The following is a 121,896-nucleotide window of genomic DNA, read 5'->3' as shown; positions in this document are numbered from 1 at the left end:
GGGGGAGAGAGAGTGTGAGGGAGAGGGGGGAGAGAGAGTGTGAGGGAGAGGGGGGAGAGAGAGTGTGAGGGAGAAGGGGGCGAGAGAGTGAGGGAGAGGGGGGGAGAGAGAGAGTGTGAGGGAGAGGGGGGGAGAGAGAGTGTGAGGGAGGGGGGGAGAGAGAGTGTGAGGGAGGGGGGGAGAGAGAGTGTGAGGGAGAGGGGGGGAGAGAGAGTGTGAGGGAGAGGGGGGGAGAGAGAGTGTGAGGGAGAGGGGGGAGAGAGAGTGTGAGGGAGAGGGGGGCGAGAGAGTGAGGGAGAGGGGGGGGAGAGAGAGTGTGAGGGAGAGAGCGCTCTCTCTTCCAACAACAACATGCCCTCGAAAAAGCCTCGGCAACGCCGGGCTCCCCCAGCTAGTTTATATATAGAGGAGCTGTAGGATATATAATTTATATCTCGAGTGTGGGCTGAGTGGTAACTGATTCGCATTGAATTACAGGCGTGTTCTGATTAGTGCCACAGGTGGTATACAGACCCTGTCCCATAGCTCCTTGTCTATTCTGTTTATATCACAGTTCAGGTAACTAATAACATCATAAAAGTTGCATTTAAATTTTAATGGCACTAATTGTCTGTGTGGATTGTAGCTGCTTGCATTGGGGCCACAGTGGAACTAGTTCTTCTCGTGCTGCTGATTGTTCTCCTTCTGATGGCATCACGTGGTGTAAAGCAGATCTAGGGTTAGGTGTTGACTCCTGATTCTGCAGATTTAAATGGGTCCGGTCATGTTTTCCCTTAATTAATCATCATTGTCCCACTTGCTGAAACAAATTCAGAGCAGTTCTAATTGGTGCCCTTAGCCATGTGATAAGGTCCATAGCATCAGCAAAACATCTCAAACAATGGCCCAGAAATTGGTGTCGGGGGCTTCCCGTGGGTGCAAGCCCCTGACCTACACTTACATAGCGCCGACAGTTGAAGCCTGGCCCTGTGTGGATTTCCTGTCAGTGGCCCGGTTCAGTTCCCGGCGTGCTGTGCTTGCGTGATCCAGCGGCGTACTTAGTGCGATGCGTCGGCTGGGATCACGTGAGCACTGGGCAACCAATCGGAGGATGCAAAAGTTCATTCATGAGTTTGATCGTAAGAACTGTCAAACTCATGAAAACTCCGGGCGCCCAAAACAGTACTTAAACTTCAAATAAAAGTTTTTAAAAATCCCACTAATTAAATGAACTATTAATAACTGTAAAAAACTATTTTAAACAATTATTCAAATTTCTGGAAAAAATTTTTTTTAAGAAATCGGGTCTAAAAAGACACCTTACTGTAAAGTCTTTAAAAATAATAAACCTGTGGAAAAAGAATTCTAACTTTAGACCACTTACCTTTGAAAACTAAGTCCTTACGTCTGCTTTTTTCATTCGTAAAAAGTTGAGGCCTTCACGCACGGGCAAACCTGGAAAAAAAAGAGGAATTTCAGCGCGCCCGCGCAGACTCCCGCGCGCACGCGTTCGACCTCTGAACCCCTTGGTTCAGAGGAAAGGAAATGCCGGTTTTCCGCGCATGCTGAAAACCGGCAATTCCATCGGGCCCACGCGTGAGTACCCCGTCCGTACTCACGCGTTGGGACCCGAATTACTGGGCCTATATGTATAACCCTCGTGCTAGAAGGTGTTGAACTCATATCAGATGCATTTAACTTTTGGGGAAGCTTAACCCTTTTACTTTATCTCATGTTTTGCTCTGTGACTGTTTTATTCTAAGGTGCGAGTGGTGTTCAGTGAAAATGTGGGGAAACTGTAACCTCTTTGTATTTGATGTCTTACTCTGTGATTGTTTTATTCTGCAGTGAAAGCAAGAAATGGTGCACCTTATAAAAGTGTTTGGTGCTTCCGGCAGTGCACCTCCTGCAGCCCGCTGACGAGACCCTCGCTCTGCTTTACCTTCAATTTCCAGTCTGCATTTACACTTTCATATTTATTTTCTTTAGTTCAAGTCTTGTTTACAAGAGTGACGTATAAAGACCTATGCCCTCATATACTTATATTATTAAAGTCATTAATAAAAAGGTTTGTGCTGCCTATCGTGAAGTAGAGCTTTTAGTGCTCAAAAGTAGATCGTAGCTCCTTAATCCTATTTAGAAAATGTACTAGCTCTCTTGTCTTTCAGGATTGTAGTTTTAGGTGATCAGCTGCAGAAACGACAAGTGAAAGTATTAACGATAAAATCTCTTCTCATGGTTAAAAAAGGATAAGGTTTGCCATGAGCAAAATATGCCATGGAAGGGTATACCAGCAGGGTCTGCTGTGAGCGTTCTATTACCCAGTCTGTACACCATGTTTAAGGAGTCTCTTGAATTATTGGGAATTTTATAATACGCTTAAGTGTATAGAAACTTATTGTTGATTCAGACACTGTTATATTAATCATGGAAGTGACTGTATCCCTTTTTGTTGACTGAGGTTAGATTGAGTTTTCTTTTTATAACTCAGAATCTGTGTAATAATTTAATAATTCCCCATCTTTAGTTTCTTGGGTGATTTCAATTTTTGGCACGTTTTAATATCTCACAGGCAGTAAGTTTGAGTAATCATTTCCTGGTATTTTCCTCATTCTTTGCATTGAATCCATGAAGAAGACTGAGATATGGAAAAAACTTTTTTTTTAATCTAGCCAACAGAAAGAAGGGTTCAACAAGGTGGCTGTAAATCACAAAGCACTGTTGTATAAGAGTTTTGTTTCACAGATGTATGGATTTAAAATCATATTTAATCTGTCAAATATGAGCATTAAGAAAAACAAGCATCACATTGCAGCAAAGCAGGTCTGGAAAATTCTGTTATGAATAATTAATTATCTCCACTAATAGAGAGAAGTGCCCCTTTCTGGTTGGTCCGCCCAGACTTTAATACAGAATTAATAATTCCAGACAAAGTTAAGGAACACAGCAATTACTGAACAGCACGACTGAAGAAATAAACTCTAAAATTGACTCAGCCTTTTTTAACTTTTTGAGCACTTAATGGCCTTTGAGAGACTTCAAGTAAGGAAGCTGAGTTGTGAATGCTGTCACAAGGTAGAACGTGGACTCTTGCTCACACACTGTTGGCTGCAGCAGTTGAATTGGTGTATAAATGATGCACTGGTTCTCCTGTTCGAGTTGGTCACTGTTTGCACCTTATTAACCAACAGAAATACAACAGTGTTTATAATCTTTCATTGTTGACTCCTTACTCAAATAAAAGGGATACAGTTTCCAGTTCATTACTAATCTAACAGTAGAGATTACATGCTTAATGATTCCTGTTATAAAGAAAATACTAGAAATGTACAGCAGATCAGTCAGCTTCTAAAGGCAAAGGAAGGTCAACTTAGAAATCTCAATGCTGGAAGAGACTCCACCTTCCTGCTGTCCCGATGATGTGTTTCTCCTCAAGAACGTTTTACCTGAAAAAGATTTAAGCTACTTGCCTCTACAACTTGTTCCAATGGCCATCCAGCCTGTCAATAAAATAATGTTTTGTTGATTCTTACCTGAATCTTCGTCTTCTCACCTTAAACTCATCCTCACAATTTGCCATCTTCTGCCAATACAGAAGGCTCTGACTGATCTACATCCATGAACCTTATTATTGTCCCTTCAATATTCTTTCTAATAGCTAGTCGCAAATCTTTGAGTCTATCACCATATAGAGGTCATTACAGCACAAAAGGAGGCCATTCGGCCCATCGAGTCAATGCCATGTTTTATTCTCCAGCCCTCTTGCCATCTTATTGGCTCTACTCTGTCCTCTTTCCAGCTCAGATCCATCCTTTCTGTAGCGTAAGTTCCAAAACTATGCACACTACTCCTGAGGGGCCTGACCAACACTCTGCATCACATCCTCTGATCTGCTGTCCAATTCTCTTATATAATCTATAATCCAACATCCCATTCGTTTTTTTGACTGCTGTCAGACCCAAGATCTGTTTTCTGATCTGTCTGTCAGTAATTTTCCATTAATCATGTAATCTCTTTTCTTGACTGTTCCTTGCACATTAAACTGCATTTGCCAATAGTTTGCCCACATTCCCAAACAGTCTCGATGCTCTTGTGGCTCTTCTTCACCAGATTAACCATTCCTGCTATTTTGGTGCTATCTGTAAAGTTTGAGATGATAGTGTTGATGAGTATCGGTGCCTTGCGGGACCACACTCATCATACCTCCCGATACAGAACACTTCCTATTGGCACAGACCCTGTCTCCTATCAGACCATTTTCAGTCCACCTCAGTACACTGCTGTCAATAGCACGTCTGCTAATTTGGTGACTTTGTTTTGTACTTTATCAAAAGCCGTACTCAAATCCAAGTGCATCACATCATTTTCTTACCCATATCTGCATATTTTGTCATTTTATCAAAACACTCTATTCTCTGGCATGACCTCCCATTTGTAATTCCATGCTTGTTCTTTCCAATTAGTTTAAATCTCTCTAAGTGCTCTACTTCCTCGTCCTTGATAATTGATCCGATTGTACCTGGTGCTGCTGTCAGACTAACTGGGCTGTAGTTATCTGGATGCCCCCGCATTTCCCTTTTTTAATTAGGGCACTGCATTTCTCATTCTCCAGTCCTCTGGTATTACCCCCGTTTTTATCTTTGCCAGTGATGCTCCGAGCACATCCATGAGTTCTTTATCAATCCCATCTGGCCCGGGTGCTTTATTTACCTGGCTCTTATTCAAGTATCCAGTTACTGGTTCAGTTATTCCATCCCTCAATCCATCTCTCTTGCATTATCCATTTTGCGTCTGCCCCTCCTGCCCTTTTCACGATACACATAGAACTAAAGAACTCCTTTAACTGTCCAGCTATGTCCACGTGTCTAATCTCAACCCCTGTTTCTGTAACCAGTGGCCCTTTACACTTGCAAGATTTTCTTTTTCTTCCTGATGTTTATTTCCTCATCAGTTGTAATTTCTCTGCTCTTTCAGTGTTTTTTCCACTCTCGACCCTCTCCTTAAACTGATCATTTCACCTCATGAAGCTCCCTTACTTTACCCTTTTCAGATGCTGACTGACCTGCTATTACATTTTGAGAATGTTTTGATGTTTATTTCAGATTTCAGGTGTGATTTGTACTAATGATTTGTGTTGCTGGTGTGTTGCTACAGCTCGCTGTGCTGAGCTACAGATACAGTTCACTGAGGCTGTGAAGACCACAGCAGGACAGAAGGAGCTGATCATTAAGCTGGAGCAGGACCTCGGCACCATCCAGTCAATGTCCTCCCTTCAGCGCCCTGATGCTGAGGTACAAACCCTTTTCCATTTGTGCAGACAGTTCACACGTGTCGATACTGATAACACCATGGCACAGAATTTCCTCTATCCGACTTAAGCCGATATTGCACCAAAATCTACGTCAAACTTGTGCTGAAATTTCCTGCGCATCTCGTGCATAAACCAGAATGTAAAAATGGCATAAAATGAGCTGAAATCCAGTGTCACGTTTAGGGGCCTGCAGATACACACAGAGCATACACCACCTTCAATCCTAAAGCCCCTTTATCTTGATGTTATGAAAATTGAAGCCATCAAAGCATCATTTATGCACAATCAACATAGCATAAAGGTGTTTGGTGAAGTACCACATAATAGACTTGTTAGCAAAATTAAAACCCATGGGATTAAAGAGACAGTGGGACAGAAAACAGAGAGTAGTGGTGAACATTTGTTTTTTAGACTGGAGGGAATTATACAGTGGTGTCCCCCAGGGGTCAGTATTAGGACCACTGCTCTTTTTGATATATATATATATATATAAATATTTTGACAAAAGTCTCGCATGGGAGATTGGTCAAGAAGGTAAGAGCCCATGGGATCCAGGGTAATTTGGCACATTGGATCCAAAATTGGCTTAGTGGCAGGAGGCAGAGGGTGATGGTCGAAGGTTGTTTTTGTGACTGGAAGCCTGTGTCCAGTGGTGTACCGCAGGGATCGGTGCTGGGTCCCTTGCTGTTTGTAGTGTACATTAATGATTTAGATATGAGTGTAGGAGGTATGATCAGTAAGTTCGCAGATGACATGAAAATTGGTGGAGCGGTAAATAGCGAGGAGGGAAGCCTCAGGCTACAGGACGATATAGACGGGTTGGTCAGATGGGCAGAACAGTGGCAAATGGAATTTAACCCTGAAAAGTGTGAGGTGATGCATTTTGGGAGGACTAACAAGGCAAGGGAATACACAATTATGATCCTAGGAAGGACAGAGGATCAGAGGGACCTTGGTGTGCATGTACATAGATCCCTGAAGGCAGCAGGACAGGCAGATAAGGTGCTTAAGAAGGCATATGGGATACGTGCCTTCACTAGCCGAGGCATAGAATATAAGAGCAGGGAGGTTATGATGGAGCTGTACAAAACGCTAAGTTAGGCCACAGCTGGAATACGGTGTGCAGTTCTGGTCGCCACACTATAGGAAGGATGTGATTGCATTAGAGAGGGTGCAGAGGAGATTCACCAGGATGTTACCTGGGCTGGAGAGCTTCAGCTATGAAGAGAGACTGGACAGGGCTTGATTTGGGGTGCAGACGCGATGGGCCGAAGGGCCTCTTTCTGTACTGTATAACTCTATGAATCTATGACCTGCATTTGGCCATAATTTCAAAGTTTGCAGATGATACGGAACTCGGAAATGTAGTAAACAATGAGGAGGATAGTAACAGACTTCAGGAGGACAGACAGACTGATGAAATGGGCAGACACATGGCAGATTAAATCTAACACAGAGAAGTGTGAAGTGATACATTTTGGTAGAATGTAGAGAGGCAAGATAAACTAAATGGTACAATTTTAAAGGGGGTGCAGGAACAGAGAGACCCGGGGGTGTACGTACACAAATCTTTGAAGGTGGCAGGAAGGGTTGAGAAGGCCGTTAAAAAAGCTTATGGGATCCTTGGCTTTATGAAAAGAAGAATACAGCACAAAAGCAAGGAAGTTATGCTAAACCTTTATAGAACACTGGTTAGGCCCCAGCTGGAGTATTGTCTCCAATTCTGGGCACCACACCTTAGGAAGGATGTCAAGGCCTTGGAGAGGGTGTAGAAGAGATTGACCAGAATGGTACCAGGGATGAGGGACTTCAGTTATGTGGAGAGACTGGAGAAGCTAAGGCTGTTCTCCTTAGAGCAGAGAAGGTTAAGAGGAGATTTAATAGAGGTGTTCAAAATCATGAAGTGTATTGATTGAGTAAATAAGGAGAAACTCTTTCCAGTGGCAGGAGGGTCAGTAACCAGAGGACACAGATTTAAGGTGATTGGCAAAAGAACCAGGGGCTCCATGAGGAAACATTTTATTACGCAGCAAGTTATCATGATCTGGAATGCTCTGCCTGAAAGGGTGGTGGAAGCAGATTCAATAGTAACATTGAAAAGGGAATTGGATAATTACTTGGGAAAAAATTTGCAGGGCTTTGAGGAAAGAGTAGGGGAGTGGGACTAATTGGACAGCTCTACCAAAGGCCGAATGGCCGCCTCCTATGCTGTATTTCGTCTTGTGATTCTATGTTTAAGAAAATGCAATTGTGGAAGCCTTTACCTTTTGAATGTTACACATTCTGATGCCATAAAAAGCATTCAAAGAAATATAAAATACAGTACAGCTCCAGCGTGAAACAGTCCGCTCCAGAAGTGCTTTTCCCGACTCCCGTCATTTTAGCTTGTCTGAATTTGGCCGTCTAATCCCCACGTGAATTTTGACTCCCACCCGCTGGCATCGATGTCATTCCGCTGACTTCGGGTGGGAGTCGGTGTCAGAACATGTTAAAATCTCCTGGGCCTCGCACGACAGTGAACGGTTCAACGTCCACTTGGGCCCCCGATTCCCGCCCCAAGTTTATATGGAGGGCTATTGCCTCTGCCCCAGTAGCCTCTTGCAGTAACGTGTTCCCCGTTCTAATAACCAGCTGTGTGAAGACGTTTCTTACTTCCCCTGTTCATTCTTCTAATGAGAATCCTCAGTCTGTGTCCCCTTGTTACTGATTCACCAACCAGTGGAAACATTCTTCCACTATTTACTCTCTCAAAAACAAAAATCGTATTCTGAAATCCTCTATTCCCCCCCCTCTCCCCCCATTTGTCGTAACAATGACCTCTCAGTCCTGGTATCGTTCTATTGAATCTTTCCATGCCTCCAATACTCTTCCTATAATAGGGTGCCCAGGGGTGTGTAACTGTGACCTATCCAGTCTATTACTCCTGAACTGACCGTAAATTCTGATTTCTCACTGACATTAGGGAGAAGACCTGAGCAACATGGAGAAGATTCCAGAACCCATCAAAGAAGCTACAGCCCTCTTTGGTAAGAATGCAACAAATTAAATATTTTAGTGTCTGAAACCAACATTTACAGAAAACCATATATTTGTGCCAGGATCTGACTGTTAATCCACGATGAGTATAAGGTAAATGAAGAAGTCGTGATCGGGTGATACAAAGATTGAGACTGATCAACTAATGCTTGTTGTTAAAAACCCTCAACTATTGTAATGTTTCAAATTGTAGTAGTTATAGGACCAACATCAGTTTGTATTTATATAGCACATTTAATCCCAGGGTGCTTCACCGAGAAAAAATACTGACAACAAGCAGTAGTGGGAGAAAGTTGGAGAAAGTGACAGTGAATAGATAGGTTAATCAAAGTTCCAGAGAGTAGGACCAATATAGCTGAATACTGTGCCGCCAATAATGGGATGGAGGGAGGAGGAGTTGTGTAGGAGGCCAGATACAGGAGCAAGGAGAATGGCAAGGATCCAGGGCTGGGTGAGGTTGCAGAAGTGCGATGAGGCAAGCTCAGAGGGAGATTTGTAGATAAGTACAAGGATTTGAACTTAATGAATTGTGGAGCAGGGAGCCAATGGAAGTTGCAGAGTGGGACATGATGTGAGCAATGCTGTTTTGGGCAAGTTAGAGTTTGTGGAAGGTGGTATTCGGGAGGCGGGTGAGAAGAGCATTGGATAAATCTGTCTAGAGGTAATAAAAATGTGGATACCAGTTTCAGCAGCTACAGGAGTGAAGTATGGATGGGGACAGGCAATGTGGAGAAGGGTTTTGGTAGCCGCGGGAGTGAAGTATGGATGGGGACAGGCAATGTGGAGAAGGGTTTTGGTAGCTGCGGGAGTGAAGTATGGATGGGGACAGGCAATGTGGAGAAGGGTTTTGGTAGCTGCGGGAGTGAAGTATGGATAGGACAGGCAATGTGGAGAAGGGTTTTGGTAGCTGCGGGAGTGAAGTATGGATGGGACAGGCACTGGAGAAGGGTTTTGGTAGCTGCGGGAGTGAAGTATGGATAGGGACAGGCAATGTGGAGAAGGGTTTTGGTAGCTGCGGGAGTGAAGTATGGATAGGACAGGCAATGTGGAGAAGGGTTTTGGTAGCTGCGGGAGTGAAGTATGGATAGGACAGGCAATGTGGAGAAGGGTTTTGGTAGCTGTGGGAGTGAAGTATGGATGGGGACAGGCAATGTGGAGAAGGGTTTTGGTAGCTGTGGGAGTGAAGTATGGATGGGGACAGGCAATCTTCTGGAGGTGGAAGTAAGCACTCTTGAGGGACCTGGGGCTTGAAGGTCAGTTCTAGGTCAGTCAGGGCCTCAAGATTATATACAGTCTAATTCAACATGACTGAGCAGCTGGGGGAGTGGGGGGGGGATGATGTTGGAGGCAAAAGTAAAAAGGTTTTAGCAGAAGCCAAGTAAGATGGCTTTAGTTGTCCCAGTATTCAGTTGGAGGAATTCTAGCTCATCCATGACTTGATATTGGGCAGGCATTCCAACAACATGGAGGTGGGTATGGAGGCAAGGGAAGTGAAGGAGAGGTGGATGTCGTCGGCATACATTGTGAAACTGACCCCATGCCTACGGATGATGTCACCAAGGGGCAACATATAAATGAGAAATGCAGGAAGCCTTGGGATAGACCAGAGATGACCATACAGAGGTGGAAGGGGAAGCCAATGATGGAGGTGCATGGAGAAAAGAATTCTGTAAAAGTATCCTCTGGACTCAAAGGAAAACCGTAAACAATGCATGCAGGGCAGAACTAGGCCAATATCCATTACTAATCACTATCCAAAAAAGAGCCACCAAATTTTGGAAACACCTAGAAATGAGCAACCCCCAATGCTATCATTACGAAGCCCTGAAATGCCAAGAGAGGACCATAAAGAAGAATACCCTCAGTCAACTAGTCCTGGGACTCAGTGAAGTAACTACTAACAATAACCAGCCCCAGGACAGTGACAGCGTAACACAAAGAATTCGACCCAACACAATCGTCGCTAAGCAAAAGGAAAAATATCTGTCATATTGGGCAGAAACAACAAAAACCCAAAGCAAACTCAATTGCTACTTGGCCCTAAACAGACAATACAACATGGCTGATTACCTGACCATGGTAAAGGATAGCAAACTGAGAAAAACTTTGACAATGTACAGACTTAGTGAACATAACCTGGCGATCGAAAAAGGTAGACACAGGCAGACCCGGCTACCAAGAGAGGACAGGATATGCTCTCACTGCAGTCAGGGAGTGGTGGAGACAGAGATGCACTTCCTCACAGCTTGTAGAAAATATCAGGGCATAAGGGAGAATTTCTACCCAAAATTCACAAAAATATGCCCGGAATTCAGAAATTTGAATGACGACCAAAAACTCCCATACCTACTAGGGGAAGAGGGAAATTGCGTAACACTAGCGGCACACTATGTTACAGCTTGCCATAAACAGAGGGACAACCACTAAATATAAGAAAAGAGTATATATAAATTATATGAAAGTATATTTATACACTCAGGGATATATCTGTTTATACACTGTATGGATAGATCTGTATTTTTGTGAACAAACATGAATGTTTTTCGATGCTTTGGCAACATAAGATGTAACTTGTCATGCCAATAAAGCGATTTGAATTGAATTGAATTGAATTGATATGCAAATCCGCCTCTCTCTTCCCTCCCCACACCCCCGTCCCCACTGAACCCGCATGTACCCAGGATAGTATCAGTAGTCTGAGCTACTTGGTTAGATTTATTTTCTGTTCTCTGTACCTGTGGTAGGGTTGCCAACCCTCCAGGGCTGTCCTGGAGCCTCCAGGAATTGCAAGCAACCCAGGAGAAAAAAATCATAGGGATATTTTTTAAAAAAATTGGTCGTACTTTTTCAGTTTCTTTGAACGTTTTTGTTTATTACAAAAATATTGGAGATGAGAAAAAGGCTGGTTGACCAACAGTGGTTGGAGGCAGGGGGTCATAGAGAGTTTCATGCAATGAAACCTGCCAGAATACATCCAAGCACAGTTGGCAACTATATCATTGTGAAGGATTTGGTGGTGCAGGTATTTGATATATTTCAAGGCATTCCTTTTAGCTAATGTGCTGTTTACAGATATGCTCACTAAATACATTTCTGTGTTGCAGCTTCTAGTCCTTCTCCAACCTCTGAACTTCCCCAGGGACAGATGGACTCTCTGCTCTCCATCATTTCAAGTCAGAGAGAAAGATTTCGAGCCAGAAACCAGGAGCTGGAATCTGTACGTATAATACAACACTGCATACTCCTAGCTGTGTAGAACTTCTGGAAAGAAATCCATGTTTCTGGATTAATAGGCTAAGCCTGTGAAGAATATTTTATCACATGTATTAAAACCATAGAAGTATACAGCATCCAAGGAGACCATTTGGCCATCGTGTCTGTGCCAGTTCTTTGATAGGGCAATCCTAAACTAATCCCACTGCCCCACGCCCTCCCCATGTTGCTTGAGTGTTAGTGAAGTGTCCCAGAAAGTCTCCCGATGTGTTCCAGCGGTCCTCTTCACAGCTCCAACAGCAAGTGAACATGAAATGGTGAGCATCCCTTTAAGTAGCGCTTGAAATCGACATCAGCGCCATGTTTACTCCCAAACAGCTGGTCATTGATAGGAGAGGGCATTAGGTCAAGCGCTATCCACCAAAATGCTGTGCAGCCTCTTTAATGAGCGCTAGCAGGCATTTTAAGCGGCAATCAAGAGCTTCAACTCCTTTACCATGATGGCGTCTTGTGCTAAACGCAGGCTAAACCAGCGTTTTAGCTCAAGCCCCCATCTTGGCCACCTCGGAGGCTCTCTAGCACCTAAAGTATCCAGTGGAAATCCCCCCCCCCCCACCTCCCTTTGTCTTAAGTTGCTTGTGCTAACTGTGGTTTCCCATCCCTGGTATAATGCTGGTGAATCTACACTGTGTGCTCTCTATGGCTTCAATGTCCTTTCTATAAAAACGGCACACAGTACGTAAACTCAGATCTAACAATTGCCGTGTACAAATTCATCATTACTTTTTTACTCATTGCTCTTCTACTTTAGACCCCTATTTATAAAACCCAAAATGTTATTGGCCTTTTTTATGGCTTTATCTTCCTTGCACTTGCAGTTTTAGGGAATTATGTATTTCAACCCTGGGTTTCTCTGTTCATGCACACCCTTCAAACCTTTCCATTGAGTGTATACTTCCATTCCTTGTTTATACTCCCAAAATGTATTACCTCACATTTCTCCACATTAAATTGCATCTTCTACCTGTCTGTCCATTCCGCTAACCTTTCTATCTTTTCCTGAAGTTTACAGTCTTTCTCGCTGTTTGCCAAGCCTGCTACTTTGTGTCAGCAACAAGTTTCGACATCTCGCTCCCTAAGCTGAAAGTGGATCCAGAGCTGACCCCTGGGTTACACCACTTCCAACCCTTCTCCAATCCCAGCTGCACCCATTTACCCGAGCCCTTTATTTCCTGTCCGCAACCTACTATCTATCTGCACTGCTATGTTTCCTCCTGTCAGAGGCCGGAATTTTTGTAACAAGCCTCCTGTGTGACACCTTATCAAACACCTTGTTACTAATAATTGAGTATCTTAGCTTAAAACACAGTGTGAGTTATGAGTTTATCAGGATTCAGCTGTCGTGCAGTCATAGCAAACAGTGGTGGTTGGGTCAGTGTTCTAGCGACTAGAGGCTGCAACCCATCCAAAGAGATAGTCACAGAACAATAAGCATTTAACAGTGTTCCACTCAAGGGAGCAGTTTGTCTCTGTGTGCTGTAGGTAGCAGAGCTTCGGCCAGAAAATCCCACGGGGAAAGTCTGTAAGAATGTATTTTGTTACTCACCACGTGAGTGTCCCTCCATAAACCCATAAAGACATCACATGCCTTAAACTTCTTCTTCCATTCATGTTCTCATGTGCTGCTCCAAGTGTGGAAAACGGTCATTTAAACAAACGCTCTCTGTTAAAAACATTGTGTGTGTCTTGCTCGACTCCATATTCTAAATCCCCCACTTAGCCTTTAAGTTCCTTTCGTAGCCTATTTCATGACACTCCTTGACCAGCGGAGAGCGTGGGCACGTAGCTCCCTCCCAGCTCTTTGCCAGTGCTGATGTAAAATTGAACACTTGGATGTAACGAGCAGTCCGAGCAGATTTTGATCTTATGGAGGAAAATTCCTGATTAACTTCAGAGACCCAGCACGTTTAAGAGACTCCAACCCAAACTACTGAGAAATCCGTATAGGTAAAGATTCTGTTTACCCCATATAGAATGCACACATTCTAACCATGGTTGGTGTCCTGGCCAATATTTCTCCCTCAGCCAACATCACTAAAACAGATTATCCGGTCATTATCACATTGCTGTTTGTGGGAGCTTGCTGTGTGCAAATTGGCTGCTGCATTTCCTACTTAACAGCAGTGACTACACTTCAAAAGTACTTCATTGGCTGTAAAGTGCTCTGGGACATCCTGGGGTTGTGAAAGGCGCTATATAAATTCCAGACTTTCTTTCATAGGGAAACATCGCAGTTACCTAGGTTTAGGCACTGGTTGGCTTAGGAATCTCCAGGAGTGCGCAGGGATATTGCTGGAGTCTAAGCTCGTGGCCTACCATCACAAAGCATTGGTAAGCTTCCTGCTGCTTGTCCAGCCAGGACCACCCTACCATTAGGACAGTGGCTTCCAGGGTCCTCTGGAGCTGAGGGGAAAGAATCTCAGCCTTCATTAAAGGTCTACCCTCCAGGTGCCTTTAGTGAGCCAGCCCAGCTACGATCAGCAGTGCCCTGCAGACCTGCCTAGCTCAGGTTTACCAAGTCTGGCACAGAGAGTTGCATTGGTTCTGAACCTCCATCGGCAGCCGAATCATTTTGGAGCCACCTCAAACCCACAGAGACCTTGCTTACAGGTTTTCGCCCTTGCTTGGTGAGCAGCAGGTACCATGAGCTCAACAGGAGCGGCATGGCAAGAAGATAACTCTCTTGTCAGCTGTGAGTGCCACCATTCTCCTGACTACAGCATGGGCACAGCCACGTCCTATCGAGGGATGGTTCCACTGGTTAGACTGTGCAGAGCTTCAGCAGCTGCTGCCTGCCATCCTACAGCCCAATCATGGTGGATATTGAGCCTGTTCTCCTACCAGTGTGAGAAGGCATTCGGGTCGTGTACTTTCACATTATTTTTCAGCAGTCTCGCAGCACTTGCTGTAAGTGACCCTTGAAGCAGAAGCTGTAGCCCTGCAGTTTTCTGCCTCTGGAGAGACCCGGTACCTTTCAGGACTCGCCTAATTCTAGATCGGTGGGACCCACTACATTTGACCTCTCCAGAGCACTTTTGAAGATCCTGTTATCACCACTCCACACTTGAGCTGCACTCAGATTCCAAATTAACGAACTAGATTTATTCACAAAATTAAACAAGGAGGATACACGACTTGTGTACAATGACAGCAGAAAAGGGAACAATCTCTTAAAGCTACATTCTTCTCAGCAGTGAGTGTAGAGACCAGCCATCTTCACCATACTCCATTACTTACTTTCAGTATTGTCCCTCCTCGGACCAGCCAGGTTCCCATGCTTTTTGGTTCAGTCTTTCTGCATCTATTAGATGTCCGGTTTTCCCCTGCATGACCTGGAATACACAGTGAATTCGGGATGGACAATATTGCATATTGATGTTACGGGCTTAGCTACATTATAGTTCCTCTGATAGTCCTACTTCAAGATTGATTGATCCACAGGAGGTGGATCCCACACAAAGGGGAATTTTTCAGGGGCTCAGCAGGTGCGTTTGGTGGCGGGTCGGGTGGGAAATTTATTTTTCTGACCGGGTCGGAAACCTGCTGTCATCCCGCCGCCACAGGCCTTTCCCAGATGTCGGGTCTGTCAGGGCTGAACAGACCCAACACACAGCGGCGGGGGAGGCGATTTAGGTCATTATGACCTTGTTGACAACCCATTAAACAGTATTTTAAACTCACCTTACCATTTTACAAGGTCGCCCACAGAGTCCACGCTGCTTGGGGATCACGTCGGGTAAGGAGGTCGAGAGTTGAATCAGCATGGGATCATCTCATTACGTGACAGCTGCAAATGTGCTATAAAAGCTCCCATCTCACAGCTGCTCACTTTCCAAACTCAGAAACTGTTGCTTACTGCATTTGGAAGACAGATTGAGCTTTATGCAGGTTGCAAGTGTTTGGAGCAAAGTCTCTGTCCACTGTCACCTCATTGGAACAACCTCTCTCACCATTGACAGATCGCTTCTATCATCTCAAGCTCACCTGCCATCTATTACATCAGCATCGGTGCCCTTGAAACTATCTCACTTTGGCCCTCAGAATCCCACTACGATCAACCCCAACACCAGACACACCAGCAGCACCAACACCAACCTTCTCCGCAATCAACTGATACTGCACAGTACACTGGGCATCAGCACCCGACCACATTGCTGCCAGGGATGGCCTCAGCATGGCCAGATTTACTTCACTTGACGCTGTACACCCTGGCTGCCACATAATGCGCCAGTTTGGCACCACCCCACACCAACACCATAAAGCATCCCTACAATGCCCAAGCCATTCTTTTCACACTCATCACCATTGCGGGGGGGTACCGTTATGTCTCACCATTCACTGCAACTCACTAAGCCACTTCAACAGGTGCACACAAATCTGTCCAAGAACGCAAAGTGTTGAAAATCAAGGTTTCAATGTTTGACAGCACATTAACAGAAACTTTAAATGAACATTGGATAAAACATCCAAGTGCCTACCCTTGTGTGTTGTTAGTTGGTACGATTGAACTTGGATGAAGGTGAGTGTGAGGGGTGGTTAGTGAGATGGGGAAGTGATAATGTAGATAGAGAGGGATGGGTGGAGGTGCAAGGTAAGTTGGTGTGAGTAAGGATGTGCAGGAGTAGGGTAGGGAAGGCAGAGTGATGGGGATGTGATGAGAGGCACAGCAGGATGCGGTTGAGTGTGGCTTTGTAGTAACATTTTGTGATCCACTGAGATCATTGAAAGGTTTGCGCCACTGCAGCCTGGACCTCCTGATGACATCCCTGCTTGTGTCCTCCTCTGCAATGTGCAACCAGGCTGCACTGATCTCCTGAGGAGGTCTCTTCCGCCCATGGGAAGGGAAGAGAACCTCCCTGCGTGCTGTGACTCCCTCCATAAGCATATGGAGGGAGTCATGGGAGAGCCTGGGTGCAGCCGTGCACCTCTGTGCAGTGCTTGTCAGTGTTTGCAGCACCTCAATGCTGTACAACACTGACAGAACAACCTTCATAAGAACATAAGAAATAGGAGCAGGAGTAGGCCATTTGGCCCCTCAAATCTGCTCCGCCATTCAATGAGATCATGGCTGATCTGATCTTGGGCTCAGCTCCATTTCCTTGCCCGCTCCCCATAACCCTTCACTCCCTTATTGTTCAAAAATCTGTCTATCTCCACCTTAAATATATTCAAAGACCCAGCCTCCACAGCTCTCTGGGGCAGAGAATTCCACAGATTTACGACCCTGTGAGAGAAGAAATTCCTCCTCATCTCGGGTTTAAATGAGCAATCCCTTACTCTGAATATGCCCCCTAGTTCTAGATTTCCCCCATGAGGGGAAACATCCTCTCTGCATCTACCTTGTCGAGCCCCCTCAGTATCTTATATGTTTTAATAAGATCACCTCTCATTCTTCTAAACTCCAACCTGCTCAACCTTACTTCATAAGTCAACCCCTTCATCTCAGGAATCAACCTAGTGAACCTTCTCTGAACTGCCTCCAATGCAAGTATATCCTTCCTTAAATAAGGAGACCAAAACTGTACGCAGTACTCCCTCTAGGTGTGGTCTCACACACAGTTGTAGCAGGACTTCCCTGCTTTTATACTCCAACCCCTTTGAAATAAAGGCCAACATTCCATTTGCCTTCCTGATTACTTGCTGTACCTGCATGCTAACTTTTTGTGTTTCAGGTCCCTCTGTACTGAAGCATTTTGTAATCTCCATATATAAATAATAATTTGCTTTTTTATTTTCTTACCAAAGTGGATAACCTCACACTTTTAGAAACATAGAAGATAGGAGCAGGAGTAGGCCATTCGGCCCTTCGAGCCTGCTCCGCCATTCAATGAGATCATGGCTGATCATCCAATTTCAGTACCCTGTCCCTGCCTTCTCCCCATATCCCTTGATCCCTTTAGCCTCAAGAAATATATCCAACTCTTTCTTGAATATATTTAATGAACTGGCCTCCACCGCCCTCTGTGGCAGAGAATTCCACAGCTTCACCACTCTCTGGGTGAAGAAATTCCTCCTCATTTCAGTCCTAAATGGCTTACCCCTTATCCTTAGACTATGACCCCTGGTTCTGGACTCCCCGGCCATCAGAAACATCCTTCCTGCATCTAGTCTGTCCAGACCTGACAGAATCTTATAGGTTTCGATGAGGTCCCCTCTCAATCTTCTAAACTCCAGTGAGTATAAGCCCAATCGACACAATCTCTCCTCATACGTCATTCCTGCCATCCCAGGTATCAGTCTGGTGAATCTTCGCTGCACTCCCTCCATGGCAAGAACGTCCTTCCTCAGGCATGGTGACCAAAACTGCACACAATACTCAAGGTGCAGTCTCACCAAGGCCCTGTACAACTGCAGCAAGACATCCTTGTTCCTGTACTCGAACCCTCTTGCTACGAAGGCCAACATACCATTTGCCTTCTTAACCGCCTGCTGCACCTGCATGCTTACCTTCAGTGACTGGTGCACAAGGACACCCAGGTCTCTTTGCACTTCCCCTTCTCCCAATCTATTGCCATTCAAATAATAATCTGCCTTCCTGTTTTTGCCACCAAAGTGGATAACCTCACATTTATCCACATTATAGTGCATTTGCCATGTTTCTGCCCAATCACCCAACCTGTCGAAATCGTACTGGAGTTTCCCGACATCCTCCTTGCAGCTTACCCTCCCGCCCAGCTTTGTGTCGTCTGCAAATTTGGAGATATTACATCCTATTCCCTCGTCCAGATCATTAATATATATTGTGAACAGCTGGGGTACTAGGACCGATCCTTGCGGTACCCCACTAGTCACTGCCTGCCACTCGGAAAACGACCCGTTTATTCCAACTCTTTGCTTTCTGTCCGCCAACCAGTTCTCTATCCAAGTCAATACCTTGCCCCGAATCCCATGTGCCTTAATTTTGACGCTAATCTCTTGTGTGGGACCTTATCGAAAGCCTTCTGAAAGTCCAAATACACCACATCCACTGGTTCTCCCTTATCTATTTTACCAGTTACATCCTCAAAAAATTCCAGTAGATTAGTCAAGCATGATTTACCTTTTGTAAATCCATGTTGACTTTGTCCGATCCTGTCACTGCTTTCCAAGTGCTTTGCTATTACATCTTTTATAATAGATTCTAGCATTTTCCCCACTACCGATGTTAGGCTTACCTGTCTATAATTTCCCGCTTTTTCTCTACCACCTTTTTTGAATAGTGGGGTAACATTAGCTACCCTCCAATCCATGGGTACCGTTCCAGAGTCTATCGAGTTCTGGAAGATGATCAGTAATGCATCTACTATCTCTAGGGCCACTTCCTTAAGTACCCTGGGATGTAGACCATCAGGCCCTGGGGATTTATCGGCCTTCAGTCCCATCAATTTTCCTAACACCATTTCCCTACAAATACTGATTTCTTTCAGTTCCTCGCTTTCATCAGACCCTATGTTCCTCGGCATCTCTGGGAGGTTATTTGTGTCCTCCTTTGTGAAGACAGAACCAAAGTATGCATTTAGTTGGTCTGCCATTTCCTTGTTTCCCATTATAAATTCCCCTGATTCTGACTGTAAGGGACCTACGCTTGACTTCACTAATCTTTTTCTCTTCACATATCTATAAAAGCTTTTACAGTCAGTTTTTATGTTCCCTGATAGCTTACTCTCAAATTCTATTTTCCCTTTCTTAATTAATCCCTTTGTCCTCCTTTGTTGACTCCTAAACTGCTCCCAATCCTCAGGATTATTGCTTTTTCTAGCCAATTTATATGTCCTCTCCTTGGATCTTATGCTATCCCTAATTTCCCTTGTTAGCCACGGTTGAGTCACCTTTTTTGTTTTATTTTTACGCCAAACTGGGATGAACAAATTCTGGAGCTCATCCATTCGGTCTTTGAATGTTTGCCATTGCCTATCCACCGTCAACCCTTTGAGCGCCATTCCCCACTCAATCCTACCCAACTCGCTCCTCAGACCATCGTAGTTTCCCTTATTTAAATTGAGGACCCTTGTCTCTGAGTCAACTACTTCATTCTCCATTTTAATGAAGAATTCGATCATATTATGATCGCTCCGACCCAAGGGGCCTTGTACAACAAGATTGCTAATTAATCCTTTCTCGTTGCATAATACCCAGTCTAAGATGGCCTGATCTCTGGTTGGTTCCTCGACATATTGGTCCAGGAAACCATCCCGTAAACACTCCAGGAATTCCTCCTCCACAGTATTGTTACTAATTTGATTGGCCCAATCTATATGTAGGTTAAAGTCACCCATGATGACTGCTGTGCCCTTATTGCACGCTTCTTTAATTTCCCTTTTAATGCCATCCCCAACCTCCACCTTACTGTTTGGAGGTCTATATACCACTCCCACTAATGTTTCTACCCATACAGATTCCACATCATCAGAGCTAATATCCTTCATTACAATTGTATTAATCCCTTCTTTAACCAGTAATGCTACCCCACCTCCCTTTCCTTTTTGCCTATCTTTCCTGAATATCGAATACCCCTGGATGTTGAGTTCCCAGTCTCGGCCATCCTTGAGCCACGTTTCTGTAATCCCAACCAAATCGTATTCGTTTACCTCTATTTGCGCAGCCAATTCATCCACCTTATTACAAATGCTCCTCGCATTAAGACACAAAGCCTTCAGGCTTGTTTTTTTAATGCTCTTAGACCTATTAGAATTATTATTTACTGTGGCCACATTTGATTTAAACCGTTGATTTCTCTGACTGCCACTTTTGTTTTTCTCCTTCCTATCTTTTGCTTTTATCCCTGTTTTCCTTTCCTCTGTCTCCCTGCTCAGGTTCCCAACCCCCTGCCATTTTAGTTTAAACCCCCCCGAACAGTGCTAGCAAACCTCCCCGCAAGGATATTTATCCCGCTCTGGTTCAGGTGCAACCCATCCAACTTGTACAAGTCCCACCTTTCCCAGAAACAGGCCCAGTGACCCAGGAAAGTAAAGCCCTCCCTCCTGCACCAACTCTTTAGCCACGCATTCATCTGCTCTATCCTCCTATTCCTATACTCACTAGTACGTGGCACCGGGAGTAATCCAGAGATGACAACCTTTGAGGTCCTGCTCTTTAATCTGCTACCTAGCTCCCTAAATTCTTGTTGCAGGACCTCATCCTTTTTCCTACCTATGTCGTTGGTCCCAATGTGAACCACGACCTCTGCCTGTTCACCCTCCCCCTTCAGAATGCACATTATACTCCATCTGCCAAATTTTCGCCTACTCACTTAGCCTGTCTATATCTCTTTGCAGATTCTTTGTGTCCTCTTCACAACTTACTTTCCCACCTATCTTTGTATCATCAGCAAACTTGGCTACATTACACTCGGTCCCTTCATCCAAGTCATTAATGTAGATTGTAAATAGTTGAGGCCCCAGCACCGATCCCTGTGGCACCCCACTGGTTACCGTTTGCCAACCGGAAAATGACCCATTTATCCCGACTCTCTGTTTTCTGTTAGTTAGCCAATCCTCTATCCATGCTATTATATTACCCCCAACCCCGTGAGCTCTTATCTTGTGCAGTAACCTTTTATGTGGCACCTTATCGAATGCCTTCTGGAAATCCAAATACACCACATCCACTGGTTCCCCTTTATCCACCCTGATTTCAAAATCAATTTGCACATGGTTTGCTTTAAGGAAAACCGCCTGATGACGCGTCATCAAATGACGTCTTCAGATCCACTTTCTTCAATTGGCTAGCAAACGCGCTGTGCGGGCTTAACGAGCCCAATCAATGTAAAATCATTCTACAAAGTGGGCTGGCGCCAGCAGCGAGATCAGGATCCGCCACTGACGTCGCCCGCCGAGGTAGGGGAAATCGCGGCCAAAGTCTTCCTGGCTTCACACGTTAATACCGTGTGGAAGCCAAAGACACAGGCCATCTTCTGGAAACCAGACACGCCAGAGTTGGGCGACCACCTTACGACTCGCTCAACCTTTGCTTTAAATATATACCGTACACACAAACTCATATATACATTTACATCCAAAGCTAGTTCTGCCTTACCTACCTTTACATGGTGATAGTACCAGGGAATTCATCATACCCGGCTTTGCGCCTTTCTACAGTCTCTGAGTTTAGTCGTTAGCTGTACGTCTTCTGTGTGGTGAAAGGACCTGCACGGGAAGCTTGCCACATGCCAGCCACCTTGATATTCTAAATGTCCAAGTCGAGTACCATGTACCATGTGACAGGCTTTTTCATCACCAAGCGCTTAAGGTGAGGGGCTTTGGCAGAGATGTGCCAATCGGGAGGCTGGCTCCCCCACATGAGGATTGTAGGGTTCCACCGATTAAACTTTGCCAATTTAAATCTGGCTTTATATTTTGTGAAAAAGGACTTCTGTATCAGCAAATCCACTAGTATCCATGTTGGGCACTGTGACAGTACCTTTGAGACAGAACACACTGATAGGTCCATCATATTTCCAGCACAAAATTTCCTTGGTTACATTATAGTTCCTCTGATAGTCCCACTTCAAGATTGATTGATCCACAGGAGGTGGATCCCACACAAAGTCTTCCTGGCTTCACACATTAATACCGTGTGGAAGTCAAAGACATAGGCCACCTTCTGGCTAACCTTTCATCTTATAGAATCTTGAACAGTACAGCACAGAAGGAGGCCATTCGACCCATCGAGTCTGCCGGCTCTCTCGAAGAGCAATCCACTTATTCCCACTCCCCTGCTCTTTCCCCATATCCCTGCAATTTTTTTCTCCTTCAAGTATTTATCCAATTCCTTTCTGAAGGCTCTATTGAATCTGTATCTTGAGTGTCTGTGATTGCGAATACTTATCAGGGTGGTTTCCTTCATTTTATGCAGCAGTGCACTGTAACTCTAACCATAACCGTAATCCTAACCCTAACCATAATCGTAATCGTAACCCTAACCGTAACTCTAACCATAATCCTAACTGTTACTCTAACCGTCACCCTAACCGTAATCCTAACCATAACCCCAACCGTAACTCTAACCCTAACCGTAACTCGAACCCTAACCGTAACTCTAACCATAATCCTAACTGTTACTCTAACCCTAACCCTAACCGTAATCCTAACCATAACCCTAACCGTAACTCTAACCCTAACCGTAACTCTAATCATCACCCTAACTCTAACTCTAACTCTAACCGTAACCCTAACTCTAACTGTAACTTTAACCCTAACCCTAACTGTAACCCTAAACATAACTCTAATCGTTACCCTAACCCTAACTCTAACCGTAACTCTAACCCTAACCGTAACTCTAACCCTAACCGTTACTCTAACCATCACTCTAACTCTAACTGTAACTCTAACCGTAATCCTAACCCTAACCTAGCCACTCTTGGTACTTCAGGGAGATATTTACTGGGATGAAATCTCAGTCAATCCCTTCTTTAGAAATGATCCATCTCCTATAGGTAAGGGGTCTTTGCATTGTCAGAACCAAGGTGTTCATCCTCTGTGAACTTCATCATTCAAACAGCTTTGCGAACTGGAGTACTGTGTGCAGTTCTGGTCGCCTCACTATAGGAAGGATGTGATTGCTTTGGAGAGGGTGCAGAGAAGATTCACCAGGATGTTACCTGGGATGGAGCGCCTCAGCTATGAAGAAAGACTAAACAGGCTGGGGTTGTTTTCCTTGGAGCAAAGAAGGCTGAGGGGGGACCTGATTGAGGTGTACAAAATGATGAGGGGCATAGATAGGGTAGATAAAGAGGAACTTTTCCCCTTAGTAGGGGGGTCAATAACAAGGGGGCATAGATTCAGGGTAAGGGGCAGGAGATTTAGAGGGGATTTGAGGAGGAACTTTTTCACCCAGAGGGTGGTTGGAATCTGGAACTCACTGCCTGAAAGGGTGGTAGAGGCAGGAACCCTCACAACATTCAAGAAGCATTTGGATGAGCACTTGAAATGCCATTGCATACAAGGCTATGGACCAAATGCTGGAAAATGGGATTAGACAGGACAGGGATGGATGGGCGGCGCGGACACGATGGGCCGAAGGGCCTCTTTCTGTGCTGTAAAACTCTATGACTCTATGAACTTGATGCCTCTATTCTGGAGATTCGCTTAGGATGTCTCTGTCCATGTACATTCTGCAGAGGATAATTTACTGGGCTTAGTGCCATAATCTCAGTGGGTTCAAGTGATACATGGGGCCGGCAAGCTATAGGACAAATCAGGATCAGATTGAGGTCCTTCATAGCATTAGATTGTGCAGAATGTTAAGGAAAACCTTTTTTGAAAGGAAATAAAGCCTCTTTGAGGGAAACAGATAGTAAAGTAGGGTAGAAGGAGGAGGGTATGAAGGGAAACTGGTTGAGGGTGACGGGGCCTCTAGCCTCTCACCACTTGCACAAGAATAGAACGCCTTGATTTTAAAATTCTCATCCTTGTTTTCAAATCCCTCCATGGCCTCGCCCCTCCCTATCTCTGTAACCTCCCCCAGCTCTACAACCCTCCAAGATATCCGCACTCCTCCAATTCTTGCCTCTTGCACATCCCCAATTTTAATCGCTCCATCATTGGTGGCTGTGCCTTCAGCTGCCAAGGCCCTAAGCTCTGGAATTCCCTTCCTAAACCTCTCCGCCTCTCCACCTTTCTTTCCTCTTTTAAGATGCTCCTTAAAACCTACCTCTTTGACCAATCTGCCCTAATATCTTCATATATGGCTCGGTGTCAAATTTTGTTTGATAACGCTCCTGTGAATTGTCTTGGGATATTTTACTATGTTACAGGCACTATATAAATACAAGTTGTTGTGATATGATTTCAAAATTAAGACAGAATTACGTCTGCACCGGTCCAATTACCTCTATTCTGTAACCCTGCTTCACCTGAAGGCTGAGCTTGATCCTGACTTCCTGTGTGCGACATCAACTAGTATATTAAAAAAAAATCCTGTATCTGCACTCTTCTGTCAACTTTTTTCATTATAAATTCCTAAGTCCTCACTTACAGTGGAAACTGCCTATGTAAACTTGTCACACTGCAATTACACCCCCCCACCAGTGGTGATGCTGTAGTGCCTCCGTTTTGTGTCTCCCAGTTCCTCGGCCTGTACTGCAGAGAATGTCCTCTGCTCCAACCAACTCTACTTCTCACATTGCCATAAGTTTTCTTATTAGCTATAAATAGTATCAACTAAAATATTATATAAAAAGAAATACTTTAAAATGTGGAATGAATTATAACTGCTCACCTCCGTCCAATTATGCCTCTTCCTCTAACCCTGCTTCATCTAAAGACGACGTGTTCTAGATTGCCTTTGCTATTCCTCTTCAAAAGTTGTTTAATTCATATTATTTGATCATACAAATGTTGTTAGCACCAAAATTTCCACTTTTCAGTGTTATTTTTAAACAATTTCTTAACTATTAAGAAGTCTTAGTTAATTTCCTTCTTAAAGCCAACAAGATCAGTCCTTCACTTTACTATTAATCTGCCCAAATCTGTCTCTTTGCCCAGTGCACTTAATCCAGCCAGGCCTACTAGAAGATACTGACGAATAAAAGTGGATAACCCATGTTGAGTGGTTAGGAATTCAAAGGGTGAATGGTAAAAGTAGGAGCTGGATTTAGTTTGGGAATCTTAGCATATATTAACTAATTTATGGCCTGTTACTGGAGCTTAGAACTGAAGTAGTTAATATGTTTATGAACATCAATAGGCAGCCATCTTGAGAATCCAAAAACATTTAACAGTGCTTCAGACCATATGTTTGGTTCAGAAGAGTTCCTGCTTATCCACTTGCCAAAAGACTAATCCCACAGGAAACACTATTACCCACGAAAGATTTGTTTTCAGTCAATGTTTTACTTTAATTACCAAGTGAGATGCACAGCTTTTGGATGTCTCACGCAGTCTGCAATCTTCTGAGTAGCTGTAGTATTTCCGTATCTACCAGTGGTCTGATCCTTGAACAGGAGCATGGCCGTTTTAGTCCAGGCTACCAGATGGAGTCCCCCCCCCGTGATGGTAGCATGTTTCGTCCAGGAGACGGGGGTTGGGTAAGGTTGCCACCTCTGGTTGGAGGCATTCCTGGAGGTTTGATCATGTGATATTCTGAGCACATGACATCTGACCATGTGATAACTGATTATTTGATGCCTGATCACATGACATCTGATCATATGATTTCTACAATGGTGAGTGCATTTACCATATAAAGGTCGGGTCCGCTGTAGTTGAGTATTTTTGGTTGTGGTTTCACGGCAGCAGCTGTTGTGTGACAAGTTCCAAGAACCAGGAGGCCTCCTATGAGCAGGTGAGGAGGGGAGACCGAGGGGGAGGAAACATAGAAGATAGGAGCAGGAGTAGGCCATTCGGCCCTTCGAGCCTGCTCTGCCATTCAACGAGATCATGGCTGATCATCCAAACTCTAGCACCCGGTCCCTACACCGACAGCCATCCCACCCAAGCCCTATCCCCGTAACCCCACGTATTTAATCCCCCCTAACACTAAGGGCCAATTTTTATCATGGCCAATCAACCTAACCCGCACATCTTTGGACTGTGGGAGGAAACCGGAGCAACCGGAGGAAACCCACGCAAACACGGGGAGAATGTGCAAACTCCACACAGACAGTCACCCGAGGCCGGATTTGAACCCGGGTCCCTGGCGCTGTGAGGCAACAGTGCTAACCACTATGCCACCGTGCTGCTGCGGAGAGGGTGGCGGAGCCAGAGCTCGGAGGAACTTTGATTCCACCAGTAATGAATGGTAACTCACTGAAATTGCATTGATAATTAATAGTAATAGTAACACCCAGATTCCCCGCATAACAATAACTCACTGATCTGTAACTGGTAGTAATAGGTGTAACGCCTCAATATTTTACCTGTAACGAGCAGTAATCCGATAACCTACTGATACTCACCCTGAAACAGTAGCCAGAATCCCCCTGCACTGCACAAGGTGCGCTCAGGCTCCCCAGTCGATGCCACTTTTAACAGGCCTGATCACTCTCCCCATCTCCTTGGACTCTGGTTTGGGCTCCGTTTCCATGTGAAGGTGACGACCCTGAACTGGGAGCCTCAGTCAGAGGCGATCTGTACTTGGACTTCACACATCAAAACCGGCTGGTACAGACCGACCTGAACCAAACCGAGAGATCGCACATAGGGCAGAGGGCTCGGTGTTTGGGGCTTCTCACAGGACACATCGTCCTAAACTCGGCTCAGCACCAACATTTCTAAACCACTCCCTGTGCTCGGACTCAATAAAGGAAAGTTTTCACAGAGTTACAGAAATTACAGCACAGGAGGTGGCCATTCAGCCCCCGGTGCTGGTGCTCTCAATCCTGTAGTCCCATTCCCTCAGGGCTTTCTATATTCCTCGTACAAATATTTATCCCAATCCCATTTCAATGAATAGCCACATGTGGGGAAGGATCTCACAGTGTAATAGCCCTCAGTTAATGAAGTAGCACGAGACTCGCACGATATCGGGGCCCCTGCTGATGTGTGCAGTCAGTGAACGGCGCGGGTAGCACACAGGAATCATTTACAAGAGCAGGCAGCATGACTTTAACATGCTGCCTGCAACACTATGAACAGGCGTGGGTTAATCACGCACTGCGATCCCTGCACCCCTTTTCAGGTCTTATCCAAGTTCTCTCTCTTAGTCTCTACCTCAATAGCCACGTGTGGTGAAGGATCCCAGTTTAATAGCCCTCCAAGAACTTCCCTCCTCCCTTCCCCCTTGTTTCCTCCAGTGAGAATCCTCGTTTTCCATCCACTCGTTCACCATTCGCCCACCAGTGCAAATAACCTTCCACGATTTACCCACAGTAATGTCTCTGGGTCCCACTCGCCCCTTTACTGACTGCTCCTCCCTCAGTGCCGCTCCCACTCGCACCTTTACTGACTGCTCCTCCCTCAGTGTCACTCCCACTCGCCCCTTTACTGACTGCTCTCTCAGTGTCACTCCCACTCGCCCCTTTACTGACTGCTCCTCTCTCAGTGTCGCTCCCACTCGCCCCTTTACTGACTGCTCCTCTCTCAGTGTCACTCCCACTCGCCCCTTTACTGACTGCTCCTCCCTCAGTGCCGCTCCCACTCGCCCCTTTACTGACTGCTCCTCCCTCAGTGTCACTCCCACTCGCCCCTTTACTGACTGCTCCTCTCTCAGTGCCGCTCCCACTCGCCCCTTTACTGACTGCTCCTCTCTCAGTGTCACTCCCACTCGCCCCTTTACTGACTGCTCCTCCCTCAGTGTCACTCCCACTCGCCCCTTTACTGACTGCTCCTCCCTCAGTGCCTCTCCCACTCGCCCCTTTACTGACTGCTCCTCCCTCAGTGTCACTCCCACTCGCCCCTTTACTGACTGCTCCTCCCTCAGTGTCACTCCCACTCACCCCTTTACTGACTGCTCCTCCCTCAGTGTCTCTGGGCCCCACTCGCCCCTTTACTGACTGCTCCTCCCTCAGTGTCACTCCCACTCGCCCCTTTACTGACTGCTCCTCCCTCAGTGTCACTCCCACTCGCCCCTTTACTGACTGCTCCTCTCTCAGTGTCGCTCCCACTCGCCCCTTTACTGACTGCTCCTCTCTCAGTGCCACTCCTACTCGCACCTTTACTGACTGCTCCTCCCTCAGTGCCGCTCCCACTCGCACCTTTACTGACTGCTCCTCCCTCAGTGTCGCTCCCACTCGCACCTTTACTGACTGCTCCTCCCTCAGTGTCACTCCCATTCGCCCCTTTACTGACTGCTCCTCCCTCAGTGTCTCTCCCACTCGCCCCTTTACTGACTGCTCCTCTCTCAGTGTCACTCCCACTCGTACATTTACTGGCTGCTCCTCCCTCAGTGTCACTCCCACTCGCCCCTTTACTGACTGCTCCTCCCTCAGTGCCGCTCCCACTCGCCCCTTTACTGACTGCTCCTCCCTCAGTGCCGCTCCCACTCGCACCTTTACTGACTGCTCCTCCCTCAGTGTCACTCCCACTCGCCCCTTTACTGACTGCTCCTCCCTCAGTGTCGCTTCCACTCGCCCCTTTACTGACTGCTCCTCTCTGTGTCGCTTCCACTCGCCCCTTTACTGACTGCTCCTCCCTCAGTGTCACTCCCACTCTCCCCTTTACTGACTGCTCCTCTCTCAGTGCCGCTCCCACTCGCCCCTTTACTGACTGCTCCTCCCTCAGTGTCACTCCTACTCGCCCCTTTACTGACTGCTCCTCCCTCAGTGCCGCTCCCACTCGCCCCTTTACTGACTGCTCCTCTCTCAGTGTCGCTTCCACTCGCCCCTTTACTGACTGCTCCTCCCTCAGTGTCACTCCCACTCTCCCCTTTACTGACTGCTCCTCCCTCAGTGTCGCTCCCACTCGCCCCTTTACTGACTGCTCCTCTCTCAGTGCCGCTCCCACTCGCCCCTTTACTGACTGCTCGTCCCTCAGTGTCGCTCCCACTCGCCCCTTTACTGACTGCTCCTCCCTCAGTGTCACTCCCACTCGCCCCTTTACTGACTGCTCCTCCCTCAGAGTCACTCCCACTCGCCCCTTTACTGACTGCTCCTCTCTCAGTGTCACTCCCACTCGCCCCTTTACTGACTGCTCCTCCCTCAGTGCCGCTCCCAGTCACCCCTTTACTGACTGCTCCTCCCTCAGTGTCGCTGCCACTCGCCCCTTTACTGACTGCTCCTCCCTCAGTGTCACTCCCACTCGCCCTTTACTGACTGCTCCTCCCTCAGTGCCACTCCCACTCGCCCCTTTACTGACTGCTCCTCCCTCAGTGCCACTCCCACTCACCCCTTTACTGACTGCTCCTCCCTCAGTGTCGCTTCCACTCGCCCCTTTACTGACTGCTCCACCCTCAGTGCCGCTCCCACTCGCCCCTTTACTGACTGCTCCTCCCTCAGTGCCGCTCCCACTCGCCCCTTTACTGACTGCTCCTCCCTCAGTGTCACTCCCACTCGCCCCTTTACTGACTGCTCCTCTCTGTGTCGCTGCCACTCGCCCCTTTACTGACTGCTCCCCCCTCAGTGTCGCTCCCACTCGCCCCTTTACTGACTGCTCCTCCCTCAGTGCCGCTCCCACTCGCCCCTTTACTGACTGCTCCTCCCTCAGTGCCTCTCCCACTCACCCCTTTACTGACTGCTCCTCCCTCAGTGTCGCTTCCACTCGCCCCTTTACTGACTGCTCCTCCCTCAGTGTCGCTCCCACTCGCCCCTTTACTGACTGCTCCTCTCTCAGTGCCGATCCCACTCGCCGCTTTACTGACTGCTCCTCCCTCAGTGTCACTCCCACTCGCCCCTTTACTGACTGCTCCTCCCTCAGTGTCGCTCCCACTCGCCACTTTACTGACTGCTCCTCTCTCAGTGCCGATCCCACTCGCCGCTTTACTGACTGCTCCTCCCTCAGTGTCACTCCCACTCGCCGCTTTACTGACTGCTCCTCTCTCAGTGCCGATCCCACTCGCCGCTTTACTGACTGCTCCTCTCTGTGTCGCTGCCACTCGCCCCTTTACTGACTGCTCCTCCCTCAGTGTCGCTCCCACTCGCCCCTTTACTGACTGCTCCTCCCTCAGTGTCACTCCCACTCGCCCCTTTACTGACTGCTCCTCCCTCAGTGCCGCTCCCACTCGCCCCTTTACTGACTGCTCCTCCCTCAGTGCCGCTCCCACTCGCCCCTTTACTGACTGCTCCTCCCTCAGTGTCACTCCCACTCGCCCCTTTACTGACTGCTCCTCTCTCAGTGCCGCTCCCACTCACCCCTTTACTGACTGCTCCTCCCTCAGTGTCGCTTCCACTCGCCCCTTTACTGACTGCTCCTCTCTCAGTGTCACTCCCACTCGCCCCTTTACTGACTGCTCCTCCCTCAGTGTCACTCCCACTCACCCCTTTACTGACTGCTCCCTCAGTGTCACTCCCACTCGCCCTTTACTGACTGCTCCTCCCTCAGTGCCACTCCCACTCGCCCCTTTACTGACTGCTCCTCTCTCAGTGCCGCTCCCACTCGCCCCTTTACTGACTGCTCCTCCCTCAGTGCCACTCCCACTCGCCCCTTTACTGACTGCTCCTCCCTCAGTGCCACTCCCACTCGCCCCTTTACTGACTGCTCCTCTCTGTGTCACTCCCACTCGCCCCTTTACTGACTGCTCCTCTCTGTGTCACTCCTACTCGCCCCTTTACTGACTGCTCCTCTCAGTGTCGCTCCCACTCGCCCCTTTACTGACTGCTCCTCCCTCAGTGTCGCTCCCACTCGCCCCTTTACTGACTGCTCCTCCCTCAGTGTCACTCCCACTCGCCCCTTTACTGACTGCTCCTCCCTCAGTGTCACTCCCACTCGCCCCTTTACTGACTGCTCCTCCCTCAGTGCCGCTCCCACTCGCCCCTTTACTGACTGCTCCTCCCTCAGTGCCGCTCCCACTCGCCCCTTTACTGACTGCTCCTCTCTGTGTCGCTCCCACTCGCCCCTTTACTGACTGCTCCTCCCTCAGTGCCGCTCCCACTCGCCCCTTTACTGACTGCTCCTCCCTCAGTGCCGCTCCCACTCGCCCCTTTACTGACTGCTCCTCCCTCAGTGTCACTCCCACTCGCCCCTTTACTGACTGCTCCTCCCTCAGTGCCGCTCCCACTCGCCCCTTTACTGACTGCTCCTCCCTCAGTGTCGCTCCCACTCGCCCCTTTACTGACTGCTCCTCTCTCAGTGCCGCTCCCACTCGCCCCTTTACTGACTGCTCCTCCCTCAGTGTCACTCCCACTCGCCCCTTTACTGACTGCTCCTCCCTCAGTGTCGCTCCCACTCGCCCCTTTACTGACTGCTCCTCCCTCAGTGTCACTCCCACTCGCCCCTTTACTGACTGCTCCTCCCTCAGTGTCGCTCCCACTTGCCCCTTTACTGACTGCTCCCCCCTCGGTGTCGCTCCCACTCGCCCCTTTACTGACTGCTCCTCCCTCGGTGTCACTCCCACTCGCCCCTTTACTGACTGCTCCTCCCTCAGTGTCGCTCCCAATCGCCCCTTTACTGACTGCTCCTCCCTCGGTGTCACTCCCACTCACCCCTTTACTGACTGCTCCTCCCTCAGTGTCGCTCCCACTCGCCCCTTTACTGACTGCTCCTCCCTCGGTGTCACTCCCACTCACCCCTTTACTGACTGCTCCTCCCTCAGTGTCGCTCCCACTCACCCCTTTACTGACTGCTCCTGCCTCAGTGTCTCTCCCACTCGCCCCTTTACTGACTGCTCCTCCCTCAGTGTCACTCCCACTCGCCCCTTTACTGACTGCTCCTCCCTCAGTGTCGCTCCCACTCGCCACTTTACTGACTGCTCCTCCCTCAGTGTCACTCCCACTCGCCCCTTTACTGACTGCTCCTCCCTCAGTGTCACTCCCACTCACCCCTTTACTGACTGCTCCTCCCTCAGTGTCACTCCCACTCGCCCCTTTACTGACTGCTCCACTCTCAGTGCCGCTCCCACTCGCCCCTTTACTGACTGCTCTCTGTGTCACTCCCACTCGCCCCTTTACTGACTGCTCCTCTCGTGTCGCTCCTACTCACCCCTTTACTGACTGCTCCTCTCTGTGTCACTCCCACTCACCCCTTTACTGACTGCTCCTCCCTCAGTGTCACTCCCACTCGCCCCTTTACTGACTGCCCCTCTCAGTGTCACTCCTACTCACCCCTTTACTGACTGCTCCTCCCTCAGTGCCGCTCCCACTCTCCCCTTTACTGACTGCTCCTCCCTCAGTGTCACTCCCACTCGCCCCTTTACTGACTGCTCCTCCCTCAGTGTCTCTCCCACTCGCCCCTTTGCTGACTGCTCCTCCCTCAGTGTCGCTCCCACTCGCCCCTTTACTGACTGCTCCTCCCTCAGTGTCGCTCCCACTCGCCCCTTTACTGACTGCTCCCCCCTCGGTGTCGCTCCCACTCGCCCCTTTACTGACTGCTCCTCCCTCGGTGTCACTCCCACTCGCCCCTTTACTGACTGCTCCCCCCTCAGTGCCGCTCCCACTCACCCCTTTACTGACTGCTCCTCCCTCAGTGTCACTCCCACTCGCCCCTTTACTGACTGCTCCTCCCTCGGTGTCGCTCCCACTCACCCCTTTACTGACCGCTCCTACCTCAGTGTCACTCCCACTCACCCCTTTACTGACTGCTCCTCCCTCGGTGTCGCTCCCACTCGCCCCTTTACTGACTGCTCCTCCCTCAGTGTCACTCCCACTCACCCCTTTACTGACTGCTCCTCCCTTAGTGCCGCTCCCACTCGCCCCCTTACTGACTGCTCCTCTCTCAGTGCCGCTCCCAGTCACCCCTTTACTGACTGCTCCTCCCTCAGTGTCACTCCCACTCGCCCCTTTACTGACTGCTCCTCTCTGTGTCGCTCCCACTCGCCCCTTTACTGACTGCTCCTCTCTCAGTGCCACTCCCACTCGCCCCTTTACTGACTGCTCCTCTCTCAGTGTCGCTCCCACTCGCCCCTTTACTGACTGCTCCTCTCTCAGTGTCGCTCCCACTCGCACCTTTACTGACTGCTCCTCCCTCAGTGCCGCTCCCACTCGCCCCTTTACTGACTGCTCCTCTCTCAGTGCCACTCCCACTCGCCCCTTTACTGACTGCTCCTCTCTCAGTGTCGCTCCCACTCGCACCTTTACTGACTGCTCCTCCCTCAGTGCCGCTCCCACTCGCACCTTTACTGACTGCTGCTCCCTCAGTGCCACTCCCACTCGCCCCTTTACTGACTGCTCCTCTCTCAGTGTCGCTCCCACTCGCCCCTTTACTGACTGCTCCTCTCTCAGTGTCGCTCCCACTCGCACCTTTACTGACTGCTCCTCCCTCAGTGTCGCTCCCACTCGCCCCTTTACTGACTGCTCCTCCCTCAGTGCCGCTCCCACTCGCCCCTTTACTGACTGCTCCTCTCTCAGTGCCGCTCCCAGTCACCCCTTTACTGACTGCTCCTCCCTCAGTGTCACTCCCACTCGCCCCTTTACTGACTGCTCCTCTCTCAGTGTCGCTCCCACTCGCCCCTTTACTGACTGCTCCTCTCTGTGTCGCACCCACTCGCACCTTTACTGACTGCTCCTCCCTCAGTGCCGCTCCCACTCGCACCTTTACTGACTGCTCCTCCCTCAGTGCCGCTCCCACTCGCCCCTTTACTGACTGCTCCTCTCTCAGTGTCACTCCCACTCGCACCTTTACTGACTGCTCCTCCCTCAGTGTCACTCCCACTCGCCCCTTTACTGACTGCTCCTCCCTCAGTGCCGCTCCCACTCGCACCTTTACTGACTGCTCCTCCCTCAGTGTCACTCCCACTCGCCCCTTTACTGACTGCTCCTCTCTGTGTCGCTTCCACTCGCCCCTTTACTGACTGCTCCTCCCTCAGTGCCGCTCCCACTCGCACCTTTACTGACTGCTCCTCCCTCAGTGTCACTCCCACTCACCCCTTTACTGACTGCTCCTCCCTCAGTGTCGCTTCCACTCGCCCCTTTACTGACTGCTCCTCTCTGTGTCGCTTCCACTCGCCCCTTTACTGACTGCTCCTCCCTCAGTGTCGCTCCCAATCGCCCCTTTACTGACTGCTCCTCCCTCAGTGTCACTCCCACTCACCCCTTTACTGACTGCTCCTCCCTCGGTGTCGCTCCCACTCACCCCTTTACTGACTGCTCCTCCCTCGGTGCCGCTCCCGCTCGCCCCTTTACTGACTGCTCCTGCCTCAGTGTCTCTCCCACTCGCCCCTTTACTGACTGCTCCTCCCTCAGTGTCACTCCCACTCGCCCCTTTACTGACTGCTCCTCCCTCAGTGTCGCTCCCACTCGCCACTTTACTGACTGCTCCTCCCTCAGTGTCACTCCCACTCGCCCCTTTACTGACTGCTCCTCCCTCAGTGTCACTCCCACTCACCCCTTTACTGACTGCTCCTCCCTCAGTGTCGCTCCCACTCGCCCCTTTACTGACTGCTCCACTCTCAGTGCCGCTCCCACTCGCCCCTTTCCTGACTGCTCTCTCAGTGTCACTCCCACTCGCCCCTTTACTGACTGCTCCTCCCTCAGTGTCACTCCCACTCGCCCCTTTACTGACTGCTCCTCTCGTGTCGCTCCTACTCACCCCTTTACTGACTGCTCCTCTCTGTGTCACTCCCACTCACCCCTTTACTGACTGCTCCTCCCTCAGTGTCACTCCCACTCGCCCCTTTACTGACTGCCCCTCTCAGTGTCACTCCTACTCACCCCTTTACTGACTGCTCCTCCCTCAGTGCCGCTCCCACTCGCCCCTTTACTGACTGCTCCTCCCACAGTGTCGCTCCCACTCGCCCCTTTACTGACTGCTCCCCCCTCGGTGTCGCTCCCACTCGCCCCTTTACTGACTGCTCCTCCCTCGGTGTCACTCCCACTCGCCCCTTTACTGACTGCTCCCCCCTCAGTGCCGCTCCCACTCACCCCTTTACTGACTGCTCCTCCCTCAGTGTCACTCCCACTCGCCCCTTTACTGACTGCTCCTCCCTCAGTGTCGCTCCCACTCACCCCTTTACTGACCGCTCCTACCTCAGTGTCACTCCCACTCACCCCTTTACTGACTGCTCCTCCCTCGGTGTCGCTCCCACTCGCCCCTTTACTGACTGCTCCTCCCTCAGTGTCACTCCCACTCACCCCTTTACTGACTGCTCCTCCCTCAGTGCCGCTCCCACTCGCCCCTTTACTGACTGCTCCTCTCTCAGTGCCGCTCCCAGTCACCCCTTTACTGACTGCTCCTCCCTCAGTGTCACTCCCACTCGCCCCTTTACTGACTGCTCCTCTCTGTGTCGCTCCCACTCGCCCCTTTACTGACTGCTCCGCTCTCAGTGCCACTCCCACTCGCACCTTTACTGACTGCTCCTCCCTCAGTGTCACTCCCACTCGCCCCTTTACTGACTGCTGCTCCCTCAGTGCCGCTCCCACCCGCCCCTTTACTGACTGCTCCTCCCTCAGTGCCACTCCCACTCGCACCTTTACTGACTGCTCCTCCCTCAGTGTCACTCCCACTCGCCCCTTTACTGACTGCTCCTCCCTCAGTGTCACTCCCACTCGCCCCTTTAGTGACTGCTGCTCCCTCAGTGCCGCTCCCACTCGCCCCTTTACTGACTGCTGCTCCCTCAGTGCCGCTCCCACTCGCCCCTTTACTGACTGCTCCTCCCTCAGTGTCACTCCCACTCGCCCCTTTACTGACTGCTCCTCCCTCAGTGTCACTCCCACTCGCCCCTTTACTGACTGCTCCTCTCTCAGTGTCACTCCCACCCGCCCCTTTACTGACTGCTCCTCCCTCAGTGTCACCCCCACTCGCCCCTTTACTGACTGCTCCTCCCTCAGTGTCGCTCCCACTCGCCCCTTTACTGACTGCTCCTCTCTCAGTGCCGCTCCCACTCGCCCCTTTACTGACTGCTCCTCTCTCAGTGCCGCTCCCACTCGCACCTTTACTGACTGCTCCTCCCTCAGTGCCGCTCCCACTCGCACCTTTACTGACTGCTCCTCCCTCAGTGCCGCTCCCACTTGCCCCTTTACTGACTGCTCCTCCCTCAGTGCCGCTCCCACTCGCACCTTTACTGACTGCTCCTCCCTCAGTGTCACTCCCACTCGCCCCTTTACTGACTGCTCCTCTCTGTGTCGCTTCCACTCGCCCCTTTACTGACTGCTCCTCCCTCAGTGCCGCTCCCACTCGCACCTTTACTGACTGCTCCTCCCTCAGTGTCACTCCCACTCGCCCCTTTACTGACTGCTCCTCCCTCAGTGTCGCTTCCACTCGCCCCTTTACTGACTGCTCCTCTCTGTGTCGCTTCCACTCGCCCCTTTACTGACTGCTCCTCCCTCAGTGTCACTCCCACTCTCCCCTTTACTGACTGCTCCTCTCTCAGTGCCGCTCCCACTCGCCCCTTTACTGACTGCTCCTCCCTCAGTGTCACTCCTACTCGCCACTTTACTGACTGCTCCTCCCTCAGTGCCGCTCCCACTCGCCCCTTTACTGACTGCTCCTCTCTGTGTCGCTTCCACTCGCCCCTTTACTGACTGCTCCTCCCTCAGTGTCACTCCCACTCTCCCCTTTACTGACTGCTCCTCTCTCAGTGCCGCTCCCACTCGCCCCTTTACTGACTGCTCCTCCCTCAGTGCCGCTCCCACTCGCCCCTTTACTGACTGCTCCTCTCTCAGTGCCGCTCCCACTCGCCCCTTTACTGACTGCTCCTCCCTCAGTGTCGCTCCCACTCGCCCCTTTACTGATTGCTCCTCCCTCAGTGCCTCTCCCAGTCGCCCCTTTACTGATTGCTCCTCCCTCAGTGCCTCTCCCACTCGCCCCTTTACTGACTGCTCCTCCCTCAGTGTCACTCCCACTCGCCCCTTTACTGACTGCTCCTCAGTGTCGCTCCCACTCGCCCCTTTACTGACTCCTCTCTCAGTGCCGCTCCCACTCGCCCCTTTACTGACTGCTCCTCTCTCAGTGCTCCTCCCTCTCACCATCTTGCTGCTGCTACCAGCTCTGTGGAAAATGCTGCCCCGTAGAGTTTCTCTTTGAACGCATGTAATTCTTTGCACTTGCCTTACTTGGTCACAAGTAGGAGGATCCAATCGTTATAAATCCTGAGCTGTTCATGGTTTAACCAGATAAAACCATGTAAATAACCAACAGAGAGCACTTGTCAGCTTCCAGCTGCTTGTCCAACCAGGATTCTCCTTAGAACATTACCTTCCACGGAGGAGAAACTCACTTAAATTGTCCCCAGTGACCTGGTTACCTCGAGGTTCCATTAGTGAGCTGGGTGATCGGTCAAATATCAGCGGTGCTCCAGTTCACTGCGGCCCACTCCCTTCACACCACCATTGGTAGCCGTGCCTTCAGCCCCACACTCTGGAACTCCCTCCTTAAACCCCCTACCTCTCCTCCTTTAAGACCGTCCTTAAAGCTCCGCTCTTGGACCAAGCTTGTCTTGATCCCTCTTAATATCTCCTCCTTTGGCTCCAGTGAAGTGCCTACGGAGGTTTTTCTCCGCTAAAGATGCTATGTAGATGCAAGTTGTTGTTGTTGCGAACCTACCTGCCTCAGGTATTACATTGCCAAATCTGCCACAGAGAGTTGACTTGGTTCTTCACTTCCATTGCCAGGCATGTTATCTTGGAGCCACCTCAATCCCAAAGAGACCTTGCCCCCCCCCCCCCCCAAAAGGGAATAGTAACAAGTTGGTTGTTATACAAATGACCAGTGCTCGTTTAACCCTTTCTGGGTTGACACCAGGTGTCAGGATTTCCCCACAAGTCGCTCCTGGTACCCAGTGGGGGCCAAAAACCGCACTTGTCAGTTGACCAACAGTGACTGTCTGCCTTGGGAGGTGGTCAGCAGAGTTGAAGTAGTTTCAGGGTGATGTGTCTTGCAATGGAAGTTTGGAACCATGTCAAGCCTCTGTGGTAGACTAATCCGACTCATGAATCTGGCCAATGGTGCAGCTACCACAAGCAATGCAGTGGAAAAGCGAAGCATATGGCAAACTAATTAAAACGACATAATGAATTGCTGTGCTACCCTGAACCCCCGCTGATACCATCTCAGAAAGGAAGCAGAGAGTGCTCGCACTACCAGAGGGATTTGCACCACCTTTGAAACTCCAGGCCTGGCATATTCCAGTCACCCCTAAGGAGCAATGGACAGTCAGGAAACGTGTCTGTAAGGCCATTCAGAGATGTATCTGCAGTCTGTGGCGCTCGGCTCCATGTGGATTCTGAGCAATGTACACAGATCTCAGAAGGCAAGACCTAGCCCCCTTAAATAGTCCCTGCAGATAAGATTAGCTGAGCAAGCAACAACAACTTGCATTTATATAACACCTTAAATGTCATAAAATGTCCTCAGCCATGGCTCCATTGGTTGCGCTCTAATCTCTGAGACAGCGACTTGAGCACAAAAATCTGGGCTGACACTCCCAGTGCAGTGCTGAGGGAGTGCTGCACTGTCGGAGGTGCTATCTTTCGGATGAGACGTTAAACTGAGGCCCTGTCTAACCTCTCAGGTGGACGTAAAAGATCCCATGGCACTATTTCGAAGAAGAGCAGGGGTCCTGGCCAATATTTACCCCTCAGCCAACATCACTAATACAGGTCATTATCACATTGCTGTTTGTGGGAGCTTGCTGTGTGTACATTTGGCTGCCGCATTTGCTACGTTACAACGGTGACTACACTTCAAAAGTACTTTGTTGGCTGTGAGGTGCTTTGGGACGTCCTGAGGTTGTGAAAGGCGCTGGAGAAATGCAAATCTTTTTTTCTTTTCAAAGAACTCAATCAAGTTGTTCAAACACGATTTGCCTTTAAAAATTCCGGCTTTCATTTATTAACCCATATTTTTCCAAGTGCCAATTAATTTTGTCCCGGATTAACCTCTCTACAATTTCCCCAATACTGACATTAGACTGAGTGGCCTGTAGTTGCCGGGTTTATCCCTCTCCCCTATTTGAACATTTGCAACCCTCCAATCTCCAGGCACCACTCCCATGTCTAAGGAGAATTGGCAGATTGTGGCCAAAACCTCTGCAATTTCCACCTTACTTCCCTCAGCAAGTCTTTTCTTTTCAGCAAAAATTGCCTCTGTTTCAGTGCAAATGTTCCATGAAACTCAGAAGACAACTCCAAAATGGAGTTTGTAGAGCATCCAATGGGAGGTCTGCCTTGTCCTGGGCCTGAGTCAGCCTCAATGCGCTGGTGCCTCTTTGACGAGGAAGCTGCACTGAAAACATCAGTTTAGACTCCGGAAAATTATTTTCTTCTCAATGAAAAATGTGAGAATGGCTGTTTTTCTCCGTAATGAGAAACCGGATAAGAAAAACACTTTCTCAGAAATCACGTTTGAAAGGCACAGGCTCAAGTGATGTGAATGAGTCACTCAGAGTGGAGATAAACAGGCATTTTCAAATTATTTTGTTTGTTAAAGGAATTTCAGCTCCTTGGTGTGCCATGAAATCTCGGTATGAAGGGGTTTACTGACATCTGTCCTAAACCATTGCAAGTTTTGATTCGAGCTGTGAGTTGTCCAATTGTGTGGACAGCAATCCCATTTAGTGGTGAATATTGAACTGTAAGGCAGTGCAGGCTCCTGTATATCTCGACACTATGGGGCCTATTTACTCGTGTGCATAAGAACATAAGAAATAGGAGCAGGAGTCGGCCATTCAGCCCTTCGAGCCTGCCCCGCCATTCAATGAGATCATGGCTGATGGGAGTGGTATATAGACCTCCAAACAGTAATGCGGAGGTTGGGGATGGCATTAAAAGGGAAATTAGAGACGCGTGCAATAAGGGCACAGCAGTCATCATGGGTGACTTTAATCTACATATAGATTGGGCTAACCAAATTAGTAACAATACTGTGGAGGAGGAATTCCTGGAGTGTTTACGGGATGGTTTCGTGGACCAATATGTCGAGGAACCAACCAGAGATCAGGCCATCTTAGACTGGGTATTATGTAATGAGAAAGGATTAATTAGCAATCTTGTTGTACGAGGCCCCTTGGGTCGGAGCGATCATAATATGATCAAATTCTTCATTAAGATGGAGAATGAAGTAGTTGACTCAGAGACTAGGGTCCTGAATTTATATAAAGGAAACTACGATGGTCTGAGGCACGAGTTGGGTAGGATTGATTGGGGAATGTCACTCAAAGGGTTGACGGTGGATAGGCAATGACAAACATTCAAAGACTGCATGGATGAACTACAGTTTGGCATAAAAATAAAACAAAAAAGGTGACTCAACCGTGGCTAACAAGGGAAATTAGGGATAGCATAAGATCCAAGGAGAGGACATATAAATTGGCCAGAAAAAGCAGTAAACCTGAGGATTGGGAGCAGTTTAGGATTCAACAAAGGAGGACAAAGGGATTAATTAAGAAAGGGAAAATAGAATATGAGAGTAAGCTTGCTGGGAACATAAAAACTGACTGTAAAAGCTTTTATAGTTATCTGAAGAGAAAAAGATTGGTGAAGTCAAGCGTAGGTCCCTTGCAGTCAGAATCAGGGGAATCTATAATGGGGAACAAAGAAATGGCAGACCAATTAAATACATATTTTCGTTCTGTCTTCACAAAGGAGGACACAAATAACCTCCCAGAGATGCCGGGGAACATAGGGTCTGATGAAAGGATGGAACTGAAAGAAATCAGTATTTGTAGGGAAATGGTGTTAGGGAAATTGATGGGACTGAAGGCCGATAAATCCCCAGGGCCTGATAATCTACATCCTAGGGTACTTAAGGAAGTGGCCCTAGAAATAGTAGATGCATTGCTGATCATCTTCCAACATTCGATGGAATCTGCAACAGTACCCATGGATTGGAGGGTAGCTAATGTTACCTCACTATTCAAAAAAGGTGGTAGGAGAAAATGGGGAATTACAGACCGGTAAGCCTGACATCGGTAGTGGGGAAAATGCTAGAGTCCATTATAAAAGATGTAATAGCAGAGCACTTGGAAAACAGTGACAGGATCGGACAAAGTCAACATGGATTTACAAAAGGTAAATCGTGCTTGACTAATCTACTGGAACTTTTTGAGGATGTAACTGGTAAAATAGATAAGGGAGAACCAGTGGATGTGGTGTATTTGGATTTTCAGAAGGCTTTCGATAAGGTCCCGCATAAGAGATTAGCGTGTAAAGTTAAGGCACATGGGATTGGGGGCAAGGTATTGACTTGGATAGAGAACTGGTTGGCAGACAGAAAGCAAAGAGTTGGAATAAACGGGTCTTTTTCCGAGTGGCAGGCAGTGACTAGTGGGGTACCGCAGGGATCGGCCCTTGGACCCCAGCTATTCACAATATATATTAATGATCTAGACAAGGGAACTAGATGTAATATCTCCAAATTTGCAGACGACACAAAGCTGGGTGGGCGTGTGTGCTGTGAGGAGGATGCCGAGAAACTCCAGGATGATTTGGACAGATTGGGTGATTGGGCAAAAGCATGGCAGATGCAATATAACGTGGATAAATGTGAGGTTATCCACTTTGGTTGCAAAAACAGGAAGGCAGATTATTATCTGAATGGCAATAGATTGGGAGAAGGGGAAGTGCAACGAGACCTGGGTGTCCTTGTGCAGCAGTCGCTGAAGGTAAGCATGCAGGTGCAGCAGGCGGTTAAGACGGCAAATGGTATGTTGGCCTTTGTAGCGAGAGGGTTTGAGTACAGGAACAAGGATGTCTTGCTGCAGTTATACAGGGCCTTGGTGAGACCACATCTTGAGTATTGTGTGCAGTTTTGGTCGCCTTATCTGAGGAAGGATGTTCTTGCCATGGAAGGAGTGCAGCGAAAATTCACCAGGCTGATACCTGGGATGGCAGGAATGACGTATGAGGAGAGATTGGGATGATTGGGCTTGTACTCGCTGGAGTTTAGAAGAATGAGAGGGGATCTCATTGAAACTTATAAAATTCTGACAGGACTGGACAGACCTGATGCAGGAAGGATGTTCCCGATGGTCGGGGAGTCCAGAATCAGGGGTCACAGTCTAAGGATAAGGAGTAGGCCATTTAGGACAGAAATGAGGAGGAATTTCTTCACCCAGAGAGTGGTGAACCTGTGGAATTCTCTACCACAGAAGGCAGTAGAGGCCAATTCATTAAATATATTCAAGAAGGAGTTGGATATATTTCTTAAGGCTAAAGGGATCAAGGGGTATGGGGAGAAAGCAGGGACCGGGTACTGAATTTGGATGATCAGCCATGATCTCATTGAATGGCGGAGCAGGCTCGAGGGGCCGAATGGCCTACTCCTGCTCCTATCTTCTATGTTTCTATGTTTATGTTTCAATTCCATTCAATAAGATCATGGCTGATCCTCTACCTCAACTCCATTCACCGGCTCTATCACCATATCCCTTGATGCCCTTACTAGTCAGAAATCTATTGACTTCTGTTTTGAACATACCCAATGACTGAGCCGCCACAGCCCTCTGGGGTAGAGAATTCCAAAGATTCACCACCCTCTCTGTGAAGAAATTTCTTCTCATCTCAGTCCTGAATGGCCTACCCTTTATCCTGAGGCTGTGGCCCCTGGTTCTAGACTCCCCAGCCAATGGAAACATTCTCCCAGCATCCACCCTATCGAGCCCTGTAATAATTTTGTATGCTTCAAGGAGATCCCCTCTCATTCTTCTGAATTCAAGAGAATACAGGCCTCGTTTACTCAATCTCTTCTAATACGACAGTCTCGCCATCCCAGGAATCAATCTTGTGAACCTTCGTTGCACTCCCTCTATGGCAAGTATATCCTTCCTTAGGTAAGGAGACCAAAATTGGGATCTGGGAGGGCTGCCAGTGCTGTGCTGAGTTTTAAACAGCTTGGGCTGCAGTTTGCTGGGATATACTCACTGAGCCTGTCACTTTGTGTTCCAGGATAACCGTATGATGCAGCAAACATTGCACGCACTACAGAGCGAGTTGGACAACCTGCGTGCCGACAACATCAAACTGTATGAGAAAATCAAATTCCTGCAGAGCTACCCTGGCAGAGTGAGTGCAACCTTCTAAACATGCTGTGTAATAGGTTAACCTGTCAGTGCAACAACTAACACACTCACTGGAGGAGTAAGGCTCATCCAGATAGACATTATACTGTAACTGGGGGAGTATTCTCTCATATCTTTCTTGCACCGTTATCTGTCCCCAGAAACCACACAGTTTAAATGTCAGTGCTAATTTAATTTATATACATTCTCACAGTAAATCAGGACACCTGTTTTATAGCAGTATGGGTGTTTATGACACATAGGGGCCACTTAATTACAGCGACTGGAAAAAGTCAAATTCCTTTTTTAATAAGTGGTGTTCTGGGATTTTTCTGATTTCCGGAGCTTTATGGCCATTATTCGGTGAGCACCATAAATGAGTGACCTTTATTTCCTGTTGCCAGCCCACAAATTACCGGATTTATTGAATTTACTTTCACAATTTATCATGGTGGGATTTAAACTCCCAATTGTTGGCCTAACACCGTCACCATAGCACCTATATTAATTTACCTATATTACATTGCAACATTCCCACATTACAACAGTGACTACACTTCAGAAGTACTTCATTGGCTGTAAAGCGCTTTGGGACGGTCCTGAAATCATGAAAGGCGCTATATAAATGCAAGTCTTTCTTTTTCTTTCATTACGTATTTCATTTAATCTCCAACCAGTTTTAAAACAATTTCAATGTTAAGTGTTGACATAAAGTCATTACCAAAAAATAGTGACAACAGGAAGTAAGGTTCGTGGGCAGGAAGTGCATGCAGCTGCAGGATTTTAAATAAACTGGTAAGTCCATAAATATAAGTTTTTATACACAAGGCGGCAACAACGTTGGGAGAGAGACTTTAGAAACTCGCCCTACAGTGTCACCTAGTAGCCACAGCCTGCAACTACATTATGACAAATGACAGAACAAAATTAAATGGATAAAGTTGACATAGCAATTTACAATGGTAAATACTGACAGAAAAGTGTGACCAAAAATCATGACACGAAGGAAGGTTTCTGGATAGAAAGTGGAACATCTTTAATAATCTGGTCTTGCATGATATTGCACACAGTAAGTCTGAGACTATGGTCTCGATCTTACCTTTCCCTGTTGTTTTCATGTTGCTGTTTCTCTCTCTGCCTTTCTTCCATAGTTATGAGGAGAGACTTGAGACATTGGGACAATTTACAGTAGAACAGAGAAGGCTAAGAGGAGATTTAATGGTGCTTTTTAAAATTATGAAGATTTTAATAGGGGAGTCAGTGAGACAAATATAGTCTCTCTCAAACAAAAAACACTCAATATAAATTTTACTCAAAATAAATCTTTTCACGTTTGTCCTGAGCATTTCTCCAAATCATTTTGAAAAACATCTGCACAGATGTTGAAGAAAATGTTCCCAGCAGCTGAGCTGATGAACTGGTACTGACACATAGCACTGGGGATTCGTTTCTAGACGAATAGAATTCCAAAGCAGGGAAGTTAGGTTAAACTCCTATCAAACCTTGGTTAGACCACACATGGAGCACTGTGCACAGTTCTGGGCTCCATATTATATAAAGGATAATGAAGCACTGGAGAAAGTACAAAAAGAATTTACAAGGATGATACCAGAAGTGAGAGGGTACGACTATCAGGAAAGACTGATTAGATTGGATCTCTTTTCTCTGGAAAAGAGAAGACTGAGAGGTGACCTGATAGAGGTTTTTAAACTGATCAAGGGGTTGGATAGGGTAGACGTAGAGAAGATGTTTCCACTTGTGGGGGAGACCAGAATTAGAGGCCATAAGATAGTGACTATTAAATCCAATGGGAAATTCAGGAGAAACTTCTTTACCCAGAGAGTAGTGAGTATGTGGAACTCGCTACCACAGGGAGTGTTTGAGGCGAAGAGCAGAGATGCATTTAAGGGGAAGCTGGATAAACACATGAGGGAGAAAGGAATAGAAGGATATATTGATAGGGTGAGATGGAGTAAGGTGGGAGGAGGCTCACACGGAGCATAAACACCGGCCCAGACCTATTGGACCGAGTGGCCTGTTTCTGTGCTGTAAATCCAATGTAATTCTATATAATCTTGAGAAATTGGGTACATTCTGCATTCAGATAACAGCGACAGCTCTGAGAGATCGCGAAGAAAGGAAAAAATGTCCTGGGGTAAGAGTGAGCATGGCGTGGGTGGAAGTTGTGCCTCCTCCCAGATCTATCCCCAAAAGGCCTCCCTTGGAGTATCTGAGCAGGAAGGGTGCATGGTTTCTGAGTTCTTGGGTTTAGCAACATTGAGAGGCACTAAGAAACGGCCCTTTTCAAACCTCTCAGCTCATGAAATTCACACAGGACGAACCAGCGAGTGCAAAATATAATCAGCAAGAAAATTGAGCGGCCTTAGGCATGTTGGGCCAGCTTGTCAGGGCTTGGAGGCCAGACTTGGTCCACAGGCGGTACTGTGGACACCCATGCCATGTAGGGAAGAACCTGCATTTTAATCAAAGCAATTTTATAATGGAGTTTTAAAAAGTTTAATCTCATCACCTTTATCATCGAGCTTTGGTTGTAGCTCGCTATAAATTGTCAGCAAACTGAACTGAATACGGTCATTTTTATTGATCATTTTATAAATATGAAAAACAATGTCACTTAGTTATCATGAGATTCAGTTCTGAAAAATACTCCCTCTTTGATGACCTAAATCCAATGGTAGTTGCTAATTAGAGGGCGTAGATGAGAGTATTGACTGCTTTACTCCGTAACCTGCTCTCCCGAGGTGAAATCCTGTTGTTCTATCACAAAGTGCTAGTGAAGACACAGCCACACGGGATTCCTCAATATGGAAAATCTGAGCCGCCAGACACGTTCAGGCATGCTCTGGAACACTCTGTCTGCCTCTCTTTGTCACACATAGATGAGGGAATGAATGGTGTTATACTTGCAGCGGCTTGGTTCTTCTATTTTCACGTGTTTTGGGAGGTAGGGGAGAGGTTTTGCTTATCAAGGTGTGGGATGTCAGTGTTGGGGAATGGAACATTTTCACACTTTTGACAGTGTTGTCAGGTCTGGCATGGTTTAGATAAAGTAAAGCTCCCTGTATTTTGCTCCAGTTATATCTTTTAGCCACCTACTGTTTAGCAAATATGTGTTTCCCTATCTGTGGTCATTATGGTCTTTCAGAGTGGCATTGACCGTTCAGTGCCAATTTGCCAATAAGAACTAAGTTTAGACTGTCCAAATGAATTACACTCGGGCTCCTCGGCACTGTCCAAAATCTTTCAGTCAAGGGTCAAAGGGAAAAGGGCAGTATCCTAACCCACCATGCCACTCTGTTCACCCACCTTCTAAACCATCATATTACTGAGCCTATGTAACTCTGGGCTGCTGTTACCATGTTCACTCATCAAGCTTTTTTTTTTATTCGTTCCTGGGATGTGGGCATCTCTGGCAAGGCCAGCATTTATTGCCCATCCCTAGTTGCCCTTGAGAAGGTGGTGGTGAGCTGCCGCCTTGAACCGCTGCAGTCCGTGTGGTGAAGGTGCTCCCACAGTGCTGTTAGGGAGGGAGCTCCAGGATTTTGACCCAGCGACGATGAAGGAACGACGATATATTTCCAAGTCAGGATGGTGTGTGTGACTTGGAGGGGGACTTGGAGGTGGTGGTGTTCCCATGCGCCTGCTGCCCTTGTCCTTCTAGGTGGAAGAGGTCGCAGGTTTGGGAGGTGCTGCCAAAGAATCCTTGGCGAGTTGCTGTAGTGCATCTTGTAGATGGTACACACTGCAGCCACGGTGTGCTGGTGGTGGAGGGAGTGAATGTTTAAGGTGGTCGATGGGGTGCCAATCAAGCGGGCTGCTTTGTCCTGGATGGTGTCGAGCTTCTTGAGTGTTGTTGGAGCTGCACTGATCCAGGCAACTGGAGAGTATTCCATCACACTCCTTACTTGTGCCTTGTAGATGGTAGAAAGGCTTTGGGGAGTCAGGAGGTGAGACACTCGCCGCAGAATACCCAGCCTCTGACCTGCTCTTGTTGCCACAGTATTTACGTGGCTGGTCCATTTAAGTTTCTGGTCAATGGTGACCCCCCAAGATGTTGATGGTAGGGGATTCGGCGATGGTAATGCCGTTGAATGTCAAGGGGCGGTGGTTAGACTCGCTTGTTGGAGATAGTCATTGCCTGGCCCTTCAGTGGCACGAATGTTACCTACCACTTATCAGCCCAAACCTGAACGTCATCCAGGTCTTGTTGCATGCGGGCATGGACTGCTTCATTATCTGAGGAGTTGTGAATGGCACTGAACACAGTCAAAATCCCCATTTCTGACCTTATGTCGGAGGGAAGGTCATTGATGAAGCAGCTAAAGATGGTTGGGCCTAGGACACTGCCCTGAGGAACTCCTGCAGTGATGTCCTGGGGCTGTGATGCCTCAAGTAGGTCTGCCATCCTCCCAAGACCCACAGTGTTCCCTTGATTGGGATTTCCTTCCTCCTCCCTCCTCCCTCCTCCATTTCTTAGCCTTGCTCTGAGCAGCTCATCCTCAGTGATTTCAATCTTCACCTGAATTCCATTACTCTCATTCCTCCAACTTCTTTGCCTGACCTCACTCACTGTCACCCTACATATCAACTCCCCACCCTCACCCTACATATCAACTCCCCACCCTCGCCCATGGACAACTGTCACCCTACATATCAACTCCCCACCCTCACCCTACATATCAACTCCCCACCCTCACCCTACATATCAACTCCCCACCCTCGCCCATGGACAACTGTCACCCTAAATATCAACTCCCCACCCTCGCCCATGGACAACTGTCACCCTAAATATCAACTCCCCACCCTCACCCTACATATCAACTCCCCACCCTCACCCATGGACAACTGTCACCCTAAATATCAACTCCCCACCCTCACCCATGGACAACTGTCACCCTAAATATCAACTCCCCACCCTCGCCCATGGACAACTGTCACCCTAAATATCAACTCCCCACCCTCGCCCATGGACAACTGTCACCCTAAATATCAACTCCCCACCCTCACCCTACATATCAACTCCCCACCCTCACCCATGGACAACTGTCACCCTAAATATCAACTCCCCACCCTCGCCCATGGACAACTGTCACCCTAAATATCAACTCCCCACCCTCGCCCATGGACAACTGTCACCCTAAATATCAACTCCCCACCCTCGCCCATGGACAACTGTCACCCTAAATATCAACTCCCCACCCTCGCCCATGGACAACTGTCACCCTAAATATCAACTCCCCACCCTCGCCCATGGACAACTGTCACCCTACATATCAACTCCCCACCCTCACCCTATATATCAACTGTCACCCTACATATCAACTCCCCACCCTCACCCTATATATCAACTGTCACCCTACATATCAACTCCCCACCCTCACCCTATATATCAACGGTCACCCTAAATATCAACTCCCCACCCTCACCCTATATATCAACGGTCACCCTAAATATCAACTCCCCACCCTCACCCTATATATCAACTGTCACCCTACATAGCAACTCCCCACCCTCACCCTATATATCAACGGTCACCCTAAATATCAACTCCCCACCCTCACCCTATATATCAACGGTCACCCTAAATATCAACTCCCCACCCTCACCCTATATATCAACTGTCACCCTACATATCAACTCCCCACCCTCACCCTATATATCAACGGTCACCCTAAATATCAACTCCCCACCCTCACCCTATATATCAACGGTCACCCTAAATATCAACTCCCCACCCTCACCCTATATATCAACTGTCACCCTACATAGCAACTCCCCACCCTCACCCTATATATCAACGGTCACCCTAAATATCAACTCCCCACCCTCACCCTATATATCAACGGTCACCCTAAATATCAACTCCCCACCCTCACCCTATATATCAACGGTCACCCTACATATCAACTCCCCACCCTCACCCTATATATCAACTGTCACCCTACATATCAACTCCCCACCCTCACCCTATATATCAACTGTCACCCTACATATCAACTCCCCACCCTCACCCTATATATCAACTGTCACCCTACATATCAACTCCCCACCCTCACCCTATATATCAACGGTCACCCTAAATATCAACTCCCCACCCTCACCCTATATATCAACGGTCACCCTAAATATCAACTCCCCACCCTCACCCTATATATCAACGGTCACCCTAAATATCAACTCCCCAACCTCACCCTATATATCAACTGTCACCCTAAATATCAACTCCCCAACCTCACCCTATATATCAACTGTCACCTGACATATCAACTCCCCACCCTCACCCTATATATCAACTGTCACCCTATATCTCGACTCCCCACCCTCACCCATGGACAGCTCCTTGACCTTGCCAATACATGTCCTCACCACTTTAAAGGCTTTGGTCATCAACAAAGCCATCGCAAACACTTCCTCAACATCCGCACCTTCCTGCCCTCCTCCAACCCCTTTGCTGACCTGCTGGACAGTTCCCTTAGCTGTGCCCTTGTTGCCCTCATCCTCAACGAGTCACTCATTGTCTCTCAACCCACCATTCCCACTTTCACTCTCTCAAGCCTGTGGGCCTGGTGGAACATCGCCGGGTCTATATTGATCATCTCGAGAAGCATCCCATCTCTCTTACTACAGCCGAGCTCTCCTACTACTTCAAGGTACGGATATCCACAGATTGCTCAACAACCAACCAACTGCTGCAAGCTCTGTCCCTTTCTTCCTCACTTTCAACCCCAGGTAGACTTTCATTCTCTAAGATTGTGACTAATTAGCAAAGCTGCCTCTGGTGTCACGAACTGCTCATCCCCCCCGGCCCCTCCCTCACTCACCCCCCCCCCGGCCCCTCCCTCACTCACCCCTCCAGCCCCTCCCTCACTCACCCCCCCCCCCCGGCCCCTCCCTCACTCACCCCCCCGGCCCCTCCCTCACTCACCCCCCCCCCGGCCCCTCCCTCACTCACCCCTCCGGCCCCTCCCTCACTCACCCCCCCCCGGCCCCTCCCTCACTCACCCCCCCCCGGCCCCTCCCTCACTCATTTCCCCCCCCCCCGACCCCTCCCTCACCCCCCCCCGGCCCCTCCCTCATTCATCTCCCCCCCCCCCCCAGCCCCTCCCTCATTCATCCCCCCCCCGGCCCCTCCCTCACCCCCCCCCGGCCCCTCCCTCACCCCCACCACCCCCCCCCCCCCGGCCCCTCCCTCACTCACCCCCCTCCGGCCCCTCCCTCACTCACCCCCCTGGCCCCTCCCTCACTCAACCTCCCTGGCCCCTCCCTCACTCACCCCCCCCCGGCCCCTCCCTCACTCACCCCCCCCCCCGGCCCCTCCCTCACTCACCCCCCCGGGCCCCTCCCTCACTCACCCCCCCAGCCCCTCCCTCACTCACCCCCCCCCCGGCCCCTCCCTCACTCACCCACCCCCCCCCCCGGCCCCTCCCTCACTCACCCCCCCAGCCCCTCCCTCGCTGATCCCCCCCCCCGGCCCCTCCCTCACTCACCCCCCCCCCCCCGGCCCCTCCCTCACTCATGACCCAGCCCCTTGTCAGTCTCTATCATATCCCCCTGCTCTCCCCAGGCTCATGCCATCTGTAGGACCCACCTGCCTACCCTAAAGGACATTAGTGAACCAATTGGGTTTTTACGACAATTCGACAGCTTCATGGTCACTTTTACTGAGACCAACTTTTTATTTCCAGATTTTCAAATTCTCAAAATGTCGTGGTGGGATTTGAAGTCACATTCCCTGTTTTATCTGGATTGCTAGTCTAGTAACAACCACTAACTTATGTACCTCTGGTATTTGTGTTGATAAATGACAGTTTAACACAATTTGAGCAAGAGAAGCTCTGTGATTTTACACAACACCCACAGAGAGTATCCAACAATATTGAATAAACAGGGATTTGTTCACAATCTCCAGACATGTTTCCAGGTCCCGGAGATTGATTGCATGTAATAGTGAAGAAATGTTGGAGCCGGTACCTCGGGGTTCAAGAGTTGGAGCCAGCAGGAAGCGGTATCATAGACTCTCCCTGAGATCCTCGACTGGCTCCAATCTGCTCCCAGTGAAACCTGTGAATCCCATTAACTGCTGTCTGTAACAGTTCACGTTTACAAATCCTTCAACTGCGCCTCAGTCAGAGCTCTATATCCATTAATGGGAGTACCAGATTTTGGGGCAGAATGCCAGTATTGTGATTATGTGTATGGTAGCCTAGTGGTTATAGTTCTGGAACAGCAACCCAGAGCTTGTGAGTTCTTGTGAAATTAATTCAATAAATCTAGTAATTTGTGGGATGGCATCAGAAATCGCCAGATTGTTGCTCAAAGCCCATCTTTTTCACTAATACCCTTCAGGGAAGGAAACCTGCCACCCTTACCCAGTCTGGCCTCCATGTGACTCCAGCCTCACATATGTGGTTGACACTTAATGCCCTCAAGGCAACTCAGGGTGGGCAATAAATGCTGCCTTGACAGCATTGTCCACATCCCAAGAACAAATTAAAAAATGTTTATTTGCTAGTAATTTAGTGCTGAACAGCCACTTGTAATCGTATAAAGCTAGACATCTGCCTTCAAGTCCCATTGGCCATGTTGTGACACATCTATCACACCCACCATATAACCACACAGGAAATGAAGAACATAATTATTCTTCACATCGTATATTTCAAGGAGTATTAAAGCACTGATGGAGAGTTTCTGGCAGTCATTCAATCTAGACAACAGTCAAGCACTTGGCTGAATTCCAGCTGTTGGCTCACTGCCAGCTCCCATCTATCTGATGTCATTGCTCAGGTATTTACCATAGCTGCATTCAACCTTGATTCTGCTTTGTAAACTGATACAAAGTTCAGAAATCAAACGCATCGCTTGATGTTCTCATCTTATTTTTCCTTGGTGCATATTACTGTCAGGTGACTCCATGTTGCTGGGGGTTGCCTGTCTACTGGAGGAGCTGGGTTACACAGCAGTAATAGTCTTTGTCCCACTCGCCCCGAACACACATCTTCCTATAGTTTCTCTCCTACCTCCCTTCGTTGTCTATGGAACCTACCTCCTGCTCTTGTGACCACCCAGCTTCCCATTCTGGCCCCCTTTCACAACTAGCATCATCACCCCTCAAAAAAAACACCCTCGGCTCCTCTGTTCTTGCAAACCACCGCCCCATCGACAACCTCCCTTTCCTCTCCAAAGCCTCCTCTCAAATCCATGCCCATCTTTCCTGCAACTCCATATTTGAACTTCAACAATCAGATTTCCGCCACTGCCACGGCACTGAAACAAACGGCCCTTATCAAAGTCACAAATGACACCCACTGTGACTGTGACCCTGATAAACTATCCCTCCTCGTCCTTCTCGACCTGTCTGCAACCTTTGACACGATTGACCTCCTCTAATGCCTCTCCACCATTGTATATCCTTGTTCTCCTCCTCATTTACATGTTGCCCCTTGGTGACATCATCTGAAGAAGTAAGGTCAGATTGCACATGTACACTGATGACACCCAGCTTTACCTCAACACGACCTCTCAACCCCTCCACCACCCCTGTGTTGTCAGACTGCTTGTCCAACATCCAGTCCCGAATAAGTCGCAATTTCCTCCAGTTAATCTTTGGGAAAAATAAAGATAACGAGTTTAGGCCCCCCACCACAAACTCCGTTCCCTAGCCACCGACTCCACCCCTCTCCCTGGCCACTGTCTGAGGTTGAACCCGACCGTTTGCATTCTCGGTGTCCTATTTGACCCTGAGGTGAGCTTCCGATCCCACATCCTCTCCATCACAAAGACCGCCTACTTCCACCTCCGTAACATGGCCCGACTCCGCCCCTGCCTCAGCCCATCTGCTGCCGAGACCCTCGTCTGTGGCTTTTGTTACCTTTAGATTTGACTATCCCAATCCTCTCCTGGCCAGCCTCCCATAAACATCAGCTAATCCCGAACCCTGCTGCCCGTATCCTATCCTGCACTAAGTCCCGTTCACCCATCACTGCTGTGGCCGCCTTTGGCTCACTATCCATTTTTTGTATGATTACACCTCTGTGAAACAGCTTGGGATGTTTTTCTAAAAAGGCGCTATATAAATGCAAGTTATTGTTGAAATTCTGTGGCAGGAATCCCATTGTGACTTTCAAGTGAACTCATCAATTATGGAAATTACTGTTTTTGTTCAAGGAAAAGATATAAATGAAAATTGTAAGTCACAGAAATTGCTGACTTGGCAGGAGTTGGATTCCAGGAGGCTGAAGTTTCTGACTGCAAACCTGAGTCCAGCCAGCAGAGGGCACCTTGTGTAGTGTCTCCACAGATTATTGCAGGGCACACAGCCTCAGGCTAGTTAAAGCAGAGCATGTGCACCAGGGTTAAGTCTAAGAGTAGAAATTGCACTCATTGCAACCAGCCCTTCCAATGGTAACTGGGTGAGTGAGTCTGGAAAATCGGGGGTTCCCCAGCTCGCCAGCTGCTTGCAGTGTCACAGCGCACAATGTTCTCAGACTGGTTTCCTACTGCTATTCTCTGCAAGAGCTTCATTCTATACTGAATAGGTACACACATGAGAGCACTAACTAGATTCAATATAAGTTTTTTAAAAATGGTGATGGAGAAACTAATGAGATTAAAGATAGATAAATCTCCCGGACCCGATGCTTTCCACCCCGGGGTATTAAAAGAAGTAGGTGAGGCAATTGTAGACACGTTAGTTGTGATCTTCCAAAACACTCTCGATTCAGGAATTGTCCCCTTGGATTGGAAAGTTGCCAATATCATTCCACTATTTAAGAAGGGTAGGAGAGAAACTAGGAAATTATAGGCCTATTAGTCTAACGTCAGTTGTGGGGAAGTTACTGGAATCTGTTATTAGGGACAGAGTGACTGAGCACTTGGATAAATATGAGCTGATCAGAGAGCGCCCGCGTGGATTGTAAAGGGTAAGTCATGTCTAATGAACCTAGTTGAATTTTTTGAGGAGTAACTAATGCAGATAAGGGAGTGTCTATGGATATTATTTCTATGGACTTCCAGAAGGCTTTCGTCAAGGTTCCACATAAGAGACTGTTAACAAAAATGAGAGCGCATGAAATTGGAAGGCAACCTATTGATGTGGGTCGGGAATTGGTTAGGAGCTAGAAGACAGAGAGTAGGGATAATGGGTGTGTACACAAATTGTCAGGATGTGACTAGTGGTGACCCCCAGGGATCTGTACTGGGGCCTCTGCTTTACATTATGTTTATAAATGACTTGGATGAATGAATAGAGAGCCGTATATCCAGGTTTGCTGACATCACTAAGTTAGGTGGCACAGTAAATAGCGTAGATAGAAGCAGAAAGTTGCAGAGGGACATGGATAGATTAAGTGAGTGACCAAAACTCTGGCAGATGGAGTTCAGTGTGGGGAAGGTCATCCACTTTGGACCCAGGAAAGATCGATCAGAGTATTCTCTAAATGGCGAGAAGCTACAAACAGTGGAGGAGCCAAGAGGTTTAGAAATCACAGAAGTACAGAAATCACTAAATGCTAGTGGACAGGTACAAAAAAATAATTTAAAATGCTAATGGAATGTTGTCCTTTATCTCAAGGGGCTGGAATACAAGGGGTGGAAGTGATGCTCCAGCTGTTCAGAGCTCTGGTTAGAGCCCACCTCAAGTACGGGGTTCAGTTCTGGGCCCCGGATCTCAGGAAGGATACATTGGCCTTGGAGGAGGTGCAGCACAGATTCAACAGAATGATACCGGGGCTAAAAGGATTAACTTCTGAGGAAAGGTTGCGTAGGCTAGACTTGTATTCCCTTAGAACATAAGAATTAGGAGCAGGAATAGGCTATTTGGCCCTTTCGAGCCTGCTCCGCCATTCAATAAGATCATGGCTGATCTTCCACCTCAACTCCACTTTCCCGCCCAATCCATATATCCCTTGATTCTCTTAATATCCAGAAATCTCTCGATCTCTGTCTTGAATATACTCAACGACTGAGCCTCCACAGCCCTCTGGGGTAGAGAATTCCAAAGATTCACAACCCTCTGAATGAAGAAATTTCTCCTCATCTCAGTCCTAAATGGCCGACCCCTTATTCTGAGACTGTGACCCCGGTTCTAGACTCCCCAGCCAGGGGAAACGTCCTCCCTGCATCTACCTATCAAGCCCCTAAAGAATGTTGTATGTTTCAATGAGATCACCTCTCATTCTTTTAAAGTCTAGGAAATATAGACTAGTCTACTCAATCTCTCCTCATCCCAGGAATCAGTCTGGTGAACATTTGTTGCACTCCCTCTATGGCAAGAATATCCTTCCTTAGGTAAGGCGACCAAAACTACACAATACTCCAGGTGTGGTCTCACCAGGACCCTATATAATTGCAGTAAGACTTCTTTACTCTTAGACTTCATTACAAAGGGATTGGAGTACAACATACCATTTGCTTTCCTAATTGCTTGCTGTACCTGCATGTTAACTTTCAGTGATTCGTGTGCAAGGACACCCAGGTCCCCCTGAACACCAACATTTCCCAATCTCTCACCTTTTAAAAAAAAATATTCTGCTTTTCTATTTTTCCTACCAAAGTGGATAACTTCACATTTCTCCACATTATATACCATTTGCCACGTTTTTACCCACTCACTAAACCTGTCTATATCCCTTTGCAGGCTCCTTGCACCCTCCTCACAGCTTACTTTCCCACCTAGCTTTGCATCGTCAGCAAACTTTGATACATTGCTCTCGGTCCCTTCATCTAAGTCATTGATATAGATTGTAAATAGTTGAGGCCCAAGCACTGATTCTTGTAGTACCCCACTAGTTATAGCCTGCCAATAATTTTGTGTAATAACCTCTTGTGTGGCACCTTATCGAATGCTTTTTGAAAATCCAAATACACCACATCCACTGGTTCCCCCTTATCTACACTGCTAGTTACAACCTCAACAAACTCTAGCAGATTTGTCGAACATGATTTCCCTTTCATAAATCCGTGTTGACTCTGCCCAATCCTATTGTGATTTTCTAAATGTGCTGTTACCACGTCCCTAATAATAGATTCTAGCATTTTCCCTACTACTGGTGTCAGGTTAACTGATCTACAGTTCCCTGTTTTCTCTCTCCCTCTTTTCTTGAATAGTGGGGTTATGTTTGCTACCTTCCACTCCACGGGGACCATTCTAAAATCTAGGGAATTCTGTAAGATCAAAACCAATGCATCCTCTATCTCTGTAGCTACCTCTTTTAAAACCCTAGGATGTCGGCGATCCGGTCCAGGGGACTTGTCGCCTTTTATTCCCTTGAGTATAGAAGATTAAGGGGTGATCTAATTGAGGTGTATAAGATGATTAAAAGATTTGATAGAGTAGAGAGGGAGGGAGTCCAGAACAAGGGGGAATAACCTTAAAATTAGAGCCAGGCCGTTCAGGGGTGATGTCAGGAAGCACTTCTTCACACAAAGGGTGGTGGAAATCTGGAACTCTCTCCCCCAAAAAGCTGATGAGGCTGGGGGTCAATTGAAAATTACAAAACTGAGATTGAGAGATTTTTGTCTGGTAAAGGTATTAAGGGATATGGAACCAAGGCAGGTAGATGGAGTTAAGATACAGGTCAGCCATGATCTAATTGATGATGGAACAGGCTCAATGGATGAATAACTCACTCCTGTTCCGACGCTGTTCCTGCTAGAGTGCAGCTTCCATTCCTCACATTTCGTGCAAGCTTCCAGACCAGTGTTAAGACTCCCTAATTTAAGATTGGACTGTAAAGGCCAACAAGGTTATTGTCAGTCAGAAAGAGAGATACTGAAGGTGCTGCACCAATTCTAATGGTGTACAATACATCAGACAATGTCCATCTGTAAACAATACATCAGACAATGTCCATCTGTGAACAATACATCAGGCAATGTCCATCTGTGAACAATACATCAGGCAATGTCCATCTGTACAATACATCAGACAATGTCCATCTGTGAACAATACATCAGACAATGTCCATCTGTACAATACATCAGGCAATGTCCATCTGTACAATACATCAGACAATGTCCATCTGTACAATACATCAGGCAATGTCCATCTGTACAATACATCAGGCAATGTCCATCTGTACAATACATCAGGCAATGTCCATCTGTACAATACATCAGGCAATGTCCATCTGTACAATACATCAGGCAATGTCCATCTGTACAATACATCAGACAATGTCCATCTGTACAATACATCAGGCAATGTCCATCTGTACAATACATCAGGCAATGTCCATCTGTACAATACATCAGGCAATGTCCATCTGTACAATACATCAGGCAATGTCCATCTGTACAATACATCAGGCAATGTCCATCTGTACAATACATCAGGCAATGTCCATCTGAACAATACATCAGACAATGTCCATCTGTGAACAATACATCAGACAATGTCCATCTGTGAACAATACATCAGGCAATGTCCATCTGTATAATACATCAGACAATGTCCATCTGTGAACAATACATCAGACAATGTCCATCTGTGAACAATACATCAGACAATGTCCATCTGTACAATACATCAGACAATGTCCATCTGTGAACAATACATCAGACAATGTCCATCTGTGAACAATACATCAGGCAATGTCCATCTGTACAATACATCAGACAGTGTCCATCTGTGAACAATACATCAGACAATGTCCATCTGTGAACAATACATCAGGCAATGTCCATCTGTACAATACATCAGACAATGTCCATCTGTGAACAATACATCAGGCAATGTCCATCTGTGAACAATACATCAGACAGTGTCCATCTGTACAATACATCAGGCAATGTCCATCTGTACAATACATCAGACAATGTCCATCTGTACAATACATCAGACAGTGTCCATCTGTGAACAATACATCAGACAATGTCCATCTGTACAATACATCAGACAATGTCCATCTGTACAATACATCAGACAATGTCCATCTGTGAACAATACATCAGACAATGTCCATCTGTACAATACATCAGGCAATGACCATATGTGAACAATGCATCAGGGGATGCCCAGATGTGAACAATTCAGCAGCACAGTTTGTGCAGTATGTCCTTGTTCCTGCTGCTTTGAATTTTTCCTGTTTACCCTCTGCAGTAGAATCGAGAACACAGGCAGCAACTGTGAAATGACTGCACACGTGCAACTGTTCCCATGTCTTGATAGGCTCGCGGTCAGGAACTTTCTCCATATCGGAAGGTTCATATTGGCCATCTGATTAACAAAAATAAACAAAATATTTAAAGAACTGAAAATTACACTGATGTTTTTGTATCATGCACTTAATCTGCTGGTTTGTGATTGGATAGATTGGTGCTAATTACACTGCCAGAGGTGGAAGCCTACATCTGTTGCAAGCAGTTTTACTCTTGATGCAGAGAGCAAGACCACCCTGGAGAGATGTATACCCTAAATCAGTGACAGAATTACAACAAATTGAAACACATTTCCAGTCTGTCCATTTTGATATAACCAGGTTGTTGTATTGGGCAGGAAGTGACCACCTCTGCCCGTGGACCCAGTTATTGTCATGGATTTTGTAACTGGTAGATGGCAGTCAGCGAGTGCAGACTGGAGGCCACAACGGTTGAAGCTCACAGAGGGGAAAGTGATTGATTGATAATCGATAGATGTAAGAAAGAAAGAACTTGCATTTCTGTAGCGCCTTTCACAAACTCAGGGGATCCCAAAGCTCTTTACAGCCAATGAAGCAGACTATCGAGATCATTCACAGTATAACCGGAAAAGTACAGGTCACAACAGGCCTTGTTGTGAGCAGGTTTCCTGATGTTGATGGTTGACTCCGCAGGGCACGAGCAGTGATGACACTGAGCTGCGTTACTCCTCGCAATATGAAGAGCGTCTGGATCCCTTTGCTTCTTTCAGCAGGAAGGTAGGACTTTCTGACGGCACAGCCTCACTCAACATCTGTTTTAATTTTTGAATTAGAAGTGCCAGAGCAAAGCTGTCAGTTATATTAGATTTTAAGATTATAATGGAAAACAAATGTAGCAGTTCAATCAATTACTGCTAAAGACAAAAGTGATTGTCCAGTCAGCCCAGTGTCACTCACACAAGGCTTTCCAGTCTGCTTACCCAACCTCACTGAGGAACATGGCCGCCTTGGGGCCGATTTTAACCCCTCCCATGCTTGGTGAGAACGAGGCGGCAGGGCAAAAATGGAGGCAGCGTCCTGCCCTCCGGTTTGGCGCCACACTAACAGCGGTCAGTATTTTGACTCCCAGGTTTCGGGAGGTGTGTGGAGCCCTCAATCCAGGCAGGTGAGGGCCTCATAGAAATGCATAATTCCGGTTCTGATGATGTAATTCAGGCCATGTTACCATTTTGATGCAGTCGTGAGTTTGCCGGCCTCGGCAGGAACACCGGGCGCCGAGGAGGAACAGGCCCAGAGAGGGCCCAGACGGCAAGTGATTTTAATTTTCAAAGACTTTCCTGGTGGGCCAGGTGGTGCAGGAGTGCTCCCCCAGACCCTACAAGGAAACCGTGGGCATCTTCTGCCATCATGTTGCCTCTGGTTCTTTTGCCAATCCCCTTAAATCTGTGTTCTCTGGTTACCGACCCTTCTGCCACTGGAAACAGTTCCTTCTTATTTATCTATCAAAACAGTTCAAGATTTTGAACATCTCTATCAAATTTCCTCTTAACCTTCTCTACTCTAAGGAGAACAACCCCAGCTTCTCCAGTCTCTCCACATAACTGAAGTCCCTCATTCATGGTGACATTTTAGTAAATCTCCTCTGCACCCTCTCCAAGGCCTTGACATCCTTCCTAAAGTGTAGTGCCCAGAATTGGACACAATACTCCAGCTGATAAAGGGACTACTGTTGTAGTGGAGCAAGCAATGACCCTGAACTGAAATAAAGCTGGTGGTGTCTCACATGCTGTAGCACAGAGGGGTTGGATACCGTATACGTATATTCCCCAAACAATGCCACAGGTGCCAGTACATCATCACTGAAAAATTATCCTGTTCACTTTCCAAAAAAAGGGGAGTGTGTAATCCTTCAAAGTTCACATTACCTGTCATCACCTCCCTTCCCACAAATGACATAAAAAGTGCAAATTAGAAACCTGTCACTTGTTTCCTGATGATGAGTCAACCTTGACTGAAAATGGCTTCTTAATATAAAAGAAGACATAAAATGTTTGGTGTCCAGTGACTGCAATCTCTAAGTGTTTGTTCTGGTGCTGTGTCTAGGAGCGTCAGCGCAGATATCTGAGTCTCAGCCCCTGGGATAAAGCCACCCTGAGCATGGTGAGTGCAGTCCACTTTTGCTGTTAAAATGGTTGGACCCTTTGATTTTGAACGATCTATAAGGTTTGTTTCTTTTTTTAAGGGCCGCGTCATCCTGTCAAACAAATTGGCTCGGACTATTGCCTTTTTCTACACGGTGCTGCTGCACTGCATGGTCTTTCTTGTAAGTAGTTTTTATCTTCACTGGATTCTGATGCTATGAACATTTCAAATATAAGAGCGCGGTGGGACACGGCGCGGTGGGGCAGAGCGCGGTGGAGCACAGCGCGGTGGGGCAGAGCGCGGTGGGACACGGCGCGGTGGGGCAGAGCGCGGTGGGGCAGAGCGCGGTGGGACACAGCGCGGTGGGGCAGAGCGCGGTGGGGCAGAGCGCGGTGGAGCACAGCGCGGTGGAGCACAGCGCGGTGGGGCAGAGCGCGGTGGGGCAAGGTGCAGGACAATAGAGGAAAATGTCCTGCTCCAATCCAACTGTTTTAGAAGTGTTTCTCAGGTCCAATGATCTGCAACCTCTTCCTTTAAATAGTGATTCAGATTCGAGTGGTGCCATTCAGCCATAATATATAGGCTAATGACTGCAATTCCTTATTTAAACCTCCCAACTTGCATTGGATCCCGCAATGCTTATTCCATCCAGTCCCACTGAATTCCTGACTGAGAACAAATATCCTGATAAACCATGTGTGTTGATACCTTTCCAGTTAATGTTTGTTTCATATTTCAGACATGTAACATCAGTGTATCTAGTTAACGACCGAGTCATTCCTGTGAAAATTGGTTTTGACAGAATGTTTGAAGCATTAACTCATCGATCCACATGACACGGCTGGCCAGTGGCACTCGCTGACTGCCAGTGTGACACACGGTCAGTGGCACTCGCTGACTGCCAGTGTGACACACGGCCAGTGGCACTCGCTGACTGCCAGTGTGACACACGGCCAGTGGCACTCGCTGACTGCCAGTGTGACACACGGCCAGTGTCATTTGCTGACTGCCATGTGACACATGGCCAGTGGCACTCGCTGACTGCCAGTGTGACACACGGCCAGTGGCACTCACTGACTGCCAGTGTGACACACGGCCAGTGTCACTCGCTGACTGCCAGTGTGACACACGGCCAGTGTCATTTGCTGACTGCCATGTGACACACGGCCAGTGGCACTCGCTGACTGCCAGTGTGACACACGGCCAGTGGCACTCGCTGACTGCCAGTGTGACACACGGCCAGTGGCACTCGCTGACTGCCAGTGTGACACACGGCCAGTGGCACTCGCTGACTGTCAGTGTGACACACGGCCAGTGGCACTCGCTGACTGCCAGTGTGACACACGGCCAGTGGCACTCGCTGACTGCCAGTGTGACACACGGCCAGTGGCACTCGCTGACTGCCAGTGTGACACACGGCCAGTGGCACTCGCTGACTGCCAGTGTGACACACGGCCAGTGGCACTCGCTGACTGCCAGTGTGACACACGGCCAGTGTCATTCGCTGACTGCCATGTGACACACGGCCAGTGGCACTCGCTGACTGCCAGTGTGACACACGGCCAGTGGCACTCGCTGACTGCCAGTGTGACACACGGCCAGTGGCACTCGCTGACTTTCTGTCAAGGGCACAAAACCAACCAGCATCTTGTTCAAAGCCATGCTTAGGGATAGTCCAGCACAAACTGAGGTCTACCCTGCCAACGTCCACACAACGAGCGCCTGGTTTCAGTCGTGCCTTTGTAGGCGGTTAACAAGTAGAACCCAGACACAGGAGGAGAAAAAATAAATTGAGACAATCTAAATGGTTCTATTTCAACACGGCCCTTTCCCTTATGTTCGGAGACTGGGATGTTCCTACCTCTTCCCTTGCTGTCCCTAGACTGGGATGTCCCTACCTCTTACCTTGCTGTCCCTAGACTGGGATGTCCCTACCTCGTCCCTTGCTGTCCCTAGACTGGGATGTCCCTACCTCGTCCCTTGCTGTCCCTAGACTGGGATGTCCCTACCTCTTCCCTTGCTGTCCCTAGACTGGGATAGCCCTACCTCTTCCCTTGCTGTCCCTAGACTGGGATGGCCCTACCTCTTCCCTTGCTGTCCCTAGACTGGGATGTCCCTACCTCTTCCCTTGCTGTCTGGAGACTGGGATGTCCCTACCTCTTCCCTTGCTGTCTGGAGACTGGGATGTCCCTACCTCATCCCTTGCTGTCTGGAGACTGGGATGTCCCTACCTCTTCCCTTGCTGTCCCTAGACTGGGATGTCCCTACCTCTTCCCTTGCTGTCCCTAGACTGGGATGTCCCTACCTCTTCCCTTGCTGTCCCAAGACTGGGATGTCACTACCTCTTCCCTTGCTCCGGAGACTGGGATGTCCCTACCTCTTCCCTTGCTGTCCCTAGACTGGGATGTCCCTACCTCTTCCCTTGCTGTCTCTAGACTGGGATGTCCCTACCTCTTCCCTTGCTCCGGAGACTGGGATGTCCCTACCTATTCCCTTGCTGTCCCTAGACTGGGATGTCCCTACCTCTTCTCTTGCTGTCCCTAGACTGGGATGTCCCTACCTCTTCCCTTGCTGTCCCTAGACTGGGATGTCCCTACCTCTTCCCTTGCTGTCCCTAGACTGGGATGTCCCTACCTCTTCCCTTGCTGTCCCTAGACTGGGATGTCCCTACCTCTTCCCTTGCTGTCCCTAGACTGGGATGTCCCTACCTCTTCCCTTGCTGTCCCTAGACTGGGATGTCCCTACCTCTTCTCTTGCTGTCTGGAGACTGGGATGTCCCTACCTCTTCCCTTGCTGTCCCTAGACTGGGATGTCCCTACCTCTTCTCTTGCTGTCTGGAGACTGGGATGTCCCTACCTCTTCCCTTGCTGTCCCTAGACTGGGATGTCCCTACCTCTTCCCTTGCTGTCCCTAGACTGGGATGTCCCTACCTCTTCCCTTGCTGTCTGGAGACTGGGATGTCCCTACCTCTTCCCTTGCTGTCCCTAGACTGGGATGTTCCTACCTCTTCCCTTGCTGTCTGGAGACTGGGATGTCCCTACCTCTTCCCTTGCTGTCTGGAGACTGGGATGTTCCTACCTCTTCACTTGCTGTCCCTAGACTGGGATGTCCCTACCTCTTCCCTTGCTGTCCCTAGACTGGGATGTTCCTACCTCTTCCCTTGCTGTCCCTAGACTGGGATGTCCCTACCTCTTCCCTTGCTGTCCCTAGACTGGGATGTCCCTACCTCTTCCCTTGCTGTCCCTAGACTGGGATGTCCCTACCTCTTCCCTTGCTGTCCCTAGACTGGGATGTCCCTACCTCTTCCCTTGCTGTCCCTCGACTGGGATGTCCCTACCTCATCCCTTGATTAAAGTAGCAAAATCAGCTCTTTACCCCAGCCAGATCAATGCCCTGTAACCAAGGCAGGCTGTTAGTAGAGAACCACAGACTCATGTCGCAGGAAGACTGGCAGAGGTCATAGGTGAAAGAGAAGGGTGGAGCAAATCCCTCCTGACTTGTAGCAGAACATTTAACACTCGCACTGCCTCAGTGCTCAGCTATGGTTTATATCTTAATGCCAAACCAGTTCACAATGTCTCGACATTTGTGATTTATTCGGATAGCTCACTTGGGTAAATCATATCCCAATGCTCTTCACGGATTCTCTGTGTACAGAATCCCGATTGAACTTTGAGCTGATTAATTAGGCTTCAGAACCTATTGAAGACACCTAACCTCGCCTCAAATGTAGAAGCACTTTGTTAACATTTTGTTGCTGTCTTCAAGGCTCAGCTATTCAGTGGGTTGATGCTGGAGGAGGAGGACCAGGTACTATCATGCACCGGGTACAGCAATGCTGATCTTGGTGGAAGGGTTCACCAGCAGATTTGCTGTCTCATTGTCCTATGGGACGTATAAAGTTTCTAAATTCTGGTGCTCAGAGTGTAATGGGGTCCAACGGTTGGGGTTTTGGTGTCTGGTTAGACATTAAAGGACACACTTCACTGAATGCCTGTATTTCCCAGGTGCTGTATAAGGTGGCTTGGAGTGAGAGTGTGGGCAGAGACTGTGCCGCCTATTGTGCAAAGAAGTGAGTATGAAAATACTTTGTGCTGGAGATGGCTGGGTGATTCATATCAATATGACCACAGCGTTACACTCAGAACTCAGAACATTCACTGTATCAACTTATTTCACATTACTCCTCCATTCTTCATAGCTGGGTATTTCAGATCACCTTCAGACTTTCCGAGAGGTTGCATTTTTCTTGAATTTCCTCTGCAGCTTTTTGTGTTTTCTGCCCACAGGACAGCATCGAGACAGGATGGAAACCGTCTAAATAAAAAGCAATATTCACTTTAAAAATAAGTCAGTTAGAGAAGCAGGAAGTTGAATGGAAGAACGTAAATCACAATGTACTGTAGATGTAATGAGGATGCTAACAGTACACCCTGAGAGGTCTAACAAGAGAACATAAGCCATTTGAAGAGCAGGAAATGCCACTGGACTCAGAATCAGCCTCTCCCTCACTCCCCACCCTGTCCCTCACTCCCCACCCTGTCCCTCACTCCCCACCCTGTCCCTCACTCCCCACCCTGTCCCTCACTCCCCACCCTGTCCCTCACTCCCCACCCTGTCCCTCACTCCCCACCCTGTCCCTCACTCCTCACCCTGTCCCTCACTCCTCACCCTGTCCCTCACTCCCCACCCTGTCCCTCACTCCCCACCCTGTCCCTCACTCCCCACCCTGTCCCTCACTCCCCACCCTGTCCCTCACTCCCCACCCTGTCCCTCACTCCCCACCCTGTCCCTCACTCCCCACCCTGACCCTCACTCCCCACCCTGACCCTCACTCCGCACCCTGTCCCTCACTCCCCACCCTGTCCTCACTCCCCACTCTCCCAAGCCGCCATGCTGGGGTTTTCCTCGTATCTGTTGTAAACTAATTGATAGAGATTTATTGCTGTGATTTGTCAACAACTCCACTATTGTTGTGTCATGCACCGACCAGGATGGTAGAGGGTGAACTCGATGGACCTTGGTCGTTTTTCGTCCAGCAGTTCCTATGTTACTCTGCAGTCTCAGGCTCGGGACTTCTCTGCTGCCTCGCACCTCTCAACAGCCCCAATCCCCACATTTCACCACATCGACCAATAAACCTTCTCCTAAATGAGCAAGTTTAGGGTCAGATGGAGTTTTTTTCTCAACTCTGACATGGCCACTTCCTATTCCCAAACCCTGATTTGCTTTCCTCCACAGTCGACTCTTTGTTCCCACTTCTTTCCCTTCTGATATGAGCTGTCCTCGCAATCTCCCCCCCCCCCTCGCCCCCACAGATGCTCTGATGCCCTCCTTTCTCAGGCCTCGTTGTTCTTACTCTGACCCTGCACTTTGTCACTTACTCATTCTCCCCTTCTGGCCGCACACATGCCATGAATACCCCTTGCTCCTTCACATCTTTCCATTTTTTTAACTACAGTGGAAACATTGATTTAAAAAAAAAAATCAAAACTCAAAGAAATGGAATGAAAATTCTTACTGTTAAGGGGTAAGTGCATAATTTTAAAACATGCAGACAGGCTGATAAACACAAAGACTATAGAAGGACCCAGCCCTCACGGCCCTTTTACACTTTTCTTTTTCAAATATTAATCCACTTCCCTTTTAAGAGGAGTTCTGGATTCTGCTTCCCCCACTGTTCCTGGCCGGGTATTCCATATCCTAGCAACCCTCTGCATAAATAACATGCTCCTATCCTCTTCCTTCATTCTTTTGATGATCTGAAACGTATGCCCTCTGGTTATCCACTCACTGACCAATGGAAATAGTTTATCCAGGTTTGCTTTATCAAGACCCCTCATCACCTTGAACACCTCTATCAGATCTCTAATTAATCCCCTCTGCTCTAATGGAGAGCCCCGGTTTCTGTAGTGTCTCTAAAGCCTCTCATTCCTGGTATCACCTCAGTGAATCTCTTTTGCACACTCTCTCTGACCTCGGCATCCTTCCTAATGTAAGGTACCCCTTCAAACTGCAGCCTAACCAATGATTTGTACAAGTTCAGCATAACCTCTTTAATTTATATATCCTATTTATAAAACTGAGGATCTCATGCTTTTTTTTTTTTAATCCTCCTGCTTGTAAAGATTCTGAACCCCAGAGGTTTTCAGCTGCTCCTGAGGTCATAGAATTAATTATACAGCACAGAAAGAGGCCCTTCGGCCCATCGCGCCCGTGCCGGCCATCAAGCCCTGTCTAATCTAATCCCACTTTCCAGCACTTGGTCCGTAGCCTTGTATGCTATGGCATTTCAAGTGCTCATCCAAATGCTTCTTGAATGTTGTGAGGGTTCCTGCCTCTACCACCCTTTCAGGCTGTGAGTTCCAGATTCCAACCACCCTCTGGGTGAAAAAGTTCTTCCTCAAATCCCCTCTAAACCTCCTGCCCCTTACCTTGAATCTATGCCCCCTTGTTATTGACCCCTCTACTAAGGGGAAAAGTTCCTTTCTATCCACCCTATCTATGCCCCTCATAATTTTGTATACCTCAATCAGGTCCCCCCTCAGCCTTCTCTGCTCCAAGGAAAACAACCCCAGCCTGTCCAGTCTTTCTTCATAGCTGAAGCGCTCCAGCCCAGGTAACATCCTGGTAAATCTCCTCTGCACCCTCTCCAAAGCAATCACATCCTTCCTATAGTGTGGCGACCAGAACTGCACACAGTACTCCAGCTATGGCCTTACCAGCGTTTTGTACAGCTCCATCATAACCTCCCTGCTCTTATATTCTATGCCTCGGCTAATGAAGGCAAGTATCCCATATGCCTTTTTAATCACCTTATCCACCTGTTCTGCTGCCTTCAGGGATCTATGTACATGCACACCAAGGTCCCTCTGATCCTCTGTCTTTCCAAGGGTCTTACCATTCATTGTGTATTCCCTTGCCTTGTTAGTCCCTCCAAAATGCATCACCTCACACTTTTCAGGGTTAAATTCCATTTGCCACTGTTCCGCCCATCTGACCAACCCATCTATATTGTCCTGTAGCCTGAGGCTTCCCGCCTTGCTATTTACCACCCTACCAATTTTTGTGTCATCTGCGAACTTACTGATCATACCTTTTACATTCACATCTAAATCATTAATGTAGATCACAAACAGCAAGGGACCCAGCACCGATCCCTGCGGTACCCCACTGGACACAGGCTTCCAGTCACAAAAACAACCTTCCACCATCACTCTCTGCCTTCTGCCACTAAGCCAGTTTTGGATCCAATGTGCCAAGGCACCCTGGATCCCATGGGCTCTTACCTTCCTGACCAGTCTCCTAAGCGGGACTTTATCGAAAGCCTTACTGAAATCCATGTAAACCACATCCACTGCACTACCCTCACCACACACCTAGTCACCCCCTCGAAGAAATCAATCAAATTGGTCAGACATGATCTTCCCTTGACAAAGCCATGCTGGCTATCCCTAATTAATCCTTGCCTCTCCAAGTGGAGACCAATTCTGTCCCTCAGAATTTTTTCCAATAATTTCCCTACCACTGATGTTAGGCTCACTGGCCTGTAATTCCCTGGTTTATCCCTGCTACCCTTCTTGAATAATGGTACTACGTTAGCTGTTCTCCAGTCCTCTGGCACATCCCCTGTGGCCAGAGAGGTTCTGAAAATTTGTGTCAGAGCCCCTGCAATCTCCTGCTTTGCCTCACATAGTAGCCTGGGATACATCTCGGTGCTGTCTAATGGCCGGGTTATACAGCACTCAGTGGTAATATATCTCGGGCATGTTTTATAGAAATCTGAACCGGCAGCTGTGGGCCCTCAATCAGCACCACCAGCAATACAGATTGTCTGGGAATGATCTCATTGCTGTTTGTGGGAGCTTGCTGTGCGCAAATTGGCTGCCGTGTTCCCCACATTACAACAGTGACTACACTTCAAAAGTAGTTCATTGGCTGTAGAGCACTTTACGATGTTCTGAGGTTGTGAAATGTGCTGTAGAAATGCAATTATTTCTTTATATGAATTTCAGCAATGTGCTGCTTTTTAAAAACACCTTTGGTGTCTATTTCTGTTATCTTGGCCATTTCTCTGAAATCTGGTTCTGGGCAGTGATATTGATGATATTGGTTACTTTGGCCTATAAAAATAAATGGGCTTATATTATTATAGGTAGAATAAATGATGCGTATTTGTACTTTTTAGATATTCTTCATCATCTCTGCCTTATCTATGTGTTGTGGTCAGTTTCTGCAGCTGATGGTTATGAGTTGCGATGTTTGCACGTGCAGCCTCCGTCAGTGTTGCACATTCTGCGTAGTGGTGCTATTAGTTTTGGTGCTAGTGATTTGATTTGTTTCTTTTCTCTAGGTATTCTGACCATCTGCACAAGTTCCACGAGAACGGTGACGCAAGGGATATGTGGCAGTGAAGCAGAGGACTGTGGGTCCAGGTGTCTTCAGGGCACTGCTGAGTGTGTGGAGCCCAGCACTGCTTTCCTCTGTCCCTGGGTGGAGTCTAGAACAGATGCCTGACCTGGGGCAGCACTAATGTAGCTAAGCTTTTTACTTCAGTAAGCAGGGAGAGTTCGGGGGAAGCATTCCTTTCATGAATCTTTGTCTTAAGAATATTGAGTTTTATTCCGCTCTATTAGCGGAGAAACTGTACGCCTACAAAACATAACTTGCTTTGTGGTCCGTTTAGTTCTGCTCCATAGCCGTTTTATTGCAGCTAGCCTGTATCAATTGATGATATTTTCAGACCTGCGTTGCTGAGTGCAAGAAGTAGCGAGGTACGCAGGAGATACTGGGCTTCTCGGCAGTCTTTCTGCAGCCATTCCCTCGAGCCAGCTCCTGCTTTTCAGGCCTCTGTTACAACCCTGCCAAATTTCAATCTCCAGATTTCCAGCACCTTTAGTTCTTGTTATTGAAAAAAGAAATTCTAGTTAGGTGCCCTGATCTCGGGGTTACGACAATTTTATTAGAATGTGGGTTAAAATAAGGTTGTAAAACACTAAGAATTTTGATTTAATTATTAATCATTTTGTGTGTGTTGTAATAACCCACATTGGGAGTAAATTACTGGCGGTTCATTTAAAGGCAGTGGGGAAGATGGCATCAAGCTTGGTGGAAGCTCATGGACTTTGTATCCATGACATCTGAACCTGAGACCGAATTATAGCAGCCTTCTCATCGCCAGCATTTACTTCACATCATTTATGTTAACTCGTTAGTTTATGATTATTTTCTTTATTATTGTTATAAGTCGATATCGATGTATTACTGCTGACTGTGTGATAGGGCCTGAAGTTAAATACCATCCTGTGTTTGTGCAGTGCAGGATTGCTGGCTTCTCGACTGCCTGGTACAAGCTACATAGGAAAGGGCCAGAGCAACTAAAAAAAACTCTTTCAACAGCAACTTGGTAGAAAATCTCAACCCAGGATCACCAGAGAGTGTATAGCCAGCAGATTGTGTTTCTGTCCGGATCCTCTAATAGTGAGGAACCAGCGCAGGTATATTGTAAGATGTTGTGTTTCTGCAACTCCAATCATTAAACTCTGTCGATATCTGTGTACGTGTGCTTGTACTTTCTACTGCCAAATATATATGTTCTGGGTGAAGGAGTGAACACTTTAGCTTGAATAAATCATTTGGCATCAATCATTAAATGTTGTTTTGTTTATTTTCAGCTCTGGTTTGTGTCTGGCTTCATGCTGATTTCTGAATTAACTTTTTAATACTACAAAGGCAGATGGAGCATTGTAAATACTTTAATAAGAGCACAAATGGAATGGGATGCAATGTTCTCATCCATCCCTTCTCCTCTCCACCCCAAAACTTTCAGATCTTTGAAAAGGGGCCCCCCACTCACCTTTACACATTACTGAGAGTGAACGTACAGCTACAGCTCTTTGCTGTGGTTCAGTGTTAGCGCTCTCACCTCTGGGTCAGAGGGTTGTGAGTTCAAGCCCCACTCCAGAGACTTGAGCACAAAATCTGACAACTCCCAATGGGGTACTGAGGGAATGCTGCACTGTTGGAGGTGCTGTCCTTTGGATGAGACGGTAAACCGTGGCCCCGTCTGCTCTCCCAAATGGACGGAAAAGATCCCGTGGCACTATTTCAAAGAAGAGCAGGGGAGTTATCCCCGGTGTCCTGGGCAATATTTATTCCTCAATCAACATCACTAAAACAGATTATCTGATCATCATATCGCTGATTGTGGGACCTTGCTGTGCACAAATTGGCTGCCATGTTTCCTACATTACAACTTCAAAAGATCTTCATTGGCTGTAAATCACTTTGGAACGCGCTCTCCCCAACTAATCCCACTGCCCCGCTCTCTCCCATAGCCCTGTATCAATCTCAAACTAATCCCACTACCCCACTCTCTCCCCATAGCCCTGTATCAATCCAAAACTAATCCCACTGCCCCGCTCTCTCCCATAGCCCTGTATCAATCCAAAACTAATCCCACTACCCCGCTCTCTCCCATAGCCCTGTATCAATCCAAAACTAATCCCACTGCCCCGCTCTCTCCCCATAGTCCTGTATCAATCCCTAATGATCCCACTGCCCCGCTCTCTCCCCATAGTCCTGTATCAATCCAAAACTAATCCCACTACCCCGCTCTCTCCCATAGCCCTGTATCAATCCAAAACTAATCCCACTGCCCCGCTCTCTCCCCATAGTCCTGTATCAATCCCTAATGATCCCACTGCCCCGCTCTCTCCCCATAGTCCTGTATCAATCCAAAACTAATCCCACTGCCCCGCTCTCTCCCATAGCCCTGTATCAATCTCAAACTAATCCCACTACCCCACTCTCTCCCCATAGCCCTGTATCAATCCAAAACTAATCCCACTGCCCCGCTCTCTCCCCATAGTCCTGTATCAATCCAAAACTAATCCCACTACCCCGCTCTCTCCCATAGCCCTGTATCAATCCAAAACTAATCCCACTGCCCCGCTCTCTCCCCATAGTCCTGTATCAATCCCTAATGATCCCACTGCCCCGCTCTCTCCCATAGCCCTGTATCAATCCAAAACTACTCCCACTGCCCCGCTCTCTCCCATAGCCCTGTATCAATCTCAAACTAATCCCACTACCCCACTCTCTCCCCATAGCCCTGTATCAATCCAAAACTAATCCCACTGCCCCGCTCTCTCCCCATAGTCCTGTATCAATCCAAAACTAATCCCACTACCCCGCTCTCTCCCATAGCCCTGTATCAATCCAAAACTAATCCCACTGCCCCGCTCTCTCCCCATAGTCCTGTATCAATCCCTAATGATCCCACTGCCCCGCTCTCTCCCCATAGTCCTGTATCAATCCAAAACTAATCCCACTGCCCCGCTTTCTCCCCATAGTCTTGTATCAATCCCTAATGATCCCACTGCCCCGCTCTCTCCCCATAGCCCTGTATTGATCCCACTGCCCCGCTCTCTCCCCATAGCCCTGTATCAATCCAAAACTAATCTCACTACCCCGCTCTCTTCCCATAGTCCTGTATCAATCCAGAACTAATCCCACTGCCCCACTCTATCCCTGGTGTGGAGATGCCGGTGTTGGACTGGGGTGGACAAATGTAAGAAATCACACAACACCAGGTTATAGTCCAACAGCTTTATTTGAAATCACAAGCTTTTGGAGCGCTGCTCCTTCATCAGGTGAAGTGGAGAGATGCATAAAAACACAGCTTATATAGTCAGAGGATAATGTCAGATGTTTACAGGTAATCTTTCTAACTGCCATTTATCACACCTCGGCAGAGAGATAATCACAGCAATCAAAGGTGTGAATGGTGTCCAAACAGGTCAGTCAGGAAAACATTACATCAAAGAACAATGAGGTGGGGTCACAAGGGGTCAAATGTTGCAGATGCTGGGGTCTGTATGAAAGACAAAAAAACATTTTTTTTGCTGGAAATCACAGCAGGTCCAGCCGCATCTGTGTGGAGTGAACAAGCCAACGACGACTCGAGTCTGGATGACCCTACGTCAGGTGGGGTTACATGTAGCGTGACATGAACCCAAGATCCCGGTTGAGGCCATCCTCATGGGTGCGGAACTTGGTTATCAGTTTCTGCTCGACGATTTTGCGTTGTGTGTCTCGAAGGCCGCCTTGGAGAATGCTTACCCGATGATCGGAGGCTGAATGTCCTTGACTGCTGAAGTGTTCCCCGACTGGGAGGGAACACTCCTGCCTGGCGATTGTTGCGCGGTGTCCGTTCATCCGTTGTTGCAGTGTCTGCATGGTCTCGCCGATGTACCATGGTCCGGGACATCCTTTCCTGCAACGTATGAGGTAGACAACGTTGGCCAAGTCACATGAGTATGTACCATGTACCTGGTGGGTGGTGTCCTCACGTGTGATGATGGTATCTGTGTTGATGATCTGGCATGTCTTGCAGAGGTTGCTGTGGCAGGGTTGTGTGGTGTCGTGGTCGCTGTTCTCCTGAAAGCTGGGTAATTTGCTGCGAACAAACTATGACATGTTCTTCGCAGCCTTCAACGTGTCATCGATGATGACGAACACCTCGCTAAGGCCATCCCCACGCCTCCACTACTCGCCTTCAAACAGCCGCCTAACCTCAAACAGACCATCGTTCGCAGCAATGCTTTTATACTTTGTCAGTCCAGTGTCTGATCTATTTTAATAGCAAGTTGGGAGGATGGCCGCTGGGTGATGAGGGGTACCCGCTACTCCCATCGTTCGTGATGCATCTTCGTAAGACCACCAGTGCTGCAGAGGAACGCTACAGTGAAGCAGACATAGAGGCGAGGGTAAGGATCGAGTAAGCTATTGGGGTGCTGAACGGATGGTTCCAGTATCTGGATGTTTCCTCTGGAGGGGGAAATCCAGAACCCGGGGACACAACCTTAAAATTCGAGTTAGGCCATTCAGGGTGATGTCAGGCAGCACTTCTTCACACAAAGGGTAGTGGAAACCTGGAACTCTGTCCCCCAAAAGGCTGTGGATGTTGGGGGTCAATTAGTATTTCAAGACTGGAATCAATAGATTTTTGTTGGGCAAGGGAATCAAGGGATTTGGGGCAAAAGCGGCTAAATGGAGTTGAGGTACAGATGAGCCGTAATCTAATTGAATGGAGGAACAGGCTCGAGGGGCTGAATGATTTCCGTCTGTTCCTACATCAGACGAATTGTGGCAACATGTTGTGTGCTTCATAACTGCCATGGTCGTAGACCCAGAGGATCCTGAAGACCAGGCCTGTGAGGACTACTGCAAGACAGCTGAGAGACGGACTCCTTCACAGATGACCAGAGCAAGATTTGTTGGAAGTTTCTGCCCATTAACCAGCAACTTCTCTCAACAACCTATCCTCTCAAATCCCACTGCTCTTCCACAGCACCAAACCTACTTTCATTCAGAGTATAATTACTGCTATTATTTTTTAACCAAAATATACCATCTCACACTTTTGCTTCTATGATTTTTAGATAGCTGCCCTGGCACTTGGTTAGAAGAATGGAATTGCATTTATGTAGCACTTGTCACACCCTCAGGCCATCCCAAAGCACCACACCGCCAATGAAGCACAGTCACTGTTGGAATGCAGGCACAGTACTGCAAACAGCAAGGAGATAAATAATCAAATCATCTGTTTTTAGTGAGGTTGGTTGAGAGAAAATATTGGCCAGGACAACTCCCTGCTCTTCAAATAGTGCCATGGGATCTTTTACATCCACCTGAGAGGTTAGACAGGGTCTCGGTTTAAGTTTTCACCTGAATTTGCACAGCCAAGAGGATAAGCAGACAGGCGACCTTCCTGCCAGCTGTGAGGAAACCGGCAACAACTGATTTTCCCTCACCTTGGGTTGTGGTGTCCCACTTGTGGTCAGAGCCTCCCTGTGATACCCTGGCTGAGATCAGCAGTGGGGGAGGGCGGTTGAACTGACTGACAATCCAGTGCTCTGTGACATGATGCGCTGGTTGTACAATGCACAGTGACCACTATGCCCTTTCTCAGATTGTTCCAGTGAAGGAGCTAGCACAGGCATGATGGGCTGAACGGTCGTCTCCTTTCCAGAACTGCTCTGGTTCTATGATAAATTCTTACAGTCCTTTCTAAATGTTTGATTAATATTTACCATAGCCCAAATGGTCTTTCCAATAGATTCATATCGTAGCACACCAAGGAAAACCTAGAATTGTGTGCATTCGGCATAAACTTATGTACAGAGAAATCAGTCCCATTGTCCAAATTCACCGTAGTTTCGGTTAACGCTGCTTCTCTCTATTACCAGAATAAAGCCTTGGGGAGCGCCTCCTATTTTATTATATAACGTCATCTACCTATTCAGTGTAGTACTGAGGGAGTGCTGCGCTGTCGGAGGTGCCATCTATTGAATAAGACGTTAAACCGAGGCCCCGTCTGCTCTCTCAGGTGTACATAAAAGATCCCATGGAACTATTGGGGAAAAGGGTATCCTGGACAATATTTACCCCTAAACCAGCATCACTAAAACAGATTATCTGGTTATTTATCTTATTGCTGTTTGTGTGATTTTTGCTGTGTGCAAATTGGCTGCCATGTTTCCCTACATTACAACACTGACTACACTTCAAAAATACTTCATTGGCTGTGAAACACTTTGGGATGTCCTGAGTTGTGAAAAGTGCTCTTGAAATGCATGTTACTTTCCTCTCCAAAGTCCTTGAACATGTTGTCACCTCCCAGATCCACGCCCATCTTTCCCACAACTCCATGTTTGAACCTCTCCAATCAGGTTTCCTCCCCTCCCACAACAATGAAACGGCCCTGATCAAAGTCAAAAATGACATCCTCTGTGACTGTGACCGTGGTGCACTATCGCTCCTCATTCTTCTCGACCTGCCTGCAGCCTTTGATGTGGTTGACCACACCATCCTCCCAATGCCTCTCCTCCCTTGTCCAGCTGGGTGGGACTACCCTCGCCTAGTTCCATTCTTATCTACCCAGTCATTACCTCGAGTCCTCCAAGGATCTATGACACAAGATTCCACATGTATGTTGACAACACTCAGCTCTATCTCACCACCAACTCTCTCGACCTCTCCACTGTCTCTGATTTGTCGCACTGCTTGTCCGACATCCAATCCTGGATGAGTTGCAGTTACCTTCAGTTAAACATTGGGAAAATCAAAACCATTGTCTTCGGTCCCCACCACAAACCCCATTCCCTAGCCACCAATTCCATTCCTCTCCCTTGCCACTGTCTCAGGCTAAACCCAACTATTCGCAACCTCTGTGTCCTATTTGACCCTGAGCTGAGCGTCTGACCCATATCCTCTCCATCACAAAGACCAGCTACTTGCACCTCCATAACATCACCCGTCTCCCAGTCCCCACCCCCACCCCCAATCTGCTGCTGAAACTCTGATCCATGCCTTTGTTATCTCCAGACTCGACTATTCCAACGCACTACTGGCCGGCCTCTCATCTATCACCCTACATAAAATTGAGCTCATCCAAAACTCTGCTGCCCATATTCGAACCCGCACCAAGTCCATTTCACCTATCACCCCTATGCTTGCCAACCCACATTGGCTCCTGGTCCACCAATGCCTCAAATTCAAAATTCTATCCTTGTTTTTAAATTTCTCTATGGCCATGCCCTAACCCCCTATCTCTGTAACCTCCTCCAGTCCTACAACCCTCCAAGAACTCTGACTTCCTCCAACTCTGGCCTCTTGTGCATCCCCCACTTACCTCTTTGACCAAGTATTTAGTCACTTGTCCTAATGTCTCCTTCGTTGTCTCGGTGTCAATATTTGTCTGATAACGCTCCGGGTCATTTTACTATATTAAAGGCACTGTATAAATGCAAGTTCTTGTTTCTTTCTTACAAGGAACACTGAAACATGTTCGAAGCGGGTTCATTACTGACAGTAGATAGCCAGTAGGGTTTTCCACAGTGGCAATGTAATGCCAAACGTAATTAAATTATCAAGCTACGCCTGAACAGTCCCATCACTGGACCCAGTGTGCTACATCACAGACGCTCATATCTCCACCAAGAAATTAGGTCACAGTTTCAACTAATTGGAAATGTGTTTTTAATTGTTGAGACAGAAGACCATTTTTATTCATTTGAATGTTTTTTTGGCATTGAACTAATTTAATTTCTAAAATAACATTATTGAGCTGACTGCTGAGGTAACCTGCACAAACTAATTATCCACCTCGTTCAACAAACCATTTTATGCTTGAAAAGCTTAAGAAATCATTGCTGTAAAATTAATATAGTTTGCATTTTCATCTCATTAATTGTGAGTCACATTTATTGAACACAGTTGGATGATTCACATTATTTTAAGTAGGCCAGCCTTAAAATGAAAAGCCTTGCCTTTCTATAAGAATCATTATCTGAGCACAACACTGAACAAAACTTGGGCAAAGAAAATTCAGTAGGGTGAATGGCAGATGTCATTATTGTTATGACCATATTACTTGTGAGGTTATCACATCATTCTGACTAAGGGTGTCCTGTGTTACAGTATCCAATTAATGCTGTGTAATTAGGGTTATTTCTCTAGGTAAGTGTTATTTAAAAACTGTAATACTTAATTTTAAAGAACACGATAACAAAGACTAGATAAAACACAGACGATTTTATTTACTGCATTCTATGGCAGGTTAGGCATTTGAACCAGGTGAGTTTAAGATGTGCTGCTTAGTTACTACTGTCCTCAAAAGATACGGTTGTATAGTGGTTATGTTACTGGACTAGTAATCCATGGATTATTAACTCGCCAATAACCTGCTCACCGATGTTCAGTTTGGATTCCGCCAGGACCACTCGACTCAGTCCTCATTACAGCCTTGGTCCAAACATGGACAAAGGAGCTGAATTCCAGAAGAGATGAGGTGAGAGTGACTGCCCTTGACATCAAGGTAGCATTTGACCGAGTGTGGCATCAAGGGGCCCGAGTAAAACTGAAGTCAGTGGGAATCGGGGGGAAAACTCTCCACTGGCTGGAGTCATACCTAGAACAAAGGAAGATGGATTGTGGTGGTTGGAGGTCAATCATCACAGCCCCAGGACATCGCTGCAGGAGTTTCTCAGGGCAGTGTCCTAGGCCCAACCATCTTCAGCTGCTTCATCAATGACCTTCCCGCCATCATAAGAAATGGGGATGTTCACGGATGATTGCACAGTGTTCAGTGCCATTCGCAGCACCCCAGATAATGAAGCAGATCATGCCCGCATGCAGCAAGACCTGGACAACATTCAGGCTTGGGCTGATAAGTGGCAGGTAATATTCATTGGTCTCCTGACCCAACCAGTCGCCAATTGGGAAGCGAACAAACTGTTTTTTATCCAAATGGATGGTTCTTGACTGTCAGTCAAAAAGCCTTTTTTCTCACTTCCAATATTTTTATGTTATAGCTAATAAACAAAACGTACATACAAGGGGCCTCATGCTTGTTTAAGATAGCCTGAAAATTTTCCACGGCCAATATGGTGTCAGACATATTTCAGATGTCCTTAGAGTGCAGGGTATAGCTCCGCAAAATTGGTCATTTTGGCCCCCATTTTCTGCCTGGAAAATGGACATGAGGACCAGTTTCTGCCCTGTAATGTTTCTGCCCTGTAATGTTTCTGCCCTGTAATGTTTCATACGATACTACATGACAGAAGGTATGCCAAGGTGACCACCAGCCAGCAAAGTCTGATTGGCCACATCTGCCAAGATGCCACCAACCATATCTGAGGGGATGATCTCACCCAGCTGGCAATGACTTGGGGAAGTAACGTCACAGGCTCTGGGGCAGAAGAGAGGCCGATGTAGATCTGGGCACTGATTGTAAGGTCATTGCTGGTGACATACATCATGGGCCAGACACTGCCAGAGACACAACCACTCGGCTGCGGCCTCAAGCCTGCACATCAGCTTCCTTTCCCTACAATTCCGTCTGTCACTGTTAAATCTGTGAGTTATCTAGTTAATTAAGACACAGACTAATTAATAACAATCAAAAACAGGTCTTTACTGGTTGGAGGTAGGGACTATTCTGAATACAAGATTACTGCACAGTGCTTATATACCGGTGTGTTCACCCCTGGTATTACGTCTACAGCAGCCTGAGAAAGTAGTACATCTCTTAAGGTGGAACAGGCTTAAGCTCTCTTAAGGTGGAACAGGTTACATACACAACACTCCTCCCTTCTTAGCTTTATAGTCATCCCCCCATTTAACCTAACGTAATAACAGATATACATATATAACTTCATGTTTAACGTAACATAATAACATATATACATATATAACTTCATGTCAAAACAGATCACAGATTCAGTCTCTGCGGAAAACAGTTCACAGATTCAATCTCTGTGGTGTAGTCGGTTCACGTTACTCATTCAATAGTCCTTTCATGGATTTAACAGCTTGAACTTCCGAACTGATTTGGCTCCATTCGGAGGGACCATGTGTGTGATCTGGTAGAGGTGATAATGGTTCAGATGGGTCATCTTCTGTTTCGACTTTTCCTTTTCTGCTTCTTGGATCCTCTCTGGGCTCCACTGTCAGCTGCCAGCTGCATGCAAAGTTTCTCCTTCTCTTCCTCCTTTTTCAGTAGTAGCGCCACCATCTCCCGGTGTTTCTTAGACTTTTTGTGATTCATCATGGTTTCTGCACTTTGGGTGTTTTCATCACAAGCTGGGCAGACCAGGTCACTATAATATTCAGTGTCACTCAATAGGTCATGGTAATATTCGGTGTCGTCCTGATCTAGGCCAGCGAGAGGGTCTTCTATTTCCTCCATACCCAGCTGGGCGTTAGCCAGCTTTTGTTCCAAGTCCAGACATCTTTCCTGAAGAGACTTCTTCATGCGTACCTCTTCATCCAGCTTTTTCTGGGCTTTCAGCAAGTCGTTTACTAATGACCTCATTTGAGATTTTACTACTTCAACTTCTTTTGGAGATTGATTGATCGGACTATTCAATCCCTCTACCGGAGCAGCTGTTTCAGCGGTCTGTTGTTCTACGTTGACGTGAGTCAGCGTACTTTTGGCATCCAAGGGCTGCTCTGTTGCAGTCATCTCAGTCTGTGTTGCCACCTCAGCTCTTCCAATAACCTTTGAGAGCTCCGAACCCCTTTCGTTTGAATATTGAAGTTCGTGTTCAAGTTTTTCCCATTTCAGAGTCCTGTCCTTCAGCATATGCAGGAGTTGGCTGACTGTTAACTCCTCTGACATCAGACGTTTTGTGTGCTCCTGCTCCATTTTCTCCATCAGCTGCTTCTGTTGTCTTTCCAGATTCTCCAACTCTATATCAAAGAACTCTTTCGTTGCATTCAACTCTTGCTCACAACGGCGAAGCATTTGTTCTAATTGCTGTTGTAGTTTGAAATGGAGTTGAGTTCGAGCCCGGTGTCCCTCAGAAATGGGCACATCAGTAGACTTGCCAGACTCAGAATCCACAGTTAAACTATGTTGTTGCTCAGTGGAATTCTGTGCTGAAACTGTCTTTTGCACCTGAGTTGGGCTTACCATCATCCGTTCCAGAGTCTGGGCCGACTATCTTCACCGAGTTCGCACTCATTGTTTGTAGGAAATGCCAGTCCATATTCATTTTCCTAATCCACTCCCATCCTAGTAGTGGAGGACCTCCTTCAGATATCACATATAAGTCCATTATTTGACTGTCTTCGCCCTTGTGGACCACTGCAACCTCTATTTTCCCGATGGGGTACACTCTTTGCCCCGTGTATGTTTTCAATATAATCCCCGTATCCTGTAGGGGAATATGTTGGAATAACTTTCCGTAATCTTTCTTATTTATGACCGTCAATGCCGATCCAGTGTCCAATTCCAGTTTTACTTGGACTCCTTCTATCTGAAGAGTGACCCAAATTGTCTGGCGGTCTGCACCCTTACCAGCGTTGAGTACTCTTAAGCTAGCCAGTTCATTACAGCTTAAGCTAGCCAGTTCATTACTGCTAGCGTCTGAATCGGACTCCTGTTCGGTCACCTTGTGTACCTTTGCGTATTTTCCTTGCGGTGACTTCTTGTTGCTGGTCTTCTTCCCTGACCTGCATACTCTAGCTATATGTCCAAGCCTACCACATGTTCTACATTCTTGGTTTTTAAACCAACACTGGTTCTGATCATGCGTTGTCTTTCCACAACGATAACATTTGACAGAACTCCACTCCAATTTGTTTGCACTGAGCTCCGGTGACCGTAGCTGCATTACTGCCGTGCCTCTCGCTGCGGCTTCGTGTGCTGCTGCCATAGTGACCGCCTTCTCAAGCATCAGCTCATTCTCCTCGAGCAGTCGCTTTTGTGTATCTTGTTTAAATAAACCACACACAAATTTGTCTCGTAGTGCATCTGTCAGTCCCGTTCCAAACTGACAATATTTCGCTAATTTATGCAATTCCAGCAAATATTCAGCATTGCTTTCATTCTGTAGTTGCCTTCTGTCGTAAAATTTAAATCGTTCCGCTAGCATCAGCGGCGTGGGGTTTAGATGATCTTTTAGGACAGTAACAATCTCATCGAACGTCTTATCCGCCGGTTCATCTGGTGATAACAGGTGTTTCAATTGCCCGTATGTCTTCGCACCCATTAAATTTAATAATGTTAGAGCTTTATCTTGGTCACGAATTTTATTGGCCTTACAATAATCTTTTACTCTTTCAACATATATGGCCCAATCTTCGATGTCACTATCAAAGGTGCTAATATTCCCGTGTTTAGGCATTGTAGTACTTTATCAGATTTGTAATTCCTCAGATGTTTTTTTTTACAATCAAAGATGGCGGCTTCCCGCTCTTGCTGTTGTCCTCCGCCCCCAAAATGGCGGTTTTCCCGCGCTTAGCGGTCTTCACCCGTCCCCCGACGCTGTCAGCCCGAGTGCGGCCCTTATCTGAAGATGCGATCGCTCTCGCGGCTCCCGGCCCTTATCTGGAGATGCGATCGCTCTCGCGGCTCTCGGCCCTTATCAGGAGATGCAATCGCTCTGTTGAAACGCCTCCCGCTCGAAGCGGCTCTCGCACCCTATTCCTCCGGCTCCCCCAGCCCCGTTCGTGCGGCCAACGCGGTCGACTGCCTGTTGCGTCGCTGCCCGGCTCAGACAACGGCTTACCCACCACCAAGCTGGAGAAGAAGCTGACGGTCGCCGATGGAGGCTCCGAGGTCAGGATGTCTTCCAGTGGGGTGGAGAGGGTGGAAACCTCTCTGCAACGTCCTGGCTGTGGACGAAGCTGCCGTGGAGTGACTGCCGCAGGGTCCGAATCAGACTCGTCGCCAGTGTTAAATCTGTGAGTTATCTAGTTAATTAAGACACAGACTAATTAATAACAATCAAAAACAGGTCTTTACTGGTTGGAGGTCCTCTTTTTATTTGAACCAAAATTTAAAACTTAAACCAGATCAACTGTAAATAAACAAAAGTTCAACTAAACCTTAATAAATCAAATTAAAATTTGGTGTTCCAAATTGACGATGCACTCCAGCCCCCGCGGCGCCCAACGGTCGCGGAAATACTCAAGCATACCAGCGGACACCGCGTGCTCCATCTCCAGGGCCACCCGGGCGCGAACATGGCCGCGGAAGAGAGGCAGGCAATCCGGCTGGACGACCCCCTCGATCGCCCGCTGCCTGGACCAATTGATTGCTCTTTTAGCCAGGCCCAGGAGCAGGCCCACAAGGAGGTCCTCCAGCCTATCTGCTCCCCTCCGCACCGGGTGACCGTAGATCAAGAGCGTGGGACTGAAGTGCAACCAAAAATCGAGGAGCAGCCCCTTTAAGTAGTGAAAGAGGGGCTGCAACCTCTCACACTCCATATAAACGTGGAAAACGGACTCCTCCAGGCCGCAAAAAACACAGGCGGCCTGGGAGTCCGTGAACCTACTTAAAACCTTATTGCACGGGACCGCTCCGTGCAACACCCTCCAGGCCAAGTCCCCGATGGAACAAGGGAGGACTCCAGTGTAGAGAGCCCTCCATTGGGGACCTCCGCCACCGCCAGTCGGCAAGACGCCACGCCAAGGCGTGTCTGGACGGCAGACGAAGATGGCAAAGTGGAGAGTGTGCAGGAGCAGCCCGTACAGGAAATCCCTCCGCGCGGAATGAAAAGGCACGGAGGGTATTTCCTCGAGACGGCTCAAGTTGTGAGGCGCCGGCTCCCGAGGGGAGTTTCGGGGCCGGGCGCCAATAAGGAATTCCGTCCGGACGGGGGTAAGCTCGGACGGGATCGCCCCACGTGCTTGAGCCACCTCGATACACCTAGTGGAATCGGGGCCCAGTGCCACTTTCACCGACTCGATGGCTTCGGCCGCGAGCCGGACGTTGGCCCAGGACAGGCGCCACGCCAGCTCCTCCGGCGCCATCCAGCCCGCTCCTCCAACATCGAGCAGGTCCCCAACTCTGGTCACACCGCCAGCCACAGCCCCACCCTCCGCCAGCCGCCCGAACCCACATTCACAGAGGTGCGGATTCCTGAGCAGCGGCTCCCGAAGGAGAGCCGCCGCTCCTGACGGGGGAGAGCTCCGCCTGGAAGCGACATAGTTCCAAACCCATAGTAGTTCCTGGTAGAAGACAGGCAGCTCCTGCAGGCCGGCACGCCTGCAGCCCACTTTCACAAACAGGAGCTGCGTGTCGTAATTGAGGCCGTGCAGCTGACGGAAGAAAAACGTCGCCAGCGCACACCATCTCGGAGGATTCTCTACGTACAGGTATCTCTGCAGCGTCTGAAGACGGAAAGTCGCCGCCTGGGTGCGAAGGCACACCAGCGCCTGACCGCCCTCCCTAAGCGGGAGACACAGAACCGCAGCAGAGACCCAGTGCTTCCTTTTGTCCCAGAAGAAGTCGATGAGCTTCTTCTGTATCTTGGCGACAAACGCAGGGGGAGGGATCAAAGTGACCAACTGGTACCACAACATGGCAGCCACCAGCTGGTTTATGACCAGCGCTCGACCCCTGTAGGACAACACTCGGAGCAGTCCTGTCCAGCGTCCTAGGCGAGCGGTGACTTTGGCCTCCAGCTCTTGCCAGTTCGCCGGCCAGGCGTCCTCGGCAGGGCTAAGGTAGACTCCCAAATAGAGGAGGTGCATGGTGCTCCAGGCAAAAGGCCTGAACTCCTCCAGCAGGGAGTCCACCCGCCACTGACCCACCAGGAGTCCGGAACATTTCTCCCAGTTGATCTTGGCGGAGGATGCGTCCGAGTAAATCTGCTGGCATTCCCGCATCCTCCGCAAGTCAGCGGGATCCGTGACCGTGAGGAGCACGTCATCGGCGTAAGCCGAGAGGACCACCTCCACGCCCGGCCCTTGCAGAGCCAGTCCCGTCAACCTCTTCCGCAAGAGGCGCAGGAATGGCTCCACGCAAATGGCGTATAACTGACCGGACATGGGGCATCCCTGACGCACCCCCCTCCCGAAGCGAAGGGGCACCGTCAAGGACCCGTTAACTTTAATCAGACACTCTGCGGCGGCGTACAGAAGTCGGATCCGGGCGACGAAATGCATCCCGAACCCGAATGCGCGCAGAGTCCCGAAAAGATACTCGTGATCCACCCTGTCGAACGCCTTCTCCTGATCCAGGGAGAGGAAGGCGACCGACAGACCAGCCCTCTGGGAGTGGTGGACCAGGTCCCGGACCAGATGGATGTTGTCGTGGATGGTCCGGCCCGGGACCGTGTAGGACTGGTCGGGGTGGATCATACATAGATACATAGATACATAGAAGATAGGAGCAGGAGTAGGCCATTCGGCCCTTCGTGCCTGCTCCGCCATTTAATGAGATCATGGCTGATCCTTTAATTCAGTATCCCGTCCCCGCCTTCTCTCCGTAACCCTTAACCCCTTTTGCCCGTAGAAATATATCTAATTCCCTCTTAAATATATTTAATGAGCTGGCGTACACTGCCCTCTGTGGCAATGAGTTCCACAGGTTCACCACTCTCTGAGTGAAGAAATTCCCCCTCATCTCTGTCCTAAATGGTTTAGCCCTTATCCTTAAATTATGTCCTCTAGTTCTGTTCTCACCCGCCAAGGGAAACATTCCTTCTGCATCCAGTCTGTCTAGACCTGTCAGAATTTTATACACTTCTATGAGGTCCCCTCTCAATCTTCTAAACTCCAGTGTGTACATCCCTAAACTACATAGTCTCTCCTCATAGGTCATTCCCGCCATTCCTGGTATCAGCCTGGTGAATCGCCGCTGCACCCCCTCCATGGCAAGAACATCCTTCCTCAGATGAGGCGACCAAAACTGTACACAGTACTCGAGGTGTGGTCTCACCAGTGCCCTGTACAGCTGCAGCAAGGTATCCCTGTTCCTGTATTCTAACCCTTTTGCTATGAAGGCCAGCATACCGTTTGCCTTCTTGACCGCCTGTTGCACCTGCATGCTCGCCTTCAGTGACTGGTGTACAAGAACACCCAGGTCTCTCTGTACTTCCCCCTCTCCCAATCTATTGCCATTTAAATAATAATTTGCCCTCCCGTTCCTGCACCCAAGGTGGATAACTTCGCACTTGTCCACATTATAGTGCATCTGCCATTTATCCGCCCAATCGCCCAGTCTGTCCAAATCGCTCTGGAGCTTCCTGGTCTCTTCCTCTGAGCCCACCCCACCTCCTAGTTTAGTGTCGTCTGCAAATTTGGAAATGCTGCATCCGACTCCCTGATCCAGGTCATTAATGTAAATTGTGAACAGCTGGGGGCCCAGGACAGATCCCTGTGGTACCCCACTTGTTACTGCCTGCCATTCAGAAAATGAGCCGTTTATTCCAACTCTCTGTTTTCTATCTGACAGCCAGTTCCCTATCCACGCCAAAACTTTCCCCTTTATCCCATGAGCCTCAATTTTCCATGCTAATCTTTTATGTGGGACCTTATCGAAGGCCTTTTGGAAGTCCAGGTACACCACATCTACTGGCTCTCCCCCATCTATTCTACCAGTTACTCCCTCAAAAAATTCCAATAGATTAGTCAAGCACGATTTACCCTTTGTAAATCCATGTTGACTCTGTCCTATCCTGTCCCCATTTGCTAAGTGCTCCGCTATTTCATCCTTAATGATGGACTCCAGCATTTTGCCCACAACTGATGTAAGGCTTACAGGTCTGTAATTACCTGCTTTTTCCCTACCCCCCTTTTTGAATAGTGGGGTAACGTTAGCTACCCTCCAATCCATCGGCACTGTTCCCGAGTCTAATGAATTCTGAAAAATCATCCTTAGTGCATCCGCTATCTCTAGGGCCACCTCCTTCAGTACCCTAGGATGCATGTTATCAGGCCCTGGGGATTTGTCCACCTTCAATCCCTTTAGCTTCCTTAACACCATATCCTTAGAGATATTGATTTGCGTCAGTTCCTCCTTTGCCAATGTCCCTATTTTTCCCGATATCCCAGGGAGGTTTTTTGTGTCTTCCTTCGTAAAGACTGACCCAAAGTATGCATTTAGTTGATCTGCCATTTCCTTATTTCCCATTATATATTCCCCCGTATCTGACTGCAATGGACCAACTTTGGTTTTCACCAGTCTTTTCCTTTTGATATATTTATAAAAGCTTTTGGAGTTAGTTTTTATATTTTCCGCCAGCTTGTTTTCGTAAGCTATTTTGCCCCTCTTGATCATGCCCTTTGCCCTCCTTTGCTCTATCTTAAACTGTTCCCAATCTTCCGCTCTGGCGCTTTTTTTGGCTATTTTATACGCCCTATCTTTGGATTTTATGCTGTCTCTAATTTCCCCTGTTATCCACGGTTGAGTCACCTTTTTAGATTTCCTTTTATGCCAGATTGGTATACACAATTTTTGCAATTTTGTCATTCTATCTTTAAATGTTTGCCATTGTTTATCTACCTCCAGTCCTCTCAGGAACGTTGTCCAATCAGACCTACTCAGTTCCCGTCTCATGGCATCATAATTCCCCTTGTTTAAATTCAGGACCTTAGTCTCTGAGTCAATTTCTTCGCTCTCCATTTCGAGTGAGAAATCGATCATGTTATGATCGCTCTGACCCAAGGGTCCCCGTACAACAAGATTACTGATTAGTCCCTTCTCATTGCACAGTACCCAGTCCAATATAGCCTGTTCCCGAGTTGGTTCCTCGACATATTGATCCAGATAACCATCCCTTAAACACTCAAGGAATTCCTCCTCCTCATTATTTTTACTGATTAGGCTAGTCCAATCTATATGTAAGTTAAAGTCACCTATGATGACAGCTGTGCTCTTATTGCACGCTTCTCTAATTTCCCTCGTGATGCCCTCCCTAACCTCTATTTTACTATTTGGAGGCCTATATACCACTCCTATTAATGTTTTTCGCCCCTCGCTATTTCTTAGCTCCACCCATATAGATTCTGTATTAACTGAGTTAATATCCTTCCTTTCAATTGCATTTATCCCCTCTTTTACTAGCAATGCTACCCCTCCTCCCTTTCTTTTTTGTCGATCCTTCCTAAATACTGAATACCCCTGTATGTTAAGCTCCCAGCCCTGCTCACCCTGCAACCATGTTTCCGTAATCCCAATTAGATCATAATTATTAACCTCTATTTCCACAGCTAATTCATCTACCTTGTTCCTGATGCTTCTCGCATTAAGGTATAAAACCCTCAGGCTTTTTTTATGCTCACATTTTTTATGAATTAGTTTGGCCCTTTGTTTTTTGTTCCTCACCCTTTTACCATTTATTTCTGTCTGCCTTTCACTTTCCTCTATTTCACTACATAGGTTTCTAGCCCCCTGCCATACTAGTTTAAATGCTCCCGAACTGCTTTATCAAAAATTACCCCGAGAACATCAGTTCCATCTCTGCACAGGTGTAGACCGTCCCTTTTGTATAGGTCACACCTACCACAAAACTGGTTCCAATGCCTCAAAAATTTAAAACCCTCCCTCTTACACCACTGCTCAAGCCACGTATTTAGCCTAACTATCCTGTTCTCTGTACTCTTACTAGCACGTGGCACTGGTAGTAATCCAGAGATTACTACCTTCGAGGTCCAGCACGGTGCCAAGGCGAGCAGACATAGCCCTGGCAAAGATTTTATAGTCCGTGCTAAGGAGGGAGACCGGGCACCAGTTCTTGAGGAGGCGGAGATCGCCCCTCTTAGGCAGCAGGACAGTGACCGCCCTGTGCCAAGAGAGGGGCATCTCCCCGGTCGCCAAACTTTCCCCCGGGACCCGCGTGTAGTCGCCCCCCAAGACGTCCCAGAACGCCCTGTGGAACTCCACGGTCAGCCCGTCCAGCCCTGGGGACTTTCCCCTAGAGAGCTGGCGGAGGGCGCCGGTCAGCTCCGCCAGGCTTAGCGGAGCGTCCAATTTTTTGGCGCCCTCCGGACTGACCTTCGGCAGGTCCTCCCACAAAACTCTGCGCGCATCCTCGCTGGACAGATCCGGAGAGAACAGAGCCCCGTAGTAGGCGCGGGTCTCCGCGCTGATTCCCTCCGGATCCGAGACCAGAGATCCGTCGTCGGCCAGCAGCCCCAAGAGCTGCTTACGGACCCCTCGTCTTTTTTCCAGCGAGTAGAAGAAGGGGGAGCCGCGGTCCAGGTCCCGCAGGAGCTGGATCCGCGACCTCACGTACGCGCCTCGGGACCCGACGAGCTGCAGGTCCTTCAGCGTGCCCTTCTTCTCTTCGTACACCTTCCGCAGGGCCGAGTCCCCGACGACTTGACCGAGACGGGACTCCAGGTCGAGCACCTCCTTCTCCAACCGCCCGACCCGGGCCTCCCGCCTCTTGGTCGACCCCTTCGCATACTCCTGACAGAAGAGACGCACGTGAGCCTTGCCCACGTCCCACCACAGCCTCAAGGAGGGGAAGCCCCCCTGCTTCCTTCTCCAGTCGGCCCAGAACCGACGAAACGAATCCCGGAACCGCGCGTCCTCCAGCAGCAGGTTGTTAAAGTGCCAGTACGCGGACCCTCCCCGAGCGCGCAGCGGGACGAGCTCCGCCCACACCAGGTGGTGGTCCGTGCACGGCACCGGCCGCATGGAAGCCGCCGGAACGCAGGATACGTACGCCCGGGAAATGTAGAGGCGGTCGATTCTGGACCCTCCTCCTCCAGACCTCACGTAAGTGAAGGCTCTGGAGTCGGGATGAAGATTTCGCCAGACGTCCACCAAGTCGAAGGACCCGACCAGGTCCCTCAACTTCTCCATCGCCGGCGGGCATCGCGGGGGACCCGTACGGTCCCTCGCCTCGAGGGTACAGTTAAAATCCCCCCCGAGGATGACGCACTCGCCCACGTCGATGGAGCCCAGAAGAGCGGACACTTCTTCAAAGAAGCGCACTTGCTGCGCACCGGCCTGAGGGGCATACACGTTCACTAGATGGAGCGGCACGCCCCCCAGGCGAACAGTGACCTGGAGCAAGCGGCCCGGCACGTGCTCCTTGACCCCCAAGATCTCCGGCTGAAAATGCGGGGCCAGCAAGATAGCCACCCCGCTGGAATTATTGGAGAGGTGACTCATGCTGACCCCTCCTTGCCACTCCAGGAGCCACGTGGCTTCGTCTCCCGGAACGGTGTGGGTTTCTTGCAGGAAGCACACCGCATACTTCCCGTCCCGAAGGACTGAGAAGTTATTGAATCTGCGGCGCGCCTCCCCGCTGCCGTTGATGTTGAGGCTGGCTATGGTTATCTTCATGTCAGAAGCATAGTGCAACTTCTACCTACAACTAACGGGGGGAGGAAGCGCGGCCGCTAGTCAGCCGCCACCTCTTCAGCAGCCCAGTGAGAAATGTTCTGAGCCGACGCAGCTCAAGTGGGTTCACACCCTCGTCCGCGTCCATGGTCTTAACGGCGGCTCGGACGGAATCAATGAGCAGCGCCAGCTCCGACCACCTGTCGAGGGCCAGCCGGACCTTCCCGCGCCGACCCAGGCACGTGGCCATAAAATCCCGGAGTTCCCTTGCGGGAATGAGGGGAGACTCGGCAAGGGGCACAAGGTCGTCCACCGCCTCGTCGGCGCCGGAGTCCGACTCGTCCTCCGTGCCCATCACCGAGTCCCCATCCTCCTCCAGGGGGTCGTCACCAGCGGCCGACCCGCCCACCACGCAGTGCGCAGCGGACGGCTCGGCCGCAAAAGCCGGCCCCGCCTCCGCCCGGATCCCACCCCCAGGATCGGTGGCGGAGGAATTCTCCCTGGGCTCCTCCGGGGGTGCCGGGCCAGAAGACGGCGGCGGCGGTTCGGAGCCCCCCTCCGCCCCAGACGCCAAATCGAACGGAGAAATCGGGGAGAACACAAATCTGAACTCCCCCAGGACGTCCGGCGCCCGAGACACAGCCAGAGGGCCTTCCTCTTCCGCGCCACCGGCCTCTGACCCGGCAGATGGGGCGTCTTTGGCTAAATCCTCGACCAGGTCGAGCAGCCCCTGGGAAATGACCGGGCCGCTTTGGGCGAGCTCACTTTCTTGGAACTCGCCCGACCCAGACCCCAGGCCGCCCGACCCGTCGAGGGGTAACGGCACCGATAAATAGTCTATTTCAGCCGCGGGCTGATCCGCGACCCCCCCCCACGGGCAGGGTCTCGTCCCCATCCCCGGGAGGCACGTGCTGCACAGACACATCTGCCTCAGCCTCCCGAGGGACAGGCGACCCCTGCCGATCGCCGGTGATGGTGACAGCGGTGGGGGGGGGCGCAGCACCCGCGGCAGGCGACGACTCCCCCTGTTCGGAGGGACCCTCCTCTTCCCGGTCCTCCTCCTCATCCAGGGTGTCGCGCCTTCTTTTTAGCGCGGAGGGAGCGAGGGAGACCTCCATGTCTGCAAAGGCCTCCTCCTCAACTCCCTCCGGCGGAGCAGGTTTGTCGGGTTCCTCGGGCCCGAGCCCAGCCGCAGGTAATGGCAATGCGGTTGCGGCCACAGGCTCGGGCACGAGGCCCCTCCCGCTCGCATCTGCCCCGGTCAACTCCGCGAGGAGCGCGGGTGTAAGGGGCTCAAGGGCTCGCCATCCATGGGGGGACCCGCCCTAAGGTGTTTTTTCTTTCCCCGCGCCTTTTTTCCGACCGGACACGCTCCCTCCCCCCCGCCGGAGGCCTTGGTGGCATCGGCCCCCGACGTCAACCGCGCATCAGACGTACTTGACGCTCGGGCAGACCCGGGGGGAGGAGCAGCGGCGGCGCCCGCCTCGGCCGCACGAGATGATCCGGCGGCCTTGGAGGCAGGGCAGTTCCTCCTGATATGCCCCACCTCCTTGCAGGCGTGGCACCGCACACCGTCCGACGTCCAAAAGACGCGATAGGCGGTCCCCTCGTGGAGGACGACGAACGCTCCGTCAGTGTCCTCCTCCCGCGCCAGCTGGATAAACAGCTGGCGCCGGAAGGAGAAGACGTGGCGAAGGCTGGCCTCCCGGAAGCCGAGCGGGATAGGCGTGATCCCCAACCTCACCTCCCCAAGCTGACGCAAATGGGGAAGGAGGAGCTCACCAGGAACATAGGGCGGGACGTTAGAGATGACAATCCTCTGCGCGGTGGCCCCGAGAGGATCCACCGGCAGGAAGGTCCCACCCACGGTGAGCCCCTTGGTGACGGCCAGGGACACCACCCGCTCCGACCCCAGGAAGAACACAGCCTTCCCGTACATTTTCGAGGCCGCGATGATGGCTGAGGGGCCGACAACCCCAGCCATGGCTTTGACGCAGGCCTCGATGGTCATAGTGGGGTGAGTGTAGCTCTTCACCCCAAGCTTTTTCGTTATCAGTTTAAATGGTGACGGGGCAGCAGAAGCAGCGGGAGCAGCTGTGGCTGCCGCTCCCGCATAAGTCTTGGCTTGCCCCGCCACTGGCGATGATGTAGTCGCCATTCTGGGGTGCTTTAAGGGCTACACTCACCCCAAGTCACAGGCCTGAAGGTGTGAATGGCCTCAGGTAATATATATATTTTTTTGTCCTCTATTGAGCAGAGGGAGCTGATTAAAATGAGGACACACCTCTCCCCTTACTGAATGAAATTGGGAGAGGGGCCCTCTCCCCTCTGCTCAATAGGCAATTAATAAAAGGTGATGGGACTGAGGTGCCTTAGAAAGACAGGCAGAGAGAGATAGAGAGAGAGAGAGAGAGAGGGGGGTAGGAAGGAGGGAGACCACAAGGGCAGTGTTGCCACTCAGGATGGTGGGTGGGTGTTGGCAGGGGGGCACTCTCTGATGTAGTTTAAAAGTCTTTGGTGATGGTCTTCTGGCAGGGGGAGAAGATGTCTTCACCTGGAAAAGCTGGAGAAGCCCAGGCTCAGTCCTGCAACAGGTCTTAATGATGTAATTAATGAAATTAGAGACTTCACCTGGTCAGCTCCAGCTCTCCCAGGGCAGGCAATAGTAGGGGTGCTAATTAGTGGTGTGTGTGGCCTAGCTTTTAACAAGAGCCACACACACACACACTACACCCCTTGATGGTCCGGCCTTGCTTCTTCTTTTCTCCCCCCACCTAAAATACAAAGTCTTGGGAGAGTGCCCCAAATAACACCCACCTGTAGATGTTTCAAACGAGATGAATCTTCCCTCCTTCCAAACAGTTGGTGATTTTTTTTCTGATGTTTCTCTCCCCTCTCTCCTGAAGTGGAGGCCAATTTGGGGAGGCAGTGATAGAAAAGGCCTCTCCCCGGTTGATGTTGATATAGGCCTCCTTTCTCCTTCTCCTCCTCTGCCCAATCTCTCCAGGCACCTCAGTTGTTTGAAGATGTTGGAGGAGGTGGAAGTGGTGATCTATCTTTCAGCTACTCCTCTTCCTGGTCAGGAGACCACCACTCTCCACTCTCTTGTTTTGGCAGCTCCTTCTCCTCTTGCTGCTTGAGACAGCCAGAAAAGCACACAGGTCTTTACTGGTTGGAGGTCGGGACTATTCTGAATACAAGATTACTGCACAGTGCTTATATACCGGTGTGTTCACCCCCGGTATTACGTCTACAGCAGCCTGAGAAAGTAGTACATCTCTTAAGGTGGAACAGGTTACATACACAACAGTCACTTCCAGGTGCCCTGCTCCTCCAGCCTTGAGAAAGGGTTGAGATGACTTTAGAGCCTTTCCGAAGGCTTTCAGAGCTTTTGTATCCCCATTGTGACTCCTTTAACTGCCCCATCACTTTAAATTTCACTTGCACACTAATTTCTTCTGCCAGTGTTGGGGGTAATTTTGACTTTGAGTGAGACCGGTTATATTGATATCCAGTTGTATAACAGGTGTTGGAATCGATATTGCCCGTTTTACACTATCACCCCAAGTCAAAATGACCCCCACACTTGCCCAGTCCAGACCTGGATCTGTAAATTAACATGCAACTCCGCTGACACAGGAAATTTGAGCAATATTAATATGTTAGCACTTAGGACGGGATGAGCACCAACTCTTGCACATGAAAAGGAAAATTGGCTCAATGTTGTACCACCTCCGAGAAGCTTCATTCTAGTTTCCCCCTTGTGCTTGTGCAGCCCATTAACCTCACACAGCTGCAAGCCCAAAGAGAGGTCATGAATTGTTCAAATGCACATCTATCAGGGGACTGAACAATGTGTTGTGGCGGAGCCACCAGGGGATTCAGGACAATTGTTTATAATTCCTTTAACAGCAATGTAGTGCAACCGGGGGCTGCACCTTTAATGTATCTGTTAACTGTACTATGGCTTCTTTCCTTTAATCCGCGTGATGACGTCATGCCGCCCGTCACGTGATCCCCCAACGGTGGGAAGAACGTGATGACGTCATGACGTCTGTGCTCGGAACCTTCTAGCAGTTCTAGAGAGGCTTTCAACTAGACCAGACCTATTTGCATTGTATTCAGCAGTTTACTGTTTAACTTCGTTTGTTCATTAAATTTTATTGTTTTTGATTCTCTGCGTCGATCTCAATTCTTCAGCTCGGAACCTCCGTTCCTACAGTGTCATATTTAAAGAGGGAAAAAGTCTGGGTGTGAGCACTTGCTCCACTTCCTTCATCCGAGTAACAATAACAGAGTGAGTATTGACACCACTGTGTTGGCCAATGAGTCGCAATGTGTCAGTCAATGAGTCGCACTGTGTCAGTCAATCAGTCGCACTGTGTCCGTCAATGAGTCGCACTGTGTCAGTCAATGAGTCGCTCTGTGTCAGTCAATGAGTCGCACTGTGTCAGTCAATGAGTCGCACTGTGTCAGTCAATGAGTCGCACTGTGTCAGTCAATGAGTCGCACTGTGTCAGTCAATGAGTCGCACTGTGTCAGTCAATGAGTCGCAATGTGTCAGTCAATGAGTCGCACTGTGTCAGTCAATCAGTCGCACTGTGCCAGCCAATGAGTCGCTCTGTGTCAGCCAATCAGTCGCACTGTGTCAGTCAATGAGTCGCAATGTGCCAGCCAATGAGTCGCTCTGTGTCAGTCAATCAGTGGCACTGTGCCAGCCAATGAGTCGCTCTGTGTCAGCCAATCAGTCGCACTGTGTCAGTCAATGAGTCGCACTGTGCCAGCCAATGAGTCGCGCTGTGTCAGTCAATGAGTCGCACTGTGTCAGTCAATGAGTCGCACTGTGTCAGTCAATAAGTCGCACTGTGTCAGTCAATGAGTCACACTGTGTCAGTCAATGAGTCGCACTGTGTCAGTCAATGAGTCGCTCTGTGTCAGCCAATGAGTCGCACTGTGTCAGTCAATGAGTCGCACTGTGTCAGTCAATGAGTCGCACTGTGTGAGTCAATGAGTCGCAATGTGTCAGTCAATGAGTCGCACTGTGTCAGTCAATGAGTCGCACTGTGCCAGCCAATGAGTCGCACTGTGTCAGTCAATGAGTCGCACTGTGCCGGCCAATGAGTCGCACTGTGCCGGCCAATGAGTCGCTCTGTGTCGGTCAATGAGTCGCACTGTGCCGGCCAATGAGTCGCACTGTGTCAGTCAATGAGTCGCACTGTGTCGGCCAATGAGTCGCTCTGTGTCAGTCAATGAGTCGCACTGTGTCAGTCAATGAGTCGCACTGTGTCGGCCAATGAGTCGCTCTGTGTCAGTCAATGAATTGCACTGTGTCAGTCAATGAGTCGCACTGTGTCAGTCAATGAGTCGCACTGTGTCAGTCAATGAGTCGCACTGTGTCAGTCAATGAGTCGCACTGTGTCGGCCAATGAGTCGCTCTGTGTCAGTCAAGGAGTCGCTCTGTGTCAGTCAATGAATCGCACTGTGTCAGTCAATGAATCGCACTGTGTCAGTCAATGAGTCGCACTGTGTCAGCCAATGAGTCGCACTGTGTCAGTCAATGAGTCGCACTGTGTCGGCCAATGAGTCGCTCTGTGTCAGTCAATGAATTGCACTGTGTCAGTCAATGAATCGCACTGTGTCAGTCAATGAGTCGCACTGTGTCAGCCAATGAGTCGCTCTGTGTCAGTCAATGAGTCGCACTGTGTCAGTCAATGAGTCGCACTGTGTCAGTCAATGAGTCGCACTGTGTCAGTCAATGAGTCGCACTGTGTCAGTCAATGAATCGCAATCTGTCAGTCAATGAGCCGCACTGTGTCGGACAATGAGTCGCACTGTGTTCGTCAATGAGTCGCACTGTGTCAGTCAATGAGTCGCACTGTGTCAATGAGCCGCACTGTGTCAGTCAATGAGTCGCTCTGTGTCAGTCAATGAGTCGCACTGTGTCAGTCAATGATTCGCACTGTGTCAGTCAATGAATCGCACTGTGTCAGTCAATGAGTCGCACTGTGTCAGTCAATGAATCGCACTGTGTCAGTCAATGAGTCGCACTGTGTCGGTCAATGAGTCGCACTGTGTCGGCCAATGAGTCGCACTGTGTCAGTCAATGAGTCGCACTGTGTCAGTCAATGAGTCGCACTGTGTCAGTCAATGAGTCGCACTGTGTCAGTCAATGAGTCGCACTGTGTCAGTCAATGAGTCGCTCTGTCTCAGTCAATGAGTCGCACTGTGTCAGTCAATTAGTCGCACTGTGTCCATCAATGAGTTGCACTGTGTCAGTCAATGAGTCGCACTGTGTCGGCCAATGAGTCGCACTGTGTCAGTCAATGAGTCGCACTGTGCCAGCCAATGAGTCGCACTGTGTCAGTCAATGAATCGCAATCTGTCAGTCAATGAGTCGCTCTGTATCAGTCAATGAGTCGCACTGTGTCAGCCAATGAGCGCACTGTCAGTCAATGAGTCACTCTGTGTCAGTCAATGAGCCGCACTGTGTCAGTCAATGAGTCGCACTGTGTCGGCCAATGAGTCGCTCTGTGTCAGTCAATGAGTCGCACTGTGTCAGTCAATGAGTCGCACTGTGTCAGTCAATGAGTCGCACTGTGTCAGTCAATGAGTCGCACTGTGTCAGTCAATGAGTCGCACTGTGTCTGTCAATTAGCCGCACTGTGTCAGCCAATGAGTCGCACTGTGTCAGTCAATGAGTCGCACTGTGTCAGTCAATTAGTCGCTCTGTGTCGGCCAATGAGTCGCTCTGTGTCAGTCAATGAGTCGCTCTGTGTCAGTCAATGAATCGCACTGTGTCAGTCAATGAGTGGCACTGTGTCAGCCAATGAGTCGCACTGTGTCAGTCAATGAGTCGCACTGTGTCAGCCAATGAGCGCACTGTCAGTCAATGAGTCACTCTGTGTCAGTCAATGAGCCGCACTGTGTCAGTCAATGAGTCGCACTGTGTCGGCCAATGAGTCGCTCTGTGTCAGTCAATGAGTCGCACTGTGTCAGTCAATGAGTCGCACTGTGTCAGTCAATGAGTCGCACTGTGTCAGTCAATGAGTCGCACTGTGTCAGTCAATGAGTCGCACTGTGTCTGTCAATTAGCCGCACTGTGTCAGCCAATGAGTCGCACTGTGTCAGTCAATGAGTCGCACTGTGTCAGTCAATTAGTCGCTCTGTGTCGGCCAATGAGTCGCTCTGTGTCAGTCAATGAGTCGCTCTGTGTCAGTCAATGAATCGCACTGTGTCAGTCAATGAGTGGCACTGTGTCAGCCAATGAGTCGCACTGTGTCAGTCAATGAGTCGCACTGCGTTGGCCAATGAGTCGCACTGTGTCAGTCAATGAGTCGCACTGTGTCATTCAATGAGTCGCACTGTGTCAGTCAATGAGTCACTCTGTGTCAGTCAATGAGTCGCACTGTGTCATTCAATGAGTCGCACTGTGTCAGTCAATGAGTCGCACTGTGTCAGTCAATGAGTCGCACTGTGCCGGCCAATAAGTCGCACTGTGTCAGTCAATGAGTCGCTCTGTGTCAGTCAATCAGTCACACTGTGCCAGCCAATGAGTCGCTCTGTGTCAGCCAATCAGTCGCACTGTGTCAGTCAATGAGTCGCACTGTGCCAGCCAATGAGTCGCACTGTGTCAGTCAATGAGTCGCACTGTGTCAGTCAATGAGTCGCACTGTGTCAGTCAATGAGTCGCACTGTGTCAGTCAATGAGTCGCACTGTGTCAGTCAATGAGTCGCAATGTGTCAGTCAATGAGTCGCACTGTGTCAGTCAATGAGTCGCACTGTGCCAGCCAATGAGTCGCTCTGTGTCAGCCAATGAGTCGCACTGTGTCAGTCAACGAGTCGCACTGTGTCAGTCAATGAGTCGCACTGTGTGAGTCAATGAGTCGCAATGTGCCAGCCAATGAGTCGCAATGTGTCAGTCAATGAGTCGCACTGTGTCAGTCAATGAGTCGCACTGTGCCAGCCAATGAGTCGCACTGTGTCAGTCAATGAGTCGCACTGTGCCGGCCAATGAGTCGCACTGTGCCGGCCAATGAGTCGCTCTGTGTCGGTCAATGAGTCGCACTGTGCCGGCCAATGAGTCGCACTGTGTCAGTCAATGAGTCGCACTGTGTCGGCCAATGAGTCGCTCTGTGTCAGTCAATGAGTCGCACTGTGTCAGTCAATGAGTCGCACTGTGTCGGCCAATGAGTCGCTCTGTGTCGGTCAATGAATTGCACTGTGTCAGTCAATGAGTCGCACTGTGTCAGTCAATGAGTCGCACTGTGTCAGTCAATGAGTCGCACTGTTTCAGTCAATGAGTCGCACTGTGTCGGCCAATGAGTCGCTCTGTGTCAGTCAATGAGTCGCTCTGTGTCAGTCAATGAATTGCACTGTGTCAGTCAATGAATCGCACTGTGTCAGTCAATGAGTCGCACTGTGTCAGCCAATGAGTCGCACTGTGTCAGTCAATGAGTCGCACTGTGTCGGCCAATGAGTCGCTCTGTGTCAGTCAATGAATTGCACTGTGTCAGTCAATGAATCGCACTGTGTCAGTCAATGAGTCGCACTGTGTCAACCAATGAGTCGCTCTGTGTCAGTCAATGAGTCGCACTGTGTCAGTCAATGAGTCGCACTGTGTCAGTCAATGAGTCGCACTGTGTCAGTCAATGAGTCGCACTGTGTCAGTCAATGAATCGCAATCTGTCAGTCAATGAGCCGCACTCTGTCGGACAATGAGTCGCACTGTGTTCGTCAATGAGTCGCACTGTGTCAGTCAATGAGTCGCACTGTGTCAATGAGCCGCACTGTGTCAGTCAATGAGTCGCTCTGTGTCAGTCAATGAGTCGCACTGTGTCAGTCAATGATTCGCACTGTGTCAGTCAATGAATCGCACTGTGTCAGTCAATGAGTCGCACTGTGTCAGTCAATGAATCGCACTGTGTCAGTCAATGAGTCGCACTGTGTCAGTCAATTAGTCGCTCTGTGTCGACCAATGAGTCGCTCTGTGTCAGTCAATGAGTCGCTCTGTGTCAGTCAATGAATCGCACTGTGTCAGTCAATGAGTCGCACTGTGTCAGCCAATGAGCGCACTGTCAGTCAATGAGTCACTCTGTGTCAGTCAATGAGCCGCACTGTGTCAGTCAATGAGTCGCACTGTGTCGGCCAATGAGTCGCTCTGTGTCAGTCAATGAGTCGCACTGTGTCAGTCAATGAGTCGCACTGTGTCAGTCAATGAGTCGCACTGTGTCAGTCAATGAGTCGCACTGTGTCAGTCAATGAGTCGCACTGTGTCTGTCAATTAGCCGCACTGTGTCAGTCAATGAGTCGCACTGCGTTGGCCAATGAGTCGCACTGTGTCAGTCAATGAGTCGCACTGTGTCATTCAATGAGTCGCACTGTGTCAGTCAATGAGTCACTCTGTGTCAGTCAATGAGTCGCACTGTGTCATTCAATGAGTCGCACTGTGTCAGTCAATGAGTCGCACTGTGTCAGTCAATGAGTCGCACTGTGCCGGCCAATAAGTCGCACTGTGTCAGTCAATGAGTCGCTCTGTGTCAGTCAATCAGTCACACTGTGCCAGCCAATGAGTCGCTCTGTGTCAGCCAATCAGTCGCACTGTGTCAGTCAATGAGTCGCACTGTGCCAGCCAATGAGTCGCACTGTGTCAGTCAATGAGTCGCACTGTGTCAGTCAATGAGTCGCACTGTGTCAGTCAATGAGTCGCACTGTGTCAGTCAATGAGTCGCACTGTGTCAGTCAATGAGTCGCAATGTGTCAGTCAATGAGTCGCACTGTGTCAGTCAATGAGTCGCACTGTGCCAGCCAATGAGTCGCTCTGTGTCAGCCAATGAGTCGCACTGTGTCAGTCAACGAGTCGCACTGTGTCAGTCAATGAGTCGCACTGTGTGAGTCAATGAGTCGCAATGTGCCAGCCAATGAGTCGCAATGTGTCAGTCAATGAGTCGCACTGTGTCAGTCAATGAGTCGCACTGTGCCAGCCAATGAGTCGCACTGTGTCAGTCAATGAGTCGCACTGTGCCGGCCAATGAGTCGCACTGTGCCGGCCAATGAGTCGCTCTGTGTCGGTCAATGAGTCGCACTGTGCCGGCCAATGAGTCGCACTGTGTCAGTCAATGAGTCGCACTGTGTCGGCCAATGAGTCGCTCTGTGTCAGTCAATGAGTCGCACTGTGTCAGTCAATGAGTCGCACTGTGTCGGCCAATGAGTCGCTCTGTGTCGGTCAATGAATTGCACTGTGTCAGTCAATGAGTCGCACTGTGTCAGTCAATGAGTCGCACTGTGTCAGTCAATGAGTCGCACTGTTTCAGTCAATGAGTCGCACTGTGTCGGCCAATGAGTCGCTCTGTGTCAGTCAATGAGTCGCTCTGTGTCAGTCAATGAATTGCACTGTGTCAGTCAATGAATCGCACTGTGTCAGTCAATGAGTCGCACTGTGTCAGCCAATGAGTCGCACTGTGTCAGTCAATGAGTCGCACTGTGTCGGCCAATGAGTCGCTCTGTGTCAGTCAATGAATTGCACTGTGTCAGTCAATGAATCGCACTGTGTCAGTCAATGAGTCGCACTGTGTCAACCAATGAGTCGCTCTGTGTCAGTCAATGAGTCGCACTGTGTCAGTCAATGAGTCGCACTGTGTCAGTCAATGAGTCGCACTGTGTCAGTCAATGAGTCGCACTGTGTCAGTCAATGAATCGCAATCTGTCAGTCAATGAGCCGCACTCTGTCGGACAATGAGTCGCACTGTGTTCGTCAATGAGTCGCACTGTGTCAGTCAATGAGTCGCACTGTGTCAATGAGCCGCACTGTGTCAGTCAATGAGTCGCTCTGTGTCAGTCAATGAGTCGCACTGTGTCAGTCAATGATTCGCACTGTGTCAGTCAATGAATCGCACTGTGTCAGTCAATGAGTCGCACTGTGTCAGTCAATGAATCGCACTGTGTCAGTCAATGAGTCGCACTGTGTCAGTCAATTAGTCGCTCTGTGTCGACCAATGAGTCGCTCTGTGTCAGTCAATGAGTCGCTCTGTGTCAGTCAATGAATCGCACTGTGTCAGTCAATGAGTCGCACTGTGTCGGCCAATGAGTCGCACTGTGTCAGTCAATGAGTCGCACTGCGTTGGCCAATGAGTCGCACTGTGTCAGTCAATGAGTCGCACTGTGTCATTCAATGAGTCGCACTGTATCAGTCAATGAGTCGCTCTGTGTCAGTCAATGAGTCGCACTGTGTCATTCAATGAGTCGCACTGTGTCGGTCAATGAGTCGCACTGTGTCGGTCAATGAGTCGCACTGTGCCGGCCAATAAGTCGCACTGTGTCAGTCAATGAGTCGCTCTGTGTCAGTGAATGAGTCGCTCTGTGTCAGTCAATGAGTCGCACTGTGTCGGTCAATGAGTCGCGCTGTGTCGGCCAATGAGTCGCACTGTGTCGGCCAATGAGTCGCATTGTGTCAGTCAATGAGTCGCTCTGTGTCAGTCAATGAGTCGCACTGTGTCGGTCAATGAGTCGCACTGTGTCGGTCAATGAGTCGCGCTGTGTCGGCCAATGAGTCGCACTGTGTCGGCCAATGAGTCGCATTGTGTCAGTCAATGAGTCGCTCTGTGTCGGTCAATGAGTCGCACTGTGTCGGTCAATGAGTCGCTCTGTGTCGGTCAATGAGTCGCGCTGTGTCGGCCAATGAGTCGCACTGTGTCGGCCAATGAGTCGCTCTGTGTCAGTCAATGAGTTGCACTGTGTCAGTCAATGAGTCGCACTGTGTCAGTCAATGAGTCGCACTGTGTCAGTCAATGAGTCGCTCTGTGTCTGTCAATGAGCCGCACTGTGTCAGCCAATGAGTCGCACTGTGTCAGTCAATGAGTCGCACTGTGTCAGTCAATTAGTCGCTCTGTGTCGGCCAATGAGTCGCTCTGTGTCAGTCAATGAGTCGCTCTGTGTCAGTCAATGAATCGCACTGTGTCAGTCAATGAGTCGCACTGCGTTGGCCAATGAGTCGCACTGTGTCAGTCAATGAGTCGCACTGTGTCATTCAATGAGTCGCACTGTGTCAGTCAATGAGTCGCTCTGTGTCAGTCAATGAGTCGCACTGTGTCAGTCAATGAGTCGCACTGTGTCGGTCAATGAGTCGCACTGTGCCGGCCAATAAGTCGCACTGTGTCAGTCAATGAGTCGCTCTGTGTCAGTCAATGAGTCGCTCTGTGTCAGTCAATGAGTCGCACTGTGTCGGTCAATGAGTCGCGCTGTGTCGGCCAATGAGTCGCACTGTGTCGGCCAATGAGTCGCATTGTGTCAGTCAATGAGTCGCTCTGTGTCGGTCAATGAGTCGCACTGTGTCGGTCAATGAGTCGCACTGTGTCGGTCAATGAGTCGCGCTGTGTCGGCCAATGAGTCGCACTGTGTCGGCCAATGAGTCGCACTGTGTCAGTCAATGAGTCGCTCTGTGTCAGTCAATGAGTCACTCTGTGTCAGTCCATGAGTCGCACTGTGTCGGCCAATGAGTCGCACTGTGTCAGTCAATGAGTCGCACTGTGTCAGTCAATGAGTCGCTCTATGTCAGTCCATGAGTCGCACTGTGTCAGTCAATGAGTCGCACTCTGTCAGTCAATGAGTCGCACTGTGTCAGTCAATGAGTCGCTCTGTGTCAGTCAATGAGTCACACTGTGTCGGCCAATGAGTCGCACTGTGTCAGTCAATGAGTCGCACTGTGTCAGTCAATGAGTCGCACTGTGCCGGCCAATGAGTCGCACTGTGTCAGTCAAAGAGTCGCACTGTGTCGGTCAATGAGTCGCACTGTGTCAGTCAATGAGTCGCTCTGTGTCAGTCAATGAGTCGCACTGTGTCAGTCAATGAGTCGCGCTGTGCCAGCCAATGAGTCGCTCCGTGCCAGCCAATGAGTCGCTCTCTGTCAGTCAATGAGTCGCACTGTGTCGGTCAATGAGTCGCACTGTGTCAGTCAATGAGTCGCACTGTGTCAGTCAATGAGTCGCACTGTGTCAGTCAATGAGTCGCACTGTGTCAGTCAATGAGTCGCACTGTGTCGGCCAATGATTCGCACTGTGCCGGCCAATGAGTCGCTCTCTGTCAGTCAATGAGTCGCTCTGTGTCAGTCAATGAGTCGCTCTCTGTCAGTCAATGAGTCGCTCTGTGTCAGTCAATGAGTCGCTCTGTGTCAGTCAATGAGTCGCACTGTGTCAGTCAATGAGTCGCTCTGTGTCAGTCAATGAGTCGCACTGTGTCAGTCAATGAGTCGCACTGTGTCAGTCAATGAGTCGCACTGTGTCAGTCAATGAGTCGCTCTGTGTCAGTCAATGAGTCGCACTGTGTCGGCCAATGATTCGCACTGTGCCGGCCAATGAGTCGCACTGTGTCGGCCAATGAATCGCACTGTGTCAGTCAATGAGTCGCACTGTGTCGGTCAATGAGCCGCACTGTGTCAGTCAATGAGTCGCACTGGGTCAGTCAATGAGTCGCTCTGTGTCAGTCAATGAGTCGCACTGTGTTAGTCAATGAGTCGCACTGTGTCAGTCAATGAGTCGCTCTGTGTCAGTCAATGAGTCGCACTGTGTCAGTCAATGAGTCGCTCTGTGTCAGTCAATGAGTCGCACTGTGTCAGTCAATGAGTCGCTCTGTGTCAGTCAATGAGTCGCACTGTGTCAGTCAATGAGTCGCTCTGTGTCAGTCAATGAGTCGCACTGTGTCAGTCAATGAGTCTCAATGTGTCAGTCAATGAGTCGCACTGTGTCAGTCAATGAGTCGCACTGTGTCAGCCAATGAGTCGCTCTCTGTCAGTCAATGAATCGCACTGTGTCAGTCAATGAGTCGCACTGTGTCGGCCAATGAGTCGCACTGTGTCAGTCAAAGAGTCGCACTGTGTCGGCCAATGAGTCGCACTGTGTCAGTCAATGAGTCGCACTGTGTCAGTCAATGAGTCGCACTGTGTCAGTCAATGAGTCGCACTGTGCCAGCCAATGAGTCGCACTGTGTCACTCAATGAGTCGCTCTATGTCAGTCAATGAGTCGCACTGTGCCAGCCAATGAGTCGCACTGTGTCACTCAATGAGACGCTCTGTGTCAGTCAATGAGTCGCTCTGTGTCAGTCAATGAATCGCACTGTGTCAGTCAATGAGTCGCACTGTGTCGGCCAATGAGTCGCACTGTGTCAGTCAATGAGTCGCACTGCGTTGGCCAATGAGTCGCACTGTGTCAGTCAATGAGTCGCACTGTGTCATTCAATGAGTCGCACTGTGTCAGTCAATGAGTCGCTCTGTGTCAGTCAATGAGTCGCACTGTGTCATTCAATGAGTCGCACTGTGTCAGTCAATGAGTCGCACTGTGTCGGTCAATGAGTCGCACTGTGCCGGCCAATAAGTCGCCCTGTGTCAGTCAATGAGTCGCTCTGTGTCAGTGAATGAGTCGCTCTGTGTCAGTCAATGAGTCGCACTGTGTCGGTCAATGAGTCGCGCTGTGTCGGCCAATGAGTCGCACTGTGTCGGCCAATGAGTCGCATTGTGTCAGTCAATGAGTCGCTCTGTGTCAGTCAATGAGTCGCACTGTGTCGGTCAATGAGTCGCACTGTGTCGGTCAATGAGTCGCGCTGTGTCGGCCAATGAGTCGCACTGTGTCGGCCAATGAGTCGCATTGTGTCAGTCAATGAGTCGCTCTGTGTCGGTCAATGAGTCGCACTGTGTCGGTCAATGAGTCGCTCTGTGTCGGTCAATGAGTCGCGCTGTGTCGGCCAATGAGTCGCACTGTGTCGGCCAATGAGTCGCTCTGTGTCAGTCAATGAGTTGCACTGTGTCAGTCAATGAGTCGCACTGTGTCAGTCAATGAGTCGCACTGTGTCAGTCAATGAGTCGCTCTGTGTCTGTCAATGAGCCGCACTGTGTCAGCCAATGAGTCGCACTGTGTCAGTCAATGAGTCGCACTGTGTCAGTCAATTAGTCGCTCTGTGTCGGCCAATGAGTCGCTCTGTGTCGGCCAATGAGTCGCTCTGTGTCAGTCAATGAGTCGCTCTGTGTCAGTCAATGAATCGCACTGTGTCAGTCAATGAGTCGCACTGTGTCAGTCAATGAGTCGCTCTGTGTCAGTCAATGAGTCGCACTGTGTCAGTCAATGAGTCGCTCTGTGTCAGTCAATGAGTCGCACTGTGTCAGTCAATGAGTCTCAATGTGTCAGTCAATGAGTCGCACTGTGTCAGTCAATGAGTCGCACTGTGTCAGCCAATGAGTCGCTCTCTGTCAGTCAATGAATCGCACTGTGTCAGTCAATGAGTCGCACTGTGTCGGCCAATGAGTCGCACTGTGTCAGTCAAAGAGTCGCACTGTGTCGGCCAATGAGTCGCACTGTGTCAGTCAATGAGTCGCACTGTGTCAGTCAATGAGTCGCACTGTGTCAGTCAATGAGTCGCACTGTGCCAGCCAATGAGTCGCACTGTGTCACTCAATGAGTCGCTCTATGTCAGTCAATGAGTCGCACTGTGCCAGCCAATGAGTCGCACTGTGTCACTCAATGAGACGCTCTGTGTCAGTCAATGAGTCGCTCTGTGTCAGTCAATGAATCGCACTGTGTCAGTCAATGAGTCGCACTGTGTCGGCCAATGAGTCGCACTGTGTCAGTCAATGAGTCGCACTGCGTTGGCCAATGAGTCGCACTGTGCCAGCCAATGAGTCGCACTGTGTCAGTCAATGAATCGCAATCTGTCAGTCAATGAGTCGCTCTGTATCAGTCAATGAGTCGCACTGTGTCAGCCAATGAGCGCACTGTCAGTCAATGAGTCACTCTGTGTCAGTCAATGAGCCGCACTGTGTCAGTCAATGAGTCGCACTGTGTCGGCCAATGAGTCGCTCTGTGTCAGTCAATGAGTCGCACTGTGTCAGTCAATGAGTCGCACTGTGTCAGTCAATGAGTCGCACTGTGTCAGTCAATGAGTCGCACTGTGTCAGTCAATGAGTCGCACTGTGTCTGTCAATTAGCCGCACTGTGTCAGCCAATGAGTCGCACTGTGTCAGTCAATGAGTCGCACTGTGTCAGTCAATTAGTCGCTCTGTGTCGGCCAATGAGTCGCTCTGTGTCAGTCAATGAGTTGCTCTGTGTCAGTCAATGAATCGCACTGTGTCAGTCAATGAGTGGCACTGTGTCAGCCAATGAGTCGCACTGTGTCAGTCAATGAGTCGCACTGCGTTGGCCAATGAGTCGCACTGTGTCAGTCAATGAGTCGCACTGTGTCATTCAATGAGTCGCACTGTGTCAGTCAATGAGTCACTCTGTGTCAGTCAATGAGTCGCACTGTGTCATTCAATGAGTCGCACTGTGTCAGTCAATGAGTCGCACTGTGTCAGTCAATGAGTCGCACTGTGCCGGCCAATAAGTCTCACTGTGTCAGTCAATGAGTCGCTCTGTGTCAGTCAATCAGTCACACTGTGCCAGCCAATGAGTCGCTCTGTGTCAGCCAATCAGTCGCACTGTGTCAGTCAATGAGTCGCACTGTGCCAGCCAATGAGTCGCACTGTGTCAGTCAATGAGTCGCACTGTGTCAGTCAATGAGTCGCACTGTGTCAGTCAATGAGTCGCAATGTGTCAGTCAATGAGTCGCACTGTGTCAGTCAATGAGTCGCACTGTGCCAGCCAATGAGTCGCTCTGTGTCAGCCAATGAGTCGCACTGTGTCAGTCAACGAGTCGCACTGTGTCAGTCAATGAGTCGCACTGTGTGAGTCAATGAGTCGCAATGTGCCAGCCAATGAGTCGCAATGTGTCAGTCAATGAGTCGCACTGTGTCAGTCAATGAGTCGCACTGTGCCAGCCAATGAGTCGCACTGTGTCAGTCAATGAGTCGCACTGTGCCGGCCAATGAGTCGCACTGTGCCGGCCAATGAGTCGCTCTGTGTCGGTCAATGAGTCGCACTGTGCCGGCCAATGAGTCGCACTGTGTCAGTCAATGAGTCGCACTGTGTCGGCCAATGAGTCGCTCTGTGTCAGTCAATGAGTCGCACTGTGTCAGTCAATGAGTCGCACTGTGTCGGCCAATGAGTCGCTCTGTGTCGGTCAATGAATTGCACTGTGTCAGTCAATGAGTCGCACTGTGTCAGTCAATGAGTCGCACTGTGTCAGTCAATGAGTCGCACTGTTTCAGTCAATGAGTCGCACTGTGTCAGCCAATGAGTCGCTCTGTGTCAGTCAATGAGTCGCTCTGTGTCAGTCAATGAATTGCACTGTGTCAGTCAATGAATCGCACTGTGTCAGTCAATGAGTCGCACTGTGTCAGCCAATGAGTCGCACTGTGTCAGTCAATGAGTCGCACTGTGTCGGCCAATGAGTCGCTCTGTGTCAGTCAATGAATTGCACTGTGTCAGTCAATGAATCGCACTGTGTCAGTCAATGAGTCGCACTGTGTCAACCAATGAGTCGCTCTGTGTCAGTCAATGAGTCGCACTGTGTCAGTCAATGAGTCGCACTGTGTCAGTCAATGAGTCGCACTGTGTCAGTCAATGAGTCGCACTGTGTCAGTCAATGAATCGCAATCTGTCAGTCAATGAGCCGCACTCTGTCGGACAATGAGTCGCACTGTGTTCGTCAATGAGTCGCACTGTGTCAGTCAATGAGTCGCACTGTGTCAATGAGCCGCACTGTGTCAGTCAATGAGTCGCTCTGTGTCAGTCAATGAGTCGCACTGTGTCAGTCAATGATTCGCACTGTGTCAGTCAATGAATCGCACTGTGTCAGTCAATGAGTCGCACTGTGTCAGTCAATGAATCGCACTGTGTCAGTCAATGAGTCGCACTGTGTCAGTCAATTAGTCGCTCTGTGTCGACCAATGAGTTGCTCTGTGTCAGTCAATGAGTCGCTCTGTGTCAGTCAATGAATCGCACTGTGTCAGTCAATGAGTCGCACTGTGTCGGCCAATGAGTCGCACTGTGTCAGTCAATGAGTCGCACTGCGTTGGCCAATGAGTCGCACTGTGTCAGTCAATGAGTCGCACTGTGTCATTCAATGAGTCGCACTGTGTCAGTCAATGAGTCGCTCTGTGTCAGTCAATGAGTCGCACTGTGTCATTCAATGAGTCGCACTGTGTCAGTCAATGAGTCGCACTGTGTCGGTCAATGAGTCGCACTGTGCCGGCCAATAAGTCGCACTGTGTCAGTCAATGAGTCGCTCTGTGTCAGTGAATGAGTCGCTCTGTGTCAGTCAATGAGTCGCACTGTGTCGGTCAATGAGTCGCGCTGTGTCGGCCAATGAGTCGCACTGTGTCGGCCAATGAGTCGCATTGTGTCAGTCAATGAGTCGCTCTGTGTCAGTCAATGAGTCGCACTGTGTCGGTCAATGAGTCGCACTGTGTCGGTCAATGAGTCGCGCTGTGTCGGCCAATGAGTCGCACTGTGTCGGCCAATGAGTCGCATTGTGTCAGTCAATGAGTCGCTCTGTGTCGGTCAATGAGTCGCACTGTGTCGGTCAATGAGTCGCTCTGTGTCGGTCAATGAGTCGCGCTGTGTCGGCCAATGAGTCGCACTGTGTCGGCCAATGAGTCGCTCTGTGTCAGTCAATGAGTTGCACTGTGTCAGTCAATGAGTCGCACTGTGTCAGTCAATGAGTCGCACTGTGTCAGTCAATGAGTCGCTCTGTGTCTGTCAATGAGCCGCACTGTGTCAGCCAATGAGTCGCACTGTGTCAGTCAATGAGTCGCACTGTGTCAGTCAATTAGTCGCTCTGTGTCGGCCAATGAGTCGCTCTGTGTCAGTCAATGAGTCGCTCTGTGTCAGTCAATGAATCGCACTGTGTCAGTCAATGAGTCGCACTGCGTTGGCCAATGAGTCGCACTGTGTCAGTCAATGAGTCGCACTGTGTCATTCAATGAGTCGCACTGTGTCAGTCAATGAGTCGCTCTGTGTCAGTCAATGAGTCGCACTGTGTCAGTCAATGAGTCGCACTGTGTCGGTCAATGAGTCGCACTGTGCCGGCCAATAAGTCGCACTGTGTCAGTCAATGAGTCGCTCTGTGTCAGTCAATGAGTCGCTCTGTGTCAGTCAATGAGTCGCACTGTGTCGGTCAATGAGTCGCGCTGTGTCGGCCAATGAGTCGCACTGTGTCGGCCAATGAGTCGCATTGTGTCAGTCAATGAGTCGCTCTGTGTCGGTCAATGAGTCGCACTGTGTCGGTCAATGAGTCGCACTGTGTCGGTCAATGAGTCGCGCTGTGTCGGCCAATGAGTCGCACTGTGTCGGCCAATGAGTCGCACTGTGTCAGTCAATGAGTCGCTCTGTGTCAGTCAATGAGTCACTCTGTGTCAGTCCATGAGTCGCACTGTGTCGGCCAATGAGTCGCACTGTGTCAGTCAATGAGTCGCACTGTGTCAGTCAATGAGTCGCTCTATGTCAGTCCATGAGTCGCACTGTGTCAGTCAATGAGTCGCACTCTGTCAGTCAATGAGTCGCACTGTGTCAGTCAATGAGTCGCTCTGTGTCAGTCAATGAGTCACACTGTGTCGGCCAATGAGTCGCACTGTGTCAGTCAATGAGTCGCACTGTGTCAGTCAATGAGTCGCACTGTGCCGGCCAATGAGTCGCACTGTGTCAGTCAAAGAGTCGCACTGTGTCGGTCAATGAGTCGCACTGTGTCAGTCAATGAGTCGCTCTGTGTCAGTCAATGAGTCGCACTGTGTCAGTCAATGAGTCGCGCTGTGCCAGCCAATGAGTCGCTCCGTGCCAGCCAATGAGTCGCTCTCTGTCAGTCAATGAGTCGCACTGTGTCGGTCAATGAGTCGCACTGTGTCAGTCAATGAGTCGCACTGTGTCAGTCAATGAGTCGCACTGTGTCAGTCAATGAGTCGCACTGTGTCAGTCAATGAGTCGCACTGTGTCGGCCAATGATTCGCACTGTGCCGGCCAATGAGTCGCTCTCTGTCAGTCAATGAGTCGCTCTGTGTCAGTCAATGAGTCGCTCTCTGTCAGTCAATGAGTCGCTCTGTGTCAGTCAATGAGTCGCTCTGTGTCAGTCAATGAGTCGCACTGTGTCAGTCAATGAGTCGCTCTGTGTCAGTCAATGAGTCGCTCTGTGTCAGTCAATGAGTCGCACTGTGTCAGTCAATGAGTCGCACTGTGTCAGTCAATGAGTCGCACTGTGTCAGTCAATGAGTCGCTCTGTGTCAGTCAATGAGTCGCACTGTGTCGGCCAATGATTCGCACTGTGCCGGCCAATGAGTCGCACTGTGTCGGCCAATGAATCGCACTGTGTCAGTCAATGAGTCGCACTGTGTCGGTCAATGAGCCGCACTGTGTCAGTCAATGAGTCGCACTGGGTCAGTCAATGAGTCGCTCTGTGTCAGTCAATGAGTCGCACTGTGTCAGTCAATGAGCCGCACAGTGTTAGTCAATGAGTCGCACTGTGTCAGTCAATGAGTCGCTCTGTGTCAGTCAATGAGTCGCACTGTGTCAGTCAATGAGTCGCTCTGTGTCAGTCAATGAGTCGCACTGTGTCAGTCAATGAGTCGCTCTGTGTCAGTCAATGAGTCGCTCTGTGTCAGTCAATGAGTCGCACTGTGTCAGTCAATGAGTCTCAATGTGTCAGTCAATGAGTCGCACTGTGTCAGTCAATGAGTCGCACTGTGTCAGCCAATGAGTCGCTCTCTGTCAGTCAATGAATCGCACTGTGTCAGTCAATGAGTCGCACTGTGTCGGCCAATGAGTCGCACTGTGTCAGTCAAAGAGTCGCACTGTGTCGGCCAATGAGTCGCACTGTGTCAGTCAATGAGTCGCACTGTGTCAGTCAATGAGTCGCACTGTGTCAGTCAATGAGTCGCACTGTGCCAGCCAATGAGTCGCACTGTGTCACTCAATGAGTCGCTCTATGTCAGTCAATGAGTCGCACTGTGCCAGCCAATGAGTCGCACTGTGTCACTCAATGAGACGCTCTGTGTCAGTCAATGAGTCGCTCTGTGTCAGTCAATGAATCGCACTGTGTCAGTCAATGAGTCGCACTGTGTCGGCCAATGAGTCGCACTGTGTCAGTCAATGAGTCGCACTGCGTTGGCCAATGAGTCGCACTGTGTCAGTCAATGAGTCGCACTGTGTCATTCAATGAGTCGCACTGTGTCAGTCAATGAGTCGCTCTGTGTCAGTCAATGAGTCGCACTGTGTCATTCAATGAGTCGCACTGTGTCAGTCAATGAGTCGCACTGTGTCGGTCAATGAGTCGCACTGTGCCGGCCAATAAGTCGCACTGTGTCAGTCAATGAGTCGCTCTGTGTCAGTGAATGAGTCGCTCTGTGTCAGTCAATGAGTCGCACTGTGTCGGTCAATGAGTCGCGCTGTGTCGGCCAATGAGTCGCACTGTGTCGGCCAATGAGTCGCATTGTGTCAGTCAATGAGTCGCTCTGTGTCAGTCAATGAGTCGCACTGTGTCGGTCAATGAGTCGCACTGTGTCGGTCAATGAGTCGCGCTGTGTCGGCCAATGAGTCGCACTGTGTCGGCCAATGAGTCGCATTGTGTCAGTCAATGAGTCGCTCTGTGTCGGTCAATGAGTCGCACTGTGTCGGTCAATGAGTCGCTCTGTGTCGGTCAATGAGTCGCGCTGTGTCGGCCAATGAGTCGCACTGTGTCGGCCAATGAGTCGCTCTGTGTCAGTCAATGAGTTGCACTGTGTCAGTCAATGAGTCGCACTGTGTCAGTCAATGAGTCGCACTGTGTCAGTCAATGAGTCGCTCTGTGTCTGTCAATGAGCCGCACTGTGTCAGCCAATGAGTCGCACTGTGTCAGTCAATGAGTCGCACTGTGTCAGTCAATTAGTCGCTCTGTGTCGGCCAATGAGTCGCTCTGTGTCGGCCAATGAGTCGCTCTGTGTCAGTCAATGAGTCGCTCTGTGTCAGTCAATGAATCGCACTGTGTCAGTCAATGAGTCGCACTGTGTCAGTCAATGAGTCGCTCTGTGTCAGTCAATGAGTCGCACTGTGTCAGTCAATGAGTCGCTCTGTGTCAGTCAATGAGTCGCACTGTGTCAGTCAATGAGTCTCAATGTGTCAGTCAATGAGTCGCACTGTGTCAGTCAATGAGTCGCACTGTGTCAGCCAATGAGTCGCTCTCTGTCAGTCAATGAATCGCACTGTGTCAGTCAATGAGTCGCACTGTGTCGGCCAATGAGTCGCACTGTGTCAGTCAAAGAGTCGCACTGTGTCGGCCAATGAGTCGCACTGTGTCAGTCAATGAGTCGCACTGTGTCAGTCAATGAGTCGCACTGTGTCAGTCAATGAGTCGCACTGTGCCAGCCAATGAGTCGCACTGTGTCACTCAATGAGTCGCTCTATGTCAGTCAATGAGTCGCACTGTGCCAGCCAATGAGTCGCACTGTGTCACTCAATGAGACGCTCTGTGTCAGTCAATGAGTCGCTCTGTGTCAGTCAATGAATCGCACTGTGTCAGTCAATGAGTCGCACTGTGTCGGCCAATGAGTCGCACTGTGTCAGTCAATGAGTCGCACTGCGTTGGCCAATGAGTCGCACTGTGTCAGTCAATGAGTCGCACTGTGTCATTCAATGAGTCGCACTGTGTCAGTCAATGAGTCGCTCTGTGTCAGTCAATGAGTCGCACTGTGTCATTCAATGAGTCGCACTGTGTCAGTCAATGAGTCGCACTGTGTCGGTCAATGAGTCGCACTGTGCCGGCCAATAAGTCGCACTGTGTCAGTCAATGAGTCGCTCTGTGTCAGTGAATGAGTCGCTCTGTGTCAGTCAATGAGTCGCACTGTGTCGGTCAATGAGTCGCGCTGTGTCGGCCAATGAGTCGCACTGTGTCGGCCAATGAGTCGCATTGTGTCAGTCAATGAGTCGCTCTGTGTCAGTCAATGAGTCGCACTGTGTCGGTCAATGAGTCGCACTGTGTCGGTCAATGAGTCGCGCTGTGTCGGCCAATGAGTCGCACTGTGTCGGCCAATGAGTCGCATTGTGTCAGTCAATGAGTCGCTCTGTGTCGGTCAATGAGTCGCACTGTGTCGGTCAATGAGTCGCTCTGTGTCGGTCAATGAGTCGCGCTGTGTCGGCCAATGAGTCGCACTGTGTCGGCCAATGAGTCGCTCTGTGTCAGTCAATGAGTTGCACTGTGTCAGTCAATGAGTCGCACTGTGTCAGTCAATGAGTCGCACTGTGTCAGTCAATGAGTCGCTCTGTGTCTGTCAATGAGCCGCACTGTGTCAGCCAATGAGTCGCACTGTGTCAGTCAATGAGTCGCACTGTGTCAGTCAATTAGTCGCTCTGTGTCGGCCAATGAGTCGCTCTGTGTCAGTCAATGAGTCGCTCTGTGTCAGTCAATGAATCGCACTGTGTCAGTCAATGAGTCGCACTGCGTTGGCCAATGAGTCGCACTGTGTCAGTCAATGAGTCGCACTGTGTCATTCAATGAGTCGCACTGTGTCAGTCAATGAGTCGCTCTGTGTCAGTCAATGAGTCGCACTGTGTCAGTCAATGAGTCGCACTGTGTCGGTCAATGAGTCGCACTGTGCCGGCCAATAAGTCGCACTGTGTCAGTCAATGAGTCGCTCTGTGTCAGTCAATGAGTCGCTCTGTGTCAGTCAATGAGTCGCACTGTGTCGGTCAATGAGTCGCGCTGTGTCGGCCAATGAGTCGCACTGTGTCGGCCAATGAGTCGCATTGTGTCAGTCAATGAGTCGCTCTGTGTCGGTCAATGAGTCGCACTGTGTCGGTCAATGAGTCGCACTGTGTCGGTCAATGAGTCGCGCTGTGTCGGCCAATGAGTCGCACTGTGTCGGCCAATGAGTCGCACTGTGTCAGTCAATGAGTCGCTCTGTGTCAGTCAATGAGTCACTCTGTGTCAGTCCATGAGTCGCACTGTGTCGGCCAATGAGTCGCACTGTGTCAGTCAATGAGTCGCACTGTGTCAGTCAATGAGTCGCTCTATGTCAGTCCATGAGTCGCACTGTGTCAGTCAATGAGTCGCACTCTGTCAGTCAATGAGTCGCACTGTGTCAGTCAATGAGTCGCTCTGTGTCAGTCAATGAGTCACACTGTGTCGGCCAATGAGTCGCACTGTGTCAGTCAATGAGTCGCACTGTGTCAGTCAATGAGTCGCACTGTGCCGGCCAATGAGTCGCACTGTGTCAGTCAAAGAGTCGCACTGTGTCGGTCAATGAGTCGCACTGTGTCAGTCAATGAGTCGCTCTGTGTCAGTCAATGAGTCGCACTGTGTCAGTCAATGAGTCGCACTGTGCCAGCCAATGAGTCGCTCCGTGCCAGCCAATGAGTCGCTCTCTGTCAGTCAATGAGTCGCACTGTGTCGGTCAATGAGTCGCACTGTGTCAGTCAATGAGTCGCACTGTGTCAGTCAATGAGTCGCACTGTGTCAGTCAATGAGTCGCACTGTGTCAGTCAATGAGTCGCACTGTGTCGGCCAATGATTCGCACTGTGCCGGCCAATGAGTCGCTCTCTGTCAGTCAATGAGTCGCTCTGTGTCAGTCAATGAGTCGCTCTCTGTCAGTCAATGAGTCGCTCTGTGTCAGTCAATGAGTCGCTCTGTGTCAGTCAATGAGTCGCACTGTGTCAGTCAATGAGTCGCTCTGTGTCAGTCAATGAGTCGCTCTGTGTCAGTCAATGAGTCGCACTGTGTCAGTCAATGAGTCGCACTGTGTCAGTCAATGAGTCGCACTGTGTCAGTCAATGAGTCGCTCTGTGTCAGTCAATGAGTCGCACTGTGTCGGCCAATGATTCGCACTGTGCCGGCCAATGAGTCGCACTGTGTCGGCCAATGAATCGCACTGTGTCAGTCAATGAGTCGCACTGTGTCGGTCAATGAGCCGCACTGTGTCAGTCAATGAGTCGCACTGGGTCAGTCAATGAGTCGCTCTGTGTCAGTCAATGAGTCGCACTGTGTCAGTCAATGAGCCGCACAGTGTTAGTCAATGAGTCGCACTGTGTCAGTCAATGAGTCGCTCTGTGTCAGTCAATGAGTCGCACTGTGTCAGTCAATGAGTCGCTCTGTGTCAGTCAATGAGTCGCACTGTGTCAGTCAATGAGTCGCTCTGTGTCAGTCAATGAGTCGCACTGTGTCAGTCAATGAGTCGCTCTGTGTCAGTCAATGAGTCGCACTGTGTCAGTCAATGAGTCGCTCTGTGTCAGTCAATGAGTCGCACTGTGTCAGTCAATGAGTCTCAATGTGTCAGTCAATGAGTCGCACTGTGTCAGTCAATGAGTCGCACTGTGTCAGCCAATGAGTCGCTCTCTGTCAGTCAATGAATCGCACTGTGTCAGTCAATGAGTCGTACTGTGTCGGCCAATGAGTCGCACTGTGTCAGTCAAAGAGTCGCACTGTGTCGGCCAATGAGTCGCACTGTGTCAGTCAATGAGTCGCACTGTGTCAGTCAATGAGTCGCACTGTGTCAGTCAATGAGTCGCACTGTGCCAGCCAATGAGTCGCACTGTGTCACTCAATGAGTCGCTCTATGTCAGTCAATGAGTCGCACTGTGCCAGCCAATGAGTCGCACTGTGTCACTCAATGAGACGCTCTGTGTCAGTCAATGAGTCGCACTGTGTCAGTCAATGAGTCGCAATGTGTCAGTCAATGAGTCGCACTGTGTCAGTCAATGAGTCGCACTGTGCCGGCCAATGAGTCGCTCTATGTCAGTCAATGAGTCGCACTGTGTCAGTCAATGAGTCGCACTGTGTTGGCCAATGAGTCGCGCTGTGTCAGACAATGAGTCACACTGTGTCAGTCAATGAGTTGCACTGTGTCAGTCAATGAGTCGCACTGTGTCGGTCAATGAGTCTCTCTGTGTCAGCCAATGAGTCGCACTGTATCGGCCAATGAGTCGCACTGTGTCCGTCAATGAGTCGCACTGTGTCAGTCAATGAGTCGCACTGTGTCAGTCAATGAGTTGCACTGTGTCAGTCAATGAGTCGCACAGTGTCAATGAGTCGCTCTGTGTCAGTCAGTTAGTCACACTGTGTCAGTCAATGAGTCGCACTGTGTGAGTCAGTGAGTCGCACTGTGTCAGTCAATGAGTCGCACTGTGCCGGCCAATGAGTCGCACTGTGTCAGTCAATGAGTCGCTCTGTGTCAGTAAATGAGTCGCACTGTGTCGGTCAATGAGTCGCACTGTGTCCGTCAATGAGTCGCTCTGTGTCAGTCAATGAGTCGCACTGTGTCGGTCAATGAGTTGCACTGTGTCGGCCAATGAGTCGCACTGTGTCGGCCAATGAGTCACACTGTGTCAGTCAATGAGTCGCACTGTGTCAGTCAATGAGTCGCACTGTGTCAGTCAATGAGTCGCACTGTGTCAGTCAATGAGTCGCACTGTGTCGGTCAATGAGTCGCACTTTGTCAGACAATGAGTCGCACTGTGTCAGTCAATGAGTCGCACTGTGTCAGTCAATGAGACGCTCTGTGTCAGTCAATGAGTCGCACTGTGTCAGTCAATGAGTCGCAATGTGTCAGTCAATGAGTCGCACTGTGTCAGTCAATGAGTCGCACTGTGCCGGCCAATGAGTCGCTCTATGTCAGTCAATGAGTCGCACTGTGTCAGTCAATGAGTCGCACTGTGTTGGCCAATGAGTCGCGCTGTGTCAGACAATGAGTCGCACTGTGTCAGTCAATGAGTTGCACTGTGTCAGTCAATGAGTCGCACTGTGTCGGTCAATGAGTCTCTCTGTGTCAGCCAATGAGTCGCACTGTGTCGGCCAATGAGTCGCACTGTGTCCGTCAATGAGTTGCACTGTGTCAGTCAATGAGTCACACAGTGTCAATGAGTCGCTCTGTGTCAGTCAGTTAGTCACACTGTGTCAGTCAATGAGTCGCACTGTGTGAGTCAGTGAGTCGCACTGTGTCAGTCAATGAGTCGCACTGTGCCGGCCAATGAGTCGCACTGTGTCAGTCAATGAGTCGCTCTGTGTCAGTAAATGAGTCGCACTGTGTCGGTCAATGAGTCGCACTGTGTCCGTCAATGAGTCGCTCTGTGTCAGTCAATGAGTCGCACTGTGTCGGTCAATGAGTTGCACTGTGTCGGCCAATGAGTCGCACTGTGTCGGCCAATGAGTCACACTGTGTCAGTCAATGAGTCGCACTGTGTCAGTCAGTGAGTCGCACTGTGTCAGTCAATGAGTCGCACTGTGTCAGTCAATGAGTCGCACTGTGTCGGTCAATGAGTCGCACTTTGTCAGACAATGAGTCGCACTGTGTCAGTCAATGAGTCGCACTGTGTCAGTCAATGAGACGCTCTGTGTCAGTCAATGAGTCGCACTGTGTCAGTCAATGAGTCGCACTGTGCCGGCCAATGAGTCGCTCTATGTCAGTCAATGAGTCGCACTGTGTCAGTCAATGAGTCGCACTGTGTTGGCCAATGAGTCGCGCTGTGTCAGACAATGAGTCGCACTGTGTCAGTCAATGAGTTGCACTGTGTCAGTCAATGAGTCGCACTGTGTCGGTCAATGAGTCTCTCTGTGTCAGCCAATGAGTCGCACTGTGTCGGCCAATGAGTCGCACTGTGTCCGTCAATGAGTTGCACTGTGTCAGTCAATGAGTCGCACAGTGTCAATGAGTCGCTCTGTGTCAGTCAGTTAGTCACACTGTGTCAGTCAATGAGTCGCACTGTGTGAGTCAGTGAGTCGCACTGTGTCAGTCAATGAGTCGCACTTTGCCGGCCAATGAGTCGCACTGTGTCAGTCAATGAGTCGCTCTGTGTCAGTAAATGAGTCGCACTGTGTCAGTCAATGAGTCGCACTGTGTCGGTCAATGAGTCGCACTGTGTCGGCCAATGAGTCGCACTGTGTCGGCCAATGAGGCACACTGTGTCAGTCAATGAGTCGCAATGTGTCAGTCAATGAGTCGCACTGTGTCAGTCAATGAGTCGCTCTGTGTCAGTCAATGAGTCGCTCTGTGTCAGTAAATGAGTCGCAATGTGTCATTCAATGAGTCGCACTGTGTCGGTCAATGAGTCGTACTTTGTCAGACAATGAGTCGCACTGTGTCAGTCAATGAGTCGCACTGTGTCAGTCAATGAGTCGCACTGTGTCAGTCAATGAGTCGCACTGTGTCGGTCAATGAGTCGCACTTTGTCAGTCAATGAGTCGCACTGTGTCAGTCAATGAGTCGCACTGTGTCTGCCAATGAGTCGCACTGTGTCAGTCAATGAGTCGCACTGTGTCGGTCAATGAGTCGCACTTTGTCAGACAATGAGCCGCACTGTGTCAGACAATGAGTCGCACTGTGTCAGACAATGAGTCGCACTGTGTCAGTCAATGAGTCGCTCTGTGTCAGTCAATGAGTCGCACTGTGTCGGCCAATGAGTCGCACTGTGTCAGCCAATGAGTCGCACTGTGTCAGCCAATAAGTCGCACTGTGTCAGTCAATGAGTCGCACTGTGTCAGTCAATGAGTCGCACTGTGTCAGTCAATGAGTCGCACTGTGTCAGTCAATGAGTCGCACTGTGCCAGCCAATGAGTCGCTCTGTTTCAGTCAGTGAGTCGCACTGTGTCAGTCAATGAGTCGCACTGTGTCAGTCAATGAGTCGCTCTGTGTCAGTCAATGAGTTGCACTGTGCCAGCCAATGAGTCGCACTGTGTCAGTCAATGAGTCGCTCTGTGTCAGTTAATGAGTTGCACTGTGCCAGCCAATGAGTCGCACTGTGTCAGTCAATGAGTCGCTCTGTGTCAGTTAATGAGTTGCACTGTGCCGGCCAATAAGTCGCACTGTGTCAGTCAATGAGTCGCGCTGTGTCGGCCAATGAGTCGCACTGTGTCGGCCAATGAGTCGCACTGTGTCCGTCAATGAGTCGCACTGTGTCAGTCAATGAGTCGCACTGTGTCAGTCAATGAGTCGCTCTGTGTCAGTCAATGAGTCGCACTGTGTCGGTCAACGAGTCGCACTGTGTCAGTCAATGAGCCGCACTGTGTCAATCAATGAGTCGCTCTATGTCAGTCAATGAGTCGCACTGTGTCGGCCAATGAGTCGCACTGTGTCCGTCAATGAGTCGCACTGTGTCAGTCAATGAGTCGCACTGTGTCAGTCAATGAGTCGCTCTGTGTCAGTAAATGAGTCGCACTGTGTCGGTCAATGAGTCGCACTGTGTCAGTCAATGAGTCGCACTGTGTCAGTCAATGAGACGCTCTGTGTCAGTCAATGAGTCGCACTGTGTCAGTCAATGAGTCGCAATGTGTCAGTCAGTGAGTCGCACTGTGTCTGTCAATGAGTCGCACTGTGCCGGCCAATGAGTCGCTCTATGTCAGTCAATGAGTCGCACTGTGTCAGTCAATGAGTCGCACTGTGTTGGCCAATGAGTCGCGCTGTGTCAGACAATGAGTCGCACTGTGTCAGTCAATGAGTTGCACTGTGTCAGTCAATGAGTCGCACTGTGTCGGTCAATGAGTCTCTCTGTGTCAGCCAATGAGTCGCACTGTGTCGGCCAATGAGTCGCACTGTGTCCGTCAATGAGTTGCACTGTGTCAGTCAATGAGTCGCACAGTGTCAATGAGTCGCTCTGTGTCAGTCAGTTAGTCACACTGTGTCAGTCAATGAGTCGCAGTGTGTGAGTCAGTGAGTCGCACTGTGTCAGTCAATGAGTCGCACTGTGCCGGCCAATGAGTCGCACTGTGTCAGTCAATGAGTCGCTCTGTGTCAGTAAATGAGTCGCACTGTGTCGGTCAATGAGTCGCACTGTGTCCGTCAATGAGTCGCTCTGTGTCAGTCAATGAGTCGCACTGTGTCGGTCAATGAGTTGCACTGTGTCTGCCAATGAGTCGCACTGTGTCGGCCAATGAGTCACACTGTGTCAGTCAATGAGTCGCACTGTGTCAGTCAATGAGTCGCACTGTGTCAGTCAATGAGTCGCACTGTGTCAGTCAATGAGTCGCACTGTGTCGGTCAATGAGTCGCACTTTGTCAGACAATGAGTCGCACTGTGTCAGTGAATGAGTCGCACTGTGTCAGTCAATGAGACGCTCTGTGTCAGTCAATGAGTCGCACTGTGTCGGTCAATGAGTCGCACTGTGTCAGTCAATGAGTCGCACTGTGCCGGCCAATGAGTCGCTCTATGTCAGTCAATGAGTCGCACTGTGTCAGTCAATGAGTCGCACTGTGTCGGCCAATGAGTCGCGCTGTGTCAGACAATGAGTCGCACTGTGTCAGTCAATGAGTTGCACTGTGTCAGTCAATGAGTCGCACTGTGTCGGTCAATGAGTCTCTCTGTGTCAGCCAATGAGTCGCACTGTGTCGGCCAATGAGTCGCACTGTGTCCATCAATGAGTTGCACTGTGTCAGTCAATGAGTCGCACAGTGTCAATGAGTCGCTCTGTGTCAGTCAGTTAGTTACACTGTGTCAGTCAATGAGTCGCACTGTGTGAGTCAGTGAGTCGCACTGTGTCAGTCAATGAGTCGCACTTTGCCGGCCAATGAGTCGCACTGTGTCAGTCAATGAGTCGCTCTGTGTCAGTAAATGAGTCGCACTGTGTCAGTCAATGAGTCGCACTGTGTCGGTCAATGAGTCGCACTGTGTCGGCCAATGAGTCGCACTGTGTCGGCCAATGAGTCACACTGTGTCAGTCAATGAGTCGCACTGTGTCAGTCAATGAGTCGCACTGTGTCAGTCAATCAGTCGCTCTGTGTCAGTCAATGAGTCGCTCTGTGTCAGTAAATGAGTCGCAATGTGTCAGTCAATGAGTCGCACTGTGTCGGTCAATGAGTCGTACTTTGTCAGACAATGAGTCGCACTGTGTCAGTCAATGAGTCGCACTGTGTCAGTCAATGAGTCGCACTGTGTCGGTCAATGAGTCGCACTTTGTCAGTCAATGAGTCGCACTGTGTCAGTCAATGAGTCGCACTGTGTCTGCCAATGAGTCGCACTGTGTCAGTCAATGAGTCGCACTGTGTCGGTCAATGAGTCGCACTGTGTCGGCCAATGAGTCGCACTGTGTCGGCCAATGAGTCGCACTGTGTCGGCCAATGAGTCGCACTTTGTCAGTCAATGAGTCGCACTGTGTCAGTCAATGAGTCGCACTGTGTCGGCCAATGAGTCGCACTGTGTCGGCCAATGAGTCACACTGTGTCAGTCAATGAGTCGCACTGTGTCAGTCAATGAGTCGCACTGTGTCAGTCAATGAGTCGCTCTGTGTCAGTCAATGAGTCGCTCTGTGTCAGTAATTGAGTCGCACTGTGTCAGTCAATGAGTCGCACTGTGTCGGTCAATGAGTCGCACTTTGTCAGACAATGAGCCGCACTGTGTCAGACAATGAGTCGCACTGTGTCAGACAATGAGTCGCACTGTGTCAGTCAATGAGTCGCTCTGTGTCAGTCAATGAGTCGCACTGTGTCGGCCAATGAGTCGCACTGTGTCAGCCAATGAGTCGCACTGTGTCAGCCAATAAGTCGCACTGTGTCAGTCAATGAGTCGCACTGTGTCAGTCAATGAGTCGCACTGTGTCAGTCAATGAGTCGCACTGTGTCAGTCAATGAGTCGCACTGTGCCAGCCAATGAGTCGCTCTGTGTCAGTCAATGAGTCGCACTGTGCCGGCCAATGAGTCGCACTGTGTCGGTCAACGAGTCGCACTGTGTCGGTCAATGTGTCGCACTGTTTCGGCCAATGAGTCGCACTGTTTCAGCCAATGAGTCGCACCGTGTCAGTCAATGAGTCGCACTGTGTCAGTCAATGAGTCGCACTGAGTCATTCAATGAGTCGCACTGTGTCAGTCAATGAGTCGCACTGTGTCGGCCAATGGGTCGCACTGTGTCGGCCAATGAGTCGCACTGTGTCAGTCAATGAGTCGCACTGTATCCGTCAATGAGTCGCACTGTGTCAGTCAATGAGTCGCTCTGTGTCAGTCAATGAGTCGCACTGTGTCGGTCAATGAGTCGCACTGTGTCGGCCAATGAGTCGCTCTGTGTCAGTCAATGAGTCGCACTGTGTCAGTCAATGTGTCGCACTGTGTCCGTCAATGAGTCGCACTGTGCCAGCCAATGAGTCGCTCTGTTTCAGTCAGTGAGTCGCACTGTGTCAGTCAATGAGTCGCACTGTGTCAGTCAATGAGTCGCTCTGTGTCAGTCAATGAGTCGCACTGTGTCAGTCAATGAGTCGCTCTGTGTCAGTCAATGAGTTGCACTGTGCCAGCCAATGAGTCGCACTGTGTCAGTCAATGAGTCGCTCTGTGTCAGTTAATGAGTTGCACTGTGCCAGCCAATGAGTCGCACTGTGTCAGTCAATGAGTCGCTCTGTGTCAGTTAATGAGTTGCACTGTGCCGGCCAATAAGTCGCACTGTGTCGGTCAATGAGTCGCGCTGTGTCGGCCAATGAGTCGCACTGTGTCGGCCAATGAGTCGCACTGTGTCCGTCAATGAGTCGCACTGTGTCAGTCAATGAGTCGCACTGTGTCAGTCAATGAGTCGCTCTGTGTCAATCAATGAGTCGCACTGTGTCGGTCAACGAGTCGCACTGTGTCAGTCAATGAGCCGCACTGTGTCAATCAATGAGTCGCTCTATGTCAGTCAATGAGTCGCACTGTGTCGGCCAATGAGTCGCACTGTGTCCGTCAATGAGTCGCACTGTGTCAGTCAATGAGTCGCACTGTGTCAATCAATGAGTCGCTCTGTGTCAGTAAATGAGTCGCACTGTGTCGGTCAATGAGTCGCACTGTGTCAGTCAATGAGTCGCACTGTGTCAGTCAATGAGTTGCACTGTGTCAGTCAATGAGTCGCACTGTGTCAGTCAATGAGTCGCTCTGTGTCAGTCAATGAGTTGCACTGTGCCAGTCAATGAGTTGCACTGTGTCAGTCAATGAGTCGCACTGTGTCAGTCAATGAGTCGCTCTGTGTCAATCAATGAGTCGCACTTTGCCAACCAATGAGTCGCACTGTGTCAGTCACTGAGTCGTACTGTGTCAGTCAATGTGTCGCACTGTGTCAGTGAATGAGTCGCACTGTGCCGGCCAATGAGTCGCACTGTGTCAGTCAATGAGTCGCACTGTGTCGGTCAATGAGTCGCACTGTGTCAGTCAATGAGTCGCTCTGTGTCAG

At 49.3% G+C, this 121,896-nt stretch overlaps 1 protein-coding gene across 1 annotated transcript; it reads left to right on the top strand.

The window, feature by feature from the left end:
- The first annotated feature begins 371 nt into the window (after window positions 1-371).
- Window positions 372-69,991, top strand: cux1b (cut-like homeobox 1b). The gene is made up of 10 exons (XM_085964141.1): window positions 372-1,933; window positions 5,134-5,270; window positions 8,253-8,316; window positions 11,431-11,543; window positions 42,924-43,040; window positions 58,870-58,953; window positions 60,280-60,336; window positions 60,419-60,499; window positions 64,326-64,390; window positions 68,672-69,991. The coding sequence occupies exons 2-10, from the start codon at window positions 5,241-5,243 to the stop codon at window positions 68,730-68,732; spliced, it is 672 nt and encodes a 223-aa protein (XP_085820267.1). The 5' UTR covers window positions 372-1,933; window positions 5,134-5,240; the 3' UTR covers window positions 68,733-69,991.
- The last annotated feature ends 51,905 nt before the right edge of the window (window positions 69,992-121,896 follow it).

This window comes from Somniosus microcephalus, chromosome 22, assembly GCF_052327205.1.
Source record: "Somniosus microcephalus isolate GS21.2 chromosome 22, FLI_Smic_1.0, whole genome shotgun sequence".
Taxonomy (NCBI): Eukaryota; Metazoa; Chordata; class Chondrichthyes; order Squaliformes; family Somniosidae; genus Somniosus; species Somniosus microcephalus.
This window is presented reverse-complemented; position numbering and strand designations above follow the sequence as displayed.

What these genes read in the sequence shown, in the direction of transcription:
- cux1b (XM_085964141.1), top strand. Translation starts at nt 5,241, where the DNA reads ATGTCCTCCCTTCAGCGCCCTGATGCTGAG. An exon ending in AGAAGCTACAGCCCTCTTTG is followed by an intron (nt 8,317 to 11,430) that starts GTAAGAATGCAA and finishes TCTGTGTTGCAG; the next exon opens with CTTCTAGTCCTTCTCCAACC. An exon ending in GCCGCCTATTGTGCAAAGAA is followed by an intron (nt 64,391 to 68,671) that starts GTGAGTATGAAA and finishes TCTTTTCTCTAG; the next exon opens with GTATTCTGACCATCTGCACA.